This window comes from Pristis pectinata, chromosome 17 (genome assembly GCF_009764475.1).
Source record: "Pristis pectinata isolate sPriPec2 chromosome 17, sPriPec2.1.pri, whole genome shotgun sequence".
NCBI lineage: Eukaryota > Metazoa > Chordata > Chondrichthyes > Rhinopristiformes > Pristidae > Pristis > Pristis pectinata.
In genome coordinates this window covers 13,435,230-13,579,408 of record NC_067421.1, presented here as the reverse complement: position 1 = coordinate 13,579,408, position 144,179 = coordinate 13,435,230, and the positions used below count along the sequence as shown (strand labels likewise).

Here is a 144,179-nt window from a genome sequence, read left to right as displayed (position 1 = left end):
CAGCTATGAAAGCAAATAGTAACCAAGCCTCCACAGCTCTCCAGGGTTGAGAATTCTATAGATTTGCTACCCTTTAAATGAAAAAAAACTCTCTTCAGCTCAGTTCTAAATGGCCTATACCTTATTTTGTGACTGCGGTGCCTTTATTTATACTCCTTATCCAGGGGAAACACTCTTCCTATATCTGCTCCATTGAGTCCTCTAAGAATTTAATTCAATGAGATCGGTTCTCATTCTTCTAAACTCTAAGATTAGAGACTTAATCTACTCAATCTTTGCTCATATCACAGGCCTGTCATCCAGAACACATTATAGTGAATCTTTTCTGCACTCCCTCAATAACAAGTATATCCTTTTTAAGGTAGGAAGAACAAAATTGTAGACAATATTGTGGGGTTGGCAGATTTCCTCCCTTGAAGGAAATTAATGAGCCAGAAGGGCTTTGCTAAGATCAACATTTCTGGATTTTTAATAATGAAACAAATTTAAATTCTACAACTACCATGGTGAAGTTTGAATTTCAGTCCTTGGATCACTGGTAATTTGACTGCTGCATGACTCACATACCCAGATGATTTGAGACCTGCCACCACAGGGAGTGATTGGAATGAATGGAGTCACTGAACCTAAACCAGGTCTGAATTGCAGTGTAGGTTCAGTGGGCACTGGGAAATTGCAGGAGGTTGGTGTGCCACTGCTGGATCATAAAGACTCCACCCCTCCATCCTCTGACTGAGGAACTTTGGGATTCCACGCTTGCTCAAGCTTCCACAGGACTCCAGAACTTCCTGATGGTTATAGAGGGAAATACCGTTAATTAAATATATTGACTGCCATTTTTCAGGGTGGCCGGAAGCTGGTGAGAGTGATCTGAAGGAGGAAGAGAGTGAGAAGACAGAAAGCTTTAGAGAGGAAATTTCAAAGTTTAGGGCATGGGCCAGTGATGACCCAACAGTGGTGGAGATGGTAAAATCAGGAATGCTCACAAGGCCAGACTTGGAGGTGTGAAGATGTCTCAGGGGATTTTAGGAATGCAGGAACGTTCTTCTTCTTAGGCAGTTGCTCAGATTGGGGGCAATGTTTCCACTCCGGCTCTGTTGCTTCTGAGGTGACTGGTGAAGTCAATGTGCAAAATGCAGACTCTTCTACAGATGGGGCAGGATGTTTCTAACATGGAGAGCAGAAGGGTAGTTTGTGAGGTTATGTATCCTTCCACCTTTAATGCTGAGCTTCTGTGCGCTCCAAAAGCATGGACCCAAAGTTCTCAATGCCAACCTGAATGCTTCTTCTCCACATTGAGCGGTCAAGGACCAAGAATTTCCAGGAGTCAGTCAGGACATTGCACCTTCTCAAGGTTTTGAGTACCTTGAATCTTTTCCTTTACTTGGTAACCTCTGCAAGAAAGCTCGGAAATGATTGTCTGTTTCAGGAATATGGTGTTGGACATGAAAATGACATGGCCTCCTCAATGAAACAAAATGAATTTAATTTGGGCCTTAATGCAGGGGCTGTTGGCCTGGAAGAGGATTCTGATATTAATTCATTCATCCTTCCAATGAACTTGGTGGAGTTTACAGAGACAACATTGGTTTCAGTACCTCGATGTGTCTGCTATAAATAGTCCAGGTCTCAGGGGAATACAGGAGGGCAGGGAACACTGTTGCTGTCTGGTGGACCATGAGTTTTGTGCCAGGTATGAGGTCTCGACCTTCAAACACCCTTTTCCTCAAATCAACCAAATTCTAAGCTGGACGTTGAAGACTTTCATCATTGATGTTTATCTTTGCTAAGAGGTGGCTCCCAAGATCTGAGAAGTAGTCCACATTCTCTAGTGATTAACCATGAACTTTTTTATCATCAGAAGGCAGTATTCATAGAAGGCCTTTGCTTTGAGAATGTTGTGTGTAAGGCTTGGTGCATTGTACCTTTTAGTGAAAAAAATCAATGTTAGACTGGAGCTCAGCCTCGAACGTGTAGAAATCCAACTGTTCTCCGCATATTGCAGCTTGAACACTGAGCCTGGGGTATCCTTTGTTCTGCAGTGTAACCAATATAGTTTGAACTATATCCCATTAGTTCTGAAGATTAATTTCTGTTGGAGGTGAGGTGCAGCATTGTTGCATAAAAGACTGAAGAAAGTGTCAAGGCATGGCACACGTTGTTTGACGCTAGGGGTGTCTTCATTAAGATTGATTTTAGATGCACTGGGTAGGATTATGGCTTGCATGCCCCACGAAGCGAACATAATATGAATTTCTGTGGGCAGCCAAGCACGAGGAGAGTGTTCCACAGTCTGCTCTGGTTGATGGACTTAAAGATGAAATCAAGGACAGAGTAGCAGTTCAGGGCACCTTCAAAGTGTTCCTTCAGTCAGGTTGAAAAAGACCATGTTGGTGCTGTCACTGCATTGTAGTTGTAAAGATCATGTCCACTGTGTCTCCAGGTGGATGGAAACCACACTGCAACCTGGGGAGCAGCTCCTGCATGTTACTATGGTCACGATTGCAGCAGCTTTGAGGTCCCCTGGTACATCCTCTTCTTCCGAGATGTGGATGATGAGACTGCGGATTTGTGACCAAAGCTTTTCACTGCCATGTTTTAGAACTTCATTGGGGATACTGTTTGCTCCTGGGCCTCGTTATCTTTTTTAGTTGGCATGGCCTTTGCAACTTCTTGCTGGCAAGGCCAGACTGGATAGGTTGCTGTGGGATGGAATCAAGGACACTCATGTCAGGACAAGCGGGCATTGACTGCCTCCCTGCTCTTGATAAATCCACCTCTGTTTGTGGCTCTCAGTGGGATGGGGCCTTGAGCATTTGGGCTGGAGATGACCTTGACAGTGCCGAAAAATCCACAGCTGTCGTGGCTCTCAGCAAAATGCTGAATCTGCTGAGCTCTCTTCCACCCGCAATCTGTTCATTAGGTCATGGGTTTTCTGACTGACCTTTGCCTTTAGCTATCTGTAAAGCTGTTTCTTTTCCCTCAAGTAATGGTGGAGCTTACAGTCCAGAAACACCTTATGTTTGTGGTTAATTAGCCCCTTGATCTCCTGGTCAATCTCACAGAGTGATAGAGTCATACAGCACAGAAACTGGCCCTTCAGCCCACCATGTCCATGCTGACCAACAAATACCCATCTCTACTGATCCCATTAGGCCGTACTTGGTCATAGCCTCTATGCCTTGGCGATTCATGTATTTGTCTAGATGCTTCTTAATAGAGTACCTGCCTCCACACCTCCTAGGCAGCACGTTCCAGATCCAACCGCTCTCTGTGTGAAAGAACTCCCCCCTCAGATCCCCTCTAAAGCTATCTTGCATGTTATACCTATGCCCTGTAGTTTCAGACACCTCCAACATGGGAAAAAAGATTACCTTATTTATTCCCCCTCATAATTTTGTATACAATGTCATCAAACTAGCCCTGACACTTGGTAGAGAAGCCAAGTACGTCTTTACATGTGCCAGTTAAGATGGATGAAGACAGCCCAGATGCTGTGGGCAGTTTGTGGACACCCATGTGGTAGGAATTACAGAGTCAGGGAGGGCTGTGGCCATGGAAGGATTTGGAAAAACATGACGAAGAATCTTACAATGGAGATCCAAACTAGAAGCCAACGCAGATCAGTGAGTACAGTAGCGATGGTGAATGAAACTTGGTTTAAGTTAGGACATGGGCAGTTTTGTACATACTGAAGCTTACAGAGGTTAGATAAGGGAGACCAACCAGGAGCTTGTTGAGACAGTCACGTCTATAAGTAACAAAGCTCTGGATGAGGGTTTCAGTAGCAGAAGAGCTGAGGCTTGCAACCACAGGGAGTGGCGGAATGGAATAATATAGATATGTTTGAGGGGAGCTGGGACAAACATATCAGGAAGAAGGAAATTATAAAGAAAGATTTATAGTCTCACCAAATAAATACTGTTGTGGTCGTCAGGGAGGTCACATGTTTATTTCATTGTTCCAGAGATGTCTGGGGTGCAGTTCTGTAAAAGCAGCAAACAAAGCAATCTGTGAAAAACACATCTCCCTGAGTTTTATGTAGTTATCTTGTTTTACATAAAAGTCAATTTCTCTTGGTAACAAATCTTTTCTTCTTGAATCTTCACACTTCTTATTCAAGAGGAGTCAATACAGGAATAGAGAGCTCCACTGATAGATTTAGATGAAAAACAATAAACGTCAGCATGGATTGGTTGGGATGAATGGCCTCTTTCTGTGCCATTTATCCTATGTACGTAATCCTATGTAGGAGGCAAGGACGGACTCAGAATGAAACAGACAAACTATGTAATGGTGCAGGTACAAGGTCTGAAACACACCTCAGGGTTAAATGTGACAGCAAGGTTGCAATCAGTCTGGTTCGTTTTCTGACAATGAACCCGGTGAGTTTAAAGGGAATGGGAAATATCCAAACACTCCGGACCCTGGCTCTGGCTCTGGACACACACTTCTGGCTCACACTTAGACTAATGAGTGAACCAGATGCCAAACAATCAGGATTTCTGAACTATCAGATGCTGGATTATCAGATTTTTATTGTCATCAATTTTAGTCTAGGAGACTCAAGAGCATTTTGGGCCAGTAGTCAGAAAGTACTTCAAATATGCATTGTTTTACAAAGTAAATCACACAACCACACCAACTCGGTGTTCAACACTAATGTGGTTCATTTCTTTGGCCGCTCAAATCGGTTCTGACAAAGGGTCCCGGACATGAAATATTAACTCCATTTCTCTGTCCAGAGATGCTGCTTGATTTGTTGAGTGTTTCTAATGTTTTTTGTTTGTATTTCAGATTTCTAGCATCTGCAGGTAATTTTTTCTCACTTTTTAAAATATCCTTCCCGATGGAGAACCCTGTGTCCACTCACAAAGTTATTGCATAGAGCCAAGTTAGACGGAAAGAAATGTGCCAACACAAATTAGTTGTGGGAGATGCAATGGCAATCACCCAGAGCAACAATGTAAACTCAAAACAGCCAAGTATTATAATTGCCAAATAAAGGATCATGTTTCAGAAACTTTCAGAAAGTTGTAAGCCAAACCGAAGATGAAGCTAAATGTTCACATGAATCTTTATTGCGTGGAAGTTGAGTAGAGTAATGAAAAACCTGGTGCCTTTAGTAAATATGCTGTGATTATGCAAAACAGCTTTAATCATCAACAAGCATATTGAGATGAAGACTGACACTGCTGCAGACTATTCTACCATGAGCCAGAATACAAACTTTCAGCAGAATCCCTTTAGGGGAAAACTGAAGACATATTTGGAAGAAATTCCCCCAACTTTGTTAAAATGGAATGTTTAGTGAAAAATACTGTGCAATGCATGAGGCTTTTCATTCTAGTGGAATAGCCTCAATGAATAAGGATAATAGAGCTGCTGCCTCACAGCTCAAGAGACTCAGGTTCAATCCTGACTTCAGATGCGGTTTGTGTGGAGTTTGCACGTTCTCCCTGTAACCACGTGCTCCGGTTTCCTCCCACATCTCAAAGATGCACAGGTTGGTAGGTTAATTGGCAACTGTGAATTGCACCTCGTTTGTAGGTGACTGGCAGAATCTAGGGGGAATTAACGGGAATTTGGGGAGAATAGGGTACAGTGAAAAATAGCAAGGAATAGGATTGCTCTGTGAGCTGGCATTGACCTGATGGACTGAAACGGCCTCCTTCAATGTTATTCAGAAACATGGTAAAATCTGGGAGTATTGGATACTGAAAGTGGAATGGGAAAAGTGTTCAGTTCAGAGTAAGGAAAGTCAAGTCTGAACATCCTACTGAGCAGATATAGAGACATACTCAAAGATTCCTATAAGGTTCTGCTTCACATTCAACCAAATCATGATCAGTTCCTAATGCAATGAAAGCCCGAGCTCCACAAAAATTGAACAAATTGGAAATGAACAGAGTTTCTGTGAAGACCGACACAGTGATTAGGCCATTCCATTGTCATGGTACCAAATGCAGATAAAACAGTGAAGCTCTGTGGTGATTACTAGCTCTCAGTCAAGCTGTTGATGCCTGATGCCGCCCAGGGACTTAATGAAATGGTCCAAGTTTAGAAATACAAGAGAAGGTAGATAAGATAAGATCTTTATTAGTCACATGTACATTGAAACACACAGTGAAATGCATCTTTTGCGTAGAGTATTCTGGGGGCAGCCCGCAAGTGTCGCCATGCTTCTGGCACCAACATAGCATGCCCACAACTTCCTAACCCGTACATCTTTGGAATGTGGAAGGAAACCGGAGCACCCGGAGGAAACCCATACAGACTCAGGGAGAACGTACAAACTCCTTACAGACAGTGGCCGGAATTGAACCTGGGTTGCTGGCGCTGTAAAGCATTACACTAACTGCTACACTACCATGTTGAGGAAATAGTTTGTCAATCTTACTTCCTTTAACTCTCCCCACATTTGTAATTTTCAAAGAGCCTGTCTATCTATCGAGAATCCAAACAATATAACTGTTCTTTAAACAGCAAATAGGTTAGAAACTTCACCCAACCTTCACCCGTGCCAGCTCTGACAAGCTGTGTGCTGACTGCCTATACAATGGTTCATTTATTTCTGGGACAACATGCTGGACCTGTCCTTGAGAAAGAATAGCTTTTCGATATTAATCGATTGCTGCTAGAGACAATTATTTGAAGGAACAAGTTACATGCATCACTCTGTCATTGAGGCATCAAAGGCCTGGAAGGATCAATCTGGTGATTGCAAGCTGGTAGTTGGCAGTTTAGTTAACTACAAGATGCGCTGTGCATCCATGTTGCAGAGAGATGTCAAACTTAATTATAGAACAGCTACATTTTAGGAATGTTAAAAGTCTGGCATCAACATGGAGCCAACTGGTATGATCTCCTGTCTTCCTAATATTCACTGCAATCTCAGAGTCAATGGGGCGAAATGGATAGGAGGAGATGCAAATGGTTGGGGGTATAATCATCTGGAATAGAAATACCAGCCTAGACCAAAAGAGCTGAAAGGCCTGATTTCATATTGTATACAAGCAACAAAAGATGCACAATGGCAGGATACGAGTTGGTTTAAGTTGCATATTGGATTCTTATAGGATAATACAAAACAAAAATATCAGAAAGTCATTGTTGAATTTTGCAGTGTGTAAAGGAATGTTGATTTTAGTTTACCAGAGAAAGGAAGGGTTTTCCGATCACTGCAAAGCATAACACATACGGAAACTGAATTAAATCAATTCTTCCATACAGCACAGCCAGTTAGTAGAGTATGGAGGAAGTGCTTAGATTTTTGAATATTTTCCACATCTCCTTAAGATTCTTCTGGGATTGTTTTCACAAATCAGTTCCAATTTCCCATGATCTTGAGAAAATGGTTTACCAGCTATGGAGAGCTCTTGGCTAATATGCCCAGGATAGCAGATGGGAAACCTTTCCCATGCATACTTTTATGATTACATCTATCTTGCATCTCCACAACACTTGTATATAATGGGATTACTTGCCGCTTATCAAGACTGAATATTGTCCTGGTTTTGCCGCATGCAGGCATGGACTTCTTCATTTTCTCAGGAGTTGTTACTGGAACTGAACATTGTGTAATCTGCATGGAGTGCTCCTACTTCTGACTTCATGTTGAAGGGAAGGTCATTGACGAAATTGGCTTGGCCTATGATGTCACCATGGATGCAGCTGCTTCAGCTTTCTCTTTGGTACTTACATGTGAACTCTGACATTGTTGAGAATAGAGTTTTGTTTTAAATTTTATCCTTGGTATATGGGCACTGCCAGCAAGGACAGCAATTATTGAAGGAGGTGCCTTTTCCTATTGTCCACTTCTCTAATCTTCATGAAAGTGAATGTGGAGATATTTATACTGCCTCTTCCTCTCAAGTTTATTTGTCCACTATCATTCACAATGTGAAATGGCAAGATTGCATTGTTTATATCTGACCTAAGGGTTATGATCATGTAGCCCTGTCCACAGCATTCTGCTTCCACTGATTAGCACATGTGCAACCCTATATTGTAGCTTCGCCAGTTTGATAGGTTATTTTTAGGTACACCTTGTGGTACTCTTGGAATGCGCTTCTAGATTCATCATTGAGCCAGGGTTGGTCCACTGACTTGATGATAATGAGGGACTGAGAGACATGCTAGCCTATGAGGTTACAGGGAACACTGATCTGCTGCTCTGATAACTTACAACACCTCATGGATGTCCAATTTTGAGCTGCTCAATTAGTCTGAATTCAACCCATTTAACATAACGATAGTGCCACACAACAGGATGGAGGGCGCCCTCAGTGTGAAGGTAAGATTTTGCCTGATTAAGGACCAGGTAGCTGTCAACCCTATCAGTTCTGATATGGGCTCATGCATCGACAAAAGGTAAATTGGTGAGGACAAGTAGGTTTATCTCTTCTGTCATTCTCACATGACCTGTCACAGCCTCATTCTTGGTAATGAGTATTGAATTCACCTACCCACTATACATTCTATGCCCTTTCTTCCATCAATGCTCTTTCCAAGTTGTGCTAACATAGAGATTAACGAGTCCTCACCTGAGGGGGTGCAGTAACTGGTAACTAACAGCACTCCTTGCCCATGTTTAACCTAAGGCGATGAGGCTTCATGGATTCAGGTGCCAATGTTGAAGACTTCTTGGACAACTCCTTCTCAATCATCTACCACTGTGATGCTGAATGGTGATAGAAGACTTCTGGGATGGAGTCATAGAGTCATACAGTTATACAACAGGAAAACAGGCCCTTCAGCCCAACTCATCCATGTCAACCAAGTTAGTCCCAATTACCTGCTTCTGGTCCATTTCCCTACAAACCTTTCTTATCCATGAATCTGAACAAAAAATTGTTTAATTGTTGTAATTCTACCACATCTTATGGCAGCTCGTTCCATGTACCCACCATCCTCTGTGTGAAAACGTTGCCCCTCAGGTCCCCTTTAAACCTTGCCCCTCTCACTTTAATCCAATGTCTCCCCTAGGAAAAAGACTGTCACCATCCACCTTATCTATGCCCCCCATGATTTTATAAACCTTCATATGGTCACCACTCAGCACCCTTCGTTCCAAGGAAAACAGTCCCAGCCTATCCTGTCTCCCCTTATAACTCAAGCCCTCCAGCCCTGGAAACATTCTTGTAAATCTTTTCTACATCTTCTCTAACTTAATCACCTCCTTCCTATCGTATGGTGACCAGAACTGCACACAATACACCAAATGTAGTCTCACCACCATCTTGTACGGCTGTAACATGACATCCCAACTCTTGTATTCAATTCCCCATCCAATAAAGGCAAGCATATCATATGCCCTCTTCACCACCTTGTCTGTGTTGCCACTTTCAGGGAGCTATGCATGTGTAACCCCCTTGCCTCTCTATTCTATAGCACTCCCCAGGGCCCTGCCATTCACTGTGCAAGTCCTGCCCTGGTTTATCTCCCCAAAATGCATCACTTTGCATTTGCATGAGTTAAATGCCATCTGCCATTCCTTTGCCCACTTTCTCAGTTGATCTAGATCCTGTTGAAAGCTTAGGCAACCTTCTCCACTGACCACTACACCACCAACTTTGGTGTCACCTGCAACCACCTGCAAACTTACTACGCCTACATTCTCATTGATATCGTTAATACATATGACTCATATTTGTAATGTGTCCACCTCCTTACTTTTGTAACAAGGATGTTTCATGATGGATATTATTCTGTGACTATGGCATTATCAGACTATTTCTTAATATTTTGTAGAATAACTCTTCCAATTTTGGTACAGGTTGACAGATATCAGTGAGGAGGATCACTTTATTGCAGGTCTTATAACTTAACTATGAGGTCAATAGGGCTGGATATCTCTTTGTGGATTCCAGTACCAAGGTGGGTATCAAGTGGCTCGCCAAATTTTATTCTTTTGTACTTTGCTTTTTACAACTGTGGCTTTGCCAGGTCACATCAGATAAATTTGGGAATGGACTTTGTTGCTGTGGGACATGGTGACTGAAATGGAAATTTCTGTCCTTATTTTTCACATTTTTCTTAGGACATAGAAGAAGGCCATTTGGTTCATTTAGTCTATGCTGGTTCTGACAGCACTCCCAAGAATTCCCCATTCATTTCCCTGTAAACTATTCTTTCTCACATGTCGATCAACTCCCCTCAAATTCTCATACCATTCACCTACACAATGGGCAATTTACAGTGGCATTAATCTAAAGGACATTTGTAAACCAGATGTATATTTATGACAATTCAGTAGTTTGATAGTCATCATAACTGATAGCATGACTTGGTTAAATTCCCCAGCTGCCATGGTAGGTTTATGCTGGTTGATCCAGATGGTTTCCAATTTAACCAGCCAAATAACCTGTCAATAACCAGTGGCTGGTTTTACCCCAAGGAACTGAGGGCAACATCTCAGGTATCCCTGGAGGAATTTGAGAACCCCCTTCACCAGGGAAAGGAGACTGCTTGGGAATAAAGTCAATACGCTGGATGAAATGAAATCACTGCTTTAAATTGAAATTGTGTATGCCATAAAACATTGACTTAATATTCGTAGACTTTTGGCATTGAGGTAAATTTTTGCCTGAAGTTATTTTTTTTCCCCTGACTTATGTTCATTTACACAACACCGGAATACAGCATGACAAGTTGTCTCTCCTTCATCTTCCCACAGAGCTCAAACGGTATTGTAAATTCCCAAGCACTGCCAGCAGCCCATAATTTGTCTAAGTGCTCATGGTGCAGGTGATGTATTGACTAGCAAGCTGCTTGAATAAAATATAGCTCTACCAAGGGCCAATGACAACCAATTACACTTCAGGGACACCTTTAATACTAAAGAGTTGCAAAAACTTTCTACAGACTGTAAATATGAAGGGCTGTAAAGTGGGGTTGCAACTGGTTTCTCAAATGCTGCAATCTCAGATCCTAAGCCAAGGGAGGAAATGTCTGACCAGAATTAAGGCTCACCATTAATAAAAATGGTTGGAAACTGGATGGATGGTTGGACTGACACTGTGAGTGTGCAGTCCTTATTTCCTCCTCTTCTCCCTTGGCCAAATGAAAGAAGAATACCTCCAACAAGATCTTGTCATCTACGGTTGGGGTTAGTGAAGTGAGGATTGGGTGAGGGTTGGGAGGGGTGTGTGGGGATGCAAGGGTGGTAAATTTTAAAGCTGAGCATAAATCTGGTGCTTTTGGATCACTTTGGATCATTGTAGAAGACCTAAGCTGTGGAATTCCGCCATAAACCTGTCTGTTATTTTATCTCTTCTTAAATCTTATCTCTTTTACCAAACTTGCTGTCACATATATCTCCTTCTGTGGCTCAGTGTCAATTTTTTTTTTGATTATGCTCCTGTGTAGCACCTTGGTATTTTTGATTTATTAAAAATGTCATATAAGTGGACAGTGGTGCAGCTGGCAGACCTGCTGCATCACAGTTCCGGAGAGCCAGGTTCAATCCCGACCTCGGGTGCTGTCTGTGTGGTGTTTGCAATGTTTTCCCTGTGACCGGGTGCGTTTCCTCTTGGTGCTCTGGCATCCTCCCTCATCCCAAAGACATGCAGGTTGGTAAATTAATTAATATAATGCAAATTTCCCCTGGTGTGTAGGTGAGTGGTAAAATCTACAGAAATCGACAGGAATGTGGGGAGAATAAAACGGGTGCCTGATGGTCAACACAGACTCAGTGGGCTGAAGGGCCTGCTTCATTACTGTATGACTCTGAATGCCCACTGCTATTTGTTGTTGGGTTTCTGTATACTGCCAGCATTATTTTCTTGTTTCTGATTTCCAGCATCGACAATCTGTTTCTTTTCACAGTCTGAGAGCTGCCTGAGGATTTCATGAAATGAAGACATGGAGATAGGCAGGATGGGTTCTCCTTCTGGTCCACCGCTGGAAAAGCTGCAAAAGATCTAATGGCCCCTTTCCCCAAACTCATCACAGCTTACATACAGGAGAACAATGGCCACTGACCCAAATGCTTTTAAATGAAATGAATAACTGAGGACTGCTGATGTACTAAGTTAGGCAACAGTCCTGAAAATAATGAGAAACATGTCCTCTGATTTGTGCTTCTTATATTTTCCACAGCCAATCAAAACAATACCTCCTGTTCCATGATGTAACTAACTGCTTTATCACCCTTACCAAAAATGATGTGTATTGATTCACTATTGCCTAGAGCATGCCATTCAGAATATGAAAATTCTTCACACTGAGGAAGAAGTTTGCCTTTAGTTGCTGGCCTTAGACATCTGGTTCTGTCAGCTTCAATGGAGCCAGATGTTGGGAGGTGTACAATCAGCATCCGACATTCTCATATTGTTTACCATGCTGAAGTGCTCTCTGCTAACCTTGTGCAGCAGTATAAGGTGTAAGTCAGTGGTGGCAGCGAGAGGAGGGAGGTGGGTGAGAGGACCTGCGAGGGAGCAGAAGGTAGCCCGAGGAGTGAAAGACAGTGGGCAACGGCAGTGAGACATACTATCGGCAGCAACAGTGATAAGAGGAGGACTTGCAAGGGAGCCTACCCACCTCAGAGACCAGCAGCAGAGTTGGAGCTGACATCACAGTGCAGAAAGTGACATATGGCAGGGGAGGTAGCTGATTGGTAAGTAGGAACAGGTGAGTATTTCCAGTACTTCTATGGTTTATTAGTTAAAGTAAAGACAAGGCCCTTTGATTGTGTAGGTGAACACTGAGAATTAAATAAGGCCCTGGTGTAATTAGTAGGCTTTGATTTAATTTAAAGTAATTAAAGGATAAATAATGGCAGGAGAGCTTGGACCAATGGCACGTTCCTCCTGTGCTATGTGAGAAACACTTCCATTGTCCTTGGTGAGCATGTGTGCAGGAAGCGTATTCAGACGTGGCTACTCTTTACCATATTACAGAGTTAGAGCTATGAATGTATTCATTGTGGAGTATCCATGATGCTGAGATATACATGGATAGCACGGTTAGAGATGTGGCCACACTGTAGGTACGGAGAGCAGGGAAGGAATGGGTGAATGCCAGGCACAGTGGAGAAAGTTGGGTGATGCGGGAATCCCTGTTGCATCCCCCCCTCTCTAACAGATGTAGTGCTTTGGATATTGTTGGGGGAAATGGATCATCAGGAGAAGGCAGCAGTTGCCAGGTTCATGGCACCTCTGGTAGCTCTGCTGCACAGGAGGGGAGGAAAAAGAGTTGGTGGTGGGGGGGAGGGGGGGGCGGTGGTTATAGTGACAGGGAATTTAATTGTAACGGGAACAGACGGGGCTTCCTGTGGCTGCAAACGAGACTCCAGGATTCTGCTTACCTCATTACAAGACGAATGTGGAGGCTTTGGAGAGGGTTTAGAAGCAGTTTACCAGGATGCTGCCTGGATTAGAGGGTATGAGCAAAGAAAGAGAGGTTAGACAAACTTGGGTTGTTTTCTGTGGAGCGTTGCAGGCTGAGGGAAGATCTGATAGAAGACATAGATAGGGTAGATAGTCAGATTCATTTTTTCCCAGGGTAGAAATGTCAAATGTCATGCAGTTAAGGTGAGGGGGGAAAGTTTAAAGGAGATGAATGGGGCAAGTTTTTTTTTACACAGAGAGTGGTAGGTGCCCAAAATGGGCTGCCAGAGTCGTGGTGGAAGCAGTTACAATAGTGGCATTTAAGAGGCTGTGAGAAAGACAAATGAATATGCAGGGAACTGATCATGCGCAGGCAGAAGGGATTTCGATTGATTTGCAGTTGTGTTCAGCACAGACATTGTGGGCTGAAGGTCCTGTTCCTGTGCTGAGCTGTTCTATGTTTGTTGTCTCCTTGGTGTTAGGATCAAGGATATATCAGAACAGTTGTAGGACAATCTAGATTGGGAGTGTGAACAGCCAATTATGGTACATATCAGTATCAATTATATAGGTGATCAAAGGGATGAGGTCCTACAAGCTGAATTTTGAGCATTAGGAAATTAAAAAATAGAACCTTAAAAGGTAGTAATCTCAGGTTTATTACAGTGCCACATGCTAGTCAGCATAGAAATAGCAGGATTTACCTATAGGAAAGGTATAAAGAGAAAGGATTCGAAGTCCTGGCACATTTGAACTAGTTCTGATGGAGTTGGGACCAGTACAAGCTGTATGGGCTGCACCTGGGCTAAGTGGGGTAGTGTTTGCTAGTGCTGTTGGGGAGCTTTTAACCTAAAATGGCAGAGGGATGGGAACCTATGGAGGCAAGCAGAGGAAGGGAAAACTGGGATAGAAACAAAAGACAGGAATAGTAAAAACAAAGTGTTAGGCAGAGAAATCAAGGGCAAAAAACAAACAGGACCACAGTGCAAAATAATGCTAAAGGGACCAAGAATGTTAGAAAGGCAAGCCTAAAGGCTCTGTGTCTTAGTATGCAGAGCATTTGGAATAAAGTGAATGAATTAATCTAGCAAATAGACGTAAATGGGTATGTTAGAATTGGGATTATGGAGACAAGAAGGGGGATCAAGCAGGGGAATTTATGAATTGTATTAGAACGATATAAATTGGACAGAAAAAGCAGCAAATACAAGGACTGGAAACAGCTTAGAACTCAGCAAAGGAGAATCAAGGGATTAATATGAGGAGTAAAATAGACAGTGAGAGGAAGCTTGCGGGGTACATAAAAACAAAATGTATAAACTTCTATGTATATGTGAAGAGAAAGAGATTAGTGCAGATACATGTAGGTCCCTTACAGTCAGAAACAGGGGAATTTATAACAAAGAACAAAGAAATAACAGACCAATTAAACAAATACTTTTCATCCATCTTCACAAAGGAGGACACAAATAATCTCCCAAAACGTTGGGAACCTCGGGTCCAATGAGAGGGAGGAACTGAGAGAAATCAATATAAGTAGGGAAATGGTGTGAGGGGAATTAATGGGACTGAAGACCAATAAATCCCCAGGATCTGACAGACTGCATCCCTGAATACATAAGGAAGTGGTCCTAGATGTAGTGAATGCTTGGTGGTTTTTTTCCCAATGTGCTTTAGACTCTGGATCAGTTGCTATGGATTGGAGGGTAGTTAATATAATCCGATTATTTAAAAAAGGGGGGAGAGAGAACACAAGGAATTGTAGACTGGTCAGCTTGACATCAGTAGTAGGAAAGTGTTAGAGTCCATTATTAAAGATTATAGCACAAGAGTATTTGGAAAATAGGGACGGGATTGGTCAGTGTCAGCACAGACTTATGAAAGGGATATCATACCTGAGAAATTTAGTGGAATCTTGTGAGAATGTAACTTGTGGAGTGGATAGGGAAGAATCAGTGGATTTTGGTGTATTTGAACTTTCAGACAGCTTTCAATAGGTCTACTCCTATTTTCTATGTATCTCATATATCATACATCAACAGCCAATACTTCCACAGGCTTCAGTTGGGAAGCAGGTAAAATGAGGTGTCAATTTCTGTCATTAATTTTGTCTTGACAATTAATAAGGAGCCATCAACTTGTCAGAACATAATGTTGTGCAGGTCAGGGAAAGGAGAAAAAGTTCTGAGTTAAATTGAATTTAATAACTGTCTTTAAATTGCTTTTAATTGAATTGATTTGTGTAGCATAACTCAAGTGCCAAGTCACGTCACACTGCTGAAAAACCAAGAAACCAAATCAACCACCCAATTTATCCTTATGTTGTTTGAATCCCATCCAAACATGACCTCCTGCTCAATGCTGCAAATGCGCTTTGCAAGCTTCACTAAAACTGTTGTATGAAATGATGAGAGACAGCAGAGTATTTCATTGCTTCCTATAAGTCTGATTTAATTTGATTGATGAGCATTAATGCAGAATACAAGGCGTGAATCTAATGACCTCAGTGAGGTTTATGGCTGGGACTGTTGCAGTGATGTTTACTGCTCCTGGGTTAGGATGTGGGTGAAGACAAAATCATTTGGGGTTCTCATAACTGGGGACACTTGGAAAATACTATTTTTCATATTTCCCTATGGCATAGAAGGAGGCCATTTAACCCATCGAATCCCCTCAGTCCCATTCTCCACTTACTTCCCTGCAACCTATTCTCTCTCACACGCCAATCAACTGCCCCCGAGTCCCCTATCACCCACCTACACTGAGGCAATTTATAGTAGCCAATTAACTTACCAAGCATGTCTATGGGACGGGGGAGGAAACTGGAGCACTGGGGGAAACCCACGTGGTCACAGGTAGAATGTGCAAACTCCACACAGACAGCACCCAAGGTCAGGATTGAACTCAGGTCGCTGGAAATGTGTCACTGTGCCGCTAACAATCAAAAAAGAAGTGAATATCACCACTGGCTACCAAGATACAGCAAACCCTGAGACTGACACCAAAATCCAGGGACTGGATGATCGGTGAATTTTAAACAGCTATGTCACTACTGTGGCTATATTTAAAGAACTACCCACCAAGTCAAAATTGGTGGAAGTGATTCAGCTCTATTCACAACTTTTCAAGTTATAGAACATAGATCAGTATGGCACAATACAGGCCTGTTGGCCCACAATGTTGTGCCAACCTTTAAACCTCGCCTAAGTCTATCTAACCCCTTCCTCCCGCATATCCCTCTATTTTAAATTCCTCCATATGCTTATCTAGTAATCTCTTGAATTTGACCAATGTACCTGCCTCCACCACCGCCCCAGGTAGCGCATTCCATGCACCAACCACTCTCTGGCTAAAAAACCTTCCTCTGATATCTCCCTTGAACTTCCCACCCATTACTTGAAAGCCATGCCCTCTTGTATTGAGCATTGGTGCCCTGGGAGAGGCACTGGCTGTCCATTCTATCTATTCCTCTTAATATTTTGTACACCTCTATCATGTCTCTCCTCATCCTCCTTCTCTCCAAAGAGTAAAGCCCTAGCTCCCTTAGTGTCTCCTCATAATGCATACTCTCTAAACCAGGCAGCATCCTGGTAAATCTCTTCTGCACCCTTTCCAATGCTCCCACATCCTTACTATAATAAGGTGACCAGAACTGGACACAGTACTCGAAGTGTGGTCTAACCAGAGTTTTATAGAGATTTATAATCAAATTAAATCAGACTTATAGGAAGCAATGAAATACTCTGCTGTCTCTCATCATTTCATACAACAGTTTTAGTTATGAAACAGTCCAAGCTAGTAATGTTCAGGTTTCGGGTCAGAAGGGGCAAGGAACATTCATACCACACAAATGTCAGGCAAAGACCATCTCCAACAAGAGAAAGTCTGTCCACCTTGCCCTGGAATTCACTTGCATTAGCAACTCCCTGTAAACAATTCTTGTCACCAGACTGCGGGAAGGATGTGGTAGCGATAGAGAGAGTGCAGAAGAGATTCACAGGGACCTTGCCTGGAATGGAGGGCTGTAGTTATAAGGAGACATTGCATAGGCTGGGCTTATTCTCATTGGAACATGGGAGGCTGAGGGATGACCTTATAGCAGTTTATAAAATTATGAGGAGCATAGAAAGGATAGATAGTTAGCATCTTTTTTTTCCCAGGGCAGGGGAGTCTAGAACTAGAGGGCACAGGTTCAAGGTGAGAGGGGCAAAATTTAAATGAGATCTGAGGGGTAAGTTTTTCCACACAGAGAGTGGTAAATATTTGGAACGAGCTGCCAGGGGTAGTGAAGGCAGATACAATTACGTTTAAAAGGTGTTTGGACAGGTACTTGAATAGGAAAGGAGTAGAGGGATATGGGCCTAATGTGGGCAAAAGGGAATAGCATCGACAGGCATCGCAGTCAGCACGGACAAGACGGGCCAAAAGGGCCGGTTTCTCTGCTAAACGCTTCTTTAATCCCTAGCCATTAATACCCTGGCAGTCACCAATGACCAGACACAATTATGCTTGTTGCATAAATAGCTTGCCTGCAAAAGCAAAGAAGAGCCTGTGTTTCCTGACCTTCTGCTTGCCCAAAACCTTCAACCACAAGTCAGGAGGGTTATGGATTACTCTCTACTAGCTTGGATGAGTGCAGCCCCAATAACACTTAAAAAGCTCAACATTATCATAACAAACGTTTAATAGGTAGCCTATCCACATACATAAACAACCACTCCCTTTACCAGCTACACAGTTTGACTGCTTATGTGACACCTATGCAAGACTACAGTTTCTGCTACAGGTGAGCCAAGTGAAGCCTGAGAGGGTGGTGGGTGGGTTGCTTCGATTCCAGCGTTTGCCTTGTGCCCTCTGCGATCTCCTGTCAGAGAGATGGGATGTGTTCAATGCCTTCCTGGAAACTTCTCCATCAGGTTGAGCAGCCTCAGGGGGTCAATTCCCATGACTCTGTAAGAATGTTATATTTTTTTCCAGGAGGCTTTGAGCACTTCCATGAAACACTTCCTCTGTCTGCCAGGTAACTTCTCACAACAGAGCTCAGAGCAGACTGCCCATTTCAGGAGTCTGGTGTTAGGCACGTGGATGATATGGTCCACTGGTTGGAGCTGGTTGAGCCTCAGTGTTGGAAATCAGCCTGACAGAGGATACTATATTTCTTGACATAAAGTGTCGGCTGTAAACTGTCTCAACTGATACAGAAAATTCTGGGTCCAAGGCTCCCCTTCCTCGCTCTCCCCCAACCCCCTGCCAGAGGTTTGAGCCCCAAATCTAGGCTTACTCTCCAATGCAGCACTTGTGGAGTGTTGCTCTGTCAGAGGAACAGAGGTTCAGATGGGATGGACATTTAACAGAGACCTCATCACTGTTCTCAGGTAATTAAGTTCAAAACAACATTCAACATCATGGATTCTGTCCAGTGACCTGGCCTATATTATTCCTCAACCTGCATCACTAAAACAACTCTGATCATTATCATGATACTATTTGTGGGAACTTCCCACTATTAGCTGCTGCATTCCCATATTATAAGAGTGACTGCATTTCAAAAGTATTTCATTGGCTATAATGCACTTTGGAGTGCCTTACTATAGAAAATGTCATAAACATGCAAGTCATTCTTTACTTTCTAAAAAAAAGCCTGTAATATATTCAGCATATTCAACGTGGTTGATAGTTGAATCTAAGAGGTTAGCTGCCTCCTATGGTGTTGATTTTATTAAGCTGGATCTGTTCTAGATTGAACTCACTTTAGGTTGCTTAACAGTTCCACAAGGGTGTGTCCCTTGGTGTAATTCCACCTGTTGGGCTCTTTTACCCACGCAGTAAAGTGTCAGTTAGCTATTGGGACATGGAAAGTAAACAGTGAACGTTCTCTGGAGAGCAAGAGCTGATGCCAGGATGACAAGGGTTCTACCTTCTAACAATGTCAGGTATGTTGCCAAAAAAGTCTCATGCATCAATATTGAGTTCGGGAAGATTTGTTCAATGTGGATTGATTCATTTATTGACTGGAGCGGTAAACAAAGACATGCCTTCATCAGCCTGGTGAACACCTCATCTGCCATTAAAGTCATTGGGTCAATTTTAAGGCTATATTTTCAGCTCATCATTGTGCAGGATACCTAATACTGAAACAGTGTCCATGCAAACTGCTCATCTTTATTCTATCTCTCCAGCAGATATGCATAATAGAGAGAGTGAGAGAGTGTGATAGAAAGCAACAAAAACAGAGGTAGGAGATATGAGAGAGACAGAAAGGACAGAGCAACAGAGAGCAAGGGAGAGATGGGGAGAGAGAGAGATGGGAAGAGAGAGTGACAGATGGAGAGAGAAAGAGAGGAGATGGGGAGAGACGGGGGGAAGTGGGGAAAAGAGAGAGAGAATTCCTTTCACTTTCTCCCACTGACAGGAAGGACATGGAGCAAGGTGCACTGCCAGCTTAGACTTCCCTCATGGCGTAGGTGGAACTGGAATTTAAAATTGATATTTAGGCCCACCTCTTTCTGTACGCTAGGTATCACAGGGATTTTGAAGGCTTCCACGCACCGAAAGGGGAAAATTCTCTCCACAATGATGGAATGTGCCTTAATTCTCTATTCTTCTAATGCTGTGGTCTACAGCAGATTCCCCTGACCACATTCCCAGCACCGTACCTCTGTGCAGCCAGGCTGTCTGAATCAGGTGGGAGGCCGTCTTACGATGTGCATAAAACTCCAATTGTCTTTTGAGGAATCAGCTGGATAGTGCATGAACAATGCAAGCTAAACTCAGTTTCTTCAGCTGGCTCAAAGATAGAGTTCTACGTGTAGTCACAGCACGGAAACAGACATTTCGGCTCACCAAGGCCATGTCCAAACAGGAGAGGATGGAAGTCAGGTTGCAAGGAATGCAACAGGGGATTTCGATCTCATGGAGTCGTTGAGCCTGGGACAACAAAGGTTCAAGTAGAACACAGAGGGTGCCTGGAATGGAATGGGCAACCTAGATAGTGTCTGAGAAATCAGATGGAGCATAGAGTGAGGGTAGGTAATAGTGTGGAGATGCTCGGTTTGGTATTGCTTAGCAGGTACAGAGGAATGGGTCTAAAGATTGCATACCATTCTAGATCATAGCTTGGAAGGATTCAAAGGTCCTCGATTAGGGTTTAATTGAATTTGGGTGGAGGAGTTGTGGAGCACTTCAGCAGCAACATTTCCTATGAATTTGTAGCTCCATTTCCAGTTGGTGCCACAGTAATTTTCAGCATTTAACTTAGTCTGAGCATCAGAAGCTTTCTTTATACTCACAAACTGCAGGGCATTCCAGGCTGCATGGGAAATCAGAGAACAATAGAGCATTTGTGCGTGAAGATCTGACTATCAGATGTGGATATTTTTTGTAGTAAAAAGGAACAGGTCCTTTTGATAGTTGAACTCAATAAATTAGGTGCTTGATAATTCAGTTAACACCTTAGTTTGCAAATATGTGAACCCTTAATTCATCATCAAGCTATGGAACTTGAAGAGAAGAAACTTAAATGTTTTATATCATGTGCACATTCTAAATATAAAGGCCTGTTTCCTATTTTCATTCTTTGTCTCAAATAGTTTTCACAAGTCTTTGCTTAATTTGGCCACTTGGAGGAGGTATATTATTATTTGCCCATCTTAAAAAGCATTTGATCTTTTTTTATAAGTAATTGATGTTTCTAATGCCTCAACTAAAAATTTCAAGATGATATATTTCACGAAAGCATAATTATGCTTATGTATGGAATTTATTTTGTGATTTCTAATCTATTCAAGTAGTTACCGAAGTTCATCGGGGAAGAGATCAGCATACTGATGGGAGTGAACAAATTGTAACTGGGAGGGTGTGAAAGAGTGCAGAAATTTTGGAGCGCTGTGTCATAGGAGAGAGTTATAGAGATAACCAAATGATATTCTCTTAGTGACCGTGTGCATTGAACCACATAAATCTAAACTTTGTCCATACTAGCTCCATCCTTCTCACGTGGTTTCAGCAGAGGTGTTGTGCTATAACTGTTTTTGTGCCCTTGGTTAAGAAGAGAAAGGAAGGGAAATCTGGACTGCCAAACCTCATTCCTATCCAGAGATATTTATCCAAAGCTGATCCATGCAGATATCAGACTGACACTTCGGTTACGAAATTGCCAGTGATCGAACAACTTCCTTTTCTTGGGCTAGAACAAGCCTACATGAGCATCAGCTAAGTTCCTCAGCTCAAAATGGTTCAATATCACAACATGTAACATTATTACTAACTTAATTGCCAGAAGAAATACTGACTAATGAACTCTGTGATTTCATTCCACTTTATAATCCAGGGTGGAACTTTGTTTAGAACCTTCATTGTTATAACAATGTATTGTTGTTTGACATTTTGCTGACTCTTCTACCAAGGAGTGTCTCACAGGTAATACTTGAACCTCTGAGTTCAAGACCCACCCCAGAACCCAAGCAGAAAACCTAGGTCAATTCTTCAGTGTGGTATCGAGGCAATACTGCACTGTCTTTTGGATGAAATGTTAAACTAAACCCAGTCTCATAACATTATTCAAGAAAGAACCAAGATGTTTTGTCTGGCACTCCAGCTCATATTTACCCCTCAATCAAAACCTTGAACAGATTATCTGCTCATTGCTTTTATGGGATCTTGCTGTGCTGTTGTTTTAAGATATCTTTATTAGTCATATGTACATCAAAACACACAGTGAAATACATCTTTTTGTGTAGAGTGTTCTGGGAGCAGCCCACAAGTGTCGCCACGCTTCTGGCACCAACATAGCATGCCCATAACTTCCTAACCCGTACATCTTTGGAATGTGGGAGGAAACCAGAGCACCTGGAGGAAACCCACGCAGTCACAGGGAGAACATACAAGCTCCTTATAGTCAGTGGCCTGAATTGAACCTGGGTAACTGGCGCTGTAATAGCGTTATGCTAACCACTACACTACCGTGTCTGCCCCCTGTTTTTTTCTGAACAAAACAAAACTGGTTACACTTCTAAATGGATTAATTATTGTAGGATACTGGGGGATTTTCTGAGGTTGGCAAACACACCATCTAATGAAAACTGGAAAGAGAAACAAGGATAGTTTTTCATGGCAAAGGGTCTTTCGATCTTCATCTAATGACAAGTCTTTCATTCTTTTCTTGGTATTATTAATGGGCATGGTTTAACATGAGATTTTCGCACTGCCTTTTCATAGAGCGTATCTCAAACTTAAGAATAAGAAGGAGTGAGACAAAGTGTTCAAAATCATAAAGCGGCTAGACAAAGTGAATATAGAAAATGGTTCCTGTTGGCAGGGGGATTAAGAATCAGAGGACACAGAATGGCAGTAGAATCAGGAGTGAAATGAGGGAAAGGTTTTTCAAGCAGCAAGGAGTTATGATCTGGAATTCACTCCTTAAAGTAGTGGAGAAGCAGATTTATTTGTTACCAGGCCTTCCTTGGCTGGGGAATGGTGTGTAGCAGAGGGAGACATTTAATTCTATTTAACAATGAGAATCATAGCTACTATAGGAATTATGTAAAGATTTTGTAGATTGCAGCTCCTCCTTCAGGCAGTTGCCATACTTCAAATGGTTGTTAAAGTGCAAATGCTGCATTTACAACAATAGCCTTGAATTGTTGTGGGAACTACTAATACAATGGCAGAAAGTTATGAGTTGTTCACAGCTTCCAGTAATGCAGGGGTCATTCCAGACTGACCCCAGACTTAGATCGGAGGGTTGATGTCTGCTAAACCTCTTTCCTTTGTGGCGCTACCATTTAGAAAAGGAAACAAATAATTAATGTCATCCTGCCGGTTCTACACAGTCCTATTTCCCCTCTTGATTTAAGTTCCAGCTGTGGAAAAACAACTGGGTTTGTGTAGAAATAAGAACTGCAAATCCTTCATCCAGCCTGGTGAGCTGGAAGTCTTTGGCTCCATGGCAAGTTATTAGTCTCTGAGCTATTTGTTATCTAATAAAATATTTTGTAATAAACAGATCATTAAGCCTACATTTTCAGCAGTGCTCCAAGTGGAACTTCTCCGAAAGCCTTTGCTGACATCAAAGTAACAGCTTTGCATCTAAAAGCGCGCACTTTATATTAATGTGGGGCACTCGAACCAATGCCAAGTTTTGCAGATCGGAATGCAGAGTTTTTGATCAGTCCTGCTTCTTTATAACTGGTTATTAATGACCAGTGGTAATGACCTTTTGCTGCTTATTCACACAACAGAGATAATGCATGTGGATTTATTACCCAAAGAAACAACTCATTGTTGCTATTAAGTCTGCTCAAGCACTAAATAAGAAAATCTAAACATATCCATAGCTCTGTCCAAAATGTTTTTGCAAAGTGCGCTGTAAGTGGGACTTACTCATAACCCTCCCAGCTGCTCAATGGCATTGGTGTCATTAGAAGATGAGTTTGCTAAAATGAGTACCTGAGCTGGGCCAAATGGCAATTGTCTGCAGCACTTTCCTCTATGGGGACCCCTTGATAGAGACTCAGACAATCCTGCTAACCATCCAGATCTCCTGAGAGAAAAGCACTGCACTCATTGCAGATGATTTTTATGTTAATTAAACCACAGCAACTGGCCTCACAAAGGGTGGCGCAATGGTACAGCAGCTGTCTCCAGAGACCCAGGTTCCATTCTGACCTCTGATACTGTCTGTGTGGAGGCTGTATGTTCTCCCTCTGACCACATGGGCTATGGTTTGTTCCCACATTTCAAAGGCATGCTGGTTGCTAAACTGGCTATTATGAGTTGTCCTTTGTGTAGGTGAGTGGTAGGAGAATCAGGATGGAGAATCAGAGTGGAGTTTGATACCTTCCTCAGGAATGTATCTATCCACTTGCAAACAAGACTCTTGCCATCCATGACCATATAGTGGACAATTGTCCATGACTATAATTCAGCTTATGGGTGGCAACAATATGGTCGTTATTGAAGTCTCATCAGCTGGCCTACCCAAACTGCCATGATGCAAATGTTGCACTTATAACCAAATTACATGTTGGGCTCTCCCCTTAGTCCTTCTTCTTCTCCCCTTAGTCCTTCCCCTTAGTCCTTCCTCATACCCCAAGCCCCTCAGACTTCTCACTGAGATAACCTCCCTCCTTTCCCAACAATGCATCCACCAAATGCAGTCTTTATCTCAATTCACTTTGCCTTCTCTATTCTAATGCCCTCCTCTTTTCCAAAAGTAGAATCTTCCACACGTTTGCAACCATCCTCTCAACCATCTACTGTGTTAGTATTCATATCCCTCTTTCTCCTTCCAACACTACCTCCTTTTGTGTCAACTACTTAGCCTTCAGCTCTACGTTGCAATTTTCCATTTACTTAATTAACCCCCTCCACCTCCACACTGATATTTAGAGGACTAATGTTAGCCAAAAAATCCACTGCTATAATTACTATAGGGTACTTTTAGGCAAACGAAGATCATAATTGGTTTGTTGGATTTTCTTATTTACAGGGGTCCTCAGGAAATATGGAGAGAACATCATCAAATCACCATGACTGCTCAAAAATCACATAACTAATTCAGCGTAAACCACGAGACATGGTAGGAATTATTTTTCAGTGGGGGAGGGGTGCAAAGGAGGAAAACTTAAAATATAAATACAAAACTGGGTCTTTTTTTTGCATAAGTACTCACATATCGGGCTGCTATAAGGCTTTCCTTTAAAAACATCCCACCATTTCTACAATGTCTGCATTTTGCTTATGTCATTATTCACTTTCCTTTACCCTTGGAATCAGGTTGACCAGAGATCCAGGAGCCACAGCAGAGGGGTTGCATTTCAAAACAGAAGCAAGAGATACCAGGAAAATAGAGCAGTACTGAGACAGGCACTGAGGCAAAAGGAAACAGATTCCTAACAAAAGGTAGTAGACAGATGTTTTGTTAGTTGGAAGAGCTCATACCTTGTCTACACCTCAGGGGCAAACAGTTTTTAGGCAACTGTGAGTTACTGCAGCTTTATGTTTACTCAATTGTAGGTAATTCAGAGACTTCTATGAAAGTTCTGAAAATCCATGACATACTCAATATGGACAAGTTCATTCATCTAGATCCATGAACAATGAATATTATTATTAATATAACACTCAAGGCTTGAGAGCACACACCACCAGGCTCAAGGACAGCTTCTTTCCTGTTGCTATAAGACTCTTGAACGGACCTCTTAAGTGCTAAAGATAAACTTTTGATCTCTCAGTCTACCTCATCATGGCCCTTGCACTTTATTTGTCAACCTGCACTGCATCTTGTCTATAACCGTAACACTATATTCTGTATTCTGTTATTGTTTTCTTTTTGTACTACCTCGATGTATTTATGTATAGAATGATCTGTCTGGATGGCATGCAAACAAAGCTTTACACTGTATCTTGGTATTTGTGACAATAATAAACCAATTACCAATATGAAGAACATTTCAGTGTCAAACATTCAATGCCTATAGCTCAGTAAAGCCACAGGGTATGGTAAGAAGCAGAAGTGGTTTGTCCTGTGCATCCCATGCCCTGTCAAGGACAGTCACCATGATGACTCTGAAAATCTTTGATATCTTTATCAGTCCATCAACAGTTATGGAAACCATTGACAAAAATATCTAGAGCCAAAGAGAATTGCCATTGCTGTTGCATATTAGGAAATTCCCAGGAGTGAACAACCAATGGAAGCCAAATGCAACAGTCACTTCAACATCCCGGAGCTGATGGCTGCAGGTAATGGGTCTCTTCCAAAGTTCCCTAAAGTCTGGAATGGGTCCAGGGGATATTAAGGTCACAAATGTAACACTGCTATTCAAGAAAGGAGAGAGAAAATAGGGGACCACAGATCACTTAATCTGATGCCAGTTGATGACAATATGCTCAATCCAATCTTCAGTATGTAATAACAAGGCAGCAGAAAATATCAAGGGCATTTGTGACCTCTTGCATCATATAAAATTTGTAAAAATAATATTATGCAGAATGAAAAAATTGCAATCCCTTGCCCTTTATCCCAATACCATCTCACAGCCTTCAGCTGTCTGGATCTAACTCTCAGGAATCTTCAAACCCTTCACTTTCATCTCCTCCTTTTCAAAGTCTTAAATGGGCTTTAAGAAGATTTTAATCAAATCCCTCCTAATTATTCCTGTCCTAACAGAGTGCCCTCTCCTTAACACTGATTCCCAAAGAAATTTCAAATATTTCTTTTCTCAAATACTCTACATTAACAAGGGCTATGCTGCAATACATGTACTCGTATTTTTATGTTCAGGTGTTTTCAAGATTTTGTTTGGTCCTTGAAGAGTTACTGACTTGGAATGGTTTGGAAACTATTTGTTATCCAATATGTTTTACAATAAATTGATCATTGAGATGAATCTCCTCTTATGGTTGCATCAGGGACTTCAAATGAAGCTTCTGAGTCATTACCCAGTTAAGTGAGGAAGGGAGCAGCCAGTTCACTCAACAAGCAGATCCTCCATGGGCAAGGAACTCTACTCTGAATTCTTTCAGCAGATTGTAACTTGAAATGATTTCCTAGAGGTAGGAGAGTTCCAGGACAGCACAGCTCCTTGTGAGAGAGCTACCACTGTCCTGGATGATGTGGATGTTGTCATGGATTAAGAGCTCATGGGGATAGTTTGAGGTGAGACAATCCACTACAGATGGCTAAGCTCTAGTCTTGAGGGTTGGAAGGGCACCAATTGATGAAGTCAGTAGGGGAGGTTAAGCAGTGTAGATGGATGAATATTTTGAGTTTTACTCAATTACCTTTCAATTTACAATTGAGTTGATGTAAAGAATCTAAGGTTTCCAGTGAGGAAATCACAGACAAGGAGACATTAAATTAGAGCCGGTAGCAGCATCAGGATGAGCTTTCTAGAACAAGGGAAAGCTGGAATTCTTTCCCTAGAAGATTTAGGATGCTGAAACAATTGAAGTTTTCATGTGGGAGTTTGATGATGTTTGTCTGCTATCGGTATCAAAGAATATGGGCAAGGCCAGGTAAATGGCTTTTGGCACGGATTCACTATTCAAACAAAACAGAGGACCATGTGTGAGGGGCTTTCCTTTCGCAGTCATCAACTATACACTGAGTAATCAAAGAGACTAAACCTTAATCATAGCCTTAAAAAGAGCTTCAGTTGCAACAGGGACATTTTAGTTACTTTGCCATAGTCTGGGCCACTTTGTTCTAGACACTTGAACCCATTTCAAACTGGATAAAGACCAGCTAATGTTATGTAAGACTCTTATAGTGGAGACCTTCGTCCTTCCAATTACCACAAGCCTAAAGTGACAAATTTAATTTAACCAGCTTTGTTGTACTTTGACTGTCATTAGCTTTCAAGAAATAAAGGACAGCAGATGCTGGAATCTAGATGAAAAACACTATGATGCTGGAGGAACTCAGCAGGTCAGGCAGCATCTGTGGAGAAAAGCAGGCAGTCAACGTTTCGGGTCAGGACCCTTCTTCAGCATCATAGTATTTTTCATTTGTCAATAGCTTCACTACTTTTCCTTGTTAATCAAAATGTGTTTAGATTTTTGAAAGCAGAATTATTACATATCAATTTTACTTATTTATCTGCAATATATGGGTATTGCTAACAAGGCCAGCATTATTTAACCATCTCTAATTATGAAGTTGGTGGTGAGCCAGCTTGTTAAACCACTACAGGTCATGTAGTGAAAGGACTAAATAAGTCCACGGACAAGTAGACCAGTCCATCTGCTTACAGCACTATTGGATGGAGAGTTCCATGATTTAGAACTTAAATAATGGAGGAGCAGTTGCGTATTTCCAAGTTAGGATAGTGTACTTTGGAGGGGATCTGCAAGTGGTGGTATTCCTTTGCACATGGTAGAAGTTGGAGATTGGCAAGGTACTGTCAACGAACCCTTAGCAAGTAACTGCAGTTCCTTTTTGTAGACAGTGCACACTTCTGCTACAGTTCACCAGCAGTGAAGGGAATGAATATTTAGATGGTGGCTGAGGTGCCAATCCAGTGGACTGCTTTGTCCTGGCTGATGTTGAACTTTTACAGTGTTGATGGAGTTGCACTCTTTCTAGTAAGTGGGGACTATTTCATCATTGCTCCTGAATGGTATGTCTTAGATGGCAGAAAGACTTTGGAGAATTAGGAGGTAATTGACAATGAAGGATGCCCAGCCACTGACCTCCTCTTATAGCCACAGTATTTATGAGGCTGGTTCAGTTGAATTTCTGGTTAATGGTGACCCCAGGATATTAATGGTGGGAGGCTTAACAATGATAAAGCCACTGAATGCTAAGGGTAGGTGGTTAAGCTTTTTCTTGTTGGAAATGGCCATTGCTTGACACTTATATGATGCAAATGTCATTTGCCATTTATCAGCTCCTGCCTGAGTGCTGTCTAAGTTTTACTGCAGGCGGACAAGGACTTCTTCATTTGCTGGGGAATTGTGAATAGAATTGAACATTGTGCAGCCATTTGCAAACATCTCCACTTCTGAACTTTGATGGAAGGAAGGTTATGAATGAAGCAGCTGAAGGTGGTTGAGTTTAGAATTCCTATGATTAGGATAACTGACCTCCAACAACCACAGTCATCTTCCTTTATTTTCCTTTATCTTCCTATAACTCCATCAGTGGAGATTTTCCCCTTGATTTACATGAACCACTTTTATCGGGGCTTCTTGGTGCCACACTAACTCAGATGCCGTCTTGATGGCAGTCACTTTCAGCTCATCTCTGGAATCAGTGTTCAATTTTGGATCAAAGGTAGAAAGAGGTCAACAGCTAAGTGGTCCTGGCAAAACCCACACCAAAGTTTGGTTAGTTTATTATAAATGAGTAAGTGCCACGTGATAGCACTATTGAATTTGCTAATGATTGAGATGGTCTGATGGGGCAGTAATTGGCTAGATTGGATTTCACTTTACACGTTCTCAATAGTCTTGAAGCTGGAGTCAATTTCTACAACATCCATTTCAGAAATGAATTTTAAAATTTGAGTTAAAAGGGTATTAATGAATTCAAAAGTCTTCTCCGTACGTTTTCCATGGCTCAGTGAAGAGAACTCTCATCTCCCCATCTGCCTATCAGGTCATGGGTTCAAGCTCTTGACCAAAGATTTCAGCAAAATTTCTATCTGACACTCTACAGCAATACTGAGGGAACACGGCACTGTCAAGGGTGCAGTTCCTCAGGAGAAACATTAAGCTAAGATCCCATCTGTCCTATGGGGTGGATGTCAAATATCCATGCGTTATTTCAAAGAAGAACAGATGTGTCTTCCTTTCCATCCTGTCCAACATTTATTCCTTGAAAAACCGCAATAAAAAAAGGATTGTCCAGTTCTTATCATATTCCTGTTTGTGAAAACTTTCTGGTTGTGAATTGGTTGAAATATTTTCTACAGTAGTGCCAAATGGAGCACTATATTAACTGTAAAGAACTTGAGGCCTTCTGATATTATGTGAAGTCCTGTATATATATCTTTCTCCAAATAGCTTTTTTACTGTACACATAAGCCACACAGATTCATCAATTCATTTTCTAAATCAAAAATAACAGATTGAGACTATTACTTCATGCAGAAATAAAAATACATAGCTCTGAGAATGTACTGCTCCAGGTGCCTCCAGGTGCATGACCCACATGAACATTGAATTTTCCAGCTTTAGGTAACCCTCCCTCCAGTGGGATTTTCCCCCTCATGCTCCCCCCTCTCTCCTCCAGTCCTCCCATTTTTGCCCGCTTCCTCACCCCCCCCCCCCACCCCCCATCCTTTACTTATCAGTTTCCAGCATTGGCAGCCCTTTGTGTTCCTGCTTATCTCCCTCCAGCAGCTCTCTCCAACCTTCACCTTCCCTCCACCCCTTCCCCTCCCCCCACCTCGCTCCATTTGCCTCTCATTATTTTCTCTCTCTTTGTCTGCCTCCATCTATTATCCACCTACTACTGTCTCCCAACTCCATCCCCCCTTCCCCTTCCTGGCACAAACTACCCATCATCTTTCACCCCTCCTTACCTCGGGCCCCTGACTCACCACTTCCCACCTCCTCTTTACACTGGCCATCTCCCCTCTCCACTCTCAGTCCCGATGCAAGGTTTCAACACGAAGCGTTGACAATTCCTTTCCCCCAGCACAGATGCTGCTCGATCCGCTGAGTTCCTCCAGCAGATTGTTTGTTGCTATAACCTCCACTAGTGTGAAGATCAGAAGGGAACTCCTGATCTGGAAATCTTGTCACTTAAGTAGAGAAGCTATTTTTAACTTTTCTCACTAACCAGATTAACATTGGTGTGGCAATTTCCATAAAGAGGTTACTTACTTCAATTGCAGCCAGTGAGCTGGTAAAATGCCACCAATAAGTGGAAAATTTTTCTTTATTTCAAAAATAACTTTATTCAAAATAAAAAATATATATGAAGGAAGAAACAGTGCAAAAACAAAACCTTAACATTCATGGTTGTTAGAACTTGTTTTGACTTGCAGCTGAAATTCAATGCAAGACTGAACTTCAGATCGTAACCATAGTGAGAGCAGTTCAAGGCGAAAACTTTATCTGCTACAGTTTAAGAGATAAGAATAGCTTTCTATTGTCCTTATCTCTATCACCAGACAGGTCATCAACACTCATTCATAATTGATAGAAAGACAGAGAGTAACAAAGTAGTCTTCAAAATCTATCAGTAATTGTTAACCTACTGAAAGGTTTTGTGACGGAGAGGTCTACAGATTTAGTCAGAGTATTCTGTCTGTGTGTAAGTGTAGAGGCATTTAATTAGGCCAGAATAAAGTCAAGTTGTCTATCAGCAATGGGAACTAAAAATTGAAGGACATTAATAGCATATGCTTCTGAGGAGCTGTGTTGGAGGAAATCAACATAACTCACGCTAGTTCAAGTGCATTGGTTCCTCCTGGTGATTTAGTCAGTAAATGGTTACTAGCATTTGCAAAACTGTCAATCACTGTGCATGAATGTAGCACCAATAATAGAATACAAAGTTCAATTGTGCTTCAGGTGAACATAATCAGACAAAATTTGACACACAACTACACATTACGACAAAGTTTTTGAGCATTTTGTAGGAGAGAGACAGAGAAGTTTAGGGAAGGAATTCTAAAGCTAAGGGCCTAAGCAGTTGAAGGCTCAACCATCAATGTTGGAGAGCTGGACACTACAAATGGAGGAAAGTTGGGAAGCCAGAGGAGGCTGGAGGAGATTACAAAGGTAAAGGATTTTAAATTCAACATGCTGTTAAAACCAGAGGAAATGTATGTCAGCAAGCACAGGAGTGACGAGTGCATAAAATTCCCTGAGAGTTAGGATGCTAGCGGCAAAATGTTGAACAATTTAGGCAGCACAGTGGCGCAGCTAGTGGAGCCACTGCCTTGAAGTGCCAGAGACCTGGGTTCAATCCTGATCTCGGGTACTGTCTGTGTGGAGTTTGCACAATCTTTCTGTAACTGTGTGGGTTTCCTCAAAGTGCTCCAGTTTCATCCCACATCCCAAAGATAGGTAATTGGCCACTATAAATTCTTCCTAGTATGTTAGTGAGTGGAAGAATCTGTGGGGAGTTGATGAGAATGTGTGAAGAATAAAATGGGATTAATGTAGGATTAGTGTAAATGAGTGGTTGATGGTCAGTGCGGACTTGGTGGTTCAAAGGGCCTGTTTCCATGTTTTATCTCTCTACGGCTCAAGTTTAAGGAGGGTGCAAGGTGGAAGGCCAAGCATAAAAGGTCTGGAATTATCAAAGATGTAACAAAGGTATAGATGAGGGACAGACTGAGGAGGGGCCTGAGATAGGTAATGTCATGGAGGTGGAAGGACAGGACTGGGATATAAACTGAGAAGCTCAGCTCAACATCAAATAAAACAACAAAAGCTGTGAAAAGACTTGTTCAGCTTCACAAGTCAGACATAGTTAAAGGTTATTTCACATCTCATTCTTTGTGTTCAGCCGCTGGTGTGGAAGGGATATTAGTGCTGAAAACAGAGCTTCAGGCACCAGATGGAGGCCTGGGTTGGAGGCTGGAGCAGTAGGTGGGTTATTCTGGCACAATGGAATGCGCCCTGTCAATTGGCCTGCTGAGAAAGATATGGAGCCATTATTATTGCTTGGAAAAACTTCCACCTAACTCTCAAATGAAAATGCTGCAGGTGCTTGAAATCTAAAATAAAACAGAAAAATGTAGGAAATACTCAGCAGGTCAGGCAGCATATATGGAGAAAGAAACAAGTCATTTCCTAACTACGTCTAACCTTCAATAGCATTACCATTGCCCAATCCCCACTGTAATGGGCATAAAGCGTCCCAATCAGCTACGTAAATGCTCTGGCTACTGCAGCAGCCCAAAGACCGGGTTTTCTGTGGTGCCTGTCCCAAAGACAATCCAGCATTGACAAGGCACACTGAAGGACTGAATGGAATTATTTTTTAATTTCCTGCCATTCCAATGAACTTGATACCAGTAGGAAAAATGCAATCCATGTGATCAGCAAACAATCCACCAACTAAAACATCCACTCTTTCCACTACTGGTGCATCTATGCTGCTGTGTGTACCATGTGTAGATGCACTGGAGCAACCTGTCGATGTCTGTTCCAATGCACATCCTATACTTGGAAGAACAAGGGCTGCAAGTAAATGAGAACACCACAATCTTCCAGGTTACACACACCATCATGACATGGAAATAAATCACTGCTTCTTCCTTATTGTTGTATCTAAATTCTGTAAGACCTTCATTAACAGCATTGTGGGAACATCTTTACCGTACAGACTACTGCAGTTCAAGAAGAAAGCTGACAACTGCCTTCACAAGGGCAGTGAGGGATGTGTTAAAAATGTTGGCTTTGCCAGTTATGCCCATAGCCTGATAATGAATGCTTATAAAGTGCTCCTGATCATTCAGTCACCTTGATCAATAATCTACACTCTTGTCCATTCCAGATATTTGCCAAGTAGTAGCCCAAGTGGGATCAGATGGGTAGGGGAAGAGGTGGAGGAAGGAGGAAGACTGACAATATATGATGAGAGAACAGAAAATGGGGGCTAATGTAAGAGGGTTAGAGGGAGGAGAGTGTTAGGAGATACTGATGATGGCTAGAGAAGGGAAGGGCCATCCCTGGGGAAAGGAAAGGAAAGGACAACAGATGGGCAACAGCGTCTTTATGAACAGTTCTGATAAAAGGTCTTCAACCTGAAGCATTGACCCTTCTTTCTACAGATGTTGCCCAATCTGCTGAATGTTTGCAGCCATTTCTGTTTTTATTTCTTTATCAATAGGATCTGCGGAAAGAAAGATGCCACTGAACATGGGCTTCTGGGTTGTGGTGATTGAATGTGGGAGAGTGAGAGACCATTGAGGTAACTTTAGATCAGCTTGTTCAGTTGGAATTTATTGTTCTATCAATTAAAATCTAATAACATTTGAGCTCCTAAAATAATAGCGTACATAATTTTAGTGACATAAATTCAGGGTTAAGATGGACACAGAACTCTCCAGAGCCTATTCCTTAACATCCCTCAATTAATCTCTCCAACATATGGTGGTGGTGAATTTGTGGAACTCCTTGCCACGTACAGCAGTGGAGGCCAGATCAGTGGGGGCATTCAAGGAGGAGATAGATAGATATCTAAATAGTCAGGATATCAAGGGATATGGGGATAAGGCCGGTAATTGGGATTAGAATAGTTTTTTTTCTTCTTCTTCCCCCATTCCCCATTTCTCATTTCTATTTCCCTTTCCTTGGAGCAGACTCGATGGGCCGAATGGCCTGCTTCTGCTCCCTTGTCTTGTGATATGGATTTTCCCTTCCTGCCGTCTGATATCTTAGATACACCTACAGGTTAATTTAAGAGAAGCTTCCTTTCCCATGTCAGGGCTATCCTTCTATGCCTTTTTCTGGAGGGGACACTATACCATGTTATTTGAAGCTATTCATCAAGTTTGACACCATTTGTGAGTTTGAATACAAAGCGTATCTTACCTTCTCTTTTGTCTCCACGTAATGTGTTTGAGTTTGAGTGATGCCATAAGTGATACCCACCGGACTGGGAGTGGAATCCTCTGCACTTCCTCAGAACCCTCACTGAGGTCTTCATAGGTGGATAGCACTAATGTTTCTAGTGCAGGAGTTCTAGGCTCTCAGCAAATCATTGCTATGGTATTGGTATAAGATAGCAAGGTTATTTTCTGATGGAGCCTAAGGCAGTCCCAGTGACCTTCCTCCCGGAGACCTTGTCCTGAATGGCCCTACAGGGACCAGTGATAAGCTGATGGACTTTATTTTTAAACATTCCTACATTTATTTAATTACAATCTACAAGAGGATGTACTATCAGCTGCCAGAACCATGTTGGTGTAAATATCCAGCAAGAAATGACACAAAATTGGTACCAAAAAAAATTCTAGAAATTTTTTATAGGCCGCCCAATAGTGATAGGGTTATTGAGGAGCAGATAGGGGAGCAGATAGGGGAGCAGATCCTAGAAAGGTGTAAGAATAACAGATTTGTTGTGATGGGGGATTTTAATTTCCCAAACATCAATTGGCATCTCCAGACAGTGAGGGGTTTAGATGGGGTGGAGTTTGTTAGGTGTGTTCAGGAAGGGTTCTTGACACAGTATGTAGATAGACCTACAAGAGGAGAGGCTGTGCTTGATTTGATATGGGAAATGAACCTGGTCAGGTGTCAGATCTCTCAGTGGGTGAACATTTTGGTGATAGTGATCATAATTCTATCTCCTTTACGTTAGCACTGGAGAGGGATAGGAACAGACAGGCTAGAAAGGTGTTTACTTGGAGTAAAGGGAATTATGAGGCTCTCAGGCAGGAAATTGGAAGATTAAATTGGGAACAGATGTTCTCTGGGAAAAGTATGGAAGATATGTGGCAAATATTCAGGGGGTATTTGTGTGGAGCTCTGCATAGACATGTTCCGATGAGACAGAGGAGCCATGATAGGATACAGGAACCGTGGTGTACAAAGACGATAATAAATCTAGTCAAAAGGAAAAGAAAAGCATATAAAAGGTACAGAGAGCTGGGTAATGTTAGAGATCTGGAGGAGTACAAGGCTAAAAGGAAGGAACTTAAGAAAGAGATTAGGAGAGCCAGAAGGGGATATGAGAAGGCCTTGGCAGGCAGGATTAAGGAAAACCCCAAGGCGTTCTACTAGTATGTGGAGAGTAAGAGGATGAGATGCAAAAGAATAGGGCCTATCAAGTGCAGCAGTGGGAAAGTGTGTATGGATCCGGAAGAAATAGCGGAGGTACTTAATGAATACTTTACATCAGTATTCACCACGGAAAAAGATCTGGGGGATTGTACCGGGGACTTGCAGCAGCCTGAAAAGCTTGAGCATGTAGATATTAGAAAAGAGGTGGTGCTGAAACTTTTGGAAAGCATTAAGTTAGATAAGTTGCCGGGACCGGATGAGATGTACCCCAGGTTGCTGTGGGAGGCAAAGGAGGAGATTGTGAAGCCTCTGATGATGATCTTTGCATCGTCAATGGAGACGGGAGAGGTTCTGGAAGATTGGAGGGTTGCGGATGTTGTTCACTTATTCAAGAAGGGGAGTAGGGATAGCCCAGGGAATTATAGACCAGTGAGTCTTACCTCAGTGGTTGGTAAGCTGATGGAGAAGATCCTGAGAGGCAGGATTTATGAACAATTGGAGAGATATAATATGATTAGGAATAGTCAGCATGGCTTTGTCAAGGGCAGGTCCTGTCTTACGAGCCTGATTGAATGTTTTGAGGATGTGACTAAGCACATCGATGAAGGGAGAGCAGTAGATGTAGTGTATATGGATTTCAGCAAGGCATTTGATAAGGTACCCCATGCGAGGCTTATGGAGAAGGTGAGGAGACATGGGATCCAAGGGGACATTGCAGTGTGGATCCAGAACTGGCTGGCCCATAGAAAGCAAAGAGTGGTTGTTGAAGGGTCATATTCTGAGTGGAGGTCGGTGACCAGTGGTGTACCTCAGGGATCTGTACTGGGTCCCTTACTCTTCGTGATTTTTATAAACAACCTGGATAAGGAAGTGGAGGGGTGGGTTAGTAAGTTTGCGGATGACACGAAGGTTGGGGGTGTTGTGGATAGTTTGGAGGGCTGACAGAGGTTACAGAGGGACATAGATAGGATGTAGAGTTGGGCTGAGAAGTGGAAGATGCAGTTCAACCCAGATAAGAGTGAAGCGGTTCATTTTGGTAGGTCAAGTATGTTGGCGGAATATAGTATTAATGGTAGGACTCTTGGCAGTGTGGAGGATCAGAGGGATCTTGGGGTCCAAGTCCATAGGACGCTCAAAGCGGCTGCGCAGGTTGACTCTGTGGTTAAGAAGGCATATGGTGTATTGTCCTTCATCAATCAGGGAATTGAATTTAGGAGCCGTGAGGTATTGTTGCAGCTATTTAGGTCCCTGGTCAGACCCCACTTGGAGTATTGTGCTCAGTTCTGGTTGCCTCACTACAGGAAAGATGTGGAAGCTATAGAGAGGGTGCAGAGGAGATTTACAAGGATGCTGCCTGGAATGCGGAGCATGCCTTATGAAAACAGGTTGGGGGAACTCGGCCTTTTCTCCTTGGAGAGACGGAGGATGAGGGGGGACCTGATAGAGGTGTATAGGATGATGAGAGGTATTGATAGGGTAGATAGTCAGAGGCTTTTCCCCAGGGCTGAATTGGTGGCCACAAGAGGACATAGGTTTAAGGTACTGGGGAGTAGACATAGAGGAGATGTCAGGGGTAAATTTTTTACTCAAGAGAGTGATGAGTGTGTGGAATGGGCTGCCGGCAACGGTGGTGGAGGCAGATATGATAGGGTCTTTCAAGAGACTGTTAGATAGGTACATGGAGCTGAGTAAAATAGAGGGCTATGGGTAAACCTAGTAATTTCGAGGGTAGGGACATGTTCGGCACAGCTTTGTGGGCTGAAGGGCCTGAATTGTGCTGTAGTTTTTCTATGTTCTATGTTCTACTGCTAACCAATCAAGCATAGACTATGGCTCACTGCAAAAAACACTTCAACTGTGACAGCAGTAAAAATTTACCAGAGTTCCTCTGTGTTCTTCAAGTGTCAGTTGTAGCAAACATCTTGATATCCGACATGGTTAAATATCAAAAGCACTTCATTGGTTATAAGGCACTTTGAGGGAACAAGCTTCACCTTAGAGGTATGGTAGTGTTGTGGCTGTTTATTCTATGCACAGGCCTGGGTTATTCACCCAGATACATGAGTTTGTAATTCTACCATAACAGAGTGAAATTTAGATTTGTGCAATGAAATAAAGCTACCTTTAAAACAAAATGCATCAGTAATGGTGGCCATGAAATTATCAGATTGCTGTAAAATTTGTATGTTATCAATGCCCTGGGGGGGGGGGGGGGGGGAAGCGATTTGCTGCCCTTAAATGGTTTGCACATGAATCTATTCCTAACATTGTGGTTGACTCTTAACTGTCTTTTGAAATGGCTTCACAAGCTACTCAGTTCAGGGGACAAATGGGGCCAGACAATAAATGCCAGCAACATTGACATCTGTGAATGCACAGTTAAAAAGCAGACAAATTCTTTCCTTAAGACTCATGTGCATTAAGTATCTCAATTAAGGGTAAGCATAGTCCACTGCAGACAGTTGGTACACTCAGACCCTATCCCAACACCACTGCCGGATCACTTCTTGCTTGTTGTCGGTTCTTGACATGAGGGCCCAATTGCAGGATCCATTGAGGTGACCATAGGCTATGTAGCTGAATACTAAGTGTTGATGTGCGAAGAGGTGGGTAACAGCTCTGTGGGACTGAGAAACATAATATAAATTGGATTGAGATTGTTCTTCATACTTAAGGACTCAGTCAGTGACCAATTTATGCAAAGGATACGTTTCTCACATAGGTCTGGATTCCTCTGCATTCAAGTTCAAGTTCAAGTTACTTTATTGTCATTTACCTATATGCTATAAAAACACATGGAGGAACGAAATGTCGTTCCCCCAGACTCACACAACAGAGGACATACATAAAACAGAAGACATACAATAACGCAGACAAAAAAAATTATGCAAGTACAAATAGTGCAAAAAACAGTATATACAAAATACAATTTAGTGCAGATTTAGTGCAAAACCAAGCTGGACGAAGAAAATACAGAACTCAGTGTGTTACACTAATTGTATAAACATGTTCAGCAGCAGCCAAAGTTCTTATACACCATTGTGCAAACCAGGGCTTTTGACATGGCATTTGTCTGAAATTGTCTCCAGGGTATTCAGGAGCCTGACAGCCTGGGAGAAAAAACTGTTGTACGGTCTAGTAGTTCTGGCCCAGATGCTCCAGTACTGCTTGCCAGACGGCAGTGGGACAAATAGGTCATGGGACAGATGAGGAGGGTCATCTATGATTCTGCAGATCTTGCGTGTGCATCGTGTGCTGTAGATATCCAGGATGGAGGGAAGAGGTACTCCAATGATCTTTTCAGCTGTACTCGCAATTCTCTGCAAAGACTTACGGTCAGAGATGTTACAGTTACTGTACCAGGTAACTGTAACATCATGCAGCTGGTCAGGACACTCTCAATGTAGGTTGGCTCTCTTCAGCCGCCGTAAAAAGTGGAGATGCTGCTGTGCCTTCTTGGCGAGAGAGATGTTGGTTGACCAGGACAGGTCGTCTGCTACTGTATATTCTACAAGCAAATTGGTGAAACTCCCAGGCAGGTAACAAATGCTGTGTGCCAGAAGCATTTTCCCATTACAAGTCTCCCTGCTGAAGCAGAGCAATGTTCAAACAGTTCATTTTCTTCTGGGGCTGCTGGAATGATAAAAATTCCTGAGAGTTTATGTGCCCTGAGTGCTGCTTGCACTTCCTGCTGCTCCTCTTTCTTCTTACTGTTGCTTCTGTCCCCTTTGGCCAACTGCTGGAAAGATGCTTATTACAAGTCTGGACCTTGGCAACGTATTAAATACTTCATTCATTTAACAGGGGCACCTGTCATTGGAAAGGATAGGGAAAGGATCTGTGTGGAAGATGTTTTCTAAAACATTTCATAATTTCATCAGTCATTGAATGAACTTGGCTGAAGCTGTGAGTGAACTCATGGATCCTACATTGTTTTCACTCTGTTTCACCACAGGTAGCAGGAAGCAAGCTAAAGGTTAGCCAATAGTGGAGAAGGATCAGTGGGCTTCAATCTCAAGATTCCTAGCCACCAGCCAAGCTCGTGACTGGCTGCAGCCACATGAGTCATCCATCCATCATTCTATATTTACACCTATATCCTGCAGAGTGGAAAGGCAAATCTATGAAGTCAGAATCTGAGCTAAAGCCTGAGGATAAGGATTAATTCCATCTTCAGAAAGGGAAGCACTCATCAGTTGTTTATTAACCAAAACTTTAAATAGCAGCTGACTCTTCATAATAAAGCTGGGGAGATAAATCCTTTCATAGAAGAGGCAGGTGTTATATATTACGCACTGTGGATTTTTGAAATGTCAATAATACTCCAACCAGGAAGCCTCTGATATTTCCACTGATTCAAAAACAAGTCACTGTTGTGGTCAGTGGTGTTATTATTTACCTGCAGTTTTGCTGAATGAGAATCATGTTAAGACCAAACCAGATCTGCATAGCCACTTTCTGCTGCTGGACTACAAATGTCTGAACCTACAGTTTTCCATAATGGAATCTGAATTGACTACACTGGTGTTAGACCTGTATTCCTGTAGATCTTTTCACCTGAAGCCACTTGTCATTGCTATGGGCAGTTCTCCAGTTTTCACTGCTCACTGTGTGACAGCTTTGCTTGTATTCAATGCTCATTTTCACATCCTTCCAGTAGGGATCACCAGAAGTAGGGTCCCTGTCCCATTTCTCCCTAAACTTGGGTGCTGCAGCAACTTATGAAAAACCCATTGAACATAATCAACTCAGCTTGTGTTACAATCTGGGGGGAGTTGATGGGAATGTGGGGAGAATAAAACAGGATTGTGGAGCATTAGCTTGATGGTTTGTGTGGACTCAATAGACCAAATGGCTTATTTTGATGCTGCATTACTCTATGATAACTCAGTCAGATCTCTTACTTGTGCCCAGCATCCATTGAGAGTGCGTACACATTTTAGGCCCAGAGTTTATTCCTTCTCTCCAAACTGTAAGAGGACCTATCACTCTATTTTCTTACATATATTGATGGAATATTAAATATTGCTGACTGCACCCATTTAAAGTAAACTTCTGGCTGGTTAGCATAAAATAAAGAAGGCAGTTGGAAAGTTGCAAATAAAGAAGATGGAAATAAGGCTTACATTGCATAATCACATCTCCACAGTGTTACAAATACTCATTTAAAAAATTGAATCCTTGCAATTTCTTGGTGTGATGAGAATGGACAAAAGCTCTACACTCTCACTTGAACCTCCCTTGTCAGCTATTTTAACAGCAGAGCTAATCAGTTTTAAATGAGCCGGTTAATGCCTCCGTTAGAAGCAACATAAGAAAGGGATCTCTCACTCCAGCGAGCGACACATCTGTGCACCAGCATTCACACAGTCGACTTCTAGTACCAGGCAGCTACTCATGGTCATGTGGAAACCGAGCAGCAACAATTTCACCCAGGAGATCCCAGCTTATTGGAGAAACAAGGGATCTTCACCTCTCAGCCAAGCAACCATCACTCTCACAGGGCACATGTAATACTTTAAGTGGAATTTGAACAGGATGAATTTTTATCAATTCAACTGTTGAAAGGTTGTAAAGTTTAAAAAATACACTAAGATGTACGATGTTAAATTCATGTGCTTGTTATCAATTTTCATAATATAACTATCAACCCCAGAGATTCAAATTCCAAATAAGGAACAGAGCAGAACAGGCCATGATACTGAGTGGTAACTTGCTTGAGATCTGCTCTGAAGCCCTAGCCTTACCTTAATTTCTCTTTTGGCTTGTTCACACAATTGCAACTTGTTCCCACTTTTTAACAATTATTTCATATTCTTTGCCCCATGATATTCAGAAATGGTGCATCAGTCTAACACACGTCGAACCCAGTCCTACAAGAGCTGTAGAGGAGAGAACAGAGGTAGACCATAAGCTGCCAGCTGTTTGATAGATTTATCTACTTAATCCCATCCTTGCTCTTTCCACATCACTTTGACTGATTTTTGGTTTTCAAGTATTTATCCAATTCCTTTCTGAAAGTTCCTTTTCAAAGCACTTCCAGCTTGCTTTCAGTTCATAAACTGCTGCTGTATCAAACCATTATCCTCTGAATCTCCTCTGATTCTTTTCACAATTATCAAACCATTAACAATGCCTTTTATAAATCATTTTTTTTGTTTGTTGTCAGGATAAATGGCCGCAGCTTCTCTAGGTTCCACATAACTTGAGACACTAGAGGGCCTAGGTTTAAGGTGAGAGGAGCAAGAAGAGTTTAAAGGACATGTGCGGGGGAAGTTTTTTTGAAACAGAGAGCGGTAGGTCCCTGGAATGCGCTGTCAGGGGTGGTTTGTAGAAGCAGATACAATAGCAATGTTTAAGAAGCAATTAGACAGACACATGAACAGGCAGGAAATAGAGGGATAGAGACCATGTGCAAACAGATGGGATTAGTTAGATTGGCATCATGGTCGACATAGACATGGTGGGCCAAAGGACCCGTACCTATACTGTTCTATGTTCAGCATGGAAACAGACAATCTGGCATGTTTGCTGTACTCCCATTTTCCCTCATCTAGAGCCATCGGTGTGACTCTCCCTTCTCTTCTCCCTCCTGTGCTTGTCCACCCTCCCCTTATCCTATTTGTTTCAACCACTCCCTGTGATGGCACATCGCAAGTTCTCATTGACCTTTGGGGCAGAAGTTTCTCTTGAATTTCCCATTGGATTTTCTGGTGACTGCCTCACATTGATACCCCTAGTTAGGACCTTCCTCACAAGTGGAAACATTCTCTCTGCAACAACCCTATCAAAACCCATCAACATTTTAAAGACCTCAGTTAGGTCACCCCTCACAGCAAACCTACTCTCCTCATTCAGCACAAGCACAGAATTAGTTAAGAAAGGTCAAGGAGACTGAATTAGATCTTTCAAGTTGCATAATGTGATTCACGCTGCACAACTGCACCATCTGATCTCACCCCACGAGGCAACCAATTGCATCCATCTCCAGCTACCGTCTTCAAGTTAAACATTATCAATATGCTCAAGTTAGTGGACTATGTGTTGCATCAGAACTACACAAAGCACAGAAGCTTCTGACCTGGAGTGAATGAGCTAATCACATGTAGGACTATGGTGAGAGAGACAGCAGCACTCTGAGTCCCACAACGGCTGAACTGAGGAATGCAAGGGTTCACTGCCCTGTCTACATGATGGAGAAAGGCCACTATGATTACCCACAGCCCTCAGAGCCAAGCAAGGGCTTTAATGAAATGTATGTTTCACTCTGGATGTAGTTGGAAACTTGCTCCCCAAAAGGTACTCGTAATTTCACTGCTCAAATTTCCACAAAAAATTATTTGTACCATCATAAGCATCAAACCTTCCATGAACCAACTCAATAGGGCAGAGTAATTTCCATCTTTAATTAAGCAGTATTTGGTGATGTATTTAAGAGTGGTAACCCCATCCATCTCATTAATACCATAAGATAAAACAGGTTTCATTTGGGTGTTTAGGCTCTCCTCTGCCCATGAGACCCATGAATTAAGATCAATGAGAATGAATTTAAGAATGCTATCCAACCACTCACTGTCTTCACTGGTGAATACTAACCGCTTGTTAGTAAATTAAAGAGCACTTTGTTATGAAAAAGCTTTTAAATCATGCCTAGAATCATAGAAATTTTATAACACTGGAGGCCATTTGGCCTATCATCCATGCCAGTCAAGAAAGAAATACACAACCTAATCCCTTCATCAAGTGTACATCTAGAACTTATTAAAGGTGATCAGGGTTTTTGCCCCTGTCACCCAAGCCAATGAAAACATTTTCTATCATCTTTCCTGTAACCTTTCCACCAATTACCTTAAATCTATGCCCCTTGGTTTTTGACTTCTCTACTAGGGGAATTAGGTCCTTTCTATTTAGTCTATCAAGGGACCTCATAATTTTATACATCTCAATTAAGTCCCCCCATTCAGCCTCCTTTATTCCAAAGAAAAGAGTCCAAGCTTATCCAATCTTTCCCACATAAATTCAAATTCCAGGCCTAGCAACATCCTTTGCTTCCTCTCCAGTGCACTTACAGCTTTCCTGGAATGTACAGTGAACTATATGCAGTGAGTTCACTAATATAGTGGTCTAACTGATATTGTACACCATTCTAGTATAACTTCCCTGGTAAACGTTCCACATGCCTTTTTAATAATCTTTTCGACCTGTCCTGTTACCTTTAAGAACCTGTGGACATGTGTTCCAAGGTCCTCTGCTCTTCCACACCTCTTTTATTGTATATTTTCTTGCCTTGCTCCATTTGCCACCTTACTTCCAAAATTTCTGTCATCTAACATTCTTTAATGGGATGGTTAAAGGTTATTGATCAAGCTATAACCTAGAAAATGGAGTGATTAATGCCCATTTTTATATGGAAATTATGCAAAATCAAAACTCCATTGCTTTTATAATTATTTAAAAGTGCTGATTCAGGAGACCTGACTGGGCAGCTGCACAACTCACTGCAGTCTGGTCAGATACCTTCCAAAGTCTAAAGAGTGCGCTAAAATAAACCGTGAATGCTTCCTTTAGCATTTAGCTACAGATATACTCATTCAACCTATGCCTCAGTGGTGATACTACTGGTGGCACTCAATTAACCTTTCCAGTTGAGGCATGGCAGGATTTGCAGCAATGCCAGCAGCTACCACACCAATGTCACTTATCTCTGCATAATGAAGGATATGATTTGCCTAGAGTAAGCATATGTTTGAACTGTACAGGAGTGTTTAAAATAGTGGAGGTGTGCTTAGAATCATTTATTATAGCAAAAATATGGTGTGGCAGGCCTGATGGCTCTCTCAACATCTCATTGTGCATCCACAGCAGCCACATCATGACAACATCCAATCATGGTTCTCATTAGAGGCAACTTGAAGAGTATAGTCATGTGGACCACTCCAGAAAGGCCCTATGCCAGGTTCCCTGCACCTTGTGCCAGACTGCAGTCAACTAGTGCCCCATGTACCTCATTATTACATGAGTTCCTCTAAGCTAATCTGCTCATCCCTCATGGTGGAATGCAATGAGGTGCCAATGATGCACTGTGTTCTTCATCAATATCCCCTCTCTCCACTCTCCCCTTGCCCCTCCTGCCCTTTGTTCCTCCTAATCCATGCCCTCCTCCCTCTCTTCCAGGGAAGGGGAAACAGGAGGCCTCTCCTGATATTCTGCAAGCCAAAAGTAGTTGCACATGAGCTGAGGCCAAAACACCTTTATGGTGCTGCTGCAGCGTAGATGGTTATGAGGGTGTCCACTGCAGATCAAATCAAAAGGGATGGCGATATCACAATAAAACATTGCTAGGGAGCGTACCTGGAAAATTGCAGATTGCATTTGATTCTGGTAGACCAGGACTCAGTGACTTCTGCTCTTCAGTTGCAGGATGGTCTCCTCTATCAAGGGCAGGCTCTGCCTTCATGAGAGCCATGGTCCTATTCCTCACTGTTATTTCCTTAAATGAAGATGGTAAAGGAAATTGAGTAACCTTTTTACATGTGTGCATATGGGCAGGATTTATGTGGTTTACAGTTCACCTTGAGATATCTAGTAAATACAGGAAATATCTTTCAGCATTGCTCTGTATTTTGGGGATTGTCATTCCTAGCCAACACTATCCTATCTACTGCCAGCCAGACTCAACTGTTAGTGGCCCTGTTGGGGCTCCTGCTTCACCCTACCTCACCCCTGACATCCCTCGTAGCCTCAGTTTCCTATACCAGAAATCCTATAACACATTGGATGATTTGTGGAGCTCTCACCTCTCCCCTGCAGTCTTCCTCTCCTCCACATTGAGTGTTGCTTACCTGTGGCTGCCTAGGAAGTATACCTTTAAGGGCTGACAACCTTCTGTTACTGGAGCGCAGCAGAGTGCCAGCAGCTGTGCAAGGCTGAGTGTGCTCCTGTTGGGACCCGTGCATTTCCTGTTTTAGTGCATGTTTCTATGTAGAAACCACCCAATTGCTGTGTTAAATGTCTTTTGGCCAATTCCATGATTTTTTGTGGGAAAACCATTTCACCGTTAGTGCAAAACAAAATACAAATTAACTGGCCCAGATAATGATGAAATCCAGTTTCTTATGTCTTAAAGTTAATCCCCAACTACCAACATTTTGGTTCATATCCCATTATCAACAAAATAACTCAAAACTGAAAGCATTTTCCAACAGCATCGGGCCAGATCGAGTTTCTAGATTGGCATCTAAACTCACGAATCTTTGGTCGGAAGCCAAGAGTAATATTATGGCTGACAACATGGAGAGCTGAATGAGTTAAACTGTTCTCAATGAAACTTCGACATGCTGTTGGTACTATATAACTACAGTTCAAAAGAGGAGAGTGAGTTTGAGGGCTTCAAAGTTCAGGTATCTCCAGCAACCTTACACTTGAAGCCATGATTTTTAGTCTCCACTTTGTGTTCCATATTCCCAATGGATGGAACAGAGTAATTGATTAATGAAGGAATTACAGGTTTGAAGCCTGTTGAAGACTCTGATATTCCACTGCTGTGTTGCAACATGTCCCACCTTCCCATTTCATTAAACAATATTAGAGCTGTTACAAGGCCATTTGAATTGTGATTTACATCAGCACATGACAGTGAATGAACAAGTTTGTATCACATTCTCAAGTATCACATAATATCTACACTTCAAGGACCACATGCCTTTCCCAGACCCTGATAATTAGACAGAAATAAGCAGAGTTCATTTCTGCACTTCTCTTGTTTTTCTTCTGTCTTTTTGGTTTGTAGCCATTTACCCCATTTCATTTGATTCTCCCCACTTCCCAAGCTCCAATTCTCTCCTAAAGGGTCAGACATTAGCTGAACTACAATTTCACAAGCAGCAGCTATCGTCCATTACCACCAGAAATTGGAACTCTTCGGGGACACTACCCTTGAGAAGTCTTGCAACTGTGTAATGTTGTGCAGGCACAGCCACCATACAATGTTCACTCATGTTCTTCTTTAATTAATTAATTTATGGGGTCTAGACATCACAGCCCAAGCCAATATTTATTGCTCATCCCTAATTGCTGTTGAGAAGGTGGTGGTGAGCTGCCACCTTGAACCACTGCATTCTTTCCACAGTTCTGATGGGTTGGAAGCTTCATGATTTAAACCCAGCCATGATGAGGGAGGGGCGATTCATTTTCAAGTTAGGATCATGGTGATTGGGAGTGGAACCTGCAGATGGTGATGGTCTCATGTGCCTGCTGGTCTTGTCCTTGTCAGTAGAGTTGGCAGGTCTGGGAGGTGTTGCTGGAATAGCCTAAGTAAGTCATAGATGATACACAGTGCAGACAAAGCGAACAAAATGAAGGCTGGGGATGGGGTGTTTTGAGATATCTTGTCAATCAAGCAGGCTGCTTTATCCTGGATAGTGTTGAGCTTCTTGGGAGCCATTGGAACTGCACTCATCCAGGCAAGCGGAGAGTATTCCGTCACGTTCCTGACATCCCTTATAGATGGTGGAAATGCTTTGGGGAGTGTGGAGGTGAGTCATTTGCCACAGGATACCCAGCCTCTGACCTGTTCTTGTAATCACAGCATTTTTATGTATTTTCCAGAAAAGTGGTTGCTTGGTTATCTGCTACACCAGCCCACATCCCCTCTCGCCAACACCATGCCAGTCATTACCCAACTTATTTAGATCATTCTACTTCCAGTGAGCAAAAGGGTTAGTTCTGCAGTTGGTACTCCCAGCATGAAATGCATCTAAACTGCGACACTGACTGGAAAATCGCAGGTTGCTCAGGAGGACATTGGAAGAGGCAAGGATAGATACAATCTTCAGCTGGCTGAGAAGAGACCTCAGGGAATAGAGCCAGCCAATTTCTACTGGTGTCTTCACCTGCAGCAAACACACCAAAGTGATGCATCCGAGCTACACCAGAAAACGTTCAACATGGAGCTGACCACCAGAAAACAAACCATCAGATGTAAGGCTGCCACACATCACATAACCAGCAATCCTGCAACCAGCAGCATGAGAATGCAATGAGAAAGTGGAATGATTCTTTTCCTTCTTTACTGGCTCCAGAGAAAGTAAGTAAGTAGTTTCCAGCATGCTCTAGGTTTGCTGGATGGCCTCAACTCTATACTGTCTTATTCCTGACTGCATGGGGCTGTGATTCAGCGCATTGTTGTTTACATCCATCAGAATATCTTTTACCAAATTAGATACTTGCAGGCGCAGCGAATGAACTTATTTTGCAAGAAAACTGCCTGGAAACAGAGTGTATCCATCTGCTCAGTGGGGAATTGCATCTGGTCTTCCATGGCATTGCTTTCATGTTCCACCTCCTCCCCCTCGAGGAAGGGAGAGGTTACTGCAGGGTGGTGAAAATGCAGAGCTGAGGTTACAGTCAGATCAGCCATGACCTTATTGAATGGGAGAGCAGGTTTGAAGGACCATAGCCTACTCCTGCTCCTAATTCATGTGTTCATGTGATTCCGATGCAATTTCAAGACCTTTTTAGAACAAACACCATAGGATCACAGTGTATAGACAGGCAAATGAGAGAATTCAGGCTATACTATTTGACATGGTGCACCTTAAAGCTCAAAGGACCATGTAAAATAGCTGCCAATGTGAAGATGGTGCTTAAAAACATCTGTTGATGCGTTATGGGACAGTTTTAATAAATGAACTCCGAGTAAAGAATGTCCCAGGAAATCGTGACCACAGCAATATGAAATTTAGCATTCAACTTGAGAGTGAGAAACCAACTGTGTTAGAGTTAACTAAGAGGAATTACAAAGGAATGAGGAGAGTGTTGGCTAAAGTGGAGTGGAAAATTCATTAGCAGCTAAGACAATAGACAACCAGTGACAGACATTTAAGGAGATAATTTATGTCCCCCAGCAAAATCATATACAGTAGCAAAAGTTAATGGTAGGCAAAAGAGGACTATAAAATAATCAAGTAGGAGAAAATAAATTCTGAGGGTAAACTAGAGACAATAAGAGTTTCTTTAAGTACATAAGAAGGAAGCGAAAGGTCCATGTGAACATTGACTCCCTGGAGAATGAGGCTGGAGAAATAGTTATGGGGAACAAAGAAACGGCAGAGGAGTTAAACAGATATTTTGCAGTCTTTACAGCGGAATATACTACAAATATACCATTAATACTAAATATACAGGGAGGAATTAAATATAATCACCATCAACAGAGAATTAGTGATAGGCAAATCAATGGGATTAAAGTCATGGATTAAAGTCTGATAAATCCTCTGGATCTTAAAAAATCTTAAAAGAAGTGGCTGCAGAGAGCGGATGCAATGGTTGTAATCTTCCAAAAATGCTTAGACTTTGGTGAAGTGCCAAAGGATCAGAAGAATACCAGTGTGATACCCTTTTTCAAAAAGGTGGGAGACAAAAAGCAGTTTACTATAGGCCAGTCTACCTAACATCTATTGTTGCAAAATTGTTAGAAACAATTATTAAAAAGGTTGTGCAGAAAATATGGGAAGTCAAAAGCTGACTAAGCAAAGTCAACATGGCTTTATGAGGGGAAATCCTGTCTGACAAATTTATTAGAGGTCTTTGAGGAAGTGTCAGCCAGAATGGATAGCGGGAACTAGTAGATGGAATATATTTAGATTTTTCAAAAGGCACTTGATAAGGTGCCACACAAAAAGTTACTTTATGAGATAAGAGCTCATGGTGTTGGAGATAAAGTATTGACATGATTAGAAGATTGGTAAACTGGCAGGAAGCAGCGACTAGGTATAAGGGAGTCATTGTCAGGTTGGCAACCTGTTACCAGTGGGATGCCCCAAGGATTAGTACCGATACCACAGCTTTTTACATTATATATTGGTGATTTAGAAGGAAATAAACGTACTGTAGCTAAACTTGCAGCTGACAAAGCAGGGAGGAAGCAAGTTATGAGGAGGACACACATTGTTTATAGAGAGATATTGATCAGTTAATTGCATGGTAAGATATTGGCAAATGGAGTATAATGTGCGAAAATGTGATGTTCATTTTGGAAGGAAGAATATTGACGACTATACAATTACTGGAAACTGTAAGAGAAAATGCAACTTAGAATGCATGTGTGATAAATATAGACATCTTTTTAATGAGGGGATAGTCAATACATCAGTATCAACACAAATGAAAGTTAACCACAGTCTATCTAACGAGGAATGTAAAGATTGGGATGAAAGGAGAGATAAGCAGTTAAGTATGAGATCTTTCTGGTAGAAGGTGAGTTTCATCTTGCAGAGTTGGGAGTTGGAGCAAGATTTGGAGCGGGACCTTTGAAAAGAGGTGAGTCTCTGTGCGTGGGCTTGTGAGTTTCACCTTGCAAGAGTCTAAAAGAGGCACATTTGCAAATTGTTAATAGTTGATTGGCTAATTAACAGCAGCAAATAAAAGGAAGGTAGGTATAAGCAGAGTAGTCATTGTGTGAGTGGGTCAGGGTTAGAGTAGAGCTCTTGAGGCTTTGGCAAGTTTGTTTCTTTCTTTGATTTTTTTCCTTTAGTGTCAAGTTAGAATGTCTCCAGGGTCAGTGGTGTGTTCATCTTGTGAGATATGGGAGTTCTGGGAGACCTCCAGTCTCCCTGATAGCTACATCTGCACAAGGTGCATCCATCTATCCCTCTTCACAGACTGTGTTAGGGAACTGGAGCTGCAGCTGGATGACCTTTCTCTCCCATGGGAGAGTGAAGTGTTTATAGATAAGAGCTATAGGGAGGCAGTTACTCTTAAGCTGCAGCAGGTAGGTAGCTGGGTGACTGTCAGGAGAAGGAAGGAGAATAGGCAGGTAGTGCAGAGAACCCCTGTGGCCATTCCCCTGAATAACAGGCATACTACTTTGGATACTGTTGGGGGGATGACCTACCAGGGGAAAGCTACAGTGACCAGGTCTCTGGCAGTGAGCTAGTTGTGTGGTGCAGAAGGGAAGGGGTGAGAAGAGGAGAATCCTAGTGATAGGAGATTCAATAGTAAAGGGGGCAGACAGGAGATTCTGTGGACATGAAAGAGACTCCCAGATGATATGTTGCCTTCTGGGTGCCTGAGTCAGGGATGTCTTGGATTGAGTCCACAGCATTCTGAAGGGGGAGGGTGAACAGCCAGAGGTTGTGGTACATATTGATACCAATGACATAGGTAGGAAAAGAGATGAGGTCCTGAAAAGGGACTATAGAGTGTTGGGTAGGAAGCTGAAAAGCAGGACCTCAAGGGTAGTAATCTCTGGATTGCTGCCTGTGCCATGCACCAGTGAGGGTAAGAATAGGGTGATTTGGCAGATGAATGTGTGGCTGAGGAGTTGGTGCAAGGAGCAGGGTTTCAGATTTGTGGATCATTGGGATCTCTTCTGGGAAGGTATGATGTGTGCAAAAGGGATGGGTTACACCTGAACTGGAGGGGGACCAATATTATTGTGGGCAGGTTTGCTAGAGCTGTTGGGGAATGTTTAAACTAGTTTGGCAGGGGGGTGAGAACCTGAGTTATAGGTCAGAGGTTGGTGCATTTAGTGAACAAGTAGATTCAGTGTGTAGAAAGACTGGGAGGAAGGATAGGCAGTTGAAAGGGCAAAATTGTGGTCAGTTGGATGGGCTGAAGTGTATCTACTTTAATGCAAGAAGTATCAGAAACAAGGGTGATTAACTTACTGCATGGTACGTGGTACATTAGTATGTGGAACTATGATGTGGTGGCCATTAGAGACTTGGCTGTCACAAGTATTTGTAGACATATTTAACCTCTCCCTGCTTCAATCTCAGGTTCCCACGTCTTTTAAGAAGACCACTATCACCCTGGTACCAAAGAAAAGGAAGGTAACATGACTACTGACCAGTGTCTCTAACATCCACCATCATGAAGTGCTTTGAGAGGCTGGTCATGGCACACATCAACTCTAGCTTCCCAGACAATCTCGACCCACTGCAATTTGCCTATCACTGAAACAAGTCTATAGCGGATGCCATCTCCCTGGCCCTACACTCAGCTCTGGAGCATCTGGACAGTAAAGACACGTTAGACTATGTTTATTGACTACAGCTCCACCTTCAATGCTATAATTCCAAGCAAATGTCACCGAACTCTGACGCCTAGGACTCAACACCTCCCTCTGTAACTAGATCCTTGACTTTCTGACCAACAGACTGCAATTGGTGAGGATAGGCAGCGATACTTTCAAGATGATGATTCTCAACACTGGTGCCCCACGAGGCTGCGTCCTCAGCCCTCTACTCCCTATATACTCATGACTGTGTGGCCAGATTTTGCACTAACTCCATCTACAAGTTTGCAGAAGATATCACTGTAGTAGGCCGTATCTCAAACAGCAATGAGTTGAAGTACAGGAAGGAGATAGAGCTTAGTGGCATGGTGTCATGACAACAACCTTTCCCTCAATGTCAACAAAACAAGAGCTGGTCATTGACTTCAGGAAAGGGGGTGGTGTACATGCACCTGTCAACATCAGTGCTGAGGTTGAGAGCTTCAAGTTCCTGGGAGTGAACATCACCAACAGCCTGTCCTAGTCAAATCATGTAGATGCCACAGCCAAGAAAGCTCTCCAGTGCCTCTACTTCCTCAGGAGGCTAGAGAAATTCAGTATGTCCCCTTTGACACCAACTTTTATCAATGCACCATAGAAAGCATTCTATCTGGATGCATCATGGCTTGGTACGGCAACTGCTCTGCTCAGGACCACAGAAAAACTGCAGAGTTGTGGACACAGCCCAGTGCATCACAGAAACCAGCCTCCCCTCCTTGGACTCTGTCTTTACCTCTTGCTGCCTTGGTGAAGCAGCCAGCATAATGAAAGACCCCACCCACCCAGGTCATTCTCTCTTCTCTCCTTCTCCATCAGGTAGGAGCCTGAGGGGATGTACCACCAGGCTCAAGGACAGCTTCTATCCCACTGTGATAAGACTATTGAATGGTTCCCTTATATGACGAGATGGACTCTGACCTCAATCTACCTTGTTGTGACCTTGCATCTTATTGTCTACCTGCACTTCCTCTGTAGCTGTGACTTTGCTGTTATTGTTTTTAAATCTGTACTACCTCAATGCACTCTGTACTAACTCAATGTAACTGGGTAATGAACTGACCTGTATGATCGGTATGCAAGATAAGTTTTTCACTGTACCTTGGTACAAGTGACAATAATAAACCAATACAAGGGCAGGAATCACTGCTGGATATTCCTGGGTTTAGATTTTCAAAAGGGAGAGGGATGGAGGTAAGAGGTGGGGGAGTGGCTTGTTCTATCAGGGACAGTATCACAGCTGTAGAAAGGGGAGACATCCTGAAGGGATCGTCTACAGAGTCAGTGTGGGTGGAAGTCAGAAATAGGAAGGGACTGATCACTCTACTGGGAGTATTCTACAGACCCCCTAACAGAACCAGACACTGAGGAGCAGATTGAGACAGATTTTGGAGAGGTGCAAAAATAATGGGGTGGTTGTCATGGGTGATTTCAACTTCCCAGATATTGATTGGTGCTTCCTTAGTGTAAAGGGGATAGATGGGACAGAGTTTGTTCAGGGTGTACAGGAAGGATTCCTGATAGTATGTGGAGACCTGGTACTAGGCAATGAGCCTGATCAGGTTACAGATCTCTGTGGGAGAGCACTTTGGAGACAGTGATCATAACTTCTTGACCTTTACCATAGCCTTGGAGAGAGATAGGAGCAGACAGATATGGGAAAAGTATTTAATTGGGGGAGAGGGAATTATAATGCTATTAGGCAGGAACTTGGTGTAAATTGGGAACAGATGTTCTTGGAAGTGCACAATGGAAAATGTGGAGGTTGTTTAAGGAGTACTTGCATGTGGTTCTGGATGGGTTTGTCCCATTGAGGCAGGGTAAGGATGGTAGAGTGAAGGAACTGTGGTTGACAAGAGACATAGAATATCTTGTCAAGAAGAAGAAAGAAGCTTACCTAAGGTTTAGGAAGCATGGATCAGACAGGGCTTTGGAAAGTTGCAAGGTAGCCAGGGGGGCACTTAAGAATGGACTTAGGAGAGCTAGAAAGGAAATGAGAAGGCCTTGGCAAGTAGGATCAAGGAAAACCCCAAGGCATTCTACATATATATGAAGAATAGGAGGATGACTAGAGAGAGTAGGACCAATCAGGGATAAAAGGAAATGTGCCTGGAGTCAGAAGAGGTAGGGAAGGTCCTTAATGAATACTTTGCTTCAGTATTCACCAGTAAGAGACCCTGAAGTTTCTGAGGATGGTGTACAACAGGCTGATACGCTAGAGCACATAGTGAGGAAAGAGGATGTGCTGGAACTTTTGAAAAACATTAGGATAGATAAGTCATTGGGGCTGGACAGGATATATCCAAGGTTATTATGGGAAGTGAGGGAAGAGATTGCTGTACCTTTGGCAATAATCTTTGTATCCTCACTGGCTACAGGAGTAGTGCCAGATGATTGGAGGGTGGCAAATGTTCCTTTCAAGAAAGGGAGTAGGGATAACCCTGGGAATTACAGGCCAGTGAGTCTTACTTCAGTTGTGGGTAAATTACTGCAGAAGATTCTTGGACAGAAATGGGCATTTGGAGAAGCATAAGCTGATTAGGGACAGCATAGCTTTGTGAAGTATTCTTAGGCAATCAAGGGAGGTCATGCAATTAAGAGCTAAGGTAAATCAGCATAGGAATGTGATGTCTCCAGAACATAATATAAGGGATAGAAGTATAAGAGAGGTTGGTACAATGGCACAGCAACTACAGCTGCTGCATCAGTGCCAGAAATCCAAGTTCAGTCCTAACTTCTGGTCCTGTCTGTATGGAGTCTGCATGGTCTCCCTATGGCTTCCTCTGGGTACAGGTTTCCTCCCACATCTCAGATGTGTAACTTGGTAGGTTAATTGGCCATTCTAAGTTACCTAGTATATAAGCAAGCAATATAATTTGTGGAAAGTTAATGGAAATGTGGGGGGAAAATAGGATACAGGAACAATTAGTTGGGGGATGAGATTGCTCTGTGGGTGGGCATAGACTTAATAAGCTGAAAGGCTTCATCTACATCAGGAAATATAGCAATATGGAGGAGGAGGCCTCATGTCTGCTCTGCCATTCAAAGTGATCCTGGCTTATCTTTTATTTCAGTGCCACCTTTCTGTTATAATCCCATTTCCCTTAATATTTAAAAACCTATTGATCTGTCTTGAATATACTGAGTGACTGATCCTCTACAGCCTTTAGTCAAGATCTCAAAATTCACTGCTGTCCGAGTGAAGAAGTTTCTTTTATCTGTTCTGATTGGTCGACCCCTTATTTTGAGACTATGACCCCAGTCCTAGACAACCCAGCCAAAGGAAATATCAACTCTGCAGTCAATTTCCTTAAGAATTTGTAGGTTTCAATAAGGTCACCTCTCATTCTTCTCAACTTGAGCCTAATCTGTTTAATCTCTCCTCAGATCAAACCTGCCACACCAGGAACCAATCTGGTGAACCTTCAATGCATTCCCTATATAGCAAGGGTATCCTTCCTCTGGTTGGGAAATCAAATCTGTACACAATATTCCAAATGCTGTCTCACCAGGGATCCATACAATTGGAGCAAGACATCTTTAGTCTAGCCTTGACAGGTACATGGATAGGAAAGTTTTGGAGGGATATAGGCCAAATGCAGGTAAATGGGACTAGTTTAGCTGGGCATCTTGTCAGCATGGATGAGTTGAACTGAGGGGCCTGTTTCCTTGCTGTATTACTCTGTGACTCTACTCCTTGTGCAATAAAGGCAAATGCATGATTTAATTTCCTACATATTTGCTGTATCTGCATTTTAACATTCAGTGATTTGTGTACAGAGACACCCTGGTCCCTTTGAACACCAAACACTTCAATCTCTCACCTTTTTCAAAAAAAATCCTGCTTTTCTCTCTTCTACCAAAATGAATGACATGTTCTTCAACAGTATATTCCATTTATCATAGCTTAGTCCATTTTCTTAGCCTATGTCCCCTGGAGCTTCTCTACAATCTCCTCACAGCCCACTCTGCCCCCTAACATTGTATAATCAGCAAATGGGTATATTGCACTTGATCCTCTCATCCAAATCATAATACATATTGTGAACAACTTCAGCCCCCAGTACTGATCGCTGAAGCACACAATCTGAAAATGGCCAGTTTGTTTTTGGTATTATGTCCATTAACCAAACCCCAGTCTATGCCAGAATATTATCCACAACACTGTGCGTTCTAAGTTTGTTTAATAATCTCTTCTTATCAAAGACCTTCTGAAAGTCCAAGTACACCACATCAACTTGCTCACCCATATATATTCTGCTAGTTGGAAGCTCAAAGTTCCAGCAGAGTTGTCAGATTTCCCTTTCATAAATCCATATGGACTTTGCCCATCCTAACAGTATATTCCATGTGCCCTGATATTATTTCCTTAATAGATTTCAGCATTTCCCCCACTACTGATGTATGCTGACTGGTGCCTAACTCCCTCCTCCTTAATCACTTTCCAATCCATGCGAACCATTCCAAAACCTATGAAATTTTGGAAGATGATAACTAGTGCATCCATTCTCCACAGTTACCTCGTTCTAAACCTTAGGATGCAAGTCATCTGCTCTTATGGATTTATCACTTATCAGTTTCATTAACTTCTTTAACCCTTTTTTTTTACTAATGCTAATTTCTTTGAGCTCCTCATTCATTCTGGAGTTGCAGTCCTCCACTATTTCCAGGAGGTATCTGGTGTCTTCCATGAAGACTGACACAAAATATTTAATTTCTCTGTCATACTCATCTCAGTCTGGAAGGGACCCTTATAACATTAGCTAATTTTTCTGTCTCACCTCTCTACAGATGCTTTTACAATCTGCTTTTATGTTCCTAACCTACTCTCATATTCTACTTTCATTTCTTTATCAATGTATTGGTCCTCATTTGCTGAGTTCTGAAAGTTTCCCAAACATCAGTCTTTATTTTGGCAATGTTATAAGCCTTTTCCTTTGATCTGATATTTTTTAACTTCTTTTGATAGCCACAGCTGGACCACTTTTCCTGCTGTTTTTTCCCTTGAAGGAATATATATTACTTTTAAATTTATATTAATTATTTGAGAGTTAGCCATTGTTGGTTTATTGTCATACCTTTTACAGAACATAGAATAGAACAGTACAGCACAGGAACAGGCCCTTCGGTCCATGATATTATGCCAAACTTATTAAGCTAATGACACCTAATTAATCTCTTTTGCCTGCACATGGACCATATCCCTCCATTCTCTGCATATTCATGTGCCAATCTAAGAGCCTCTTAAATGCCTCTATCGTATTTGCCTCCACTACCAGCCCTGGCAGCATATTCCAGGCACCCACCACTCAGTGTAAAACACTTGCCCCGCACTTCTCCTTTGAACTCCGCCCCCACCCCCACCCCCCCCCCCCCCCCCCACGTTAAATGCATGCACTCTCGAACCTGGGAAAAAGATACTGGCTGCCTGCTCTATCTATGCCTCCCATAATTTTATAAACTTCTATTAGGTCTCTCCTCAGCTCCTGCCATTCCAGAGAAAACAACCTTGGTTTGTCCAACTTCTCCTTTATAGCACACGCCCTCTAATCCAGGCAGCATCCTGGTTAACCTCTTCTGCACCCTCTCCAAAGCCTCCACATCCTTCCTATAATGGGTTGACTAGAAATGAATGCAATACTAATGCAGATGCGGCCTAGAAATGAATGCAATACTAATACAGATGCGGCCTAACCAGAGTTTTATAAAGCTGCAACATAACTTCCTGGCCCTTGAACTCAATGTCTTGACTAATAAATGCCATACGCCTTCTTTACCACCCTATCAACTTGTGCGGCCACTTTTAGGGAGCTATGGACTTAGACCTCAAGATCCCTCTGTACATTAACACTGTTAAGGGTCCTGCCATTAACTGTGTACTTTCCCTTTGGATTTGATCTCCCAAAGAGCAACACCTCACACTTGCCCAGATTAAACTCTATCTGCCATTTCTCCGACCATATTCCACTACATCCTTTGGCAATCCTCTACGCTATCCACGATGCCACCAATCATTGTGTAATTTGCAAACTTACTGACCCACCCATCCATGTTTTCATTCCAGGTCATTTATATACGTATATCACAATCAACAGTGGTCCCAGTACAGATCCCCGTGAAACACCACTAGTCACGGACCTCCATCCAGAATGAGACCCATTGACCATTACCCTCTGTCTTCTATGTTTCATAATATTTTTATAATATTGTTATAATACAGTTAGTTTTCCACAGGACCATAGCCCTTTTCCACTTCGTTTTCATAATTTGCTTTATTCAATTTAAGACTCTGGTTTCAGCTTAAACTAAATCATTTTCAAACTCTATATAAAATTCTCTCATATTATGATCACACTTCTCTAAAGATCCATTAGCTACCAGATCACCAATCAACTATCTTTCATTCTACAATACAAGATCTAAAATATCCTGTTCCCTCATTGATTCCTCAACATTCCGATCTCGAATACCATTTCTTATAGATTCCATGAATTCATCCCCAAAACTGTTACTGCTGATTTGGTTCATATTTAGCTCGTATGTGGACTAAAGTCCCTTGTGATTATTGTATTACTTTTGTTACATGTACAGGTATCTCTAATTTCCTGATTTATACCTTGCCCTACATTAACCATTACTTATTGGGGGTCTATATACAACTCTCACCAGTATTTTCTGCCCTCGCTGTTTCTTAGCTCCATTCAAACCAATTCAGTTTGATTTTCTGAGCCAAGATCCTTCCTCTTTCTGCTTTTATCCCATCCTTTATTGTCAGGGCTACTCCACCTCTTTTTCCATTTGCCTATTTATTCCAAAGGTTAAGTAGGCTGGAATATTTAATTTCTAACCTTGGCAACTTTGCAATCATGTCTCTATAAAGGCCATGAAATCATACCCATTTATTTCTTTTAGTGACATTAATTCATGCAGCTTGTTATGAATGTTGCATGTATTCAGATAAAGAGACTTCAATTTTATCTTTGTACCGTTTTTCCATAGTCTGCTCTAATTCCAGGTATACTCTCAATCCCTTCCTGACAGATTCTGGTTTTGATTCCTTCAAAGAGCTGGCACAGACATAACCTTGAAGGGTCTCCTTTTGTATTGTACCATTTTATGAATTAGCTCCCATGTGCATCATGTGATCTGTTGTTGTTGCAGCAGTGTGGTGTAAAGCTGACAATAAATCCAAACATGTATATCAACATTGGCTCAAGACATGAGCATTAATGTGCTGAAATTATCAAATTATTTACTAGCAAGTGAAAACACGAATGAAGCGTGGGAAATGGGCAAGGTTGAAGCAGTGCAGTTTATAACAGTGACCTAAAATCCATTTCTATTATGATTTAGGTTAATCTTTTGAAAGCTATTCCTTCTGCAGCAATAGCAGCATCCTTCAGTTTCAAATAATATGCTTCATAATCGAGCCTCTCTACTATCCTGCATAATGCTTTATAGATTAACACTTGCTCTAAAATGCAGCAGGCAGAAGATCAGTTCTGAAGTTGTCAATATATTTAATACCATCAAGTCTGCAGATGCCAAATCGGATGATAATTTCAGGCCGAGATCGATGGATTCCTTTGGTTAGCATCAATAATAACTTACATTTTTATTTCACCTTTAATGCCGTGACATGTCCCAAGTTGCATTCTCAAACAAAATCACAAAAGGAGGTATATGGGCAGATGACCAAAAGCTTGGTCAAAAAATTCAGTCTACATTTGAGAGGCTGAATGGTCTATCTCTATTGTTTCCCTAGTAAACAATGCAGGACCATCTGAAATTGAAGGAAGATTCAAATTGATAACTATGGCAATGTTCAGATGCAGACACAAAGTAATGTCAATTGTTGCTTTAATACAGTTAACACAATTTAAGTCTACTCTGCCTTAACACAATTTTACAGCTCCTGATGGTTAGGTACCTTGAAGTCTGTTCTAAAGTTTACCATGGGAGTGGGTCACCAGAGAAGCTAGTTAAAATTAAGAAAATTAAATTGGCATCAAATAAATTGCAAAAGCATTTCCTAATCTGTGCAATGGGAAAGGTATCAGTAAGTTAGATCCAGAGACCCTGCTCCCCAAAGAAGGGAAGAGCAGGAGTACTGGCACTGTGTATAGTTCATTATTTAAGAAATGAGGTAATGTTGCTCAGAGGAGGTTTACTAGACTAATACGTGGAATGGCAATTGACTGATGAAGAAAAGTTGGACAGGCTAGGCTTGTATCCACAGGAAGTCAGAAGAGTGAGAGACAATCTAATTGAAAAATACCAGATCCTAAGGGGTCTCGACAGGATTGAGATGGAGAGAATGTTTTCTCTTTTGAGAGAAACTAGAACTGTAGGTCACTGTCTAAAAACAAGGGGTCATCCCTTTAAGACAGAGATGAGGTTAAATTATTCCCCTCAAAGGATCATGTGTCTTTGGAACTCTAATCCTCAAAGAATAGTGGAAGCAGAATCTTGGAATATTTTAAGGTAAAGGTAGACAGATTGTCAATAAACAATGGGATGAAAGGTTACCAGAGGTAGGCAGGAATGTAGAATTGTTACTACAATCAGTTCAGTCATGATCTTATTAAATAGAAGTGCAGGCTTGAGGGGCTGAGTGGCCTATTCCATCTCCTACTTTGTATATTTGTTAGTATTTGAAGAGTAGCTTTCATAATCTCAGGACATGGCCGCCAATGAGATACTTTTGAAATGTATTAATATTGGAACTGCATTCAGCACTGCAAAGTCACACAAACAGCTGTAAATTATAGCTCAGATCACTCGCTTTTGGCAATGGTTGAAGGATGCATCTTCTTAATAGTCTCATCGTTAGCCTCTGGAGATAAGCTGCAGAATATCAAATAATATAAATCTTACCTCAGCCAGAACCTCTTCTTCCATGTCTCTGATCTTTTCCATCCTCTAATGCCTCCCCATTCCTCTACACATCAATAACCCCATTACTTCCTTCTACATTTCTCATTCCCCTGAAACTTTGCCTCATTTCACTTTCCCTAACCCCTGCTCTTCCAGCTCTGGGGTATCCTACCTTTCCCTCTCATCTGATCAACCAAAGGTGGAACTTTGGAATTGCCCATCTTAATCTTCCCTCTTGCTCTCCCCATAAACGAAAGCTTCCCCAAAACAAACTTCCTCGACTGCACCCATGCCAACCTGCTTCCTACTGTCCAAACCTGATTATAGAAACATCATCACCGGAGAGGTCAAGCTTTAGAAATGAGAAGTCAGAAAGAATCGAGAATTCTATCTGTGGGCATTCAATTTGCGAAGAGAAGTGACTTTCAGCTAGCATCTCATTCCTTCCCTTTCTGTCCAGCCATTTCCAGGGTTCCTTTTGGTGGGGTTCCCAAGAAGGCTGTGCACAAATGTTACTCAGCCAAACAGGCCAGCTCCTCCTCCTATCTTTGCCTTTGCCCAATTCCTTGATCACAGCTGGCCCCCATGCGCATAAACCAGCACAACAAAATGGAAAATTCTGGGCCACTGCTGAAAGTGGCTCACCTGTTAGTTTTTCTTTCAAGCCTTTCACTACCTCAGGACATCTGAAACACTCTAAAGCCCATTCTTGAAGTACAGTCAAGACCTAAATGTGGGCAAAAGGGGCCAGCTTAGATGGGAATCTTGGTTGGCATCGAGTTGGAATGGAAGGGTCTGTTTCTGTGCTGTATTACTCTATGACTGTAAAATAGGAAGTGAGATAGCCATTGTATGCATAGCAAGATCCCACACACATCAAATGGGATGAATGGTTAAATAATCTACTTCTGGTGATGTTGATTGAGAGACAAGTATCAGTCAGGACACCAGGGAAAACTTCTACACACCTCTTCAAGTTCCACCACAACAGGCAGATGGTGTAATGCCTGATCTGAGAAATGCCATCTTCTACAGTGCAACACTTATTCAGGAACTACAGCACATGAGTCCTGAAGAGGGTTTGGAACCCATGACCTTCAGATTCAGATGAGAACCTAATGAAAGAGCCACAACTCTCAAAAAAAGCTCCCACAGGAGGTGAGGAGAGTAAATTGAAAAAAGAGCCACAGCTGTGGTTCCTGAAGAGGAGGTTTATAAATGGCAGTCAAAAACAATAATAAGGATGCATTAGGTAATTACCATTGTTCACCATCAGCAGCCAATTACAATGTAAATACTTCTAATTGCATGGCATATAACCTTCCCAGTTAATTACAAAATTAAATTGCTTTTTGCACTAAAGGCAAACAAGAAAGAAATACTATTGTAATTACCAACCCTTTCAGCACCATAATTGCAATTTCCTCCTGTTATTATCCATAAATTGCAAAAAAAGTAACACAATTATGATGGTGTGTGTTTTACTGCAATAATCACAATGAGGCTGTCAGCATTCACCATTATTACAGAGTAAATCTGGCAGCAACTTCTGGTGTCCATGCGTCAGCAGCTAAGTGCAGGAATCTGGAAGTTACTGACAGTGACGACCAGCTCTGTACAAGGTGCACTGTTGCAGTCCTTGCCAATAGATTCATCATTCAAATGATGAGGATCGTGTGACTGCACAATACTTATTCATCAGAACTACATGAAAAGTGGCTGAAATATTACGACTGGTGCTTTCAGAAGTACCTCATTACTGACGTAGTAAGTCGTAGTTACTATTCAACTACCTCTGGCTCTGAAAATATAATTTTACAAGTTTGTTATCTCATTCCTTCAGAAAAAAATTCATGTTGCACATTTTGAAAAATGTCGCTTATTTTGTGTCCTGATGCAGGGTCTCGATCTGAAATGTCGATCATCCCTTTGCCTCCACAAATGCTGCCTGATCTAGTGAGTTCCTCCAGCTTGTGTGTTGCTCCAGATTCCAGCATGTGCAGTCTCTTGTGTCTCCATGTTACTTTTTCTGTCAGTCTCTATTTCTGCCCTTAGGCTCACATTTCAGTGCTGGACTGAGGGAGTTTTGCACAGTAAGAGTTGCTGTCCTTTGGGTGAGATGTTAAACTGAAGCCTCACTTGCTCAGGTGAATGTATAACATCCCATTACACTATATTGAAGTAAGGGAGCATTCTTATATGACCTGACCAATATTTATCCATTGAGTAAACTTATTTCATACAGATTACCTCCTCAATAAATACAGTTGAGTGTGGGATCTTGCTGTGTGTGTTCTTGCTGTGTGCAAATTGTCAGCTGCATTTCCTGCAATTTTATTGGTTGTAACCAGATTGGGTTGTCTTTAGATCTGAAAAGGTGCCAAACGGTCCAGGCATTTATTTTTCTTTAATCACATCATCAGGCTGCTGTTTATTGATTACAGCTTGACATTCAACACCATCATCCTCTCAGTACTAATTAACAAGCTTCAAAACCTGGGCCTCTGTACCTCCCCCTGCAACTGGATCCTTGACTTCCTTATTGGGAGACCACAGTCAGTGCAGATCAGTAGTAACATCTCCTCCTCGCTGACAATCAACACAGGTGCACCTCAAGGATGCGTGCTTAGCCCACTGCTCTACTCTCTCTACACTCATGACTGTGTGGCTAAGCACAGCTCAAACACCATCTATAAATTTGCTGATGGCACCATTGTTGGCAGAATCTCAGATGGTGATGAGGGGGCATACAGGAGTGAGGTAGATCTGCTGGTTGAGAGGTGTCACAAAAACAACCTCGCACTCAACGTCAGCAAGACCAAGGAACTGATTGTGGACTTCAGGAAGGGAAAGTCGGGAGAACACACACCTGTCCTCATTGAGGGGTCAGCAGTTGAAAGGGTGAGCAGATTCAAGTTTCTGGGCATCAACATCTCAGTGGATCTATCTTGGCCCTAAGACATTGATGCAATCATGAAGAAGGCACGCCAGTGGCTCTACTTCATTAGGAGTTTGAGGAGATTTGGTAATGTCATCAAAGACTCTTGCAAATTTCTACAGATGTATTCTGACTAGTTACATCACCACCTGGAATGGAGGCTACAATGCGCAGGATTGAAAGAGGCTGCAGAAGGTTGTAGACTCAGCCAGCTCCATCATGGGCACAACCCTCCCCACCATTGAGGACATCTTCAAGAGGCGGTGCCTCAAGAAGGTGGCATCCATCATTAAGGACCCTCACCACCTGGGACATGCCTCTTCGTGTTACTACCATCAGGGAGGAGGGACAGGAGCCTGAAGACCCACACTCGACATTTTAGGAACAGCTTCTCCACCGCCATCAGATTTTTGAACAGTCCATGAACCCATGAACACTACCTCATTATTCCTCTTTTGCACTATTTATTTATTTTTGTAACTTATAGTAATTTATATGCCTGGCACTGTACTGCTGCCGAAAAACAACAACTTTTATGACGTCAATGATAATAAACCTGATTCTGATTCTCAATCTTTATCTTACCTTCTCTACATTACTTAAATCTAACCCCTATTAGATCTAAGTTATACTTCCCTCTTTAAAAACAAAAGATCATACATTGCTCAATAGATAAGTGGAAGTCTCTCTCTGAAGGTGGTGAATCCAAAGAATCAAGAGGGCTCTGAGATGTTTTTGATGTGGTAGACCAGAAAGATGTCGCCCACATCTTTGGAAGTGGCAGAGTACCACAGATGGGACTGATAAAGCCACTGGGCAAAGACATGTGTGTAACCAACACACTTAGCCAAGCCTATCCCAAAGAAACAAGGAATGCAGGGGATATTGAGCTTGAGACAACCAATCTCTCAGCATTTGTTGCTGGGGACTACCAGGCAAGATAATGTGATGCAGTTCCTTAAGGGAGTGACTCTGATAGGATGGAAGGGAACACAGTGTGCAATTGAACTTGATCTCAGATCATACTTGTACATGAGAGATGACCTGGGACCACAAAGTGATCTGATCTTCAGAGGTGAAAACATAATTGTTCCCAAGTTATGAAGCACATTCTTTCCTCACATCTGTGGAGCAAAAGAATGTATGCACTGGCCAGGAATAAACAAAAGGATCAGGGACCAGATGGAGAAATGTGATACCCTGTCTAACTCGAGAAAGGAACCAACTAAAGGAAATATTTCTCTCTCAAGTCCCAGACAGATTCTGCGCCAAAGTCAGGTCAGATCTGTCACACTGTTATGGTGGGAAAATGTATCTGGACACAGTGGATCATTTTTTAAATTTTTGGGAGACAGATTTCTTAGAAAACACATTTATACATTTATGGTCATTCACAAGCTTTAAAGATATTTATCAGATATGGCACTCCTGAGATGCTGATCATGAATAATAGACTACAGTTCACAGTAGGCAACTTTGTGAGGTTCTCAAAGGACTGTCAGTCTGATTACCAGACTCATCACGTCACCTTCCACAGAGCAGGTGGAGAACCTTGTGAAGGTGGTGGAGGACCTGCTGAAGAAGCATAACATCAAAGTCAGATTCCGATTTGAACGTCCTATCTTTCTGCAATATCCCAATCTAAGGGATGATGAGCTGTCCCATGCACAGACCTCTGTATAGATGAACTAGTATAACTCTATGATTCTATGACTTGAACTCTACTCCCAACAACACAGAGATTGCTAGAAATAAAGATTCAAAACAGTATAGGGAGACACTGAGGGTGGCCAACAGAAGACAGGCCCACTACAAGGGCAGAGGTGCTAAACACTTGCCACTGCTAAGAATTGCAGAGACAGTGAAGCCCACATCAGACCAACACCAGATGTGACAAAAGCAGTGGTAACCTGACAAACGCCACACCCCAGATCAAATGAAGAAGGTATCCGTATCTCAGGAAAGACCACTGAAGAGGCTTCCTTAGTGGAAGGAGATGAGGACATGAGAACGCACCACTAACCCTTCAGTGCAAGGACACCATGGCTCAGCACAGGAAATTGCAACCAGTTAGCATGAGATTTGGAGGGAAAGTCCATTGACCCAAGTATCTCACTCTTTGTCAAACTAAAGTGCACAGAGACCTTGGGGTTATTTTGTTTTATATTAATCAAGGAGGGATGTGGCTTATGCAATATTGGATGCATACCCCTTTAAGAATTATGGCATGTGATCCTGTATATTGCTACAAATGCTTCAGCATAGAACTGGGCTGAATGCTCTATCTGTGTGGAAGTAAAGATGTGTTTATCACTGTAAGCTTTTCAATAATTTGATAAAATATGCTTGTTAGTTTGAATCATCAACCATTTTCTAGCATCATGGTGAGAAATCCAGAGACAATGAGCAGCTTCTTTGTGATCCCAGTGAACTAATGACTAAGCCTGTGAAAAAGGATGTGAGCTCTAAGTACAGACAGCATTGATAAGTATCTGCTCCACATTCTCTCAGGTGGGATATCATCCGTGGTTACTGCTGAGAAGGGCAAAAGTGAAGAGGTCAATGATGACCTTGACTTTCAGCATTCAGTCAGACAAGATATTGATAGAGTATACAACCTGCCAGATGCTCCTTAAATGTTAATGTGCAAATATTTCATAGTGCATTACAGATCGCCAAAGGAATTATTCAAATAAAGAGTGAATGCAAAGACAACTAGCTTATTTTATAGGAATTTAATCTATTATAATAATGTAAACATTTGGATATAATTGGATTTAAATTGCTTTAAATTGGTGGAGATAAACCAGTGATTAAAAGATTCAAAATATCACCATTTCTTTCATGAACCATTTATCTTGTTGTGTGCAATTTAATTGTCCATTATTTCTCGGTTTCTTTCTGGGAGTGGAGATCTGCCCAGGTGTAGGCTGAAATAAAATAGTGAAGTTTTTGTAAGAGGAACTCTTCACCCCAAGTGCAGTGCTACAATTAAAAGAAAGGATTCGGCACGACAAAGCTTGCTGCTCGTTTTAAGTGAGAACATTAGATCATTTACACCAAATAAATGAGGAGGTGCTCGGGAGAAAAGAATGTGAATGGAAGAAAATATTATTAAGCAAGCACAAGGCAAGACAATAATGAAAAAAAATGCATCATTTTATGTATGCTAGGTCTCAATGGTAAAGATATTAAGGGCTGAAAAAGACTTATAAAGCAGCTTTGATTGAATGGCCTGTTTACTTGCAGTGCCTGCAGTGGTAATGGGATGTTTCCTGTTTCTTACTGGTCCTGGTGCTCATGATCCATCTCTTCAAATTTCTCTTGATCTCACGATACATTAACACTAATAGTTATTGCATCCAAGCTCACCTGATGCCAGCAGCAGTTTTATTCTACACATCCCTATCTCTCTTACTGCACAGTCTGAGGGTACTGGAACAGACCAATGGACATATTAAGGTGGAGAACACTTGCATGAGATTTTAACATAAACTTCATGATTCATTGGGATGCAAAAAACTGAAACACAGTAAGGTTCCTTGCACATCTACAGTCTCTGGCAGATTGTACAATCTATCGATACCTTGGCTAAGTGAGAGCATGGGTTCAAAGAAAAGAGATTGTTTAGGTTTAGGTCACACAGATAGTGATTCATATATGGAAACCTAGGCAGGGCTAGGTAGATGCTAAACATCCTATCGTACTGTTGGAAGAATAGAAGGATATTCACTTAGATAAAGAATAACAACAGACTTGCATTTATATAGCACATTTCTAAGGTATCCTCAGTCCCCTACACTACTCCCTATATACTCATGACTGCGTGGCCAGATTCTGCTCTAACCCCATCTACAGGTTTGCAGATGATACCACCACAGTGAACTGTATCTCAAATAATGCTGAGTCAGAGTACGGGAAGGAGATAGAGAGCTTAGTAACATAGTGTCATGACAATAACTTTTCCTTCAATGTCAGCAAAACAAAAGAGCTGGTCATTGACTTCAGGAAAGGGGGCGGTGTACATGCTCCTGCCTAAATCAATGGTGTTGAGGTTGAGAGGGTTGAGAGCTTCAAGTTCCTAGGAGTGAACATCACCAATAGCCTGTCCTGGTCCAACCACGTACACACTATGGCCAAGAAAGCTCACTAGTACCTCTACTTCCTCAGGAGGCTAAAGAAATTTGGCATGTCCCAGTCGATCCTTACCAATTTTTATCAATGCACCATAGAAAGCATCCTAGCTGGATGTTTCACGGCTTGGTGTAGCAACTGCTCTGCCCATGACTGCACGAAACTGCAGAGAGTTGTGGACACAGCTCAGCACATCACAGAAACCAGCCTCCCCTCCATGGACTCTATACTTCTTGGTGCCTCAGTAAAGCTGCCAGCATAATCAAAGACCCCACCAACCCCAGACATTCTCTCTTCTCCCCTCTCCCATTGGGCAGAAATACAGACGCCTGAAAGTACGTACCACCAGACTCAAGGACAACTTCTATCCCGCTGTTATAACGGTTCCCTAGTACGATAAGATGTACTCATGATCTCACCTCTTGACTCTCTACCTCGTTATGACCTTGCATCTTATTGTCTACTTGCACTGCACTTTCTCTGTAGCTGATACACTTTATTCTGCATTCTGTTATTGTTTTACCCTGTACTACCTCAATGTACTGTGTAATGAATTGATCTGTATGAACAATATACAAGACAAGCTTTTCACTGTACCTTGGTACATGTGACAATAATAAATCAATTCCAATTCTAACAATACAATTACATTTCTCAACTAATGAAGCACTGTTGAAATGCAGTCACTATTGTTACTTAGACAAATGCAAAGATATGTTCTTTTAAGAATAAAATAGATATTCTTTCCCTGCAACTCCCCACCAGACTTGCTCATCCCCACTCTCTACCCTTCTCTTTTTCCAGGCTCTGTACTTCATCTTTGACATTTACTTTAGACAAGAGGTAATTGGTCTGAAAGATTAAATGTTTATCTCTCTCCTCATTTGTTTCCTGACCTGCTGGATGTTACCACCATTGGATGTAGTCATGTTGGCAGACTGGTCTTTGGAAAGCAAATGTTATTAAAGCTATAGAAAGAGATATTAAAACTTAGTTTTAGGAGTTGCCTTAAAGGAGGAGAGTGGCTAAGAGATAGAGACAGAGAGGTTTAAGCAGGGAAGTCCAAAGCTCAGGACAACAAATGGCACAGTTATCAGTGGTGAAGAGATTAAACTCAGGGGTGCCCAATGGAATAGCATTGCTTAGAATTTTTTTAAATTTTCAAACATTTGAGGAATTAATTCCATATCTCTGGCAATTTGCATACATTGCAGGTCACTGACAGATCTGGATATTTTAATTTACCAATCTCTAAGCAAAAAAAATTTCAAACAGAACAAAGCAATGATTAAAAAGAATTCTGAATAATTAACTAGAATTTTTGGGCATAGCTTGAAAATACTTGCTTTAATCCATCAAATATTCAGTTATTAGAAAATTAAATGTTAAATGTAAAAGCTTGATATGACCAGCGTATTTTAACATAGGATGCTTCTCATTATCTTACCGGTGGTCGGATGGTAAATAGTGTGAAAGTTGCATCTTTTTATTGAAATATTAATTATATCAGCTATAGATGCATTCCTATTTTCATCGTTGATACTTGTAATATATTACATATGTAAATTTTTATGAATTGCTTCAAATAGAATTTAGTGCTGTCAATTTGCATATGTATGCTTTGTAAGTTGAAGAAAAGAAAGTTAATTTTAATGATATCCTTTGGCTAAATTGTATGCTTCATATATATCCCAGCATTATTAAAGCCTTCAGCACTATAACCAGCATACGTATGTGTGCAAAGGTCTTGCATCAACATAAGTCTATATAAAATAGAACATGAATTCTAGACAACAAATAATTATAAAGAAAAGCTTGAGGTAAAAGAGACCCTTTAAATATTCAAATATAAGTCAAGGGAAAAACATACAACAAAATTGAAAATTCCAAAACAGATTTGGGAAAGCAGATAAAGAAATGGAGAAGATCAGAGTGAAATTATAACACATTACCCTGAAGAATATTGAATCACTGAATATATTTGCGACTGAGATATAACAGACTTTTGGTCTCTGAGAGTCACGAGTTCTAGGGAACCTGCAGAAAATTTTTAAAAATCTGCATATGCTGGAGATATGAAATGAAAACAAAAAGTGCTGGAAAAACTCACTAGGTTATGTGGTATTTGTGAGCAGAGAGAAACAGTTAACATTTCAGGTTGAAGATCCTTCATGCAGGAAAATGGAGGTGAGGCCAAAGTCAGATCAGCTGTGATCTTCTCGAATGGCAATGCAGGCTTGAGGGATCACATGTCCTACTTTTCATACTCTTATCCTACAAGGTAAGATAAATGAAAGCACACAAATCCTATACAGGCTCTGCCATTCAATATCATGACTAAAATAAAGACCTCAAGTCCAACATGTCACCCAATTCCCAGATCTCTGATTCGCTTATTGCCCAAGTAGAAATACAATGCTAAAATAAAGACCAATTAGGAATGAAGGTGGAAACAGGAAGAAAAAGATAAGGAACAAAAGGATGAAACATTTTGCTGCAACTTGGAAGCAAATGGTATCTGTCAGCCTCTCCTGGATGTGGTAGTTGTTGCAGAAACACAACCTCCCAAGAGCCGATGTTCAGTTGACCCTTTAAGGAGAGCTACCCAATACTCTTTTCTCTCACTGCACTATTACATTGTTTATCAGTTGACAGCTGAAAGCCATTAAACAGCCCCTGCCACCTCACAGTGAATCACCCCACAAGCCTAATGGGTGGTTTCCTGTCAAGATGTTTCGATATTCAAGTAAATCAATTGTAATCACTCATACTCACAGCAGTGTCACAGCTAGAAAGTGAGATTGCCAGGAAACAGTACTGTTCCTTTGATTACCATATTATGAAATAGATCAAGACAGCTAATTCATTTCAAACTGCTTTGGAAATAGAAATAAGGGTAGACTACAATATTAAAATTACTAGAGTGATGATCCAGAGATACAGCAGCTAGGATATTTAAAATCGAGTAATTAAATAAATCCTGGAATAAAAGTTATTATCAATAATAGTGATCATGAATCTTCTGGGTCATTATAAAGACCCCTCTGGTTCACTCTTGTCATTTAGTGAAGAAAATCTTCTGTCCTAACACAATCTGGTCTGTGTGTGACTCTAGACTCTAATGTGATTAACTCTTAATACAGCTAACCACTCAAGCCAATCAGTAAATGCCAACCGTAGTATATTGTGAATTCTCCGGAATTCATATAGAGCTGAGCATTTCTTTCACCTATTGACACTGAACAGTCAGACCACCAGGCTGTGCTCCTTCTCCCTGCATACAAACAGAAGCTGAAACAGGAGGATCCAGTACAGAAAGTTGTACAGTGCTGGTCTGAGGAAATAGATGAGTTTCTATGTGACTGCTGGTCCATGTTCAAAGACTCAGCTGCCAGCCTGGATGAGTATGTCACCACCATAACGGACTTTATCAGCAAGTGTGTTGAGGACTGTGTACAAAGAGGACAATCTGGGTGTTCCCAAATTGTACACCATGGATGAATCAGGAGATCCACTCCCTACAGAAGTCTAGGACTGCAGCATTCAAATCAGGTGACCCTGACCTTTACAAGAAATTGATACGACTTTTGTAAAGCTATCAGAGATGCCAAGAGACAATATCAGTACAGAATTGAGTCCCAGACCAGACCAGTTGTGGCAGGGCTATAACGGGCTACAAAACGAAGTCAGGCAGCATCGCCGACAACAGCGTATCCCTTCCCAATGAGCTTAACGCATTCTATGCACATTTTGAACAGAAGGAGATTAGTACGTCACCACCCACCCCGACAGCCTCCAATGCACCTTACACCACTGAGGACGTAAGATCCGGAGAGTGAACCCACGGAAAGCATCTGACCTGGCTGTGTCGTCAGATCCTGTGCAGATCAACTGGTGGGGGTATTTGCAAACATATTTAACCTCTCCCTGCTTCAATTTGAGGTTCCCACCTGCTTTAAGAAGACCACTATCATCCCAGTACCTAAGAAAAACAAGGTAACGTGCCTTAATGACTACTGCCCAGTGCTCTGACATTCACCATCATGAAGTGATTCGAGAGGCTGGTCATGGCATGAATCAACTCCAGCCTCCCAGGCACCCTCGACCGACTGCAATTCGCCTACTGCCGAAATAGGGCTACAGCGGACGCCATCTCCCTGGCCCTACACTCATTCTCTCGAGCATCTGGATAGTAAAGACACCCAAGTTAGACTATTGTTTATTCACTGCAGCTCCACCTTCAATACTATAATTCCAAGCAAGCTCACCACTAAACCCCGAGACCTGGGACTCAACACCTCCCTTTGTGAATGGATCCTTGACTTCCTGACCAACGGACCGCAATCAGTAAGGATAGGCAGCAACACCTCTGGAATGATTATTCTCAGTATTGGTGCCCCACAAGGCTGCATCCTCAGCCCTCTACTCTACTCCCTATACACACATGACTGTGTGACCAGATTCTGCTCTAACTCCACCTACAACTTTGCAGATGATACTACCATAGTGGGCTGGATCTCAAATAACGATGAGTCAAAGTACAGGAAGGAGATAGCTTAGTGACATGGTGTCATGACAACCTTTTCCTTAACATCAGCAAAACAAAAAAACTGGTCATTGACTTCAGGAAGGAGGCCGGTGCACATGCTCCTGTCTGAGGTCGAGAGGGTTGACAGCTTCAAGTTCCTAGGAGTGAACATCACCGATGGCCTGTCCTGGTCCAACCACATAGACGTCACGGCCAAGAAAGCTCACCAGCACCTCTACTTCCTCAGGAGGCTAATGAAATTTGGCATCCCCTTTGACACTCACCTACTTTTATCAATGCACGATAGAAAGCATTCTATCTGGATGTATCATGGCTTGGTATGGCAACTGCTCTGCCTGGGACCACAAGAAACTGCAGAGAGTTGTGGACACAGCTCAGCATATCATGGAAACCAGCCTCCCCTCCATGGACTCTGTCAATACTTCTCGCTGCCTTGGTAAAGCAGCCAGCATAATCAAAGACCCCACCCACCCCTACATTCTCTCTTCTCCCCTCTCCCATTGGGCAGAAAATACAAAAGCCTGAAAGCACATACCACCAGGCTCAAGGACAGCTTCTATCCAGCTGTTATAAGACTATTGAATGGTTCCCTTATACGATAAGATGGACTCTTGACCTCACAATCTACCTCGTTATGACCTTGTACCTTACTGTCTACCTGCACTACACTTTCCCAGTAGCTGTGACACTTTACTCTGCATTCTGTATTATTTTACCTTGTACTACCTCAATGGACTGTGTAATGAATTGATCTGTATGAATGGTATGCAAGACGAGTTTTTCACTGTACCTCGGTACAAGTGACAATAATAAACCATTTTCTAATTCCAATTCCTTATTGTGGAATCAATCTTCAACTGAAATTGCAAGTCTGGTTCAACATGTTTCAATAATTAACCGTTGCTATAGCCCTTAAAATGATTGCAAACTCACCAACCTTAAAGGAACCATTCCACTCGCCATTGGCACAACAACTTCACCAGTGACGCCCACATCCTGTGAAGGAATAAACAAAAGATAAAATCTGCAAAAGAAATTGCTTCTCAAAGCCTATCATTTGAATTCCCAAATAGTTACTGAAGTTATCTTCCTATTACTCAAAGTGTCAGGATCTGCTTTAAACAACAGAAATCACTTTGTAAAAGATAAAGTTGACAAGTTAAGACCCTAAAGTGGGGTAAGGCAGATTTTGATAGGGTATGACAGGATCTATGAGAGGTAGATTGGGAGCAGCTGCTAAAGAGGCAAAATGACACCCAATAAGTGGGAGATGTTTAAAAGTGAGGTGGTAAGAGTTCAGAGTCAGTATGTCCCTGTGAAGCAAAGATGGTAAGTTTAGGGAACCCTGGTTAATGAAGGATATTGAAGGTTTGATCAGAAAAAGGAGGCATTTGTCAGCTATAGGAAATTGTTATCAAACAAGTCACTTAAGGTTCATAGGGGATATAGGAGAAAATTTGAGAAAGAAGTTAGGAGGGCAAAAAAAGGTCATGAAATGACCTTGGCAAGTAGGATTAAGGAGAATCCTAAAACCTTTAATATTAGAAGCAAGAGGGTAGCTAGGGAAGGAACAGGTCCCGTCAGGGTCCAGAAGGGTAATCTATTCATGCAGCCAGGTGAAATGAGCAAGATCCTACATGAATACTTCTCATCTGTATTCACCAGGGAGAAGGACGTGGAGGCTGGAGAGCTAAGGGAGGGATAAGCTGATATTCTAGAGCACATCTGTATCATGAAGGTGGAAGTGCTAGCTCATTAGGGTGGATAAATCACCAAGGCTGGGCAGGATCTATCCCAGGATGCTAAGGAAGAAAGGGACTAGATCACTCAGGCTCTGATAGAGGTCTTTGCATCTTCATTAGCCACGAATGAGGTACCAGAAGACTGGAGGATAGCTAATGTTATTCACAAAGAGCAGTAAGGACAAGCCTGGAAACTACAGACTGGTGAGCCTTACATCAGTAGTGGGAAGTTGTTGGAGCAGATTCTGAGAGACAGAATCTATGCTCACTTGGAAAGGCAGGGACTGATTAGGAGCAGTCAGAATGGTTTTGTACGAGGGAGGTCATGTCTCATAAATCTGAGTTTTTTGAGCAGGTAATTAAGGAGTCTGATGAAGGCAGGGCAGAAGATGTCATCTATATGGATTTCAGTAATGCTTTTGACAAGGTCCTGTACGGTAGGCTGGTCCAGAAGGTTAAAGCACAAGGGATCCAAGGTGTGTCAGTAAACTGGATCCAAAATTGGCTGGGTTATAGGAAATGGAGAGTAGTGATGAATAGGTGTTTTCTGACTAGAAATCTGTAATAAGGGGTGTACTGCCGGGATCGATGCTGGGACCTTTGTTGTTTGTAACATATATATAAACGACTTGGATAAGAATGTACGAGATATGATTATAAGTTTGCCGATGACACAAAAATTGGTGGAGTCGTCAATAATGAAGAAAGTTGTCTTAAGATACAGCAGGACATGGATCAGCTGGAAAGTTGGGCAGAGCACTGGCAGATGAAAAGTAATCCAGACAAGTGCAAGGTATGCACTATGAAAGGTCAAATTCTGTTAGGACATATAGAGTAAATATGTTGGCAGGGATTTTAGGAGTGTTATTATACAAGGAGACCTCGGGTTGCAAGTTCATAGCTACCTGAAAGTGGCAATACAGAGGGATAGGGTAGTGAAAAAGGCATTTGATATGCTTGCATTTGGTACGTTTGCCTCCTATACTTTTGAGTATAAGAGTTGGGACATCATGTTGCAGTTGTACAAAACATTGGTTAGACTGCATTTGAAGTATTGTGTATAGTTCTGGTTGCCACACTGTCTGGTAGCCATAGAGAGAGGACAGAAGAGATTCACCAGGATGATGCCTGGAATGAAGGGCTGTATTTGAAAGGAGAGGTTGCTAGGCTGGGTTTATTCTCACTGGAACACAGGAGGCTGAGGGATGATCTTTATGAGGTTTACAAAATTATGAGGGGCATAGATAGGATAGATAGTCAGAATCTTTTTCCCAGGGCAAGGAAATCTAGAGCTAGAGGGTACAGGTTTAAGGTGAGAGGCAAGAAATCTAACGGAGATCTGAGGGGTAAGTTTTTCACACAGAGCAGTGAATATTTGGAACAAGGTGCCAGAGGAGGTAGTGGAGGCAGGTACTATTACAACATTTAAAAGGCATTTGGACAGGTACTTGAATGGGAAAGGAGGAGCAGGATACAGGCCTAATGCAGGCAAATGGGACTAGTGTAAATAGGTGTCAAGGTCAGCTTAGACAAGGTGGGCTATAAGGTCTGTTTCTGTGCTGTACAATTCTATGATTCTATAACAATAAATGCTGGCACCCACAAATAATTGAAAAAAGAAGAGACTCACACTCGTGTATCTGACTGACCATCCCACAACCCAGTCTTGCATGGTCACTCCTGAGTAGTCCCAATCTACAGTGCTCTGGACCTAAAGTGCCAGGCCCAATCCTTTCTCTGGAGACAAAAGAGACTGCAGATGCTAGAATCTGGAGCAACAACCAACCTGCTGGAGGATCTCAGTGGGTCAAGCAGCAGTCCTGATGCAGGGTTTCGATCCAAAATGTTGACAGTTCCCTTCCTCCCACAGATGCTGCTCGACCTGCTGAGTTCTTCCAACAGATTGTTTGTTGCTCCAATCCTTTCTCTATCTTCCTACGCTGCCATCTGCAAACAACCTTTTTTTCTTCTGCCAGATTCAGAATGGCAGGGTCAATGGAGGAAAAGCCAGAGGATGTATTTTTAAAAAGTCTTCTTTGAGTGTTATAAAACTTCTATCCCACTGACCTTCAAGAGTTATTTGACTTAATAACACATAATCAATATGTCAGCAGAACAGTAGCTCCTGCGATTAAATGAGCAATGGGTATGAAATTGGCTAAGTTGAGAAAGCAGAGTCATGATGAGTGGTTGCATTTCATACAGGAGAAAAGCAAACAGTGGTGTTCTCCAGTGATCATTGCAGGTACCACTGTTCTTTTGATTTATGTCTTGAATATAAAGGGCTTAACTTCAAAGTCTGCAAACCCTGAAATATAGTAAACAGTGAAGAGGATAGGACAGGCTTCAGGAAGATGTAGAGTGCCTGGTCAAGCGGGCTGCCTCATGGAATATGAAACTTAGCACAAAGGAGTACGAAGGGATTCATTATTATAAGAAAAATGAAGACATTTCTCTGATATAATTAATAAAGACATGTTAGAACAGGCACCTGGGTGTTTAGAAATACAAATCTACGATTATGACAGAACAAGTTGGGAAAGAAAAACATCAGGGATCCTTCGGTTTATAGACAAGGAAGTTAAGCTGAACCTTGATACATATATTAAAGAAAGATGACTGGTGGGTCCCAGCTGGAGTATTATGGTCAGTTCTAGGTGCCACACTTCAGGAAAGATGTCAAAGCCTCAAAGAAGATGGAGAAGGTTTTTCCTGGATTGGTAACAGGAATGAAAGGCCTCAATTATATGGACAGACAGGGGAAGATAGGATTGTTCTCCTTAGAGCAGAGCAGGTTATGGGGAGATATGTTCCACCTCATGAAAGTTTCCAACTCATGAAAGGTTTCTGATAGATTGAATAAAATGAAACTGTCTTCAGTGACAAAAGGGACAGTAACCGGAGGGTAGAAATGTAAGGTAATTTCCAAAAGGACTAAAGGCAACCGGAGGAAAAATATTTTGATGCTGAATGTTGTTGAGATCTGGACCACAGTGAAAGTTGATGGGTGAAATTGGGTCACTCTTTCAAAGGTCCAGCAAAGGTATGAAGGGCTAAGTGGCCTTATTCCATTCTGTATCAATCTATGAAAGTACGCAGAGGATCACTTCCTCTACTGCTGCAATGAGGCAGCATTCCCACCACCGCCCTGGGCCTATTCCAGCTTCCGTCTGGCAGTCTCTGCAAAACAGTGGAAACTGGAGCAGCCAGCGCACACATAGCACATAGTGAAGGGCAGCCCAGTAATTGTCCAAACGCAGGCAGGAGATGGGGTTAAGGTTTGCAGGGATAGGCCTGTCTCTCCAGGTCTGCCCCCTTTTTAGTCACCAGTCTGCCCAGTTTCAGGGTTGCAGAAAAATATTCAGCTCATGTTGTGAGAAGCAATAGCGGACAGAGATAAACAAAGTTGACTCTGCATCATCGAATAATATGCCTTACTCTTGCCCACTGAAGGGTAAATTTTAAGTATAATAATTCCAGCATTAAAGAAGCAAAGAACAACGCTCCCAAAAACTTCCATCTGAAGCATCTCCAATCCCTGATCCTTAAGGGCAGTTTTAAACAGCTCACACTGTCATTATCTCAGGAAAATGATGAGGATGTTGTTAAAAGTAATACTTCTGCATCATTATAGTAAATTTTGAGAGATCCTCTTTAGCTCTGGAGCATAGTCCCTGACCCCTTCCATTGTATCAGTTGAAATGTGAACCTAGTACTACTGTGCAGACTTTTAATGTTCTAGAAGGAAAAGGTAATAGGGTACATATAGGAGGAGTGCCGTGACTGGTTTTGATTGATTACAGATCAGCTTGAACCTGGTAACATAGCCACAGCCATATATGTTAAACATATAAAAAGTGTATGTGTTGAAACCTGAGTGTGTGTATATTGTGAGTCTGTGGATAAAAGGTGTGTGCTTTTGCCTGTTATATGAATCTGATTGCTGGCTATATATCCCTTCTTTTGTGTGTGTGTGAATTTACCTGTGTGCGTGTGCCTGTCAGTACATGTATGTCTTTGGGTATGTGTGTCAATGGGCTCATGTGTATATTTTTGCCTGTATAAATGTGTCTTTGGCTATGGTCATGTGTTTTTGCCTGTGTGTGTCTGAGCTTCTTCGTGCTGCACTGCCATCTTTTGGTTGTCACCATCTCATTCACGATTAATCGAGCCACTGACTTACATCACTGGATAGGTCAGAGCGTTTCAAAGTGAGGAAATCTTTGTTATTCAAACACACCCACAAACCCACCCTCTTTATTTTCTGCTTGAAAAGAAAAGGAAGCTTCCTAGTTCCTGATGCAATCTATTATCATAAATTATTAGGGCAGTTCAATTTGGGAACTGCAGGATGTGAAATGCAATCCTTTATCAGAAATCTCGGATATTCACAACACAGGAGACCATTCAGCCTATTATCTCCATGCCAGCCAAAAAAGGGATAATTCCATGCCATTTCTCAGTAGGGGAATAGTAAGTGTTCACCCAGATACTTCTTAAACTGATGAGGGTTTCTGCCTCTATCACTCTATCACCATACATACCCCCACAACATTTGGGTATAACAATTCTTGATCAACTCCCCTTTAATCTTTCTATCAATTACTTTAAGATAATGAATCCATGGATTCTGGATATGTAGAAGAATAAATGGTGTCTTTTGACTATATTGCGGCTGATGGGCTACTTGACATTCTACAAGAGGACTATGTTTGCAGTCAACAGTAAATTTTGGCTTGGAGCCAGCAGGTCTGCAGAAGACTGCTGAAACCAGACTTTGAAATAAAACAGGGTGCGAGGTCAGCATTGAAAAGTCAGCCTTGAGCACACTGATAAGGGGAACTGATTGGTGTTGTTCTTTGTCTTACCTTGATCTATGTAATACATTGATTAAGTTCTTAAGTGCGTGACAACCTTAACTGGACTAGTCACGTGATATAGCTGTTGTTTTAACATATAAAATAAGCTTGTAACCTTCTGTATGTTAGTCTGGGTGACAGTGGAGATTGCCGCCCACTCTCCATGGTACCATGTAAAATAAAGCCTTGGAACGAAACTCGGTCTCTTATTGTAGATTAAATTATCGTCTCTTATTGTAGATTAAATCAGAGTTTCTACGACAGGATAATAAGGAAATTTAGGGATATGGGGATAGTGCCAAAGAATTAAAGCTGAGGTAAATGACCATCATAATCTTATTGAATGCAGAAGACTTGTGAGGGGCTAAATGACCTATTTCTTATGTTATCTCCATTAATCAAACACATCAACCCTTTTTATGGCTAACTTTTATACACGAGGTTTCAAACTTTAATCAATGCTTCCAAGCCATAACAAAAGATCATCTGAACTCAACAATTTTGAAAAACAATAAAGTAAAATGCTACTAAAAAATAAAGAACTTTTACTAACTTAAATTTGCAAAAAAAATTCAAAGTCTAAGTCAAGTTTATTGTCATCTGCACAAGTACATGGATGCACAGGTGCAATGAAAAACTTATTTGCAGCAGTATCACAGGCACATAGCAAAATATGAGCAGCATTCACATGAAAAACATAAATTAAACAATTTTTATTAAAAAAAACAATTTTTAAAAAAGTCTATTTTAGTGCAAAATGATCAAAGTTTCATAATTTGTTGCATTCTCTATTAATACTTTTAACATAATAACATTGAAATGTAACATAAAATGATTGCTATCTCGTACCTTATAATTAGGGTTGTCAAGTGATATTAAAAAAAAGTAATCAAAATGAATCGTGCTATTCATCAATATACCGATATGCTTGAACAGTGCAAAAGGAATACTTTATGTGGGGGAGTGGTGAGGAGAGTGCCACAAGACAGAGGAGAGCTGGCACTGAATCAAACCAAACCAAACCATGGCTTTAAATCAAAGGAGCCAAGTCAAGACTGTATGTGAAGTGGAGCTTTCCTTGCATCTCTGTCTCCCTCCGGGCATCTGCCTTCCCCTCACTTTCCATCTTTTACCCACCACCACCCATCACCCCCCCCCCCCCCCCCGCACCCTTCCACCACACTATCCCCCAATACACACACACAGACACACACATGCACCTCCCTCTCTCCCACTCCTCTCCTTACTCCCCTATTAATGGGTAAACTACGCAGGACTCTTTTTACAGATCCTATCTAAACTTTCTGTTAACAGTCCCCACAGCCAAACACTCACAGACTGCTCAATAGAACTTTCCAGTTCTTTTGGGCAACATCCTTTTAAATCTCCTCTGCACCCTCTCCAGTTCTCTCACATCCTTCCTGTAGTCATTTAGCCATAGAGTAATACAGCACAAAAACAGGCCTCTTGGCCCAACTCAGTGTAATGTGGTGTCCAGAACTGACAGTATCCTAGTTATGGCCCAACTATGGTTTGTACAGTTCCAGCAGAGTCTCTGTGCACTTTGTATTCTATGCCTCAGTAAATAATACCCTGCATGCCTTCTTATCTACCTTATCTACCTGCCCTACTATATTCAGGGATCTGCAGATCTGTACTCCCAGGTTCCCCACGTTCCTCTACACTTCTCAGAATCCTACTGTTTATCACGTATCCCTCTGTGTTGTTTGCCCTCTCCAAGATGTATTGCTTCACACTTTACCAAATTGAGTTTAATGCGGGAAAGTGCACGATCATGCACTTCAGTAAGAGGAATCAAAAGATAGATTATTACTGAAGTGGAAAGAGACCGCAAATGACTGAAGTAAAGAGGGATCTGGGTGTCCTTGTGCATGAATCAGAAAAAGTCAGCAGGCAGGTAGTTAAGTGGACAAGTAGCATGTTGGCCTTTATTGCACCCTCATTTGTGAAGAGGAACACAAGGTATTCATTTGGAATCATACTCACATCTTCCACACTCGGTTAGCCTTTTGGTCTCTGATGGTTTCTACACTTCCCTTTGTAACTTCTTTCTCTTTGCATATTCATAAAACATATTTAGGCTTTCCTTGATCTGGGCAATGAGAGAACCAACATCCTTACTAATCTATCCATGTCAGGTGCATCTCCATAACATTATCTGCAGGAGTGACCAGTGCCCGGTTTTGCAGAAACGAAGTCCTGTCTTCATATCAGGGGCACATGCCATAATGTGTGTAGCATATGCTTCATACTCTGTGAGATAGATTCAGAACCGACTTGACAGCTCAAAAATGAGCACTGTGGACAACATCAGAAATAGGGATGTACACTACCACAATCTGTAATCTCATGGCATGGCAAATCCCACGATCTACCATTACCATTAAATAAGGGGGCCAGCTCTAGTTTAATGCAGAGCAGCACCAAGCATGCCTAAACATGAAGTGCCAACCTGGCAAGGTTCCCATCATAAGGCTGCATGTGTGCAGATTGCAAAATATCATGCAATTGACAGAACTAAGCAATCCTACAACCAACTGATCAGCTCAAAGCTCTGCAGGTGTGCCACTCCTAGTTATGAATCTTGGTGGAGAATTAAACAATTAATGGGAGGAAGAGATTGCACGAACATCCCAATCCTTAATGATGCTGGAGCTCATTGCATGAGTGCCAAGGACTGGAGCACTTGCAAGCAGGTTCAACCTCTTTCAGATTACACAACCACTTCATCCTGTCTTTCAATCACTTCATCCTTTCTTTCTCCCGAGGTTCCACTACCACAGAAACCAGTCTTCAACCAATTCAATTTACTCCACATGCCATAAGAACAGGCCTGGAGTGCTGGATGAAGCGAAAACTATACCGGAGACAACATTCAAAACTAATACTAAATAATTTTTGCAGCATTCAACTTTATTTCTCTTCCCTTATGGCATTTTATTTACACCTTCCCCTGATGCAGTTTTACCACTTTCCTTCAAATGGCAACACCACCACTTGTGTCATTCATCCTCTCCCAGTCTCCACCCTATCACATACCTACCCTTTTGCCCGCTTCACCCCTCTCTTCTCATTTCATTTCTAACTTTTCCTAGTTCTGATGAAAGCTCATTGGTCTGAAGTGTTAATTCTGTTTCTCCCTCCACAGATGCTACCTGACCTATTGAGCATTTCTAATATTTTCTGTTCTTATTTCAGACATCTGCAGTTTTTTATGAAAATAATAACTGTGAAAGCCTGAATTAGTCTGTAAATATTGCAGAGTTGTGATTCTTGTGGTTGGATTGCAGAGTATCTACGCAGTGCATTGGACATGAAATGTAAAGTATCCAGTCTTAACCTCTGGAGCAATACGGATGACACTAATGAAGTTGTAATTAAAATTAAAAGGAAGTGCAAGAAAGAAGAGGACATTGCTGATAAACTTGTTCAATGCTGAATTGGGGATTGCATTGAATCAAGCAGATAGACCACTTGGTGACACAAGAGCCTGCAGACGCTGGAATCTGAGGCAACAAACAAGATGCTGGAGGAACTCGGAACTCAGCAGGTCAGGCAGTATCTGTGGAGCGAAATGGACAGTCAACGTTTTGGTTTGAGACTGTTCACTTGGTCCAGGGGAATAGTCTTGAGCCAAAACATCAGCTGTCCATTTCCCTCCACAAATGCTGCCAGACCCCTTAGTGATCTGTTTTGCAAGGATCCCTGTTCAGCCAGCACTCTGCTAGATCCAGGTCAGCTTTTCAGCAAGTATTTGAAAATGACTTGTGACATATTGCAGGTATGGTGAGTAATAAAAAATAACCAAGACCTTTGATAAAAGCCCTGAGATACATGGAGGTTCGGCCTGTTTAATTCTTTGACAACAAGAACGAAAATGTGAGGAATACTGTTATGACCAACTGAAAAACTTCAAGTGTGCGATTCCCTCTCCAACACCATTGCTTGAAAAATGGGCTGATACAATTTCTCTGTATACTGATTCTGCAAGCTATACATTTACCCTGATTTTAGAGGAATATGAGACCTCACCACTTGTTAGACATTATACTTCATACTTTCTTCTGACATAGAAGGATACCATTCAGCTCATCCAATATGCATGTGTTATATTGACTTAGTTGCACTTATTGAGGACAAAATTGATTTCCTAGAGATTGGTTCATACAGTTCATACAGCCATAATCCAAAATTGATGTGAGTCGGAGTAAATTGAGTTAGTGATCATATCCAGTTGAAATCATGCCAATTCTAAGTTAAATTAAAGTTGGGATTCGTAGTGCCAGGTCTGATATTTTTCCAGCATCAGATGTATATCTGGTGACATCAATCAATACAGGATTAAATACTTCCCACCATTAAATGAAGTTTCCACATCCAGAAAACAACTGTTTTGCAGTCACAAAAGACTTGAGGCACATCCCACTGAGTTCTACTTTTAGACACCACTGCAATGCCCAGATGGTTCACAGTGAGCCACTTCACAAGGCAGCTCCAAATTCACTCAAGACTACTCATATACTCAAAATGTTCAGACTGTGCTCAAAGTAGAACATTCCGTTTTGGAGCATTTAGTTATTGAGGAAGTAATTTAATAGCTGCTTCAGTGGTCCCTCTGTCCATGGTCTAGCACACCAAAAAAAGTGAAATCTAATTTTTAGACATAGAGGTCTTGACGGAGGTTTTTTTTAATAATCAATATTAATAGATTTTGCCAAACAGTAATCAACACTGAAGTTCAGCCCTGAAGTGAGCCAAACAAAAACTGAAATATTCAAACCCATTGATTGGCGGAATAGTCTCCTATAAGATGGCATTATGCAAGCAAATCCAGGAGACTGACAAAGCGGCTTCATCATATTGTCAGAATGATGATTAACTCACAGGTCAATTCTTCAAACGTTCAGTCACCATTGTTTTAAATATCCAGGAGCTTGGAAGCAAAGATGTTAACCATGATGAATATATAATTGCAAAACAGAGAGAGTCCATGAAAAATTTATTGGTACTGGTAGCTTGGTCAGGCGCAGGTGTTACTGAATCAATTTCAGTGATGTCCATTGATGTGAAAGGAAAAAAATTGCAGGGCCAAAGGGAGAGAGTGGGAGAGTAGGACTACCTGGATTACTCTTTCAAACTTGACTGGCCAAATGCCTTCCTTCCTGCTGTAAATGTTCTGTGATATTCCCTCATTTTGAGTGTATAATGTCCTTGCTGCTTCTTCAAAGTGCTGTGCAATGCGAAGGAGCGCTGATTCATCAGTTAATGAAAATTGTAGCCTGTAATCAGTAGGAGCTTTCCTTGCCCTGATGTGATGAGACTTCATAATACTTAAGAAGCAATGTTCAGGACTCCCAGGCCACTTTTTCTTGACCGTGTATTACTGGTCATTACATCCATCAAGTCTGTCCTGAAGGTGGGACAGGATGTACCCAGGGATTGGGATGGAATAGTCTGAGATACTGACTGAAAGGTTTGATTCTAGTGAATACAAGTGTAATAAACTACTGTTTGAATAGCCTGTGGAATAGCTCCCCAAAAGCTAGGCCTAATGGGCTGTTAATGTCTTTGTTCAGTTTAGATTAATGCTGGGTGGTCCATGCACTTTTATTCATATTCAGTTTAAATGAATATTGAAACAACTGAAAGGCTTATTTGAGAGTTAATTAACTGTGCGTCCAGAGAGAAGATTGGAATTTGAGTACATCTTTAAGGTAGAAATCAAACTCTTCTGCAGCAACCCATTTAGTCTTACTCAACTGCTTGTTTTTAGTTAGTTCAAGTGCAACTGACTAGAATTCTGTGCAGCCTCTTTAATAAACACTGGAAGGTAATTATCTTTACAAAATTCACAGCCTGCGATAACCACAAGCTAAATTGGCACTAATCCCAAGAACTAATCTCTGCCACCCTAGAGGCTCTATAGCACAAGAAATATTGGAGGGGAAAAAATCCCCAGAATGTATAGAGGGAAGTGTCATCACTGGAAAAAGCCTCTATCTATTGCAATGGCATGCTCAGTAGCAGAATTACTTCCCCATTATAAAATTTTCATCAAATATAAAGTTTACCAGGCAAACATATCGACAAGAAAATTATGGCAGATCCTCTTTCTTAATAGAAAACAAAATGCTTCTTTTTGATAGCATCTTTTGGTAGATTTGTAATTTTACACAGTTCAACAGTCTGTATGAAAGATTATTCTGTCCTAAGTGGATCAGCTACTCATCTGCTGACTACAAAGCAAAAAAAAATGTCCTTGAAAATAATCCTTCAATTTATGAAGAACGTAAGAAATACAAACAGGAGTAGGCCATTCAATAACGGGACTGATCTTTTAACTCATCATCCCTCCCTGCACTGATCCCATATTCCCTTGATTCCCTGAACATCCCAAAAGTCTTTTGACCTGTCCTCGAATGTACTCAGCAACCTGAGCTTCCACGGTCCTCTCAGAGAAATCCAAAAATTCATCAGGTGAAGAAATTTCCCCTCAGCTCGCTCTTGTACGGCTGAGCCCTGCACTGACTCCCCTGGTCCTACAGGACCCAGCCTGAGGAACCGCCGCCGCGTCCTGTGGTGACATCTCACGCAGGCAATTGGCTTTGGAGAAGTCCCACTGCTGTGCAAGTCCAGGAGTATTCCAGTGTGGTTAAAAAAAACAATTAGCCACACTAGAACTCTTTGCCCCTCGCTGAACACTTCCAAGGGGCCTTTAAGAAACACCTTTAACTGTGCCCACCAAACAGTAACACGACATTAAACTGCTGGGTTGACCGAACTTACCGCCCTAGCAACGGCCACTTCCGCCACTCCCGGAAAAGCGCCACGAGCCCCGCCTCCACCTTACACCCATTGGCGCAGGGATCAGGGGCGCCCGCCGCTGTCGCTGTTGTGAATGGTCAGCCGTGTTGTCAATCAGCGAGGCCGCCGAGCGTGGGCAGTGATGGTTCGCTTCAAGTCCAGGTAAGGCGGTGGGGGAGAGCGACCGTGCTTTCCGTGCGATGTAAGTTCCCTCAAACGGATGGAAACGTCCAGTGAACTTAAAGTGTGATGGGGTCACGGTGGTTGACTTAAAGCCTGCAGCACAGAAACAGGCCCTTCGGCCCAACGGGGCCATGCCGACCCAGATGCCCATTAAACCTGCCCCATTTGCCCGCGTTTGGCCCATTTCCCACTAAACCTTTACTGTCCATGTACCTGGTCAAGTGTGTTTAAATATCGTTAATGTACCACTTAACCAACTCATGGTTAATCAACCACTTCCTTTGGCAGCTTATTCCGTGTACTCTGGGTGAAAAGTTGCCCCTCAGGTTCCTATTAAATCTCTCCCCTCTCACCTTAAACCTATGCCCTCTAATCCTTGATTCCCCGGCCCTAGGTAAAAAGACTGTGCATATTCACCGTATCTATTACCTCTCATGCTTTTCTACACCCCTCATTCTCCTACACTCCAATGAATAAAGTCCCAGTCTGTTCAACCTCTCTTCATAACTTGAGTCCCAGGAATGTAAAGTCCTCAACTTTTCATTTGCTTTGCAGTATGGTAAATGTGTAGTTAAAAACGCATTTTCATTTAGGAAAGACCATCACTTTACCTTGACTATTTTCCACCTCTTCCCCACCTAAAGTTTCTGAAAAATCCCAGAAAATTGCAGATGCTGGAAACATTCAGCTGGTCAGGCAGCATCTTTGGAGAGAGAAATAGTTAATGTTTCAGTTTGAAGACCCTTCATCAGGTGAGAGGGCCCTTCCTTGATCTGAAATAAAACATTACTAATTACCTCCTCTGGCAGCAAGTTCTGGATATCAACCATTCTCTGTGTAAAGCAAAACTTTCTACTCAAATCCCCTTTAAAATTCCTTGCTCTCACCTTAAACCTATGATCTCTTGTTTTTTGTACCCATATCATGGGAAGAGATTTTGACTACTCATTTTTGCCTCTGATGATATATTAGAAGTCCCTATTCTCAAAATTCTAGTGTTAGTGTGAGTAAGACCATGCTGTGGTGTGGTGGAATGTCTTCATGCAACACACAAAGCACAGGAGGAACTCAGTGGGTCAGACAACATCTATAGAGGATCCAGGTGAATGGTCTCAACCCAATGTCGATACTCCATTGCCCTCTAGAGATGCTGCCTGACCCGCTGAGTTCCTCCAACACTTTGTGTGTTGCTCCAGATTCCAGCATCTGTGGTCTCTTGTGTCTCCTTGGTTGTCTTCATTACCTTCCATAAATGAATCCACGTATATTTCGTTAATAGTTGGGAGTTCCAACAGATTCAGTGGAAGGATTTCCTCCAGACCACTTACAATGTGCAGGACCAAGTTATAACATAGCACTGTAGCCTACACTTTTGTGACCTGTTGCAGGAGATTAAATCAACCCCATGCCACCAGACGTATTTGATGAAGTAGTTATTTCCTGGAAAGCCTGGTATATGTTTTTCCAGTCAGAGGGTTCATTTCACTGAAAGTCTTAAAGGATGTTTAATGACTTGCTTACTGATAATTCAGTGAACAATACTCATTCTTGATTAACAAATTATGCAAGTAATTATGTCTATACGGGTTGAACATCTTAAAATATTTGTAGTTGGGCAGGCAATGATTGTTGGATAACATGGGCTTCCTATTACCAGTCGTGAGATGAATTAATGTGGAGGCACAGCTTGAACTCATTGACTAAGTAACACCTAGCAAAGTTGTGTCATTATGATACAGAGAAAATACTAATCAAATCTGTGGCATTTCTCCATGTTCAGATACCTTCTATGTGAGATAGTGTTTGAGAAGCCACACTATCGACAACATATAGATGTCCGAAGCATCATTCGAAATGTCAGAAACGCAATCACTCAAACACATGGTGACTTTGGGATTGGCTGTTGTAGTTTACGTCTGGAAGGTTGGTAACAAAAGGTCCACATTAATTAAACCATAGGGTGAAGGGGTTAAATACAATCCATTGGTCTAATATGTTAATGTTAATTTCACTGAACAAGTTGTATCTCTCCCTGCTCAGAAATAATTTTGTCACCAAAATCCTGATTTAGCCTTGCTGTGTTTGACTTGTGTTTTGATCCTGCATGGAGTATTGGGTTATTTTTTCTCAACTGGGACTGTTGCAGTTTTCCTCTGCTCATGGGCAAAAGGGAAAATTTAGCCAGTTCTCAGCTCTGATCACTCCAAGATAAGAACATTAAGGAACAAGGGAATTGTATTTCACTATAATTTTTCCCTTCCTGGAAAAATAAATGGGAAAAGGAAAGAACTATTTTGTTACACCACTAAGATCTCCGTAAAGTTCTGCAGCTGAATGGTTCGGTTATTCCCCATTAACAGTTTTTACATGCAAAAAGTAGCATGTTAAGTTTCTTTTACTTTCTGGTCTCCTGTTTGATCTAGAGTTGAGCTTCTGCCCCGATATTCTGACTTCCACACACTCACCTTAGCCCCAATATTCTTTCCAGCTGAAATCTTCTTCCACGCTTCTGTAACCCACTTGCGTCGCCTGGTGTAATACCCTTCTGGTTGGCCTTCCATAAAACTAAGCTCATCCTAAGTTCTGCTGCTTGTATCTTTATTCGAGCCTATCAACTCTGTGCTCACTAACTTGCATTAGCTCCTGGTCTGCAAGACCAGGAGGTAATGCAAGTCAGAGCATTATTTAAAATTCTCATTCAAATCCCTCCCCAACCTCTTCCAGCCCTATAGCTCTCTGTAACCTCTGCATCCCTCCAATTCTGACCTCTTGTGCAGCTACGCTCCCTTGACACACAATTCTCCCTAAACTACCACCTCACTCCCCTCCTTGGAAACATAGTTCTCTTGGCAAACTTTTGTTCACCTGCCCCAATAACTCTCCCTTTGCATCAATGTTAACGATTGTCTGATTTCACCCCGGTGAAACAGAAGAGAATATTTTTCATGTCAAATACATTTCTTTAAATGTACCTGTGTTGTTGTTGTGTAGGCAATTGTTTACTTTTGCATCTGGAATCATTCAGATTTATTGACTACAACATGATTTTTTTCATGTACCCTGTCTGAAATATGGTGCTGGTGAATTTGCTAGCTGACCACATGGACTATACACATTCTGCAAGTGTTGGAAATTTGAAATGAAAATTGTAAATATTATAAACGTATAGCATGAAATGCAGCAGGAGAAGGGCTTGGTTAATGGTCCAGGTATAGATTCTTTCATTAATAACAAACATGTAGTTCGGCTGGAGTAAAGAGGGGAGTTGGAAAAAAAACTGAAAGGGCAACAGGTTCTCCAATCACAGCCAACTGAATGACCTGCAAGATGTTTATTTAAAAAGCAGAAAAATTGTAAAGCCCTGAAGATTCTTGCAGTCCGTTGAAGGTGAAAGTACATCTGGAAAGTAAAGATTTTCATCATCTGGAGTACAGGGTTACCAGTTTTCAAGGAATTAAATACTAATCTCCTGGAAGCTGGTCCTAAGAAAGAAATCATTGTGGTATTTACATTTTATTCATTTTCTTAATATTCTCATTGATAAAATGTTGGAGAAGGGATAAATGGCTCTTTGATATCCAGTCTATCTATGTTTGTAGTCAGCCAGGGGATTTAAAGTGGAAACCTTTCCCGGATTTATGAAAAGATAAAAAGAAATCCAGTAGTTTGAAAAGCGGCAGAATATAGCATCCTGTAAGACCATGCCATTTGTTGTGAAGCAAGTAATGATTAAACTTTAAAGATTCTTGTTGCAGTAATCAGAATCAGGTTTATTATCACTGACATATGTCGTGAAATTGTTTTGCGGCAGCAGTACAGTGCAAGACATAAAAATTAACATAATTAGTGTCCGTTGCCAGAAGAAAATCAAGGGTTAACCGATTCAGTAATGAGTTTACAGTTAATCAGTTTTGTGCATAACTCTTGTCTAATGCAACCTGTTGAAACAAAGGAGCAGAGCTCATTCCCTTAATCTATCACTCTTGGGTATTATGTCATTGCCATCAGCTTCATCTTGTCATTAAGCCATGTTCCTTCCTTGTACTTTTTCCAAAAGGAATTGTTATTCTGAGTGTGTCCTGTGATATAAGATGTACATATTGTTTTTCCAGGATGAGAGATTTTATTCATATGGAGAGACTAGTAGAACTGAGATTGTTTTCCTAGAGCAGAGGTTGAGGCGAAAATTAGTTGACTCTAAATTTTGAAGGATTCAGATAAAAGTAGATAAAGAGAAACAGTTTCCACCAGTCAGATGGCTCTAACCAAAGGACACTTTTAAAGGAGATGATACCATTTTAATACAGCAAATTATTATAATCTCAAATGCATTGCCTTCTAGGTAAAGCAATTTTCAAAGGGCAATTGTATATATTTGAAAATGAAATAAAAATTGGATGGCTGTGGGACAAATGGAAAGCTTTTTTCAGAGTGCCATCCAGGCTAAATAGCTTCCTCCCTGAGCTCTAATACTATTTGGCAATTAAAAAACACTAAATTATAGATTTGCTTTTCAGCCTTTTTTCAAAAAAAATTGTTCCAGCTAGATTTTTCACATGCAAATTTAATGTCTAATTAATTGTGCAAATTTTGCAGGGGATTATTCCTTCTAATCATTCTGCCTTGAACCCTGGAGGGAGAAAATATATCATAGATAAACTTACATTGTGGCTGTACTTTGACGATTTAATGCTTTTTTTTGTTTCACTCCTATCCCCAGTCACATATCTAAATGCCTACACTGGGATCGTCTTAATAAGGTGTCAAAAAGACTTCTACAGAATGCTATCGACAGCGCTGATGTTTATCACCTTTCTGGAGAACAAGAACCAAAAGTTTCCATGTTTTTTTAACACTTTACATGTGGCAGGTAAAAATGCTGTGTAAATTCTGAGGCAGAATTGGTCATTGGAGCCTGTGAATATATAAGTTGCTAACTTCATCTTGTTTACCAACTCTAATCTTGTCTCTGATCCTCATTTCCCCTTAATTGTCTCAATTAGTTTCAACAGCCTTTTGTGACTGGATGATTTTGTATCCTATCATGCAATTTGTTGGGGTGTTGGGGTGGTGGGAGGGGAGAAGGATGGAGAAAACAGTCTTTTCAATTCCACACTTATCTTGGTTGAGTAATGCCACTCCTGCCTCCTGAGTGAGAAAGTTGAGAGTTCAAACTCTATTCTTGTGATAAACACAAAATCTGAATAGGCTCCATCACTGAGGGAGAGTGTTTGAACTTTTTGAGGAGAGGAGCATCAAACATTAATTGAACTTTCAACAATTAATCAAAGAGAAATGTACTTGTATGTATGTAAACAATTCCACCCTTGAGTTTAATGCATTAACTTTTACACAACAGTAATAACCATGAGTTTTTTTTAATTCAAGGTACAATTCGAAGCTGCCAAAAGTTCCTGATCCAGTATAACCGCAGGCAGTTGCTGTTGCTTCTCAGAGACTGTAAGACCAAAAGTGAGGAAATACTACTTTTCCAATTAAACTGCTGTGGAATGGCTGGGATTTCTTTATTGGTTGTTTTCTAGTGATAGTTATACCTGACCAGCACAAAGAGAAAGTAAACCTCCAATAATTTAGCTGAAATATGAGCATCAGTGTTAAGAAATTGGTCACAGGGTTCCTTAAGCATTGAGTTGAGGGTAAGGTTAGGCTTTGCTCTGATTAAACTATAGATCAAAATCACTGCCTTCACTCAATTTTTGTGCTTATGTGAAGTATTGCTCTGGGCACATTGGCATAAAAATTGTACCCCAGTGCAGCAATACCTTCAGGTGAAGACACAAAACTAGGCAGGAAGATTTTATCATACTGCTTGATGATGGCGTGAAAGTAAAGCTTATGCTTTTGGGCCTTTCAAATAGGCATTTTAATTATTTTTCTTCTTCATTTCAGAGGAGAGAGAATCTGTTCAAAGATCTCTTCTGCATTGTTCACTAAAGGCATTGGATGAAGCTCAATCATATGACAGAAGTGAAGAGATGGAAGGAACAGATACTGATTAAATGGTTTTTGAAATCATTTCACTGGGTAATAGTGAAGACCTGCATTGTGGGAATGCTTCCTTGCAGACCTCCTGTATGATCAGGGTGTTTACTATGTTGCAAACCAAAGCTACAAAGGTTACAAATGTACAGCTCGCACACTGATGCTTTGTGAACAGGGTGAAAGGCAACTTCCCAACTTTACCATTGTACATTGTCAATGTAACGCTAACCACATATGATTGTACCAGCTGATGTTAAAAAGGGCAAACTCAGAATTCTTCAGCCACTTCAGCAGTCAATAGTATTTAATGATGTAAAATGACGTCAATAAACAATATTCCATTTTTATCCTAGCCTTTGGTTGCCATGGACAATGCATTGCCCTAACGTTGTCACAAATTACTTGGCACAGCTTCATCCAGGCACATGAAAAGCTAGTTCTGGTCTACTGTTGCTGATCAAATGATTGCAGGGGAGCATTGGCCTCTTAAGCTTCCTGAAGATGACGACACAAAAATGGAAAGTAACTGTAGTATGTCAGAGTTAATTAGCTGTTGAGGCTACAGCAAGAAACTTGTGGGATTTTGTGGAGCAGAGAATGAGTTTGTCATTGTTGGTTCATAAAGTTGATATAAATACTGCTAATGGAATGTACCTGCAGTGTACTGCCTTTTCATGAACTTGCTGATCCTTGAGTTTTAAGTACAAGGATTTAGATTATTGTGAAATTAAAAAGCCTTGGTAATACTCCACCCTCCTTTGTCATCTCTTCTCCAGCCTAACTCCATTACTGATTACTATGTGTTTTAGTTCTACCAGGTTTACAACTGCATTAATAGCCCATTGCCCATCATCTGGCAATACTTGTTTTTCCTTTTAGTTGTTTTCCATATCAGTTTATACTGCCTTTGCAGTGAACTACTCTCAATTATGCTTGTATTTTGACTAGCTTGTGCTATTCACCCACCACTGCAGATACCCACTGAACCTATGCTTGTCCTGGTTTATCCATTTCAAAAACACTGGTTCCTGACAGTTTTGCATTCCTGGTCTAGAGTACTTTATTCTTACACCACATGGATTTTCATGTTTCACTGCATTAGCTTCTACATTAAGACACCATCCTAACTAGTCTCTGAAGTTGAAGATCACTCAGTTGATGCTCTGCACCAACACAACATGGGTCAACATTATCCCACGAAGGGACTTCAGACTTCAATTTTACATTTTCTCTCACTTACCACCACCAGGATATATTTGAACTTCTGTAACCAACTTTCAGCTGCCATAAATCCCATTACTTGTATTCTTTCCCATTCATTTGAAGGATAAGGACATTGCAGGTAAGGCCAACTGATGAGCTACAGTCTGGAACTACAGTTCATCTCCCCAAACCACCAGCTGCAGTTGAGCAAGGAGTTCTAGGATTTAAATCCAGTAATGATGAAATAACTGATAATTCCTTGTTAGGAGAGCATGCAACTGAGATGGAAACCTGCAGTACTGATGAACCCGATGAAGGTCTCAGGTTTGGGAAATGCTATTTGTAGATGGGAAGCCATTCAAGCAGGCTGTTTTGTGTTGACTATAATCAAAATGCTTGAATGTCATTGTAGCTGTACCCATCCAGACAAGTCCATTGTACTCCTGCCTTGCAGAAAGCCTATGGAGTGTTGGGAGATAAATCTCTCACCTGTTCCCGTAGCCACAGTATTAGTGCCCACTGTAGTTAAGTTTCTAGTCAAAGGACATCCTAAATATTGATACTGCATTGAAGTCTGGACCACTTGAAATGCAACTACTCAGAAAATGGAATTGAACAATGCAAAGATCAACAAGCAGTAATGGTTGGAGGCTGATATACCTTGTACAAAGGAAGATGGTTAGACGCCAGCCAAGGGAAAGTTTCTCCCCCTCGATTCCCAGAGTTCAGTTTCACCAGGGCTTCCTGATGACATGAAGTACAAACTTGATGTGAACAGCCATCAGTCACACATTTTTGGACCAAGGCAGTGAAGTCTCCCACCTGCAGTATCTTTACTGCTGCACTGCTTCCAAGTGCTATTCAGCTGATGGTCATCAAAAGGAATTTTCTTTGCCATAACCAAACAGAAAATACTGAAAACACTCAGCAGCTCAGGTAAGTGTCTAACAAAGGGTCTTAGATCCAAACCATTAACCTTTCTCATTCCACACCCACTACCTGACCTGAGAGTCCAGCATTTTATCTTTTTATTGCAGATTTCAAACAACTGCAGGTTTTGGATTTTCATATCCTTTACTGTTTTGAAATGTTGAGACTTGTGGATTCAGATTCAACAATGAGAACTCCAAGTAATTTTCTCCCTGTATTCTAGAGTAGTCACCTCCAGTGAATGTCTTCCCCAGTGCTACAGGACAACATGCATTATCCACAGTGGTTCTGTCCTATTAGGAATTGTGGCAGAATCTTGGGGTGAGTCAAGTACACCTCAAGTCTGTTGCTCAGTTCCACTGTGGGACTGCTCCTCTAGCAGTATCCCAAGTTATTTAAAGAATGACTTGACAAAATGGCCAGGATTGCAATTTTTGCTGTGTCAGACTCCAGTGATGAAGCAGATACCTTTTTTAAAAATCTAGTCCTTCAGGTTTACTGTAGCAGCTTGAAAGGATGATTGAGCAATTTAATAGGATGGTTAAAAATCAACTGAATTGCTATTGATTTGGAACCATACATCAGGTGAGGATTGCAAATTTTCTTTCTTTGAAGAACAGGAGTGAACTAGATGAGTTTCAAAACAGGCCCATAGTATCATCATCACTTAAGACTAAATATTTAATTCCCCAGCTGCCAAGGTAAGATTTTAACTCTTATCACCAAATTTAGTCCAGAAATTTTAATCACTTCATCACCATCCCCATTTTCTTTAATCTTTAGACCTCAGACCAGGGAGTGGCAGGTTTATTACCCTGAAAACTCTCCAAGCCTTCAGGGTAACAAGTTTCATCCTCTGGTTCTATCTTAGGTTTGACACCTTCTGAATGGTGCAGCTTCCCCATGAATCTTCAGACAGCCCCAGATCTGTTTTTTCTACTTAGTGCACCTGCTGCAGCTAAACTCTTCCCAATGTTAGCTGTGGACTAATAGCCTAATTGAGTATTATCCCTCTCCATTTTAATCCAGAAAGTCAATTCATTTATGAACAGGGACTTTGCCATCCATATGCTTTAGGAATGATTGCTTAACTGAATTTACATGAAATCAATGCTTTATGCAATAACATTGCCCCTTTAGTGAAACCCTTCCAGTTAGCTTTACCTTCCACAACTTGATCTACCCAAGTCATGATGGCACTATGGTTCTTGTCATCAGGATGTCCCCTCAGGTCCTCTGGTATCTTTGTCCAAGTATTTTACCTGTTATTTTGCAAGTGCTAGGGCAACCTCAAAATGTCCATATACACTCAACTACATAGTAGTGAAATGCCAAATAGGGTGAGTGGGAAGAGTGATCAAAATAATAGCACTGGGAATGCTGCAAGGTTGGGGAATGGCTCTTTTTATGTAGTTTAAGACATCTTTCATCAGGCAAGTATTTCAAACTGCAGAATAAAAGACCCACTCATTTAATCCAGAATTGATGGTATCTCCAAACAAAAAGTAGCAAATCCATGGAATCTTCCATAGTTTACAGTTTAGATCTCCATAAACAGGTGTTGACAGGTAGCCAAATTCCAAAATAATAAATTAACCAGATTTTAATTGATTCATGACACCATAAATCAATGGCAAAGTTAACATTTTGTGCCTATCCCGATGTCTGTGAATATCAGAAAAGCTACAAAATAGTTTAAATGATCACTTTGTGGAATGTAAGTCAATTTTTTTCCTAAAGAAATAAGCACATGTCAATAAAAGTTTAGATGCCAAGTGCAGATGTAATGACGAACTATTTAAAGAACTTAGTGTATAAAATAGTTAGCCAGATATCTGACTACCCAAGTCAAGAATACAAAGCTATATTCTGTACAACTTGAGTAGAAACCCAAATTACAATACATGAACAGTACAGTTCCTCAAATAAAATTGCAGGTTAATGCCCAAGACAATCAGTGTAAAGATTTGAATTATGAACAGTGTGCGTGAAGCTGTAACATTTTCATTACAACACAAGCCATTTTGGTTCACTGAGTCTATGCCAGCTCAGAGCACTCCCATTCTCCACTAATTTTCCCTTGTAACCTATTCTCTGGCACAATGCCATTAACTCCACCCACCCCATCAACTGCAGATTCTACCACTCAACTAAATGTTAAGAGCAATTTACAATGCCCAGTTAACCTGCCTACATGCATGTCTTAGATGTGTGGGGGGGGGGGGGTGGTGGTGGTGAAAGAAACCAGTGTACTGGAAGAAACCCACATGGTCACAGGGAAAACATGTGGTCAGGATCAAACCCAGATCACTGGAGTTGAGGCAGCAGCTCTACTTAGCAGTGCCATGCCTTTAAAAAGTATTTTTCAATAAATGTTTCTACAACTTGCATTTTATAAGCTCATTGTACACAATGAGAATTAGACAGCAGGATTTGGAAATGTTAAATATGCTCAGCAGCAACAGTTCATTTTAAGGACAGTAACATTTCAATAATCTGGCACTCTCAGGACTTTGATGTTACTAGATTGGCAGATTTTCTGGACTACTGGATATCACTTCTACTAGTACACCAACACACTTGGTTCACTTTTTATATAAAAAATTTTTGCACATTGTAATGAATTTTCCTGTGAAAAGGAAGCACAGAAACAGAGCCCCAATGAGTCAGATGCCAAACCATCAGGATTTCCAAACAATCGGAGAGCAGATTGGAGTTTTACTAATTACATCACCAAAGATGAATATAATGACACTGTTCATATCCATTTAACAATTTATGGGACATTTTGCACTGAACTTATGAGAATTGGTAGGTTATGGATAAAAAGTTGAAGCATAGAGAAATATTTCCCCCAAGTATCAAATAGGTCTAAGATTCACCCACTGTTGCAATTTATTCACACAGCTTATTTTCTAAACTGTTAGCCTATTAGTTTTTAAGAAAATGTTCTATTAGGGTAGGAGGGCATCTGGTTTAGAGAAAAGACAAAGCAACCATCTGGCCTTAAAATTTACCAGTGATTTAGTTAGTCTTGTTTCTCAGGTGTTAAAGAATAGCACTAAATCCAAGTCATTTACATTAGATTTAAATTAAGCAACCATGTTAGGGGACAACCTTTTGACAATTGTGGCAGTAGGAAATTTTAATCACATCTTTGCAGGAGCACCATGTATAGCCATTTAACCAAAGCCTTCCATTTATAGTTTAAGACAAATAAACAACATTGTGCACAATATTCTTTTATTGTATCTGTTACTTTGCTGTTGCATTAAAGGAAAGTGAAGGGTAGAAGTAACAAAGCCAAACACAACACTTCATTAGACGCCTTGCATCCACTTTCTTAAAAAGATACACCACTTTTCAAATTAAAATCTTCAAAAGCAAAAGGGATATTCCAGCCTTTACATTTTACTACCAAACAGAACAGGGTGGGATGAGGAACTCATTACTACTAATTCAATATCCTGAATACTAATGAGTAGGTGTGCTTTGAAAAGAGTAGATGAATACTTTGTAAAACTGCAGTGTTGTTTGTTGAAGGGCAAAGGGGACAGAACACCATTGACTAATTTTGTGAAGTGTTAAAAGATCACAAGCCAAATATTTATAGAATGGCTGCTTCTTGGAAAGGGTGATAATGTCATGAAATAGTTTCATTCTCTGGTGAAATTCTACACATTATGGGGATTAAATGTGGGTTTTAACTGAAATTTTCTTATTTTAAACAAAAAAATTCCCAGACAATTTGAATACATGAATTGATTACAGTGTCCAATTCACAACTGTAATAAATTTGTGTACATCATAAACTGGAGGCAAACTTTCATTTACAAACCACTCAAACAAATGCCCTCACTAACCTGTTATGGATTTGAAGTACAACCAAAAAAAACAAAGTTGGGTATCTGAAACTACAGCAGCAAATTAAAAAACAAAACACTCTCACCCAGACAGTAGCTTATGTAAATATGGGCAGTGGCCGTCTGTGGCGCTGGGATGGGTAAAATGGGGCAAAGGCTGTCTACGTTATTTTGTATGAACTACTGAAGTGCTGAAGAGAAGCTTCTGTTTTTTCTTCTTCTTCTTCCCATTCTTCTCTTCTGCAAAAATAAAGAACACAAAATTAGAAATGCTTACACACTCATACCATTTACAATTTAAATTCAAGAGAATTAAAGACATTTCTTTGGATGAGTGGTACATTATTCCCTTGTATTTGCAAACTACTAGATTTGCAGACGAAACACCAAAAAACGTGCTATTCAGTACTTTGAATATTTTAGAAATGGGAATTCAAAGTTGTTACAGCATCCCACCAAAAAAAATTGACAATATACACAAAAGGCAGAATCCTGACAGATACCCGTGTGAAACTAGGCAAATAAAAGCAAATTCCTGTTAAGTCACAGAAGGGTAACAGCACGACAGGAGGCCATTAACCCTGCCATGTCCATGCCTGCTCCAAGAGCAATCCAACTAGTCCTATTCCCGTCCTCTCCACAATCCTGCCAATTCTCTTTTCACTTACCCATCCTATTACTTGAATTCTACAATCTCATTTAACTCCACTGCTTCCCACGGCAGTACATTCGAAGCATTAACCTCTGGCTGTGCAGTAAAATTTTTTTTTAAAAGATCTCTTTATTAGTCACACATACATCGAAACACAGTGAAATGCATCTTTGCATAGTGTTTTGGGGACAGCCCACAAGTGTTGCCACACTTCCGACACCAACATAGCATGCCCACAACTTCCTAACCCGTACATCTTTGGAATGTGGGAGGAAACTGGAGCACCCAGCGAGCATGTACACACTCTTTACAGACAGCGGACAGAATGGAACCCAGGTTGCTGGCATTACACTACCATGCTTGTATCACTGAATTTAGGTGACTGGACAATGATCAATGTCACCTTGTTCTTCAAACCCCTCCACCAATGGGAACAGTTGTGTTTAGCATAATGCATTACTCGCTGCAGCTTAGGGCATAAAATACCCATCCCATCATGGAGTCAAATGCACAGACAAAAGATGACAAAACCTATTCCACCAAAAGCTTTACCACAGCCTTAGGATTACCATTAAACAGTATTTCTTAAAAATCAAATTATTTTCAACATAATGTTTAGCAAAGGACTTCCACTTCTCTTTCCTTTCATGTGATTTTGCAATCACTCCCCTACCTGCACAAGGTTCTGGAACTGGAACTTTATCAAGCTTGAGGAAGGCTGCCTCCATGGCCTGACTGAAGGAATTTTGAAAGCTGGGTACAGGTACACGGTCCGAGATATCACTCTCTCCATCACTATCTGCTGGGGGCATCAAACTGGTTTCTGCTGTTGGACAAAAAATTTCCACAAGTTCACTGTTGACATTCACACTAATATGAAGCAGCAAATAACCACAGAATTATTGGAAAGTCTTACTAAATATTAAAAAGAAACCTTTTCTTGGAGTTACTTTGGGCCACACTTCTGCTTTTGCCTTCCCATCCTTCAGCATCTATAAATAAGAAATACTAACTAGCATTTAAGGTCTTTAATGTAGAAGTAAAAATAAAATCAAAGCAACAGTAAATAGAGACGTTAACCCAGAGCAGACAAATTCAGGTGTGGGCAGATGTTGGAAGAGGCAACGGAAAGGTGCTGTTTTAAAAAATTCTTATAGATGGAAATGGAAATTAGAGGAATCACACAACGGGTTGAAAAATGTTTTAGGAGTGTGATATAGGGATGAAGAAAATTCAGTGAAGAAAATGAAGGCATGAAGGATTTAAGAAGAATTTTAAATTTATGGGATTGGGACACCACAAGCTAACTGGAGTTAGGCCAAAGTTTACAAGAAGACAGGTAGGAGGCTGGCCAAGACAGCAGAAAAATAGCAAGTCTGGAAGTGATAAAGGCATAAGAATTTGAGTAACAAACAACTGAAGCAGAAATGGTAAGCAGATTTAATTTTAAAGATCTGGAAATGGGGCTTAAACTCAATCAAATAAGGTACCCAAGGTAAGTCAGACAACAAAGGCGACTCATGAAGGAAATGAAATCAGGGACAGAAGTTGTGTGCCAAGGACTTTTGCTCATATTTTCAAGAATTTCCAATGGGAGGAAGTTATGGTTCAGCCAAGGATGGGCGATGGACAAGCCAGAGAGCAGACACACCAAAGGCAGCAGAGGACTGGCTATTAACATTACAAGAAAATATACTCCATGTGTGGATAATGTTTCTAAAAGTATCATGTCAATAAAGAGAGAGGGGCCAGGAAGCTTGAGCCATTCTAGCTACAATGAAGGGAAATGCCAAAGATGAATAACGGAGAGAATGAGGATGCAGTCAATAACTTGCATTTATATAGCATCTTTGAAGTGTTCGAAGATGCAATAATTGAACATGATTCAACATTGGGCTATGCAAGTAATAAAATAACAGGATCCCATAGGTAGGTTTAAGGAGCATCTAAAAAGTGCCAAAGGGGTTAGAATTTGAGAAAATTCCCAACTTTTGGCCAATAATGCTGAAGGAAGGACCTTCATAAGTGAAACAAAGAAAACTTGGCATAAGGGCAGAAATGGAGTGCTAAGAGTAAACTACAGACAAGCTGGAGGAAGTTGTAGAGAAACAGGCCATGAAGGTGTGAGAACAAGGATGAGAATACCAAAATTTTGAAATTATCCAACTGGGAGCCAACACAGTCAGCAAGTTAGTTGAACTAGACAAGTGAGCTACACACATTTGAAACCGATCAACATAACTTTAGGGGACATGAGAGACTGGCTAGGAAAAGGCAACCCTGAAGGCAACCCAGGATGAGATCTGCAAAGAGACTGAAGGATAAAGAATGAGTTATGAAACTGGCAAGGATCTTAATGGATGCAAAGGCCTTAGACAACCAGAGTAACTTAGAACCATGTAAAATGCAGCCGATGGTGGTGATTTCAAAAGGGGCAAGAGATTATACCAAGCAGAGGAAGTTTCCATTGCTGGCTGGCAAAGGTGGGCATTGCAGGGAGGATTGGTCACAGGACCAAAAGGTTGGCCTCATGGGTAAAAGCAATTGAGAGAAAACAAAAGATACATATGGGAAAGGGGAGAAGCTAAACAGATTGATTTTTTGCCACTAAATGCGTCTATAAGAAACTCATATCTGAAAGCCAAAGGGGATAGAGGGCTAGAGGTATTTAAAAGTTTATTAAAATGTGGTAGCAATGTGGTAAAAAGTGATGTCTTAAAACGTATGAAGGTAGAAATCTCCAGGGTCTGATCAGGTATATCCAAGAACACTGGGAAGCTGGAGAAGAAATTGCTGGAGCCCTGGCTGAGATACATGCATCGTTAGCAAAAGGTGAAGTGCTGGAAGACTGGAGGGTGGCTAATGTTGTACCTTTAAGGGCTGCAAAAACCTGGGAACTATAGACCAGTAAGCCTAATATTGGTGGTAGGTAATTACTAGAGGGATTCTAAGGGATAAGATATACAAGCATTTGGAAAGACAGGGATTGATTAGGGACAGTCACCATGGCTTTGTGCGTGGGAGATGTCTCACGAATTTGATTGAGTTTTTTTTTTGAAGTAACCAGGGTGGTTGATGAGGTCAGAGCAGTAGACATGGTCTACATGGACTTCAGTAAGGCCTTTGTCAAGGTTCCACATGGTAGGCTGCTATGGAAAGTCAGATCTCATAGGATCCAGGGAGAGCAAGCTAACTGGATACAGCATTGGCTTGATGATAGGAAGCAGAGGGTGATGGTGCAAGGTTGTTTTACAGACTGGAGGCCTGTGACTAGTGGTGTTCCCCAGAGTTTGGTGCTAGACCCATTGCTATTTATCATCTATATTAATGATTTGGATGAGAATGTACAAGGCATGGTCAGCAAGTTTGCAGATGACACTAAAATAGGGTCATTGACAGTGAAGAAGGTTATCAGGATTTAGAGGGATCTTGATCAGCTGGGTAAGTGGACTGAGGAATGGCAAATTGAGTTTAATTTGGATAAGTGAGAGGCATTGCATTTTGGGAAGACAATTAGGGCAGGACTTCCACAGTGAACAGTAGGACTCTGGGGAGTGTTGTAGAACAGAGGGACCTAGGAGTACTAGTTCCCTGAAAGTGGTGTCACAGGTAGACAGGGTGGTGAAGGCAGCTTTTGGCATACTGGCCTTTAGTCAGGGCATTGAGTATCGAAGTTGGGATATTAGGTTGCAGTTGTACAAGATGTTGGTGAGGCCACATTTGGAGAACTGCGTTCAGTTTTGGTCACCCTGCTATAGGAAAGATGCCATTAAATTGGAGAGTGGAAAGGAGATTCGAGGATGTTGCTGGGACTCAAGAGACTGAGTTATGAAGAGATGCTGAGCAGGTTGGGACTTTTTTCATTGGCACATAGGAGAATCTTAGAGGTGTATAAAATCATGAGGGGCATAGGCAGGGCAAATGCATTCTTTTTCCCAGCAATGGGGAATCAAGAAATAGAGGGCATAGGTTTAGGATGAGAAGGGAGAGACTTAACAGGAAATTGGGGGGCAACTTTTTCCACTCAGAGTGGTCAGTATATGGAATGAGCTGCCAGAGGAAGTGGTTGAGGCAGGTACATTAACAACATTTAGAAGGTACTTGGACAGGTACATGGATAGGAAAAGTTAAGGATATGGGCCAAATGTAGGCAAATGGGACTAGCTTAGATGGGAATCTTGGTTGGCATGAACAAATTGAGCTGAAGGGCCCATTTCCATCCTGGATGACTGACAATCCAAGAACGCATACCAGTTTAGACATTGTATAAATGGAATGCACTGCAGTTAAATCATTCTCAGTAGCATCACATTTACCAATCCTTACTTTAATCATACTGGGACAAATCATTGCAGATGTTTTGCATATCAAAATATTTATTGTTACTGTCAGCCAATGATATAGGGGCAACAGTTAGTAGTCTACAATATCACATCAATATTATTCAGTAAATTGTCCATTTACAACTTCTTGCAGTAAAAGGGAAATTCTCCAGAAAATGCAATGACTTAAGAATAGTTACACAAGTTATCGACATTAAACCAATCTCAAGATGCTTGCAACAGTGCAGACACCAAGCTTAATTGGTAGGGAAACTGCTGATATCATCTTTACTTTGGCTAGTCCAGTGTTGTCAAATATAACCACAAAATATTTTTTGACTGTATTAATATGCTAGTTGAGTTTTGAAAAGCCAACTGAAAAGGTACACTCATCTGTTTTCTCCAGAGGTGGTGAGATGACCTTTTGAACATAACCAGTTTATTGACTTTCCAGTCACATAAATGTTATTAATTTAACCAATATTTCATTCATTAACTCCATTAAAAACAAATAATACCTTTAGGCTTATTTTAACTGGATATACACTATTTTATAATCCCCATGAAGGTTGACTAGATGAATCAGAATTAAGTGGTTAGCAATTTGGAACACTTCAACTTTCTTCATAAAATTGCATCAGAATCTAGTCTATAAAAATGAAATGAAAGCCAAGGATACAAATTAGTGACTGGAGTGCAGTCAATTGCCTGTAACATTCCATTTTTTTCTTTGAGAATTTGAGAAATACAAGTTCTAAAATTCTCAGGTGGTTAGAAGGGATGAACAGTCCTTGCAGATTGTCATTTCTGTCTCATGAAGAGCAAGGTAAACAGCATTAATCACCCTAAATTCAGTATTTCTCCCCAGAGGTAAAATCAACGTCATGAATACATATATACTTCAAAATTAAAAGTTAGATTCATGTTACCATAGAACAGTATAGCACAATACAGGCCCTTCAGCCCACCATGTTGTGCAGACCTTAATTTACCTGAGCAAATGAAGGAAAGTGCATATCCTCCTCCATGCTACCAACACACACAGGACTCCCTGGACTAAATGCAGGGGCTGATGGATTCAATGTTGATTCTACAGGAAAAAAGAGAATTCAGAAGTATTAAAAACATTAATTAGAATACTAAGCATTGTAAAAAAAAAAGTTCAGCAATATAGGCCTTTTAACTCATCTCCAACCAGAAGCTCAAGACAGTTGTTGCAGACAGAACATAGGTGCTCCATAAGATGGTTGCCTCGTCTACACTTGGTTTCACCAATGTAGAGGCCACATTTTCAGCACCAAATGTAGAAGACCAGGTTGGAAGAGGAGCAGGAGAACCTCTGCCTCACCTCAAGGGCTGTTTAGGTCCCTGGATGACAGTGAGGAAGGTCCTGAAAGGACAGGTGTTACACCCCCTACAGTTGCAGGGGCAAGTGCCAAGGGATGGGGAGGAGTAGTTGGGGAGGGATAAGCAGACCTGGGAGTCCCAAGAGAGTTGTCCCTGTGGAAAACAAGGGGTGGGGGACAGTGGGGGGGGGGGGGGGCGAGGGCGAGAAAGAAGAGGCTAAAATATGACTGGTGATGGGATTGCAGAGTTCCATCTACCCCTCTGATTCCACATCACCTACTAGGCCTCTGTCCCACCCCTCCCTCTCCCCCACTGGTTCCATGTGCTCATCATCTGCTCCCCATCTGGCTTCACCTGTTACCTACCAGCTTCAGTCACATCCTCCTCCCCCACCTGATTCCATCCACTCTTCATCTCTTCCCTATCCGATTCCATCTATCAGCCTCTATTCCACTACGTACTGCTACATATTGGCAAGCTTTCCTGTTCTTTCAGTCCTGATGCAGGACCTCACCCCAAAACATCTACTTACACCTTTTGTCTCCACAGATGCTGCTTGACCCAGAGTTCTTCCAGCACTGTTTTGTTCCCAATTCCAATATCTAAGTGCTCTTCTGTCTTCAAAACCAGGTAAAGTACTCCTGCACGATTCCTCTTGCAAATGTGTCCCACAGGCCCCTTAATCACCTTATCCATCTGTCCTGCTACCTTCAGGAATCTGAACAGATCTATGGATCTGAAACTGTTGTACATGTCATAGTAACCCTACTATCTACTGCACACTTCCTTGCTTTGTTAGCCAAAGTTAAGTGCTTCACACTACCAAACTGAATGAATCCCATTGTCACCTTCACATCTAGCTGATCCACTGACATCTTTCAACAGTTGACACCTTCCTTTAAACCTATGTGTAAATTGTGGTACCTTGTGCAAATCGCTTAACTGTGGTCTCTACATTCAAGTCCAAATCTTTAATGTATACTGAGGGTAACACCTAGCATGAAGAACTCCCAACACAACCCCTCCTGGATGTTAGAACTACCAGACACTACCACTCTTAGCTTTCCATGTCTGTGTCAATCTAGCCTCCCAGCTTCCCTTGGATCCTGTGGACTTGAGCCACTAGTAATTATGGTACTGAGATATTAAATAATCAGCACAAATCATGGGGAAGTGCATCATTTTTGCTGGGGTCACTTCCCTTCGATACAAGAAACAGAATCACTATATCAGAGCATCTATCATTAAAGGCTGAAAGAAGTGGATTTCCATTCCTTCTTGCCCTTACCCAGCTCTGATAGAAGCCTAACAGAGTCACCAATAATTCAGTTAAGGACAATACTAAATGTGAAAGTTATGTCCATTTGAAGTGGAAAAATACCCATTATCAAAGATCACAATGTCTACAAAGAGTATTAGGGACCAGTAAAACATTAACTGTTACAGGTTCTTATTTAGATGGTCAGATAAGCCTTGCCCAATGGGAAACTATGACACCACAGACTTCCGGATGGAGTGGCATCGCTAAACTTACTTTAAACCACTGGTGCTATAGCAGAAGCAATTTCAAGTGACAAGTGAATCACACAATACGAAGTTCTCAATGCTTATTACCAGAACATTAAAGGTGCCTCCAAGTACAAAAATAGTGAATAGTGTACTACTCAAAGAATTAAGACTTGGTGTTGGAATCTATAATTTTAGATTCCAAAGTTTTAGAGATCTTGCTTAAAAGTTTAAACCATGATTATATGCAGGAGTTTCCAAGTGATTCAATTACTCTCGTTATTGCTATCAAATTAAACAGAACACTTACCAAACCATTGGGGGGGGGGGGGGGGGGCGGTGGTGGTAAGATAACAAAAGGGCTACAGGGTTTGCAATCCAATAGAGTATTAATGCAAATCTGAATTCACAAGAGTTCTGGTTCTCCTGGAAGAGGCTTTGCATATTATACAGGCAAAACTAAAATAAACTAATCAAGCTACTATGAAACTTCTAGTAGGTGGGGGGGAGAGAGACATTAGTAAAGGCATGACCAAAATGCTGTGAATCAACTTCCCCATTCTGCATTTATTTAAAAAAAGGGTTATCAGCAGCTGATTTATCATGATTAATCAAGAAAATCAGTTAAAATTTGAGAGAGCACTAGCAAAAAACACTTCAGCATTAGCACAGCAGCATTAATTTAAACAGGCATTCCACTGCTATTGCCTGGCAGTGCCAAACTATTTTGCATATTGCCACTTAGAGCAATTCCTGCTTCTTATCCTTCACTCAAATATCAATAATTTAGTACTCATTTTTATTACAATCTTACTATAAATACAGATCATCCCCAGACTAACGTTTATGGACACCCCACATACAAACGAGCTCCCATAATAAATTCAAAAGTCTGACATTCATTCCTATGAACAGCAGAATGCACTTCCTTTCTCTCCACTTTTAGTAATTATTCTTTCTTACCAGTCTTGTGCTTTTGATGCCATTCATTACAATACTGTGGAGGTAGGGTTACCATATTGATTGAATTTTGTATATTTTCCACCTTACAGACAAAAGAGACTTATGAACGTCTGTAAAAACTGAACCTGTTCATTATCTGGGGACAGCCTGTATAGGGACCACATAACATCAAGCAGCAAATCACTTGTGTATTGCAGTTTGACATGTGATAAACTTGCAATTGTTTAAATTTTATGAAATAAACATTTTGTTCTGAAACTATAATGGTAGACTTACAAGTAGAGAACTTCTTACCTGGCAAAGAATTTGGACTGCTGCTAAGGATTGTGCTGGCTGAAAGACTGTTCGAAGGCAGGGGGTCATCATCAGGGCTGGTAAAGGAAGGGATAAATTGTGCACTCTCTGTAGAGCCAAATGCTGGGAATTGCTGGTAGTTTTCCAGTCCAATGTGTACTTCTGGATCTAAATGAGAGTTATTAAATTGCAGACGTCTCTCAATATCAATTATATTGGAATTCAAGACAAGTGAAAGCACTCACATTTGCCTTGCTTTTCATTTTCTTCCATTTCAATCCTACGCTCTCTTCGACGTTCATCCCGAGCTTTCTTCAGGCGAAGACATCTCCTTCTGTCCAGATCAACTGTCAGTCAAAAGAAAGTTATTATCTAGGTACCAAATACCAGACACTCAATTCAAGTCACTGACTCAAGTTACAAAAACAAACCTGAAAAAGCATCCAATGTTTCTTTAGAAATCACAGGTGGTTTCAGAGCCAGTTCACAAATGCCAAACTCGCAGGTCAGTGGCAGATGACATAAGTAGCGGTGTCTGTGTCGTACATCCTATGGAAAATAATCCACAGTGATTCATCAAGTTATGTGCAAGCAACGTGCGAGTTACTTAGGGCAGCCTTTTAGAAAGCACACACCAAATAAGGTTTCCTCTTTCCAAAACAACAGGTAAACATTCCATATATAAGAAAGTTCAGTCCCCACTTTTTGTAAATTAGTGCAAGTCTAAGCAAGCCATTTCATCCCCACGGTCAAGCCATATCATTCAGCAAATGTCACTGTCGGCTTCAATACCATTTGGCTAGGGAAGATTCCAACTCACGAATGTTTTCAAGTGACTTCTACAAACTATATATGGGTGTAGGATAAACTAATTTGCCATCTTATCATAACTGTTTCATCAATTGTGCATTTTGCCCAAGCTTAGTCAGCATTAGTTAACAGTAAATTAAGTTACATACAGCAAACACTTGACAACACATTTGTTCATTTCTAAGGTCAATTCTAACATCGGAAATGAATAACTGGCGAGTTCAGAGCATGCAACCTGATTTAATTTCATCTACCATCTAAAGGAAACATGTAAAATGGAGGGTTTTTTTTTTAAGTGAAAGGGTTAAGTTTTTAATCAAATACTTGGATAGTTCTAAAAGAAAAAAGTATTGAAGCCACACTTTAATACAAGTTCGTGATCTTCATGAATAACAAGTAAGACAACTTGAAAAAATGTTTAAATATCACAACAGGAATTACATATTTTTAAAAAAATGGTTGCAATGCTTCATTGCCACCCAAAACTCTGGTTAGGATTACCACCTTGCATGACTTTACTATAAAATTTGACTAGGTGTCCCAAGTGTAGTTCAATGTTGCAAGCTGCTTTAAGACCACACATTCAAAAAATCCAAGGTGAATAAGAACTGGAAAACTGAGAAAACAGGGAGCAGTTAGTCCTGTAAGTGCAAACAGATTTAATACACTGTTTGCCCAGATTGGTCTCAAGATATGCAGGAGTGCACTCTGGCAACTTGTGCATGACCTCACCCAGTACTGCTAAATACCAAAACCCATTTCCAAAACTAAATGAATTTCATTTTCCAACAATAAAGCTCACAAGTAAACAGATTATTAAAAAGTTACTCTACCTCAGTCATTGAATGCCCAACAATCTCTACCACTGAAGCAGTGATCTTCTCAGGACAGTTCTCCAGACTACCATACTCCCTCACCAGACATCGCACATTAACTGGGCTCAGAAACATATACTGCCCATCCTCAGCTGAAAAAAATAGAAATTAATGTTTTAGAAATTAAAGCCAGAATACAAGATTTACTCAGTCAGAGCAATACCGCATGGATACAGGCCCTTCGGCCCAACGTCCATGCCGACCATGGTACCATCTAGTCCTAATTTCCTGTGTTTGGCCCGTATGCCTCCAAACACCTATCCAAGGGCTTCTTAAATGATACTATTGTACCTGCCTCAACCACTTCTTATAGATTCAAGAGCAGCACAGCACAGAAAAAGGCCCTTCACCCATCCAGTCCATGCTGACCGGATCTTCTGCCTAGTCCCATCTACCTGCACCCAGACCATATCCCTCCAAACCACTCCCATCCATGTACCTATCCAAACCTCTGAAATGTTACAATTGAACCTGCATCTACCACTTCCCCTTGTACTTCATTCCAGACTCACAACACCGAGTGAAGTTGTTCCACCTCAGATTCCCCTTTCATCCTACACCCATGTCCTCTAGTTCTAGTCTCACCCAACCTTGGGGGAAAAGCCTGTATTTATTCATCTTATCTATACCCCTCAATTTTATATACCTCTACAAGATCTCCCCTCATTCTCCTGCGCTCCAGGGCATAAAGTCCTAACCTAGTCAACCTTTCCCAATAACTCAGGTCCTCAAGTCCTGGCAACATCCTTGTAAATTTTCCCTGCACCCTTTCAAGCTTTTCATATTTCCTATAGGTAGGTGACCAGAATTGCATACAATATTCCAAATTCAGCCTCACCAACATCTTATACAACTTCAACATAACATCCCAACTCCTGAACTCAATGCCCTGATTTATGAAGGCCAAGGTGCCAAAAGCTCTTTATGACCCCATCTACTGGTGATGCCACTTTCAAGGAACTATGGATCTGTACTCCCAGGTCCCTTTGTTCTACCACACAACTCAGCCCTACCATTCACAAGTCCTACCCTGGTTTGTCCTCCCAAAGTGCAACATCTCCCACTTGTCTGCACTAAATTCCATCTGCCATTTTTCAGCTTATTTTCCTAGCTGGTCCAGATCACTTTGCAAGCTTTGACAGCCTTCTTTGCTGTCCACTACAGCCCCAATCTTGGTGTCATCTGCAAACTTGCTGATCCAGTTTTCCACATCATCTGGCAGCTCGTTCCATATGCTCACCAACCTCTGCATGAAAAAGTTGTCCATTAAGTCCCTTTTAACTCTTTTCCCTGTGCCCGAAAATTAATGCCACCTAGTTTTGGACTCCCCTACCCTGGGGGAAAAGACTGCTATCATCCACCTTATCTATGCTCCTCATGATTTTATACACCTTTATAAGATCACCCCTCATTCCCCTATGCTCCAAAGAATAAAGACCTAGCCTGCTCACTCTCCCTACAACTCAGGCAACATCTCTTAAATCTTTTCTGCACTCTTTCCAGTTTAACCACATCCTTCCTATAACAGGGTGACCAGAACTGTACATAGTACTCCGAGTGCAGCCTCACCAATGATAAGATTTATTAGTCACATGTACATCAAAACAGTGAAATGCATCTTTCGTGTAGAGTGTTCTGAGGGCAGCTCACAAGTGTCACCACACTTCCAGCACCAACATAGCATGCCCACAACTTCCTAACCCGCACGTCTTTGGAAAATGAGGAAACTGGAGCACCCAGAGGAAACCCACACAGATACGGGGAAACCCACTACTGTACAGTGACTTGTACAACTGCAACATAACATCCCAACTCCTATATTCAATGCCCTGACTGAAGGCCAGCGTGCTAAATGCCTTTTTCACCACCCCATCTACCTGTAACACCACTTTCACTCCTGTTCCATTACACTCTCTAGTCCCCTACCATTCATAATACAAGTCCCATGTTGGTTTGACTTTCCAAAATGAATCACCTCACCCTTATCTGTATTGTAATCCATCTGCCACTCCTCGGCCCACTTCCCTAACTGATCAAGATCCCCGTAATCTACAATAACCTTCTTCAACCATCAACAATACCTCCCAATTTTGTATCATCCACAAACTTACTGATCAAGTCTTGTGATTCGCATCCAAATCATTTATATAAATAATGAATAACACGGCTCCCAACACTGTCCCTGGAAGCACACCACTAGTCACCAGCCTCCATTCCAAGAAACCATCTTCAACCACCATCCTGATTCCTACCTGCCAGACAATTTTGAATCCACCCAACTAGCTCTCCCTGGATTCCATGGGACTTAACCTTCCAGACCAGCCTACCGTGCGGGACCTTGTTGAAGGCCTTGCTAAAGTCCAAATAGACAACATCCACTGCCCCAACCTCATCTACCTTTTTTGTTACCTCTTCCAAAAACTAAAAGGCTCATCAAGCATGACTTTCTATGCACAAAGCTATGCTGAATTCTCCTAATCAGTCTGTCTATCCAAATGCTGGTAGATCCTGTCCCTCAGAATTCCCTCCAGTAACTTCTCCACTACTGACATCAGGCTGACCAGCCTGTAGTTCCCTGGTTTGTCCTCGCTACAACAACGGAAAGACATTAGCCACCTTCCAGTCTTCGGTAACTTCACCAGTGGCTAACGATGAAGCAAAAATTTCTGCAGAGGCCCTCACAAATTCTCAAGGTCCTAGGATACACTCAGTCAGGCCCTGGGGATTTATCCACCTTAAGGCTGCAAATACCACCTCCCTGGTAATATGAATGTTCTCCAAAACATCTCCACTCAAGAGAGTCCCTTCTCTCGAGCAACCATGAGTTTCTCCTCAGTAAACAAATGAGAAATAGTCATTAAAAATCCTACCCATCTTCTGCAGCTCAAGACCACAGGCAGCCCTGCTGATCTCTAAAGGGGACCTACTCTTTCCCTGCCCATCTTTTTACTCTTAATATAGCTATAGAACCTCTTGGGATTTTCTTAACCTTACCTGCCAGATACAAAATTGGGAGGTATTGTTGATGGTTGAAGAAGGTTATTGTAGATTACGGGGATCTTGATCAGTTAGGGAAGTGGGCTGAGGAGTGGCAAATGGATTACAATACAAATAAGGGTGAGGTGATTCATTTTGGAAAGTCAAACCAACATGGGACTTGTATTATGAATGGTAGGGGACTAGGGAGTGTAATGGAACAGGAGTACAAATGCCCTCTTTACACTCCTGATTTCCCTCAAGAGCATCCTTAATCTTTTGAGGCATCACTTGCACCAACTTCCTAAACACAATGTATGCTTCCTTTTTCTTGACCAGAGCCTTAATATCTCTCGTCAGCCAAGGCTCCCTAAACTTGCCAGGTTTACCGTTCACCCTAACAGAAGCATGCTGCTCCTGGACTCTTGATATCAATCTTAAAAGCCACTCACTTGCTATTCGTTCCTTTCCCTTCAAGCAGGCTCACCCAAGTGACCTGTTAGATCCTGCCTAATTCCCTCAAAATTAGCCCTGCTCCAGATTAGGACCTGAACCTGTGGGCCTGTCCTATCCTTTTCCATCACTATCTTAAAACTAATAGAAGTATGGTCACTAGAGCCAAAGTACTCCCTGACAGTTACCTGCCCTGCCTTGTTCCCCAAGAGAAAGTCCAATATTGCATCCTCCAGAGTAGGGCCCTCTATACGTTGACTCGGGAAACTTCCCTAGACACGTTTCACAAATTCCACCCCATCCAGGCCCTTAACACTGAGCAGTCCAGTCAATACCAGGGAAATTAAAATCTCCCACTAATACAACCGTTATTCTTACGACTATGAGCAGCTTCTCTACATACCTGCTCCTCAAGTTCCCGCCAACTATTTGGGGGTCTATAACACAGCCCCACTAGAGAGACCATCCCCTTCTTGTTTCTAAGATCTACCCATATAGCCTCACTGGACAATCCCCCAGGAATGCTATCTCTAAGTACTGCTGTTACATCCTCCCTTATCAAAAAGGCAACACCCCCTCCTCACTTACCTGTACCTCTGTAGCATGTATCCTGGAATATTGTGCTGCCAGTCCTGCCCTTCCCTCAGCCATGTTTCTGTTATGGCTATAACATCCCAGTTCTCAGAGCCAATCCACGCTGAGTTCGTCCACCTGACCTGTTAAACCTCGTGCATTGAAATAAATGCAGATTTTCCATTTTGGCCTAGTCTACACAAGACAATGAAGACCATGGACAAAAAGTTCACCTTCAAGTGAAAAGATCCCTTTATTAATATCAAATCTAATCACCTCAAATACAAAGCACATTAATCAGTTTTTCCTCAACATTTGAAGACTATGTGGCCTATATTCTCCAGATTTGGATTTTATGGAAACATCCAATATTGGCATACTGACTCCATCCTTCCTCTATCAGGGAATTTTATTTAAGGAGATTGTCATATTCCAAATGAATACAATTCATAAAAAATTAATTTAACTACTTAAGACAAAAAAGATTTACTAAATACATCGACTGAAAGGCTCACCCTGATAGAAATAGTAGAAGTAGTTTGTTGAAGGACTTCCTTTAACAGCATCGACTGAAAGTTCAGATTCAGCTTGTCCACATTCAGTCTCACCACAGGCTCCTTCTTCCATTTCACAATCACTGACTGGCTCAGGAAGAGTGACCGGTTCATTCAAGGTAGTACAGCACGTAGCAATGACCTCTTCTTGAGGTTCTTCAATAATTTCATCAAATGCAGATGCATAGGCCAATACATGCTATCAGGAAATATTCATACCAGGTCAGATTAGATTTTAAAATAGTACTGAAACTACAAAGGGAGTCTATTTTAAAATTACTTAAAAATGCAGGGATTTTATTTTGTTATGCCTATTATATTGGCTGCTATCAGAAAGTACTAATCATTGTATTCAAATTTCAGGAATAGAGTTAGGACAGGAGTAAAACATTCTGTACACTGGAGACATTAAAAAAGCCAATCTTCATAAACAAATAACCTCATCTTGGATGATTTAGTAGGTTTATCATCCGAGACCCAAACTGGTCAGCAGCATTGCTGACCTGGGTGCCTTTTCCAATTTCACCAATTTGCTGCAGAAAACAAACATAAATGTGGCAATGGAAACATCAGCAGTCACAAAAAGTGATAAAAATCTTGCAAATGGATTCTAAAATTTAAGATTAAAGGCTTAATGTAGAGTATAAATGCAAGGAAGAAATACTAAACAATTATAGATAACTACAGTGTGCCCCCAAGTTATGAAGACGTTGCATTCCTAGAAAGTCCGGATTGTGATTTTTCTGTACTGCGAACTCATTTTCTCCCCACCCCTCCCCTACCCCATTGTTATAAGTAGAGATGCATTCCTACAAGCTTTTTTCTCAACAGTAACATCCCTGCAGGTGCGCAGTCAATAAGGGAATTCTGATTGTATTGTAGTCAGAAGAGAAGCAGCTATTTTAACAAGACACAGATGTTACATTATTTGATAAAGTACCGTTGTACAAGTATCAATGGAAGAGACTGCCTTGTCCATTTCCAAAACAAATCTCTTGCCTCCCACTGAATCAGCAGACTGATTGTTGTTCTTGATAAACTAGTTCCATTCTCTATATACATTTTATTTTTCTCCCCCCACAAATTTCCATAAAAGCAAATTTTTATTCTGCATTTCAAACTCTTTTTCGTATTTATGAATTCTGTAAGGCAGATTTCCATTACCCAAAATGCCATAAAGTGGGGGTACACTGTACTAAGGCCTCCTTGGAGTACAGCATTCAATTCTGAGCAGCCAGAGGAAATTATCTAGCTCTTCTATAGGTGCACAGTAGATAAATGGAAAGACTAGAAAGGAACGAGCTAGTGGTGTGCCGCAAGGGTCGGTGTTGGGGCCTCTCCTTTTTACCTTGTACATCAATGATTTGGATGATGGAATAAATGGTTGTGTGGCTAAGTTTGCGGATGACACCAAGATAAGTGGAGGAGTAGGGAGCATAGAGGAAATAGAAAGAATGCAGAGGGACCTAGACAGTTTAGGAGAATGGGCAAGAAAATGGCAGATGAGATTCAATGTTGAGAAATGTGCAGTTGTACACTTTGGAAGTAGAAATAAGCGGGTAGATTATTATCTAGAAGGAGAGAAGATTGATAGTGCGGTAGTACAAAGGGACTTGGGGGTACTTATACAAGATACCTTAAAAGTTAACCACCAGGTTGGATCGGTGGTTAAGAAAGCGAATGCTATGTTGGCATTCATCTCGAGAGGTATAGTGTATAAAAGTAAGGAAGTGTTGATGAGGCTCTACGGGGCGCTAGTGAGGCCTCATTTGGAATACTGTGCGCAGTTTTGGGCCCCGCATCTTAGGAAGGATGTGCTGACGTTGGAGAGGGTTCAGAGGAGATTTACGAGAATGATTCCAGGAATGAAAGGGCTTAAGTACGATGAGTGTTTGTCGGCTCTTGGACTGTACTCGCTGGAGTACAGAAGGATGAGAGGGGACCTCGTAGCGACATTTAAAATGTTGACAGGTAAGGATAGAGTAGATGTGGCTAGGCTGTTTCCCTTGGTGGGCGTGTCCAGGACCAGAGGGCACAATCTTAGAATTAGAGGGTACAGTTTCAAGACAGAGATGAGGAGAAGTTTCTTTACCCAGAGGGTGGTGAAATTGTGGAACTCCTTGCCACGCACAGCAGTGGAGGCCAGATCAGTGGGGGTGTTCAAGGAGGAGATAGACAGATATCTAAATAGTCAGGGTATCAAGGGATATGGGGATAAGGCTGGCAAATGGGATTAGAATAGTTTTTTTTTCCTCTCTTTTTTTCCCCACCCCATTTCTTTTTCCCTTTTCCTTGGAGCAGACTCGATGGGCCGGATGGCCTGCTTCTGCTCCCTTATCTTGTGATCTTGTGAAGTTAGGAGAATTATTCAACATTTTGAGCAATTCTGGAAAAAAATGCTTTGCACAGGCAAGGGGTTGTCCAACTAAAGGGCACGCATTTAATACAATGGTATAAAAAAAGGAGATGGAAACACCAAAATGTGTGCAGCAATTTACAATCCCAAAGCAAAATTTTAAAAATGCTCAATAGGCTAGGCAACAGCTGCAAAACAAAGACAGTTCACATTAGCTCTTGCTTCACTGATGCAAACTGACTTATTTGCAGCATTGTTATTTTAGCAATTTCCAGCAGCTACAATTTATTGTTTTTGATTTATTTTGATCTGGAACAGTCTTAAAAAGTGTTGGAAGCAGATTTCTTACAGACTTTCTCAATGGAATTTGATATATTCTTGGGAATGAAAAGTGTGCTGAAACACAAGGGAAGAGTATGAGGAGCTGCTATAGACACACTGGGCTAAATAAACTTGTGCTTTTATAATTCAAAGCAGACAGAACACCACCAGTTGCAAATGGAGATGGGAGGACAAGAAAGGGGTTCTCATTATACTAACTCATCCTTTAAAATTACATTGATTAATTCAGAGAAGCATACATTTTGTCTAAAGTCTAGAGAATGGTCTTATAATTTTCTAAGGACAGTGTTTTCAGGGTTGAGAGAAAAGTCCAAGGGGCAATGCATTGGCTTAGTGAATTTTGGAAGAGTATTTATAATTAATCACAACTATACTGAATTAGCATTCTCAGCTACAATTAGACACAAAGGCACACGAACTTGAAGTCTAATCATTTAACCACCATCTTGTAATCTGTGTATGCAGGTACTTGGTGATGGCAGAATATAGTTGGATACAGAAATAGTCTGCCAATCTGCACAAAAGTGCTCAGCAAAATAACGTGTTTGACTAAAAAAGGTGTCTGCTGCACTTTGTGTAAACAAAAATATCTTTGGGGAAAGCAAGGAAAAATACTCGAAGGAAAAATTCCTTCGGTCAATGTGGTGTTCCAATTAGAGTTTTGTTTTTGACAGATGTGTGAAGAATGCTAAAAGACTCATGCTTAGGTACGATATGATGAAACATTCCAGTTTACGTAAACACAGTTAACAACAGCAAATGCACAGTTAAAAATTTCATTATTATTGACATAGAAGATGAAATTAAGATTAGCCTGTAACATTGGTACTAACTTGGTTTTTGTCACTGATGGATCCATTATTTTCGTTCTCTACAACGGTGGCTGAATCAATGATCAATTCCTCAAGTTTGAACATTGTGTCAAGAACTTCCTTCTCTGGAGGTCCCAGCAACTCTTGCTCACGATTCTGCAATTAAAAAAGACATTGAAAAGACTACTAAACTGCTATTCCAAAATCTAGAATACAATATTGCACTTTAGGAGTCTTGATAGTAAAACTAATATTTTAATCACATACTACATTTAACAGAATTCCTGCTACGTTGCAGTAATAGCAGGGTTAAAGAGTGGTGCTAATTACGGTACTTTTCCACAGTAGCATTGTAACTTCTGGATCATTTTCCTTACTAATTTTAATATAGAGAGGGAGATAAAGATCTACAGCAGGGAGAAAACTGCAGCCACAAGAATCAGCTACCTTCACCCATACTATATTGCATTAGATCCTCTCCACCAATTCAAACCAGGGTGAAGAGTAGCAATGGTTTTAAAAATGGCATTGTGAACTTTCCAAGTCCTTAATTCATTCTTGTTATAATGGTTAAGCCAGAGCAACAGTATTACAACAAGGAAAAATCAGGAGGACAGAAAAAAAATCAAGTACAACCAATGCATTTGATTTTTGTAACCCCAACAAAAAGAAACATCTACTGGTTTTGATTTAGCAAACCAAGCCTTACATCTGCAAGATATCATCCACAGCTTATCCTACCTTGACCACCACCAACATCCTACCCACCCACAAGAACTCGAATCTTCTTGCACATTTGGTTTGTTTCCCTACTTCAAAGTCCCAGTTCTCCATCACAGGAGAAAATCCTCATTTACCTTTTGTCCTGGGAACCTTCCCCTAATTTATAGGATCAAATTTCTTATTTTTCCCTCCTCTTCCGCACCACCCCCCTCCCCCCCAATGCCATTTTTCCTACCTCTAAACTTGCAATATTCTCCAACTTCCCTCATGGCCTCAGAACTGCTTTCTCAATTCTACTCCCAGAACACTGTTGACCACCCAACTTGCCATTTAGCCCTGATATTAGCCGATGTTGCTTTTTGTCCTCTTCCAAGTAAACAGGTCGATGTCTGGCTCTTCTGCAATGAGCTACTTGTCTCTAAGCCTTTCCAACAGGAAATTAAGAGCAAAACAAAATACGATACCTAGATGGATAGAACGCGACACTACATAGGTGAAAGCAGCCTGCTCAATTAGCACTTGCACCATCTTAAAAACTCCCTTAGAATTACAAGACATCCTATTAGATGTCAAATATCTCTCTCTGTCCATCCTAACTCTCCACTACTGACCAAATCATCCTCCTCTGAAGCCACTCCCTAGTCAACCAGCACTTAGTAGGTTCCACTCTTATCCATCCAGTAGTCTAAGTAACTAGTGGCTGCTCATTCCACTTCTATTACTACTTCTAGTGACCACCCACATCACCACCCCAAAGGTCAATCCTTGGGTCTTACCCATCTTTCATCTAGAAGATGACCTCCAGCAAAATCTGAAAGCCTGCTTGTCTTCACCTGTGTGCCAATGACATGATGCTCTACTATACGAGTTCTTCTGTTCCATCCAATTTCTAAATTGATCAGATTAATCAGATATTTCATCCACCTAAATATTCAGAAGGCCAGAGCTATTTTCTTTGGTGTCCTTAACCAACCTCTCCCTTGTTACCATTCCATCCTTTAGCTGCCAACAGTCTAAAAAGGAATCAGACTCTTCAACCTTGGAACTCTAACAGACAATTCAGACCACAAGGCCGCATTCTTATTAAAACTGACCATATCCACTGACATTCCACTGCAGACCATACCTCCAGCCAACCCTTTTCATTCTACCCTCTAAATTTTGAATCATCCAAAACATTGCTGTTTATGTTCTAACTTATATTAAGTCCTGTTCTCGAATTAGCCATGCTTATCAACATACATTGGCTGTTAAGTAGCACCTCAATTTTAAATTCCCATCCTCATTTTCAAATTCTTCCCATCTCAGATCTACTCATGCCCCATAATCCTTTGAGATAGCTATACTCTTCTGGCTTCGTGATCATTAGTTTAAAATTGCTCAATGATGGCTGTACTTTCAGCCACCAAGGCTGCAAGTTCTGGAATTCCTTTCCCAAATATCTCTTCTCTAAGATGCTTGACAGAACCATTTTAAGAATAGTTTTCTAGTATAGAAATGGGCCAATGAAGCTCAAGTTAACTGCCACAATACCACCTTGAAGCTCAGTATCAATTTTTTCTGATCTCTAATGAAGTATCTTGGGATATTTTGCTATGAAACATGTATTATATAAGAATACAAATTAGTCTTTGAACACACAGCAGCACAACCTACAAAAATAATTTTGGTACCTTTAATTCTTGCAATGCCAGTTCAATGAAGCAAGATTCAGGTGTACTTTTTTCCTCTTCATACTGTCTCAGTAAAGCTGCTCTCTCCTTTTCTATCACATGCTGCATTACTTGCTGCTTTGTTGCCAGAAGCAGTTTTGAATATTGGCTGTGTTCTTCATCTACTATGTAGTCAAATTAAGTATAATCATGTTTGCAGGGAAGGAAGAATAAATTAAAAAAAACAAGTTCAGTTGAGAATGAAATGTCCATCTAATCACTACAAAAAGTGTAAAGTCCAGTGAACTACTGTGGGGTTGACAAAGAATGAACTCATTTCATTCATCTTGAGATGAAAGCTAATTTGATCTGAAAATCTTTAAAAACTATGAATAGGATCCTTGCATATCACTTTGAGTAGGTGGCGATTCATTAAGATCTTCTAGCGTTTCAGCCTTAATCGCAAGTGGTGGCATGGGGAGACTGGATGCAACCAATCCAATTCCAGGTCAGGTGGAAACTTGGCAGCAGCCTACCTACTGTTAACAGTTCATTGGTAAAGTCACTGTGTTGGTTATCATTATTAGTTGTGTTTTATTTTAAACTATTCATTCTAGTCACACAAGAATGACAATCATACAGAAACTGGGCAAAATAGACAAGTATGTAGCACTTGATTTACTGCAGTAAAACAGTCCTATTGCATTTTGGAGGAGAATGTTAACAAAGTACTATTTTATCAGTGCAGCAAATGTCAATGCAGATATACAAGGCCACCTCCCACAATAGCATCACATGACAACTGGAAATGGAACAAAGCAGTCCCAGTTCCCTTCTGGTTTCTAATATCAGCAAAAATGTAGATAAATTTAATTCCACTATAGGTCATCTGCAAATTTAAAATTATATATTAATGAAATACATGTCAAATCCCCAAACAAACCTGTGTACAGTCAATTTAAGAATTTTCCTTTATGGAAATAGGGCAATTCTAGCCTTAAAGTAACAAGTAAAATTCAAATCTTTTGCTTTTAAAATAGATATCTCCTTATTGCCCATCAGTATATGGCCCACAGCATTCAATTGACCAAATTCAGAATACCAAACCTAAATAAATCCAAAGCTTAAATTATTCTTTAACAGATTTAGAATTCTTACAGTACAGAACACTTCCAATAAAAGTGTTCGCATTTAATTCTGCCCATTATCTTTATGCAACCATTACTTTAGCACTAATGTAATTACTGCAAGCTAATAATGTTATGTTTATGCAGCTCTAAACACCAGTTGATTGGGACATCTGAAACTGTACCCTACAAAACCTTTTCAATCAGCCACAATTTTAAATACATTCTGAACCACCTGCCCTATACTTTTCCCAGGATGGACCCTGAATTAGTGGGTCCTGAAAAGCAATTCTTCCACTAACCTCCCAAATGAATTGGTTCAACTTTCATCCACATAGATTTGGGTAAAGCCATCAGAGAACCTTTCTCCCTGCGCATCAACTGCATGGTTATCGTATCATCCACATTATATTGGTGAGTCTCCATGGCAATCACACTGAAACAAAACAACTCACGTTAACTCTACATGAATCACTAAGGGTTCCATAGATACTATACTGGTCACATCCACAAGGATTAAATCTTTACCCCTGTTACAATGACAAATAGAACTAGGTTTGGAAATAAAATGAGAATGGGTGGCACAAGAGGATTATAGCCACAGCATCAGTATCTCAAGTTAAAGAACATATTAATTTCAGCTCTGTGGGTATAAGATACAGAATGGAAGGCATGTACTCCCTCACTAGGAAATTTGCCATGGCATTATCATACATCTAGATGATTGATTATAAACAGCACTAGCTGGAATCAGGCTACCCAAATCAGCCGGTGACTTATGGACTAAAAAGTCAGAGGTTAAAGAGAGCTAATAGCCTTATCCTGTACAAAGGTAGAGAAATACTCAAGACGGGTTTACTTAGAATCTTGTCACAAAATGTAAGCATTATTAAAAAAAATTGTAGAAGAAAACAAAGTTAATAAATTTCAAACGTAATCAGAATGTTCAGTCACTGAAATTTCAAATACACACACACCAAGTTTCGACATTTCAATCTTTCATCTGAATGACTATTAGGCTGTGTCAAGCCAATAGTGCACTCCTACATAACAGAATTAATGAATTCTTCAAATGACAGTCACCATGTTAATCTAGTAAAGCTCAGATCGAAACAATGCTTTTTTTCTTTGCACAAAATATCGTTGCATGGGGATTTCTTCAAAATTGGTATTCCAATTAAAATTCATCTCATCCTCTCAATTTAAATAATACCACTTGAAAACAAGGTCCTTTGATACAGGCAGAGAAAAAAATCCAAAGTACAGAGAGCAGAGAGTTTATTCTAATATCCTAGTAATTTAAATACTATCTATTTTAATAGCTGTGCACACAAAAGCACCTTTAAGACCAGATTCACCAAGTGAACAACTTCTCAACTTTATCTGCTTGATACAAAGCAGACAATGCACAACTGTTATGTTCTTCACCAGCTGTGCCTTGGCCGTATCTTCCTAGGTTTTGGAAATAGCAATAACAAAAGTCTTAAAAAATCAACTTGAGTTACATGCAAAGAAGCTTGCACAAATGTACTTTTTCAATGCTGCATTATCAACCTCGTAGTATCTACAATCCATTCCATCTCTTTTGATAATGTAAAGGAGTCAAAGTTTGGTGGGGGGAGGGTGAGGGAATGTTTCATCTGCTTAGTATTGTGCTGTTCATAGTAGGTACAAGTTAAACCAGAGGTTATAAGAGATTCAGTGCAATCTCTTCCACTCAAGATTGCTCTGCACATGGCCCGCTTTCTCCCATAAACCACTCAACACTTAAAAATGCAGTCATTTTCAGCAATGGCCTGGGTCTCTCTTCCAAATTAGAGTGCAATAGATAGACTTCTGTATACCACGCATGAAAATAGCCTTTTAAAACTGTACCATGTATTTCAAGATTGCTGCAGTTAAAACTGACAGTTTTAAAATCAGAGAACTGGGCCATAATTTTCTAATATATGCAGTTCTAATCAAGAGAATTCTTCAAGACCAGTTGAGAATATACAAATAGCATTTAAACATATTCTTTTCTCCCAGTGAGGGGAAAAAAGTATGTGCCCAAACAGGTTTAAGAGATTAAGACATTACAACTTTGCAAATGTTATTCAAAAAGTAAAATGCATATCTCATTTGGTTTTCTTCTGACAATAGTATAACGGGGCTTGATTCATTCCTTAATGTAGCACTATCTTTTCAACTAGTAGATATACAATTATATTACCTGAGAGAAACAACTCTCACCTCTTGATTTCCTTTTTATGGACAGCTTCATAACAGATAGGGCATTTGCCCCAGGTCTTTTCACTCAAGGACAGATAGTGAAGAATACATGCCCAACAGTAGATGTGTCCACAACGAGTTATCTTTGCAACAGATGGAGGATATAAACAAATTGGGCACGAGGGGACTTCATGGCTACATATACGCTAAAAGTAAAAGGCACGTGTTAGTAACCAAAGCTCAACAATACATCATTACAGAGCACAGGATCAAAACTGACGGAACAATAACTGGGGATGCATCAACTAGGTAATTAGTAATGGAAATCCGAAATTCCTCCCCTCATCCCAAAAAGACCCATTTATAGAAACGGAGACAAAGTCAATTGACTATCTCAAAACAGAGACCAAATGATTTTGTTATAGTGCCAGGGATGGGCACACAAATTAAGATACAGCTAAACCACGCTCTAGAAACATTAGAACAGGTTTTATTCATCAAAAAGGAAACAGGTCTCACTCATTGTCCTCTCAGAGGCATGTATCCCTCCCAGAAGACATGACCTCCTCTGCAGAACCATTCTCCCCAGAGCACAACAAGAGGACAATCCTGTCCCCCACCCCCCCCAAAAGCCCTGACAGATGTCCCCAGCAACCATCCCCTTCATGTGTCCTTAAATATCCCTCACTCATCACCTCCCTGCCCCTTAAATTCCTGTGAATGTACAAGTTCTAGGCTGCAAAAACATTTAATTCAAATTCAATGTACATGCCAGATCACTGAAATGGTAGAGGCGGCTTTAATGCATATAAACTTAGTGTGCCCTAATGAAAAATACAATACATTTCAGCCAAGAAAAGGATAAGAATTGAAGGGATGGGCATAGTTGCAAATTCAGGATCTGGGACACAAGGAGTGCCAGTCAGTTTAAAAACTCTCAAATTATTTTCTCAATTAAATACATTGGTTTTCACTACAAATTTAAAAGGGCAATTCTTGTTCCTGATTGAAGTACCATGACCACAGGTTCCAAATCTGGTTGTAACAAAGATCTTTCCAAAACTGGGCAAATATTTCAGAATAAAAAAATTCAATGGTAGGTCCATTATCCCCCTCTAAACTAAGCAGGTTCACTGGAAAATTTATTATACTATCATTTAAAGTAAAGAGAATTCAAAGTATTGGAGTATTAAAAACAACAACCAATAATCCAGAAATAGTCCAACACCAAAATCTCAAACCTGCTGGATCAATAGTGCTTTACTTTAGATAAAACAGCAGCAAAGCAGGTTGCTTGGCCTAACTAGTCTGTGCTGATGTTGAGTAGAATATTTGATATTCTACTAAAAATCTTCTCCCAAAATGAGTGGGGAAAGAGTGAGGGATCAAAGGGGTAATCTGTGCATGGAGCAAGAGGACTTGGGCGAGGTCTTAAATGAATACTTGTCACATTCATTTACTACAGAGAAAGACATTATGGTTGCACATTTCAGGGAGAGGAGGGTGAGGATATTCTAGAACAAGTTAATATTGAAAAGGACATCTTAGTGGGCATACAGGTGTACAAATCCCCAAGGCCTGATGATGTATCCCAGGCTGCTACAGGAAACAAGAAGATTCCTGGAGCCCAAACAGATTTTTAAATCTTTTGCTGCCAACAGGTGAAATGCTAAATGACAGCAAATGCGTAACTTTATTCCAGAAGGTCAGCTGAGGCAAGACAGGTAATTATAGGGCAGTTCATGTAATGTCAGTGGTAGGAAATTATTGGGGAAAAAAGACAGATCTTAGGAGAAACAGGATTAAGCTACAATTGGAAAGGCAGGGATTGATCAAGGATAGTCAGCATGGATTTGTTGGTAGGATATCCTGTCTGACTAATTTCATTAAGTTTTTTCTTGCTTTAAAAAAAGACATCTAGTATACCAGTGCCCAAGAAGAGCACGGTGACCTGCCGCAATGACTACCATCCAGTTGCACTTGCATCAACTGTAATGAAGTGCTTTGAGGGGTTGGTCATGGCACAAATCAACTCCTGCCTCAGAGGACCCAGATCTGCTTCAGTTTGCCAACTGCCACAACAGGTCAACAGCAGATGCAATTTCTCTGGCTTTGCACTCTGCTCTGGACCATCTGGACAACAGGAACTCATACATCAGGCTGTTTGTTGACTACATCTCAGCATTCAACACAATCATACTATCCAACCTCATCAAGCTTCAAGACCTGGGCCTCTATACTTCCCTGTGCAACTGGGTACTCAACTTCCTCACTGGCAGACCTCAATTTGTGAGGATTGGTAACCATATCTCCTCCTCACTGACTATCAGCACAGGTACACCTGAAGCCTGCGTGCTTAGCCCCCTGCTCTACTCTATACATTCATGATTTTGTAGCTAAGCACAGCTCCAATGCCATATAAACTTGTCAACAACACCACTGTTCTTGGACAAATCACAGGTAGAGATGAATCAGTATACAGGAGCGAGATAGGACACCAGGTTGAATGGTGCAGCAACAACAACAACCTCTTACTCAATGTCAGTAAAACTAGAGCTGATTGTCGACTTCAGGAAGGGGAAGGCAGTGAACATGGGCCTGTCTACATTGGGAGAAAGTGGTGGAGAGAGTCAGCAGCTTTAAATTCCTGGGCGTTAACATATCAGATGATCTGTCCTGAGCCCAGCACATAGATGCAATCACAAGGAAGTCTTTACTTTCTTAGGTGGTTAAGGAGGCTCAGCTTGTCAGCAAACACTAACAAACATCTACAGATGAACTATAAAAACTATCCTGACTGGTTGCATCATGATCTGATATGGCAATTTGAATATGCAGGAATGCAAGAAGCTGCAGAGAGTAGTGTACTCAGCCATCACATACTGATGGCTGAGAGTAGTGTACTCACACATCACAGGGACGTCCCTCCCCACCTCAAGGCGGCAACATCCAAAGATCCCCACCATCTGGGCCATGCCATCTTCTTGTAACTACCATCAGGCAGGAGGTACAGAAGCCTGAAGTTCCATGTCACCAGGTTCAAGAACTGCTACTTCCCTTCAATCATTTGGTTCTAGAACCATCTAGCACAACCTTAATCACTACAACACCACAACCACTTTGATTGCCAACTTGCCTTGGATCACTAAGTCATTAAAATTGACTTTTTTGTTCTAATTGTGTTCTTTCTTGTAAAAAAAAATTTGGTACAATTTATGTTTAATTTGTGTTTTTCTTGTGAATGCTGCTTATATGATGCCATGTGCCTGTGATGCAGCTGCAAGTTCTTCATTGCACCTGTGCATGTACTTGTGCAAACGACAATAAACTTGACTGACTTTGAGGAGGTAAATATAATGGAGAGGGCAGTGCAGTTTGTTTACATGGACTTCAGAGGCTTTTGACAAGGTCCCACATGGAAGGCTGGTCCAAAAGGTTTGCACCCATTGGATCCAAGTTAAGATGGCAAAATGGATCCAAAATTGGCTTGGTAATAAGAGGCGGAGGGTGATGGTGGACCATTGCTATTACAATTGAAACCCTGTAACCAGCAGTGTACCATAGAGATCAATGCTGGTACTCTTGCTATTTGATATATACATTAAAAATTTGGATGCAAATACAGGAGGTATGATTAGTAAGTTTGCAGATGACACTAAAATGAGTGGTGTTCTGGATAGTGAAGAGGGTAGTCTTAGAATAGGCTATGGAATTATATTGGTAAATTGAGCAGGACAGTGGCTGATGGAATTTAATCCCAGTAAGTGTGAGCTGATGCATTTTTTTTGGTGGTGGGGGGGGGGGCGCTCTAATAAAACTTGGATATATACCATAAATTGTAGAGCCATAGGAACAAAGGGACCTTGGTGTACAAATGTAAAGATCCCTGCATAGAGCAGCACTGGTAAAGGCAGCATACGGTTGCTTGCCTTCAGTAGTTGGGGCACTAAGTACAGAGCAGGGAGGTCTTGATCTTGGATTTAAAAACAGGAGCTATCAATGAGAGAAAAAGCCAGCAAGTCTAACTCGGTAATAGGGAAAGTACTGGAACAAATTCTGGAGGGACTGGATTAATATACACTTGGAAAGGCAGGGGTTGATCAGGATTTGTCAGCACAGCTTTGTCGATGGGAAATCCTGTCTAATGTAATCAAGTCTTTTGAAGTAACAAAATACACAGGTAACAGCAGTGCAATTGATGTAGTCTACATGGACTTCAGTAAGGCCTTGACAAGAATCTGGTCTAAAAGTTTACAGCCCATGAGATCCAAGGCAAGTTAGCAAACTGGATCCAAAATTGGCTTGCAATGGGAGGCAGAGGGCAATGGTGGAGGGTTGCCATTATGATTGGAGGCCTGTGACCAGTAGTGTATCACAGGGATTGATGTTGAGACCCTTTGTTTGTTAAATACATTAATGACTTAGATGTGAATGTAGGATGTATGATTTGTAAGTTTGCAAATGACAAAAATTAGCCCTATTATCAATAGTGAAGAGGGTAGTCTTAGGCTACAGAATGACATTGATCAGCTAGTAAACTGGGGGGGAGAAACAAAATGAAAGATTTAAGTGTGAAGTGATGCACCTTGGAAGGTAGGAGTACATCATGAATGCTAGGTCCCTAGGGTGTACTGAGGAACAGAGGGATCATTGTGTACAAGTCCATAGATCCTTGAAAGTGGCAGAACAGCACACAAGTTGAAGTTAGCATTCAGGCCTTCATTAACCAAAGCACAGAGTACAAGATCATGGAAGTCACGGTACAACTTTTTAAAACTTTGGTTAGGCCACAGCTGGAACAGTACAAGCAGTTCTGCTCATTACACCAAAGGACATAATTGCACTGAAGCATGCACAGAAAAGATTTATCAGGTGTTGCATGGGATAGAATGTTTCAATTACGAGGAGAGACTGGATAGACTGGGTTTGTATCCCTCAGCAGAAGAAGCCAAGGGGGAACCTGACAGAGAAGTACAAAATTATGAGGGGCATAGATAAGGTGGATAGTGAGGACCTTTTCCCTCTAACAGAGCCATCTAAAACCAGAGGGCATAGGTTTAAAGTGATGAGTAAAAGGATTCAAGGGAATCAGGAGCTTTTTTTTTCACCTAGGTGGTTACATCCTGGGACAAACTGCCTGAGGTGAAGGTGGGTCCTCTTACAACGTTTAAAAAAAGTACTTGGATGAACACTTGAATCATCCAGATATAGAAGGCGACAGACCAAGGACTGATAAATGGGATTAATATAGATGGGTACTTGGTCTGCATGGACATGATGGGCCGAAGGGCTTGTTTCTGGGCTATACAACTCCACAACTATTTTATCCAGTTCATTTCAGGTTTTCAGGAATATCATCAATTCTGTTTGCTCTTGAAAGGAAACTAGGCAAGTATATGAAAGCATCCAATGAAACATGTTTCACTGTAATGGAAAACTATCTTGCTATGGATTACACACTAAATAGCAATTTAGAACCGAGGAGTGCAAGTTGCACTGAAAACTGCATGTGAATATGAAGAGTCAGAATCCTTAATGGATAGAGTTCTCTGAATCATTGGCAGAACATCATGTTTACAGAGACTGCAAAGTCAACTGAAAAAGAGAACTTCCAAAGCATCCTAAACAGTTTCAAAAGCTTTTGACAGTGAAATTAGATTTGTATTCTGGGGTGGACCCATTTTTTGTTTTGCAATCCACCAAGGGATACTGAGAACAAACCATCCTTACTATCCCAAATACAAAAATACTTACCACCTGCTGTACAAAGTCCCAGTTCACCAATGTATCTGGGTCAGCAAAGTGAATACTGTAGTCCTGCTCTTCAGAAACCACAAACTGACAGCTTGAATAGAAAAGATGGGCAGTTAGCCAACAAAACCCATTAACTTAAATTAAAAACTTTAGAATAGATATTTAACATTTGCAATCCTTTTACTATTCTTAATCCCTGATGTCTTATGTGCCAAACACACTATTGAGGTACATAGACAGATCTTAATAGATCAGCAATACAAAGTAACAATTATTTGAAAGGAACAATACAGAGATTCATCCAACTTGCCTTCATGAATTCTGCACATATCTACAAAAAACTCTTGGGAACAAATATCCAGCATATTTTCATAAAATCAAATGTACAGCACAGAAACAAACCCTTTCTGCCAAATTTGTCCATGCCAACCATGATACCCATCGATGTTAATCCCACTTGCCCATATTAGCCCCATTTCCCTCTATGCATACTGTTTCAGAAAACCCTCTTGAATTCATTTTACATATTTCTCCCCATGCAAGCCCCTTGAACTACGCAATTCCAGTCAATAATGGGGAAAGTTAAAATCTCCTACCCCACAACCCTATTGCTTTTTACACTCTTCTGCAATTTACCTACATATGTTTTTCCAAATACCGCTATGGACTTTAAAAAACTAAAGCTGTATCAAAGCAAACAATTTCAAATTTTATTCACACAAAACAGTTAGAAAATAAACATGCCTTCCAATCCTACTTATCAACATCACTTAAAACAAGGAAGGCACCTTTGTGAACATCGGCAATATTCAACACCTTTTTACTTTCAGTCAAAAAAACAGCTGGTGGGGAAAATGGAATGCTTTGGCCCAAAGTGTGCCATGTATATCAGTGAGTGTATTGAGTTTTAATCTACTAAATTTAAATTCATAAGATCAGTGCCAAATGCAAGAAACAGTTTTCAATTGCTGGCACAACTGATAAACAAAATTGAGCAGTTAAAAAAACTCTGTCAAAATAAAGAGCCACGTTGACATTCGTTGCTAAATATCCTGAAAATCAGTCCATTTGAAATCTGTACACCACTATTCAAATCAAAGTGAACAATTCAAGTCACTGAATTCATGTCACTTTACTTACTTGGCCTGCAGAAACTGCTCCTTGTTGAATGGCTTATGCTTATGTCCCCACTTGTTTCTTTTACCCCAGTGTCCATGAGAACTGCCATCATAATGTGACCCTGACTGTCCACGAGGTTCAAATGTAAAATTTAACAAGTGGTTTAGGCTTATCTTCTTAGGACCAGTAAACTGGGCAGGGCTGAACTCTGCCCGTTGCACCTCTGCTACCTGCAGATAGAAGAAAAGCAACCCATTAATTTCCAATAAATTGCTCTTCCTTACTTGATCAGTTATTGTGTGCTGCTTTAGGTTCAATAAATCTTGCACTATAGTTCAGACTTGAGCTTGAAATCTTTCCTCTTTGGGGTTAGGGTAAAATGCCAACTCAAAAGGAAGTTAAGATTTTGTTTTGCTAACAGATCTCAGAAATATTAACTACTCTCTGCACTGCATCATGCTTCTTTATTAATTAAAGATAACTGAGAACATTCAATCTCACCTCTTCCCGTCTACCACCATTACCAGAAGTGCTAAAGGATTTGTTGGCACCACGTGCAGGGGGTCTCTTGTCAAAAGCTTTGCTTTTCTGTGGAATGGAGCGGCGGGTCTGGTTGGATACATTCTCATTCTTGGGAAAAGCTGGGTCTCGTTTTCTGTTGTAGCGTCTTGATCCATTTCCACATTTACCATCTGAAAAAATTTAAAAAGGTTGTTCATTTTTATTCTCATGGATACAACCTTCAACCTGACTGAGAAATCCATGAATCTTGCTAAACAAGCAAATTGCTCAAAATATTTTGGTGCAATTAAAAAAAACTACTTATGAAGCTACTTAACTGCCCAAATTTTACATGCAGACATTGCCTGCACCTGTATTCCTAAAGAATATTAAGGATGCCTACAAAAGCAGTGATAAAAGATGTCTATCCTGCAGCACTGTGCTGAGAGTGAAACTCATTCTTCAAATTGCTGAATCACGTTCAAGAAACAATAAATCACCAACACCTGCAGAAAATATCATGACATGTTTCATTATAAAGCTAATGAGGAGAATGGGACAGTTTTTAAAAACCAGAAGTAATCGTCAAAGAGGAGTAATGGATAGCTAATATCATTATCAGGTTTACTTACCAGAGGTATACATCCATTTTAGCAATTAAGAATACAATGGAAACAAGGGTTTCCAAATAGATTGTGGAAAAAAAAAGGGAAAGATCTACACTATATTTAATGTATCCATGGTTAGCTGAATAGCAGTTTCAACAGAATGCATTCAGATTCTTCAAACAGTTCATATTACCTGGTCATGATTTCTTGCAAATGCACAGCCAGTAGTTGGGGTAAGAATGCAGTCAGGAGAACTAATGTGCAAGTTGGCCTGAAACCATGACCATCAGCAATGGTGCAGTTCCTGTGGAGCAGGGGATGGAGAAGGAGTGGAATTGAGGGATATTTGTAGGTCTATAAATTGGGAGAAATTTAGGAACCGATAACTAAAAACTTGATTGACGGACAAAATGAGAGCATACTAGCAAGAAATGTGAAATCAGTTTGAAGGATCTCTAAGTACTTAAAAATAGACAGGGAAGTTAAAACTTGGGAACAAGGAAATGATAAATATTATGTCTATCTTAACAGAAGATAAAAATTTACCAATAATAGCAGACAATCAGGAGGCAAAAGAGGAACTTAAACAGCAGAAGTAGGCAAAGTAATGGAAATAAAGACCGAAAAATCCACATCTTAGTGTTACTTAAAGAGATTGCTGCCAAAATACTAGGTGCATTGTTAATCAATTCAGTTTCAGGATTCCTGAAAGATCCTAACAGATTAAAAAAACAGCAAATGTAACACTTATTTGAGAGGGACAAAGAAAGAAGGGACCCAACAGTTTACTGGCCTAACAGACTCCCTGAAAATGCTAGCATTTATTCTTGAGCAATCTGCTGGACAATGAGAACAGTAATAAAATTAAGGAAAGTTCAGATGTTTTTAAGAAAAGGGAATGTTTGGCAAATTAAGAGCTTTTTCTGGTTATAACCAGTAGGGTAAATAAAAGGAATCAATGGTTGTGATGAATTTGGAATTCCAAGGGATTTCTACAATTTCACATGACATAGAAAGAGGCCATATTGCCCACTGAGTCTGTGCCAGCTCAGAGCAATGCCATTCTTCAAGTATTCTCCATATATTACCATCAACTCCTCAAAATCTTACCAACCACTGACATACTACAGGCTATTTAAAGTGGCTGATTGACCTAGCAACCTGTGTGACTGGAATATGGGAAGAAACCCATGCAACCCAGAGAGAACATGCAAATTCCACCAAACAACACTAAAAACCAAGCTTGAACCCAGGATACTGGTGCTGTGAAGCAGCAGCTCTACTAGCTGTGCCATTATTCCATCCCAATGTGATGCCACAAAAGGACCTGTGGGATTGAATGTATTAGCATCAATGGACATTTTGTTAACTGACAGAAAACAAGTGGTAAATGGGTCACTTTCAGGTTGGCAATCTGTAATGCGTACACAAATTAGTGTTGGGGCATCAGCTATTAATGCCTTTCAGGGACCAAGCGTTATGTACCCTCACTGGGAAAAAAGGTGGATAGGAAAGCAAGTTGTGACGGAACAGTCTTCATAAGATATAGATAAGTCAAGTAGCAACTTTAGGATAATGAGAGAAATGCAAAGTTGCCCACTTGGTAGGAAGAGCAGTAGAACATATTACTTACATGGTGTGAGACTATTAAATGTTTGAAGACCCAGGGTCCTCAAACTTGTATAAAAAATGTTGCCATGGGAGTCTACCATGCAATTGGAAAAGCAAATTAAATGTTGGCCTTTAATGCAAGATGGAGTACAAAAGTAGAGAAGATCCCCTGCAACTGCACCAGGTTTTAGGGATGCCAGAGGTGAAGTGATGCATACAAGTTTCAGTCTCCAAGGATAAATTAGCCTTGGAGATAATGCAGCAAACGCACACTAGACTGATTCCTGAGAATAAGGCCACAGGATATAGGAGCAGAATTAGGCCATTCAGTGCACGAGTCTACTCTGCCATTCAATCATGGCTGATTTTTCTCAACCCCATTCTCCAGCCTTCTCCCCATAACCCTTAATCCCCTTACTAATCAAGAACCCATCAATCTCCATCTTAAATACACCCAATGACTTGGTCTTCACAGCCCTCCATGGCAACGAATTCCACAGATTCACCACCCTTTGGCTGAAGAAATTCCTCCATCTCAGTTCTAAAGGGATGCCCCTTTATGCTGTGCCCTCAGATCCTAGGCTCTCCTACTAATAGAAACATTCTCTTCCACATCCACTCTATCCAGGCCTTTCAGTATTCAGGTGGGTTTCAATGAGATCCCCACTCATCCTTCTGAACTCCATCGAGTACAGGCCCAGAGCTGTCAAGTGCTTCTCATACGTTAAGCCTTTCATTCCCAGGATCATTCTTGTGAACCTCCTCTGGACCCTCTCCAGGGCCAAGCACATCTTTCCTTGGAATACGGGGCCCAAAACTGCTCACAATATTCCAAATGTGGTCTAACCAACACCTTACAAAGCTTCAACGGTACATCTTGGTTTTTATATTTTAATCCTCTCAAAATGAATGCTAACATTGTATTTGCCTTCCTTATTATCAACTCAACCTGCAAGTTAATCTTAAGGGAATCCTGAACTAGGCCTCCCAAGTCCCTCTGCAGATCCAATTTCTGAATTCTCTCCTCATTTGGAAAATAGTCTACACCTTTATTCTTCCTACCAAAGTGCAAAACCTTACCCTTCCTCATACCGTATTCCAACTGCCACTTCTTTATCCACCCTCCTCACTTGTCCAAGTCCTTCTGCAGACTCCCTGCCTCCGCAACATTACCTGTCCCTCCATCTACGTTGATCATCTGCAAACCTGGCCACAATGCCATCAGTTCCTTCATCCCGATCATGAATGTACAAAGTGAAAAGTTGTAGTCCCAACACTGACCCCTGCAGAACTCCACTAGTTACTGGGAGCCATCCCAAAAAGGACTACTCTGCCTCTTGCCAGTCTGCCAATCTTCTATCCATGCTGGCACCTTGCCTCTAACACCATGGGCTCTTACCTTGTTTAGCAGCCTCATGTGCAGCACCTTGTCAAAGGCCTTCTGAAAATCCAAGTAAATAATGTCCACTGACTCTTTTGTCTAACCTGCTTGTTACCTCCCCAAAGAATTCTAACAGATGTGTCAGGCAAGATCTCCCCTTAATGAAACCGGGCCAACCTCACCCTACTTCCAAGCACTCCGAAATGTCCTCCTTAATAACGGACTCTAAAATCTTACTAGCCACTGAGGTCAGGCTAACTGGCCTATAATTTCCTCCCTCCCTTCTTAAATAGGGGTGTTATATTTGCAATTTTCCAGTCCTCTGGGACCCTTCCCGACTCCAGTGAAGCTTGAAAGATCATTAGAAGTGCCTCCACATCTCTTCAGCTATCTCCTTCAGAACTCTGGGGGTAGTCCATCTGGTCCAGGCGATTTATCCAGCTTCAGGCCTTTTAGCTTCCCCAGCACCTTCTCCTTAGTAACGGCCAAAGCTCTCACCTCTGCCCCGACTCACTTGAATTTCTGACATGTTACTCATGTCTTCAACTGTGAACACTGACGCAAAATACCTAATCAGTTCCTCTGCCATTTCTTTGTTCCCAATTACTACTTCTCCAGCGTGGTCCAATGTCCACTCTTACCTCTCTCACCTCTCTCACCTTTAATGCATCTTTAAAAACAAAACACATTGGCCATCTCTATTATTGGCTAGTTTACACTCATTTCATATCTTTCCTCCCCCACCCCCCCCCCAAATTGCTTTTGTTTTGGTTGTCCTCTTGTTGGTTTTTAAAGGCTTCCTACTAACCTTTGCCATATTGTATGCTTCCTTTTACTTTTATACTGTCCCTGACTTCCTTTGTCAGCCATGGTTGCCTCATCCTCCCCTTAGTATGCTTCTCCCTTGGAAATGAAGAGGTTGCCTTTAGACAAAGATTGAGCAGACTGGGCCAAAATTCACTGGAGTTTGGAAGACTGAGAAGTGATCTTATTAAGATAAACAAAATGCTTAAAGGGCTTAGCAGGTAGATGCTGCAAGGATAATTCCTCTCATAGATATCTAGAACTAGGAAGCAAAAATCTCATGATAGGCATCAAGCACTTCGAAGTATTGAGAATTATCAGAATTCTCTACCTCACAAGTAACCTTCAATAATTTTGGGTTTGATGAAATATAATAACTCAGGATAGAAAGTTTCGTTTCAAATAGCAACAGGAATTGCAAAATTGAAATTATTCATAATATTGATTGGTCACAAATGCAGTGATGGTGAATCTTGGCCCTAATGATTGAAAATATCCTATTTATGGTAATAGGATGCTTAATTTTTCCACACATTAAAGGTCAATGGCATCTTCTTCCACCCCATGCAAGTAGTACTGTAGCTTTGCTCCCACATATGCAAATAGATAAACAGAGGAAGAAATTGTACATACTAGGTATATATTGCACGTACTGGAAAAAAAATACAGAAAATGCTGGAAGTACTCAGTAAAGCCAATATCTATGGAGAACCTAGCAGTAGCTGAGATTTTCTGCCAACACCAAGCCTTGCATGCTTGCTAATGACCTATAAAAAATGGCCCAAATTTACATTGGACAGATTGCCAACATCAGCCTGCTGTGCAGGACTGACCAATACTCTATAGCAAAGGCCACGCATGGCAGGAAGGTCACTTGCACAAATCCTGTCATGCGGCACCCCCACGAGGAAACTCCAATAGTTCCCCAGAGAACTGAGGCATTTATATCCAACCTAACATATTAGGTCAATGACTTTTCATCAAAATTGGAAAAAAGTTAAGATACACAACTGATTTTAGGCAAACAGCAGCAGGGAAGGGGAATGAAGAGAGAATAGGAAATAAAAAGGAAACTTTTATGATAGCAATGTTTAAGAGGCAGTCAGGTACATGAACAGACAGGGAATGGAGGAATATGGACCACGTGCTGGTAGATGAGATTAGTTTAGGTTAATGTGGATATTGTTGAAGGGCCTGTTCCAGTGTTGAACTGTTCTTCATTCTGCATTAGAGTAAAAGGCAGGACATTACATGACAAAAGGGACGATGGCACAAAGTAAAAGACGGAACTAATGATTGTGTAAGTGGCAGTAAAATTACTTTTTGTAATCATTGCTGAATCATCCTGGTTGAATCCCAAAGATTGCAAACTGCCTTGTCAAAAGATGGTCTTATTCCCGTTTTTGTTGATTATTACAGCGTAGGAAGCCAAGGATTGTCAGAGTGGGGTGGAGAACCAGGTGACCAGAAGCTTAGAGTCATACTTGCAATCTGCAGAGGTATTCCACAAAGCTGTCATGCATTCTGCATTAAATCTCTCTAAGGATTCATATACATTATAAGAATAAAAATTGTTGGATCTGCAAGGACAAAATTAACCTTTCAGGTCAATGACCTTTCATCAGATTTAGGATAAGTTAGAAAGGAACAGTGGAGAGAACAATAGATATGCATGTGAAAAAGTGGACAAAAAGAATGACAAATGGTGGTAGTACTAGGGTGGAGGGGGCTTGCTGGTCACAGATTTGTGACAGGACCAATGTAGAGGAAACCACTAGTGAACATTGATTGCAGTATAGATTAGAAGAAATGTAAGTAAATTATTGCTTCATTTGGAGGGACTGTTGAGTGCCTGGTGGTGGAAAGGGAAGAGATGAAAAGGGAAGTGTTGCATGTCCTGAGACTGTATGGGAGAGTACAGCAAGAAAGGAGCGGTTGGTGGGGACAGAAGAGCAGACCAGGGAGTCATGAAGGAAATGGTTCTTTTAAAAAGGTACAAAGGAGAGACAAATATACAAACCCCCCCCCCCCCACAGCTACTACTGAAATTTCCTCCCAACCTCTCCCCTGCAAGAACTCCATTTCTCCCAGCTCATCCATTATTTGGAGACCTGCTTATTTTCATGGCAAAATTTTCCACAGTACTCAGATTTCTTTCTTCCATGGTTACCCCTCCAACATGGTTGACAGAGCCCTTGACCGCACCTCCCCTATTTTCCACAATTCTGTTTGTATCCCCTCCCCTCCTGAATGAAAGTAAGTATACAGCTTCCCTGTTCCTCACTTTCCACCCACCACTCCACATTCAACAGGTCATCTTTTGGAATTTCTGCTTGCTTCAATGAGATTCCCACCACCAGACACTTCCCCTCCTAAAATTAAGGACAACTCCCTAGTCTACTTCCAATCATTGCCCTTCTCATCACACTTTCCCATGCAACCAAAGGAGATTTATCAACAGTCCATTAACCTCTTCCCCTCCCACCACCCTGAGACCCAGCAGACCTTCCAAGTGAGGCAATGATTCACTTACACATCTTCCAATCTAGTAAACTGCATTCCATGTTCATTGTGTTCTCCTTCACATCAGAACCAAAAGCAGTTTGGGTGACCACTTTGCAGAGCACCCGAACTCAATCAGCAGGAGCAACTAGAGTTCCCTGTTGCTTTCCATTTTTCTCAACCCACTCTGACCAATCTGTCATCACATCGAACTTGAAACATAATACAACTCATTTGGGCATGGGCAGCCTTTTATACTTGATATTAAATCCTACCATTTCAGATAACTCACCATTTCTGTCAGAACTTACTAGTTCTACTGCAGATCATTGATCTGTAATATTGGCTTGGATTTTCCTATCAGCACAGCTTAACCTGTTGGGCACATCCTGCAGCCCTGCATTTCAAAACTGTGTTCCTGCTGTCTAACTACCCTCACTTTATATCTTTTAATTTTCTCTCTGCCCTGTTAACTAGCCACTGGATTATTTCTATGACTTTTTCCCATGGTAACCCTGGCCTCACTTTAACCATCTCTCTCCCACTTACTCTGCAATTTAAAACGAGTTGGTTTTCTCTTTCTCAGTTGTGAAAAAAAGTATTCAACCTGAAATATTGACTGTTTCTGTTTCCACAGATGCTGCTTGACCTGAGTATTTCCAGCATTTGTTTTTATTTCTGATTTCCATAACCTACAGGTTTTTTTGCATGACCTTGGACAAGAATTGGGCATTTCTAAAATACTGGAAAAGTTAGTCTGTGAAATTGTTAAGTTTAATGTTGAGTCTCGAGGATCATACCAAGTCATTAGATGAGATGCAGTTCCTTGACTTCATGTTGGGCTTCAATGAAACAATGCAAGAGACCAAAGACAGGGTCAAATTTGCAAGTGGGACGGAGAATTTGTGACAGACAACCAAAAGCTCACAGTGACAAGTGCAAACTCAGATGGTCTGCCAAGTAGTCATCCAATCCATGTTTACATGTTCCAATCCAGTAAAACAGCTTCTTAGTTTCCTAATGGATTACTTTCCAAAACCATCAATCTTACCGTTGGTCAAGATTTAAAGGTAAATTATAAGCTTAATATTTAAACCCCCCCCCCCCAAAATTAAAACCTTGATAGTTAATCATTAGTGCCTTGGGTCGATTAGACCTTTCAAAAAAAACACAAATTCAGTCCAAATAACTTTATTCAAAAACATACGAGATGCAGCAATCAAACAAAACCTGCTCGAACATACAAGAGTCCCGCCAAGTAATACATTCTAAACTATATGAACTGTGGATATGAAACTGATAGATAAACAACCATCGAGACAGCTAGCAGAACTCCCTGCTCATCATCGAGGATGTTTGGTGTTCACTCAAGAGCTTCAATTTAACTTCTCGTTTAAAAGCAGCCTGAAAGCGAGCGCTCCCTTTGTGCGACACCAGAGGGTAAGCCGAGACCCTACACTCAAGTGTCGGCAGTGGCCTTTGAAACCACAACCTTCTGAATCAGGGGCCTCCACAAACAATGGAGACAGGGGAGACTACACTTGCTGGAATATGGAGCACCAACAATCCGCTGGAAGAACTCAGCGGGTCGAGCAGCATCGGTGGGAGGAAAGGAACTGTTGACGTTTCGGGGACGAAACCCTGCATCAGGACTCAAACGTCGACAAGTCCTCTCCTCCCACAGAGGCGGCTCGACCCGCTGAGTTCCTCCAGCAGATTGCCTCCACGAACAATCCTGGCGAGAGGTGGCGGCGCGGCGACGGGTGCGTCCTTTAACACCCGCCGGCCACAATGTAAACATTGCCTGCGCTGGGAGGGAGCGGCCTGGGCGCTCCTACCTTGTTTGGCTTTACTGTCCGAGGGCGGCGCCTTGGTGGGCCCTGCCGAAGCGGATCGCGCAGACTTCTTTTCCATATCTGGATTTTCCAGCATCGGCTTCCGACAGCTCAATGGGAACGACGTGGCTGGTTGTGCCAACCGGTTTTCCACAGGGCATCGCGTAACTGGGCCTGACTTTAATCTGCATCATGGCGACCTCTGCATCGTGACCAGTCTGAAAATGGCGAAGGTAAAACAGGAGCGGAGCCGAGATACAAACGGAGCGGACGGTGGGGTGGGGGACGGACTTGGCTCGAAGCAAGCCCTTTGAGGTGAGTGCAAGGGGTCCAGCTGCGTCAGTTGACCCCCACCCCGCGCTCCTGCAGCGGCGTCAGTGAGTCAGGCCGCGGTCCCTCCGACACCAGCACCAGCCTCTCAGCAACGGCGACGGGTCGCCACAAGCGCCGCGGACCCGGATGGACACCCTTTTATAGACGTTGGGAGGCCCGCGCCTGCGCCCTTGCGCCACCGTGCCGGGGCACGTTGGGAAATGTAGTCTTTCGCGGTGTCCCTCCCGGCTTGGGCGCCCTATACCCAGCCTATTGCCGACAGCTCTCCTTGTTCATGTGCTGCTTGTCACAGCCACCTCCTACCTACGCTGATTGCAATATATTATGTAAAATATTTGCTGCAAATAGTGTGTAAACCAAGGACTAGAGATAGTATTATTACCATGGCTAACATAAAATTGTACTCTTGGTTAGTATGTATTGTCATAGTTAATTATCTTTTTCTTTCCGTATTAAACAAAATACATAGCAAGTCCTGATCCAGGGTTTGCACCCGAAAATATCGACAACTTCTCCCCCCCCCCCCCCCCCCCCCCCCCCCCCCCCCCCCCCCCCCCCCCCCCCCCCCCCCCAGATGCTGCTCGACCCACTGAGTTCCTGCAGCAGATTGTTTGTTGATACGTAGCAACAGTCGGGCAGAAACATCCTACAAAGAGGTAGAAATGAAAATTAAGGGAAATGTTAACTATCGTCAAGACCCTAAATTGTCTTCTTTTTACAGGCTGCTGTCAAATATGCATTGCCAGCATTTGTTCATTTTGACGTAAACGTGGGTCACTCTGTTTTTAAAGAGCACATGATGTGCATCAGAGGAATATCTCCAATCTCTTTGATTGATCTCATAGACTTGATTTTGGACTGTATAAGCCTTGGATGTGATTTAAAAGCTAAGTCAAAAATTTTAATTCAAGAACTGATATCCCAAATAAATATGGCTTTGAAAGAGGATTTCTCAAGCCCATAATTTTGTTTCAGCTAAATGATTATCTGGCTATCATTGATCACAGAGGATAAATGGAGAAAAAGAATGCTGAGATTAGACATTTGAAAGAGGTGGCCATGGAGATAGTGAAAACTATCCTCCAACGCTTTACAGATCCTGGAATATTTCCTGTGGATTTGGAGAGTAGAAAATGTACATTGAGTATTTAAAAGAGGAAGAGAGAAAACAGGGAACTATCAACCCCCTGGCATGATATGAATATTTGGGAAATTGCTGAAATCTATAACAGAGGATCTGATATAATGACAGAAAATAACAATATGATTAAACAGAGTCAACGTGGACTTTTGAATGGGAAATCATGTTTGACTGATCTGTTGGAGTTCTTTGAAGTATCAAGTAGATCAGATAGGGAGGAACCAGTGGACGTAGTGTTTTTGGATTTCAGAAAGTCTTTCAATAAGGAGGGTAGTGAACAAGTTTGGGGTCATAGAATTGGAGGTAATACACCAAAATGGATTGCAATTTGGTTGAAAGATAGAAAACAAGAGTGTGAATAAATGGGTCTTTCTCAGGTTGGAAGGCTGTGACAAATTAAATCCTGATTTAAATCCAAATTAAATCCTGATTTAATTTCAGGATTGAAATTAGAAGAAATTTCTTTACTTAGATTATAATGGATCTTTGGAATATTCTGCCAAAGAGGGTTGTTGAGGCACAGAATATATTCTAGGCAGAGACTGATAATTTTTTAGATAATAAGAATCAAAGCATGTGGAGTTAGTTCAGGAAATTGGTGTTGAGGTAAAAGATCTGCCATTATCTTATTGAATGGTGTAACAAGCATGAGGGGTTGAATAGCCTACACCTGCTTATATTTCCTAAGTTATTTTGTTCTTATGTTCAGAGTTTCAGGTCAATGGTGCCAAATTCTGATGCAAGGTTGTTTACCAGAAATATTAATTGTTTCTCATCAGATGCTGCCTGAACTATTTCCAGCATTTTCTGTTTTCATAAGCAGTGAACTGGATGTATGGTTTAAAAAAAAGCTCAACATTAGTCTAAACACTTTAGTAGGCATCTAGATATTCTCAGCTTTCTGCTGGCAAAGGCAATGTTGATTTATGCATACACATTCCCACAATCTGGTACTCATCTGTTGTTATAGATCCTCCTTCCCGTTTGCAGAACACATGAGAAACTAAATAGCAAATGCAAAAGCAGATCGTTCAATACCTTTTGGCCTACCCCTGGCAGCCTGCCCAATTAAAGCCTACCATTTGGCAGAGTATTGCAAATTCACTTCGTTGGACAGCAGGCACTCGGTGCCTTTTGTGCTTGACCTGAAAGTTTGGTTTTCTTGGCAACTTGATTTCAGTTTGATTTGATTCTCAGGAAAGATCATCATGAAACATGGACTCTGTTTCTCTCTCCATGGATGACACCTAAAAGTGCTGAATGATTCCAGTCTGTTCTGTTTCTATTTCACATTTCGACCCTCTGCAGCACTTTGCATTTGGTTTTGGTTTGGTTCCTGAACCTGGGAGGCGAGGTCCCACGTGACCGTCGGCGGCCGCTGGTTGCCCCGGAGGTGGAACCGAGGTCGCTAGTAAGATGGCTGTTGGCAGGTTGCGGTGGTTGCTGGCGGCCGACCGCCGGGCCGGGGCGGCTTTCTTTTCCTACTGCCGGACGTTTGCACCGTGTGTTTCTGTCAGAGCTCATTCCGGCGGCGCCGAGCAAAAGCAGACTCACTTCGGATTCGAGACTGTGGCCGAGTCGGAGAAGGCGGAGAGAGGTGCGAGGGCGGGAGGCTGGGGCTGCGCTGGGAAGGTCCCTGAGGCCGGCAGGTAACTGCTGAGTCTGTGCTGTCCTCCCCAGCCTTCTGCTGTCACCGCGGCATTGGTGGGAGGGAGCATTCCGTCGGGCCGACCGGGAACGTCCCAAGTTTCGGCTGATCCAAGCGGTGCTGCAGATGCAGGCTGCTGTAATTAACGGTTTTGGGTTGGTTAAAGGCTAATTAACTAAGAAGCCTCTGCCCGATTGTTGTCCAGACTTGGAGTCATAGACCAATACGTCCTTCGCCCAACCAGTCCGTTCCCGACCACGGTGCCCACCCAGCTAGTCCCTATTTCCTGCGTTCTGCCCATATCCCTCTCAGCCTCGCCACAAACTTACTGATCAAGCCCTGTGCATTTGCATCCAATCATTTGTATAAATAACGAATAACAGTCCCAGCACTGATCCCTGCAGCACACCACTAGTCACTGGCCTCCATTCTGAGAAATAACCTTCAACCACCACCCTCTGCTTCCTACCTCCAAGCCAATTTTGTATCCACCCATGTACCTTAAGCCACAATTATTTTCTCCTTTGTTAAAATGCTTTGGATTGAGGCACAGCCTAACCTAGTACCATACAGCTCAGCTAAAAAGGTACCAGAAGACCAGTAAACCCTAAAGGATGAGATAGGAAGAGAAATTCGTTTTATTCTAGATAAAATGGTAGCTCTAGTATTTAAAATGTGGTTGTCATGGTGGTTTATACTGAGCAGATAATTCGATAACGTATGTATTACCCACTGTAGATAGAATGCATCATTGGTTGCTGAGACCGGTAGGAAATTAGTGACAGCTTCACCCAAAATCTTTCACTCTGTCAAGTATGTTGCAGTAGTGCCATAAGACTGGAAGAATGCAAATATTATACTTTTTTTTCTTAAACAGAAAAGGAAATGGAAGAATTAAGAGTTGCCTTTCAGCGTAATATTCTAAGACAAAATCTATTGTTCGGACATGCAAAGGTTATTAAATGATACAAACACAGATTTGTTAAATGCAAATTATGACCGACTAACTCGATGGAGATACCTTCCCCTCTTCTGGAAATTTGTGAAGATGTTAAAATTCCTTCACAATAGACAGGGAATTCTGGTGGCCTACCTTCTATTCCTTCACCACTGAAATGAATGTTAACTAATTCTATATTTCATTAATATTTGTAGATGTTATTTTATGTATAATTGCTCCCAACTTTGCCAACACAACCACTGCACCACGCATGTTTAGTTCACTCAGCATTTTGTAGCAGTTCTTGGATATAAATGCAAGTTTCTTTTGTCCTCAAAAGCAGTTTAATACAGCTACCATATATGATCTTCATTATGAAATTTATTTTATTTGCAGTTTACAAAGTGTTTAAAAATGTTGCTGAGAAATATGATGTAATGAACGATGCCATGAGCTTTGGCATCCACAGGTTGTGGAAAGATGCACTTCTTCATAAAATGAACCCACTGCCTGGAACAAAATTGCTTGATGTCGCTGGCGGGACAGGTACAGTAATTAATCAGAACTTTGCCTAAGCGTCCTGTACTATTAATGTAATTTGAAGGTTCTGAAAGTCTTGAACTGGTTGTTTCTCTCCCAGCCCCACCAACCCTTGTTTTGCCAGTCTCTTTCAAAAAAAATCTTGGACATTAAGTTTTAAACAAGCAAGAAAAATAATTGCCATTCTCCACTGTATGATATTTATTGTGCTATTGAACATGGTACTGAATAGCTTAATCAGTGAGAGAAAGTGAAAAGGCACCAATTGATCTATTATTATACATTCAGAAATAAATTGATTATCAGTTAGATGTGATTTGTATAACAACTTGAAATAAAAAGGCAGTATGGGTATTGTTGAAGATTAACTCTTTGATCAACTTTTTTGAGTATGTGTTAACCCAGATGAATTATACTAATCTCAATAACATGATTTGCCTTTAATTCCATAAAGTCTTTTACTGTGGATCCACATGAGGTAATTCATTAAATTCAAGATATGGGAGTAAACAATTGGAATAGATAGGAAACTGGCTGAAGTGCAAGAAACAGCATATGTTTGTTAGGGGAGTTGTGCTAAAGTCTGAAGATTGACCTGGCATGTTTGGATTCATGCTGAAGCAATCCAGTTTCAGAAGTTCAATGTTAAAATAGGGAAAATGGTTCTAATGGGGCAATGAGGCAGCTCATGGAAAAAAAATTACAGAATGAATTGAAAAGGATGTTCAAATGGACAAAATGATGGGAGGTATAATTTAATGCATTGCTGTATGTGGTGGAGTAGGAAGAGAAATTCTCTATGAATATTTAGTGAAATAGCAAAGAGAGTTGGGAGAGCTTGGACTCTTTGGACATCATGAAATATTTCCAGCTAATTCAAAGAACTCACTCAGAAAGGGAATAGAATGTGAAATTTCATCGCGATCTGAATGGCTTCCCTCCTATGCTAAGGGAGGTTGCCATGAGATAGCAGACTTGCTGTAAACTTCCAGTTTTCCATAGAAACAGTGAGGTCCTAGAGGATTGGAAAGTGTCCAGGAGGGGTGTAAAAATACACCTAGAAATATAGGTACTTTACTTTAACATTAGTGGTGGTTTAGCTTTCAGAGATGATAATGGGGGGTAGGGGGGGAGGAATAACTGGTACCTGGAGATGTTTGAGCCAATTGAGGAGAGCCAGCACAAATTTGTAAAAAGCAGATAATGACCGAGCAGCCTAATTGAATGCT

General features: G+C 41.3%; 3 protein-coding genes and 1 long non-coding RNA gene across 10 annotated transcripts in view; 2 read left to right on the top strand and 2 right to left on the bottom strand.

Moving 5' to 3' along the window:
- Positions 1 to 38,384: 38,384 nt before the first annotated feature.
- LOC127579517 (uncharacterized) lies at positions 38,385 to 85,509 on the bottom strand. Of its 2 annotated transcripts, XR_007957685.1 has the most exons (5): positions 85,486 to 85,509; positions 73,015 to 73,073; positions 44,877 to 45,015; positions 41,273 to 41,407; positions 38,385 to 39,335 (listed from the first exon to the last, which is right to left on the bottom strand). It is a non-coding gene; the product is annotated as an uncharacterized LOC127579517 (long non-coding RNA). The 2 variants fall into 2 exon arrangements; XR_007957686.1 differs by lacking the exon at positions 41,273 to 41,407.
- A 51-nt stretch (positions 85,510 to 85,560) lies between these two features.
- Positions 85,561 to 92,440, top strand: pop5 (POP5 homolog, ribonuclease P/MRP subunit). The gene is made up of 5 exons (XM_052032303.1): positions 85,561 to 85,665; positions 87,467 to 87,609; positions 90,407 to 90,556; positions 91,075 to 91,158; positions 91,597 to 92,440. The coding sequence occupies exons 1-5, from the start codon at positions 85,598 to 85,600 to the stop codon at positions 91,704 to 91,706; spliced, it is 555 nt and encodes a 184-aa protein (XP_051888263.1). The 5' UTR covers positions 85,561 to 85,597; the 3' UTR covers positions 91,707 to 92,440.
- Positions 92,441 to 97,048: 4,608 nt separating this feature from the next.
- Positions 97,049 to 138,802, bottom strand: rnf10 (ring finger protein 10). Of its 6 annotated transcripts, none has more exons than XM_052031863.1 (17): positions 138,352 to 138,802; positions 129,608 to 129,798; positions 129,128 to 129,336; positions 127,988 to 128,078; positions 122,255 to 122,439; positions 120,325 to 120,458; positions 118,917 to 119,080; positions 116,542 to 116,676; positions 112,972 to 113,209; positions 108,413 to 108,546; positions 107,201 to 107,318; positions 107,015 to 107,116; positions 106,770 to 106,937; positions 103,652 to 103,749; positions 99,254 to 99,329; positions 99,011 to 99,163; positions 97,049 to 97,925 (listed from the first exon to the last, which is right to left on the bottom strand). In XM_052031863.1, exons 1-17 carry the CDS (start codon positions 138,443 to 138,445, stop codon positions 97,852 to 97,854), a joined length of 2,364 nt encoding a protein of 787 aa, XP_051887823.1. In that variant the 5' UTR covers positions 138,446 to 138,802; the 3' UTR covers positions 97,049 to 97,851. The 6 variants fall into 6 exon arrangements, with proteins under 6 accessions (XP_051887823.1, XP_051887826.1, XP_051887827.1 ...); XM_052031866.1 differs by having other exon boundaries at positions 99,272 to 99,329; XM_052031867.1 differs by having other exon boundaries at positions 99,011 to 99,160; positions 99,272 to 99,329.
- A 2,387-nt stretch (positions 138,803 to 141,189) lies between these two features.
- coq5 (coenzyme Q5, methyltransferase) overlaps positions 141,190 to 144,179 on the top strand; it is a 17,663-nt gene continuing 14,673 nt past the window's right edge. Inside the window, exons 1-2 of the mRNA XM_052031862.1 lie at positions 141,190 to 141,419; positions 142,807 to 142,956. Coding sequence (XP_051887822.1) covers positions 141,239 to 141,419; positions 142,807 to 142,956 — 331 coding nt within the window. The 5' untranslated portion in view covers positions 141,190 to 141,238. The remainder of the gene's footprint in view (positions 141,420 to 142,806; positions 142,957 to 144,179) is intronic.

Coding starts and splice junctions, on each gene's coding strand:
- pop5 (XM_052032303.1), top strand. CDS start 85,598: ATGGTCAGCCGTGTTGTCAATCAGCGAGGCCGCCGAGCGTGGGCAGTG. Junction 85,666..87,466: donor ATGGTTCGCTTCAAGTCCAG/GTAAGGCGGTGG, acceptor CTCCATGTTCAG/ATACCTTCTATGTGAGATAG. Junction 91,159..91,596: donor CAGAGACTGTAAGACCAAAA/GTGAGGAAATAC, acceptor TCTTCATTTCAG/AGGAGAGAGAATCTGTTCAA.
- rnf10 (XM_052031863.1), bottom strand. CDS start 138,445: ATGCTGGAAAATCCAGATATGGAAAAGAAGTCTGCGCGATCCGCTTCG. Junction 129,799..138,351: donor GGACAGTAAAGCCAAACAAG/GTAGGAGCGCCC, acceptor AAATTTTTTCAG/ATGGTAAATGTGGAAATGGA. Junction 107,117..107,200: donor AACATTGGATGCTTTTTCAG/GTTTGTTTTTGT, acceptor TTTGACTGACAG/TTGATCTGGACAGAAGGAGA.